The 113415-nt window shown below is 38.2% G+C and overlaps 1 protein-coding gene across 1 annotated transcript; it reads right to left on the bottom strand.

Moving 5' to 3' along the window:
* Positions 1-21957: 21957 nt before the first annotated feature.
* On the bottom strand, positions 21958-87049 carry DARS1 (aspartyl-tRNA synthetase 1). The gene is made up of 16 exons (XM_055572706.1): positions 86805-87049; positions 84733-84790; positions 81740-81832; positions 68443-68545; positions 45932-46034; positions 43346-43426; positions 42328-42387; positions 41105-41216; positions 40093-40227; positions 37849-37996; positions 28371-28517; positions 27217-27259; positions 26002-26082; positions 24223-24334; positions 23962-24033; positions 21958-22625 (listed from the first exon to the last, which is right to left on the bottom strand). The coding sequence occupies exons 1-16, from the start codon at positions 86868-86870 to the stop codon at positions 22534-22536; spliced, it is 1506 nt and encodes a 501-aa protein (XP_055428681.1). The 5' UTR covers positions 86871-87049; the 3' UTR covers positions 21958-22533.
* Positions 87050-113415: the final 26366 nt, after the last annotated feature.

Below are 113415 nucleotides of genomic sequence, written 5' to 3'. Positions count from 1 at the left end.
TTGAATCAGTGATGCCATCTAACCATCTCATCCTCTGCAGCCCCATTTTCCTCCTGCCCGCAATCTTTCCCAGCGTCAAGGTCTTTTCCAGTGAGTCGGCTCTTCACATCAGGTGGCCAAAGTATAACCTATTGGGATAATCTATTGAGAAAACCTATTGAGAGGCAAAAAAGTCATTCATTCTTTACAGTAAATTATAATTTTAACAATTCCAAGTAATACATATTCAGAGGGAAACAGACAAAGGCAGAGGAATACAGTAAGTGAACAAATAAAAGCCACCCAAAATTGTATCACACAGAAATATTATTGGTTAGTATTTTGATGATGTGTATTCTTCCATGTGAAACACATTATTGTACAGCAGTTTTTTTTTTTAACAACTCAACAATATGTCTTGAACATTTTCAGTTGATAAATATATTTCAGTATTGTTTTAATGGCTATCTAGATTACTATGAAGTTCATCCATGTAGTATGTTTTTACAAATTTTATTTAAGTCTTTAGATAGTTTTCTGAGGAATTAATGAGTCAAAGGGAAAAGCATTTTAATACTCTTGACAGGTGCTGCCAAACTGTCCTCCAGAAAAATGATGCACTCTCTCTGGCATTATGGTAGTTCCATTGCAATTTTTTCCCTCCTTGCCAATTTAAAAAGAATAACTGAGACCACATTTAGTTTTTACATATATCCTATTTCCTAGGGCAGATTACCAGCTTTCAGTAAATATAGCTCAGTGGGTTGTACTGAACCTGGATTTCTTTGATTTCATTATGGCTTATACAAGGGTATGCTCTTCTGGTCATTCTGCCTAGAGTGGGGACGCTCTGAGACTACATCTTCCCCATTGTCTTGGTCCTCAGAAATGCACTCTGACACAGAGATTTCTGTGCAGGAGATTTAAGGGGGAGTGATTTTGGGGTCACTACCTAGTAGAATTAAAGAAAGCACAACCAGGAAGAGGCAGAAGCTGAACTGTGATGAAGAGACCTCAGTCAACCCCACAGATAGCCCTGGAGGTCAGATGTGCCCTCAGAGTTGTCCCAGATCAAAGCAGGGGACTGGGCCTTTGTCCCAGTATCAAGCAGTCATTGACTACAGGCTGCCTTTGGGGAAGAAGTGTAACTTTAAATGAAGCACCTTCCTTCAGTCAAGGGCAATTCCTAGAAAGGGATGTGGCTGTGAGCCTTCAACAGCCACAATCCCTCAGCTGGTGGTGAATGAGGTCCTGAAGAGGATGTCTGGGTGGCACATCACAGCATCCACTACAGCCCACGCTTACATCTCTCAGATCCACTTGCTTTCATATAGCAAGTAACACTGCGTCTGGGAACAGCATTTCCAGGATCCTGGCTGGCACTTTTCTTGGAGAAACTTACAAGAGGAAGGTTAGTAGAATGAAAGACAGCCCTTGCAGCCGAAGCTGTTCTTGAGGCTACAACTGATACTCATCATGACTCCTGCTCTACCACTTATTCTAGATTCCCCTCACTCTCAGCCAGTACCGTTGCTATAGGTGGCTTAGTTGGTGGGGTGACACAGAACTTTGTAGTTGAGGGCCTAAGCCTTTGGTCATGGTGCCTTTCTCAGGCCATGGCTAAAACTGCTTAGCAGATGTATGAAGAGAAGCCCCTATTGGGTCTGACGTCCAAACATTTTCTTCTCACTGTATGATAGCTGCCCTCTTTCCTCCCGCCAATCAGATCAACAAAACTTGCCAGTATTGACTCTTCCATGCCTCCTGCTTTCTGGCGTGAGGAGCCTGAAATGGCAGGACAGCAGCTGTAGTTTTAAGCTCTACCGTGTCTTTCAAGTTCTACTGTCTCTCTATAGGGCTCTATTGTGTCTCCTGGTGGAAGTACTTACTCTCAGGGAACCAGGACCTTTAGATTCACACAATCTCATTCTGTGGGGAAGGGAACACTAATTTCCCAGGTGGACTGCTGGAAGAGATGGTGATCTGGGTCACTCCTTATACCTCCTGTATCCCAGGCCCTTGTATTCTACCTAATGGGCACTGTGTATCTTGCAGTGGTTGACCATGTTAGGCTCCACAGAGGAGCCTTGGTCAAGCATTCAAAAGGCCCCCTAGCCTTCTATAAGGGTTGAAGCTTCTGGGGGTGCAGTATATAATAGATCAGTGTCAGGAACATAGCTGAGTTTGGAAAGAGCTAAGTTGTCAAATGTCTGAATAGCTGATCAATAAAATAAGCCCAAAATGAAAGAGCTGAACCATTAAGCACTTACTGCAATGGTATAAGCAAGAGGCTAAAACCAGAGACGCAGACTCCTCCATTCTTTTTCTCCAATGCAATGATGAGTGGTGGAGAGTTAGGTGAATCCATGCAGATGTGGGGGTCATCTCATTGTTGATGGAGCCCTGAAGAAACGGCTCTAGCAGGACTTCTCTGGTGGTACAGTGAATAAGAATCCACTGCCAAAGCAGGGGACATGGGTTCAATGCCTATTCTGGGAAGATTCCACATACCCTGAAGGAACTAAGCCCATGTGCCACAACTACTGAGCCAGCTCTTTAGAGCCTGAGAACTGCAACTGCTGAGACCCCAGCTGACATCAGCTGGCCTACTCTCTACTAGCGCCTCTTCTGTGGTGGATGTCCTCTGGTAGGCATTAACATGGAAGACAGGATGAGATGGTTGGATGGCATCACTGACTCAATGGACATAAGTTTGAGCAAACATTGAGAGATGGTGAAGAACAGAGAAGCCTGGCATGCTGCAGTCCATGAGGTCCCAAAGAGTCAGACACGACTTAGCGACTCAACAACAGCAACATGTAATACTAAGATCTTTACATTCTGTTCCTACTCCCATACATCTGTCCATATGCCTTTTCTTTTTAAAAATTTAATTTATTCATTTATTTTTGTCTGTGCAGGGTCTTCGTTGCGGTGCGCGGGCTCATTGCAGTGGCTTCTCTTGTTGCAGGGTATGGCTCTAGGTGTGTGAGCTTCAGTAGTTGTGATGCATGGATTTAGTTGCTCCGTGGCATGTGGGATCTTCCCAGACCAGGGATTGAACCCATGTACCCTGCATTGGCAGGCAGATTCCTAACTAGTGGACCACAAGGGAAGTCCCTGCCTTCTCTATAAGCCTCCTTATTCTTGAATTTCCAATCTTTCTCTTTCTTGGCCTCTGACTAATCAGCCTAGCCATTCACGTGTGCCCGCAAGTGTTATATATGGTCTTACCTTGGGCCACTTCTCTTTCCATACAAAAGCCAAAGACAGCCAGAGGCACTGTCCATTGGGAGGATTTCAAGCCTTTCAAGGCCACTTTTGAGTGGTAGTGAAACAGCAGCAGCCACTTGCCAGGTCAGCTCAACCAGGAACCAATCATGGCCTTTTCTTCCTCTGCCAGCTGGCCTTAAGGAAATCTCCTTGTTCCTGATTCCCCCATACATGGCCATAAGTTTGAGGGAAGCAAGGAAGTAACTGTGGTGATGACAAGGGACTCTGGGAGTTCTGCTTATCCAGCATACTTGGGCTTTTTTCTATTCATGCCTGGTCCCAGATGTACCTACCACTATCTTATGATGGATTGCTTTGACCCTTGTAATTTGGTGGATCTGATAGAACCTTGCACATCATGGAAAGGTCTGGTTGCATGGTCACTTGATGTCCTATGGTCACATGTTCTATCTTCACCAGGGCCCTGTAGCAAACAGGTTGTTTACTGAATGGTATATATTTCTCTGCTGCAGATGGCATAGACTTGCTCCAGAAGCTAACAGGTCTATGTTGTGATTCTCCTGTTGGGGCTTCCTATAAACTCCACATGGTACCTTTTCTTACCACTGATACCATAATAACTACAGGTTCTGCTACTTGACCCATAGCCTGGACCTGCTTAAGATCCCTCTCCTAGACACTACTCAAACCTGATAGCATTCCACGTAGATGCATTAGAGGCAAGTGGGAAGTATTTTGTTCAACAGTTATTCGTTCCATGTCTACTAGACTTGAAAAGTAAAAATAAACTAGGACACTATTATTATTACAGTTTTTAAATGTCTTATAAAAAGTGGAGCAAACATAAAAATGTTATGGAAGAAATATTTCATTAATCTAGAATCAGAAAAGCAGCATGGTGCATTCTGCAAATAATGCTGTGTAAACTGTTAGGGCAAAGGGAAGGAATTCCAGTGACAGATCTGCTTTGAGGATGCTCTTCTATGATAGGTTTCCTTAAAAAATATTTCAAGAAATGTTTTACTTTCTTAGTACCTTAAAATAAAAACTAAAAAAACCCCAATCTTCAGCATTTCAAGTGATAAAGCCACACAGGCATTTTCAAACTCCATTTTGTGTATATGTTGAGCCCTACCATGTCTGCTTTGCTTTGTTAAATATTCTGGTGACCAGTAATAGAAAACAAAAGAATTTTGGAATTAGCATGTTAATGCTTCTCACAGGTGGAAAATTCAATTAGGTCTGGTTCTGAAGGAAATATTAAGTTGGGTCCATGGAGGCTATGGCTAATAATCAGCCAGAGCAACAATAAAGCTATGTGTGCTTGTTGACAGTTTTCCTGCAAATTGGAAAACGTCAGCTATCCCAAATTAGATCTAGTGACAGCCCAGGTGCAGGAGCCTGTTAGGGAATAAAGCATGATCTGAGTTTCCTCATTTAAGAAAGCAGAAAAGTGATCTCATTTAATTCCTAAAACTTGTCTCTGTTCAGCAATTTCTTAATGCATACTGCTGCATGATCAACTCTTGTTAGAACAGCTTTAAAGCACACTCAAAGATATGTCTGGCTGAGTATGTTAAAAAGTAGAGTGGTTAATCTGGAAACTTGTATATTTGACTAAATCAGAGAAATAAATAACTAATTTGAAGCTCATATAACCATTAATACTTGTAATCCAATTATTTCTAAAAGCAGACAGGAAAAAAGCAAAGGGCTAAAAACAAGGTTACTGTTTATATCCTTTCAGACCTCTCTCTGAACACATATATATTGTTGTATATATGGACTGCAGTTGGCTAGGCTCCTCTGTCCATGGGATTTCCAAGGCAAGAATACTGGAGTGGGTAGCCATTCCCTTCTCCAGGGGATCTTCCCGACCCAGGGATCAAACCTGGGTCTCCTGCACTGCAGGCAGACTCTTTGCCATCTGAGCCACCAGGGAAGCCCCAAACAAAGGTTTGGGAAGCTTTAAAGGAAGCTATAAAGGGACAGTGAAGCATCCAAGAGCCAGCAACCATAGGAAGCTGTTACCCTCGTTAGGCCTGAAGGGGCAAAGAGAGGAAGCAGCAATTGGACCTGAGAAGAAGCTGTGGTTGTAGAGAGGAAGCTGTGGCCTTCAGGAGAGGAGAGCAGCCAAGGCCACAATGTGGCCCAGCAGAGAAGGAAAATAATTATCTTTCTCTTCTCCTTCCATCTGATTTCTTGTTGGTGCTTTCTGAAGATTAAATCCAATTAGAAGACATTATGAAGATTACCTGGTTGATGTAGTCTATAGAAGCTGAACTTCCAACAGCAGAAAGGTGAAGGGGCAAATAATACCCAGCTTACATGAAGAGTTTTCAATGTCAATGCATACACATCTATGTAGTCCTAGCTTTGCATGGTTCTGATAAATACGATTTTCAGTTTCTACCATCTTGTTAAATTATACCTGTCCTCTAACAACATGGTTCAGATTTCAGTTACCAGAAAATACAAATGTCATTGCTAGCTCTTCAGTCTACAGATCCCTCCATAAATAACAGATATTCATCATGATTAGTGACCAATCACATCACTTCTTTCAAAGTGTGTCAGTAACTGATGACTGCACGTTAGTTCATACAGATAACATCATCTACTGATGAACTCATGACGTTTTACAAAAATAGATCATTGAAAGTGGGAATTGGACTTTCTTGGTGGTCCAGCAGTTAAGAATTTGCCTGCCAATGCAGGGGACATGGATTCACTTGGTCTGGGAAGACCAAACATCCTTTGGAGCAACTAAGCTTGTGCGCCACAACTACTGAGCCCACGTGCTGCAACTCCTGAAGCCCGTGTGCCTAGAGCTCATGCTCCACAAGAGAAGCCGTGCACTGCATCAAAGAGTAGCCCCCGCTCACTGCAACTAGAGAAAGCCCCAGCACAGCCAAAAATAAATAAATAAAATTGAAAAATAAAAGTGGGAATTGTCCAACAAAAATGAGAGTGTGGCAAAGAACCAAAAAGTAAAATTTGAATCTAACATAAATGGATTCATAGAGGAAATAAGAATATGGGAGTATTGACACTGCCACCATTTAAGAAACTCAAGATATGAAGCCAGCAACATCACTCGTTATCAGTTCAGTTCAGTTCAGTCACTCAGTCATGTCCGACTCTTTGCAACCCCATGAATCGCCGCACGCCAGGCCTCCATATCCATCACCAACTCCCGGAGTCTACCCAAACCCATGCCCATCGAGTCGGTGACATCATCCAGCCATCTCATCCTCTGTCGTCCCCTTCTCCTCCTGCCCCCAATCCTTCCCAACATTAAGGTCTTTTCCAATGAGTCAACTCTTCGCATGAGGTGGCCAAAGTATTGGAGTTTCAGCTTCAACATCAGTCCTTCCAATGAACACCCAGGACTGATCTCCTTTAGGATAGACTGGTTGGATCTTCTTACAGTCCAAGGGACTCTCAAGAGTCTTCTCCAATACCACAGTTCAAAAGCATCAATTCTTTGGTGCTCAGCTTTCTTCACAGTCCAACTCTCACATCCATACATGACCACTGGAAAAACCACAGCCTTGACTAGATGGACCTTTGTTGGCAAAGTAATGTCTCTGCTTTTAAATATGCGATCTAGGTTCAGAGAAATGAAAATCAAAACCACAATGAGGTACCATCTCATGCCAGTCAGAATGACTGCTATCAAAAAGTCTGCAAACAGTAAATGCTGGAGAGGGTGCCAAGAAAAGGGAACCCTCTTACACTGTTGGTGAGAATGCAAACTAGTATAGCCACTATGAAGAACAGTGTGGAGATTCCTTAAAAAACTGAAAATAAAACTGCCATATGACCCAGCAATCCCACTGCTGGGCATACACAGCAAGGAAACCAGAACTGAAAGAGACACATGTACCCCAGTGTTCATTGCAGCACTGTTTACAATAGCTAGGACATGGAAGCAACCTAGATGTCTGTCATCAAACTAATGGATAAGAAAGCTGTGGTACATATACACAATGGAATATTACTCAGCCATTAAAAAGAATGCATTTGAATCAGTTCTAATGAGATGGATGAAACTGGAGCCTATTATACAGAGTGAAGTAAGTCAAAAAGAAAAACACCAACACAGTATATTAATGCATATATATGGAATTTAGAAAGATGATAACGATGACTCTATATGTGAGACAGCAGAAGAGACAGAGGTGTAAAGAACAAACTTTTGGACTCTGGGAGAAGGCAAGGGTGGGATGATTTGAGAGAATAGCATTGAAACTTGTATATTACCATATGTGAAATGAATCACCAGTCCAGGTTTGATGCATGAGACAGGGCACTCAGGGCTGGTGCACTGGGATCATCCTGAGGGATGGGATGGGAAGGCGGGGAGGGGGGTTCAGGATGGGAACACATGTACACCCATGGCTGATTCATGTCAATGTATGGCAAAACCCACTACAATATTGTAAAGTAATTAGCATCCAATTAAAATAAATAAATAAAATTTAAAAAAAGATATGCAACCAGATGAAATACTTAACACAAACAAGGAAAGTGGCTGTGATGGAAAGGATGAATATATTTCAGAAAAAGTGACAAGAGCAAAAACCTTAACAGTTAAAGAACTCCTGGAGATACTTTATGACATTGTAAGTACAAAGGGTTAAGTGTCAGAAGTTTATCTGAACTTAAGAAGTAACATGACAATTCACCAAAGCATAGGACAGATGGTCTTCGTACTAAAAGTTAAAACAAGAAGGGAAACACTCTTAATAAAATATTAAAGGATGAAAACTGTTTAATTCTCAATATTTCTAGTGTTTTCAATTGTAATATATAATTAAATATTAATTTTGCTATTTTTTACTTTGCTATACACTTATAATCAACACTAAGAGAATTTTTAGCATTTGACAGATTTTAAAGGTCACAGAACAATCATATTTCCCCCCTTTGATTCTTGGACATTGCTTTGCACAGTTTAGGTTTGTATGGTCATTTTTAGGGTCCTGCAGAACTATGCAAAACAAGGACAGCCTGTATTGTGCTCTTCAAGGACTGATGAACATTCTGTAAAGTGTATAAATTATTTAATGACCTATTAGTGGAAATTTGATAATTTTTTGCCCACTGATATAAAACAATGCTGCAATAAATATCCTTATATAAATATCCTTATAATATCCATTTTCTTCTTCATTTTTTTTTTTTAATGGCTGCACAGTGAGACATATGGGATTGTAATTCCCAGACTAGGGATGGAACTCATGGCCCCTACAATGGAAGCCTAGCGTTATAACAACTGGATGGCCAGGGAACATCCCTGTAATATCTGAGTACCTGTATTCTTAGGATAAATTCTAAGAGTGAGGGTTTACAGGGCCAAAGGCTGTGCACATTCACATCTGAACAGGTACTGCTAAACTGCCTTCCAGAAATGCAGGCTGAGGGCCAGGTTATGCTCCACCCACAGGGTCTCAAAGTTTCCAGTTCTCCAGTCTGTTGCAAACAATAAGCATGTCTTATCATCACTGCCAGTTTGATATCTCACTGGTGTCTCAGTTTGATTGCCAGGGATGTTGAACATCTTTAAGAGATAAGGTTTTAAAAAGTTATCTGGAAAAAGAGTTCCCTAAAGATTACTGATGTTGAAAATAGAGCATTTACTTGCTCCAGGGACGCGATGACATCTTAATCTATGAGAAACAGCAGCAAGCACCAGTCCAACTTTCTGCGCAGCACTTAATGGTCTGGCTTATTTTAATTAAGCAAGGTACAAACAACCAACCAATGATTTTGAAGACAGAGTATGTAAAAAAAATGTTAAGATCTTGCAAACCGGTACCTACTACTCTTAGCCAGGTGGCGTTTTTATCTTTTAAAATTTATTATTTTAAAATTATTTTCTTAGAAAAAGTTTCCTTTTTATTTGCATAAAGAACACTATCCATTCCAGTTCTTTTAAAAAAGATATTTATTTGGATGCACTGGGTTTTAGTTGCAGCATGAGGGATCTAGTTCCCTGACCAGGGATCAAACTCAGGCCCTTTGCTTTGAGAGCACAGAGTCTGGACCACCAGCGAAGTCCTTCCATTCCAGTTCTTATGAACATTGGCCTGAACTGCAGATACATTTTGAAATTCAGTAGTCTTTAGCAATAAAAATAAAAAAATTAAACCATAGTGAACGGGAAGAAAATAAAGGTAATTATTTAGCTGGTCTCTAGATGGAAAAAATGCATTCTAATAATAAAGTAATAGGATATTGGATAATATATAGGTACATATGTGTACATGTTCCTTACGTACACATATATAAGGAAAAATGTATACCTATATATTAGAATACATCAAAATTTAAAACTCATGTCAAAATACAACAAAATTAAAATAAATAAGTACATTTATGATATTAACTCTTGGTGTATTTGTTGCAGTATTATAGACAACAGATGTGACAAGAAGCTATTCTTATTGTGTAACAAACCCATATAAACCATATTCTTTACCATCTGAGCCACCAGGGAAGCCCATGAAGAAAAACACTAAAATTGAATTAAAAATATGCAAAAGACACACACACACACACACATAAATGTTCGAGAAGAAATATAAATGTCTGTGGTTTATCTTCCAAGAACTCTTGCCCAATATTATGTGGTGTCTGGTTTGTAAGGATCCAGGTCTCTGCTTTTTTTTTAAGCACATTTCTCTGTGAATTGTATACCATCGTTGTATCCTTGTTTTCAGTGATTACTGGGAAGGTAAAAAACCATCCTTAGCATGGGTGAAAGATCTTAATACCATACCATTTATATATCCCCAGTTTCCCTTTCTTTTCCCCAGTTTTCTCACTAGCAATTATCTTGGTGTATGGTTTTATTTTGTGCATGCGTGCATGCTAAGCTATTTCAGCCGTGTCCAGCTCTGTGCCACCCCACAGACTGCACTCTGCCAGGCTCCTCTGTCCATGGGATTCTCCAGCTAAGAATACGGGATTGGGTGGCTGTGCCCTCTTCCAGAGGATCTTCCCGACCCAGGGATTGAACCCATGTCTCTTACATCTAACCTGCATTGGCAGGCAGGTTCTTTACTACCAGCGCCACCTGGGAAGCCCAGTTTTATTTTGTAAACTACCTCAAATAGATTTGGAATGACATAGGTTTTAAGTAATTCATTGTTTTTTAGTTGCTAAGTCGTGTCTGACTCTTTTGTGACCCCGTGGACTGTAGCCTGCCAGGCTTTTCTGTCCCTGGGATTCTCCAGGCAAGAATACTGGAGTGGGTAGCCATTCCCTTCTCCAGGGATCTTCTTGACCCAAGGATCAAACCCGTGCCTCCTGCATTGGCAGGCGGATTCTTTACCATTGAGCCACCGAGGAAGCCCAAGTAAATCATTACATAAAGTCATATTTTACAACTTCTGCACATACTGCATAGCATCTCTCTGAAGTTCACCTCTTTAATCTCTTGATTCTGTACAGGTGAGTTGTAAACAGTTGTAGGTATAAAGAGCCAGCCTCACTTCCATCGTCCACTTCACTGCTCCCCTCTACTTAGTCCAGCCAGAGGTTCAGGATAAAAACTCAGCTATTCCTGTTTGGAGTTAAAAAAAGGAGAAGCGGGCAGCAGAGGATGAGATGGTTAGATAGCATCACTGACTCAATGGACATGAGTTTGAACAAACTCTGGGAAAGAATAAAGGACAGGGAAGCCTGGCATTCTGCAGTCCATGATGTCACAAAGAGTTGGACACGACTTAGCGACTGAACAACACAAAAACAATCCCTGTTTGGTGGCACCACCTGGTGGCCAGTTTGGGGGACCATTTTGGCTATTCTGATTCTTCCTCACAAGTAGCAGCTTCTAGGTGCCAGTAGGAGGGAGTGCAGGTAGTTGCAGTCCTCCCAACAACTTTCTGGGCTGTGTATCATTATTATTTTTTGGCTGCACTGGGTCTTCATTGCAGTGTGCGGGCTTCCCATTGAGGTGGCTTCTCTTGTTGTGGAGCATAGGCTCTAGGCCCAAGGGCTTCAGTAGTTGCAGCTCTTGGTTGGACTCTACAGGGTTGCAGGCTCAGTAGTGGAGGTGCACAGGCTTAGTTGCTCCATGATACATGGGATCTTCCTGGACCAGGGACTGAACCCCAGTACCATGCATTGGCCTGGGGATTCTTAACCACTAGACCACCAGGGAAGTGCGGAGCTGCGCATTAGTATCTCCATTTACACATGGGAAAACAGAGATAAAGTAAGTTGTACATGATCACAGATTAAAGAAAGGACAAAACTAAGATTTGAATACAAGTCAGTCAGTGTGCTGGTTTTCTTCTGCTATATAACAACCTATGACAAGTTTAGGAACTTAAAGCAACATCCATTCGTTAGCTCACAATTCTGTAGATCAGTGGTCCCCAACCTTTTTGGCACCAGGGATTGGTTTCGTGGAAGACAATTTTTCCTTGGAGTTAGGGGATGGTTTGGGGATGATTCAAGCTCATAACACTTATTGTGCATTTAATTTCTATTACTATTATATCAGTGTACCTCAGATCATCAGGCATTAGAGCCAGAAGGTTGCAGACCCCTGCTATAGATCAAAAATCTAGGAGGGCTTGGCTAGGTGCTCTGCTTAGAGTCTCATAAGGCTGAAACCAAGATATCAACCAAGCTGGCCTCTTCTCTGAAAACTCTTGGAGAGGCATCTACATTGAAGCTTGTCCAGGTTTTTGGAAGAAATAATTTACTTGGGGTTGTAGGACTAAGGTCCCATTTTCTTCATCTAGGCTCCTTGTCATAGATGGCTAATTTTTTTTTAAATTTTTCAAAATTTTACTTATTTATATTTGGCTGTGCTGGGTCTTCATTGCTGTGCAGGCATTTTTCTAGTTGCAGCAAGCAGGAGCTACTTGTCATTGATGTACACTGGCTTCTCACGGCATTGGTTTCTCTAGTGGAGCACAGGCTCTAGGGTGCCCACACTTCAGCAGTTGAGGTTCGACAGTTGCAGCTCCAAGCTCTGAGAACAGGTTCAATAGTTGTGGCACACAGGCTTAGTTTCTCTATGGCATGTGAGATCTTCCCTGACCAGAGATTGAACACGTGTCTCCTGCATTGGCAGGTGGATTCTTTCCCACTGAGCCACCAGGGAAGCCTATGCTGTGCTGTGCTTTAGCTTCTCAGTTGTGCCAGACTCTCTGCAACCCCATGGATTGTAGCCCAACAGGCTCCTCTGTCCATGGGGATTCTCCAGGCCAGAATACTGGAGTGGGTTGCCATGCCCTTCTCCAGGGGATCTTCTCAACCCAGGGAATGAACACAGGTCTTCTGCATTGCAGGCAGATTCTTTACCATCTGAGTCAACAGGGAAACCCATGAATACTGGAGTGGGTAGCCTATCCCTTCTCCAGGGGATCTTCTTGACTTAGGAACTGAACTGGGGTCTCTTGCATTGCAAGTGGATTCTTTACCAGTTGAGCTATCAGGGAAGCCCCAGGGAAGCCTATGGATGACTTACTTTTAAAGAAGGGCTTTGGGGGAACATTTTGGTGTTTTAACTAAATATATACATATAATACATTGTTACATTTAAATAAAAACAGAAAATTTTCAGATGTGAATATAAAACTCCTATGTAAACTCCATTTTACCTTGGGCTAATTATTGACAGCTTCATCCCTGAACTCCCAAAATAAACCCATCAACTTATAATATCAAACACATGACATTTTTGGAGACAGGGTAGGGCAAGGAATAGTGACTTGATTTGGAAACCCAGCAGACTGAAGCGGTGGGCTGGTGTCCCAAAGAACTGAAGATGACATAAACAAATGGAAAGTTGGACTGAAAGAACTAATATTGTTAAAATGACCACACTACTCAAGGTAATCTACAGATTCAATGCAATCCCTAGCAAAACATCAATGACCTTTTTCAGAGAACAAGTAATTCTAAGATTTGTATGGCAACACAAAAAACCTGAATAGCTAAAACTATCTTTATTAAGCTTGTTTATCATGTAACTCTTCATCTATCTATCCCCCTATCATCTTACCTTATTTTTGGATGCATTTATTTTTTGACTGACCTGAGAAGCATGTGAAATCCTAGTTCTCTAACCAGGGATCAAACCTGAGCCCCTTGCATTGGAAGCATAGAGTCTTAACCACTGGACCACCAGGACTGCCAGGGGAGTCCCCAAAACAATCTTAAGAGATGGAGATATCATGCTTCCGTACTATACTAAACTATACTAAAAAGCTACTATTGTCAGAATAGTATGGTCCTGGCACAGAAACAGACACAAAGATCCACGCAACAGAACAGAAAGCCCAGAAATAAACCTACACTTACATGGTCAATTAATTTACAACAAAGGAGCCATGAACATACAGTGGGGATAGACAACCACTTCAATAAATGGTGGTGGAAAAACTAGACAGCTACATCCAAAATAGTCAAACTGAACTTTCTCACACCATATACAAAAATAAACACAACCTGGGTTAAAAACTTAAATGTAAGACCCCAAAACCATAACTCCTAGAAGAAAACATAAGCAGTATGTTCAATGACACTGACCTTAGCCATATATATATATATGTATATAAATATATATATACATATATATATATATATATTTGGATCAGTCTCCTCAGGCAAGGGAAATGAAAATAAACAAATGAGATTATATCAAATGAAAAAGCTCTTTTACAGCAAAGGGAACTATTAGCAAAATGGAAATGCTGCCAACGGAATGGGAGAAGATATTTAATATATCTGATAAGGGGTTAACATCCAAAATATAAAAAGAACTCATACTACTCAACATCAAACAAACAACCCCCACAAAAACCCAACACAATTAGAAAATTAGCAGAGCATCTGACTAGACATTTTTCTAAGGAAGACATACAAATGGCCACCACACACTGAAAGATGTTCAACATTGCTAATCATCAAGGAAATACAAATCAAAATTACGAGATAACATTTCATATCTATCAGATGGCTATTATCAAAAAGGTAATAAATAACAACTGTTGGTGAAGATGTGGGGGACATGGAACCCTTGTGTACTGTTGGTAGGACTATAAACTAATCAAGTCACTATGGAAAGTATCGGAGAAGGCAATGGCACCCCACTCCAGTACTCTTGCCTGGAAAATCCATGGACGGAGGAGCCTGGTAGGCTGCAGTCCATGGGGTTGCTAAGAGTCAGACACGACTGAGCGACTTCACTTTCACTTTTCTCTTTAATGCACTGGAGAAGGAAATGGCAACCCACTCCAGTATTCTTGCCTGGAGAATCCCAGGGACGGGGGAGCCTGGTGGGCTGCCGTCTATGGGGTCACACAGAGTTGGACATGACTGAAGTGACTTAGCATGGAAAGTATGGAGGTTCTTCAAAAAATTAAAAACAGAACTACCATAGGGTTTCCTAGGTGGTGCTAGTGGTAAAGAACCTGCCTGCCAGTGCAGGAGACATAAGACACACGAGTTCTATCCCTGGGTCGGGAAGATCCCCTGGAGGAGGGCATGGTAACCCACTCCAGTATTCTTGCCTGGGAAATCTAATGGATAGAGGAGCCTGATGGTCTACAGTCCGTAGCGTCACAAAGAATCAGACACAATTAAAGCTACTAAGCACACACTACATGATCCAGCAATTCTACTCCTGAGTATTTTTTCAAAGAAAAAAAAAAAAACACCACCAATTTAAAGAGATATATGCACCTCTATGTTCACTGTAGCATTGTTTATAAGGAAGATATGGAAGCAACTTAAGTGTCTATTATATATGAATGAAGATTTGGTATATATAATGGAATATTAATCAGCCAGAAAAAGGAATGAAATTTTGCCCTTTGTGAAAACATGAGTACCTAGAAGATATTATGCTAGGTGAAACAGAGAAAGATTTCACTTATATGTGGAAATAAAAAGCAAAAACTTATAAAGTCATGGGGATAAAATGTACAGCATGAGTAATATAGTCAATAATATAATAACTTTTTATAGTGGAAATGGTAACTAGACTGATCTTGGTGATCATTTTGTGAAATATAAAAATATGAAGTCAGTATATTGTACATCTGAAACTAGCATTGTAAGTCAATTATTAAAACATTAAAAACTTAATTTTTTCATAAAAAAGGCTGGCTTTTTTCCCTTAAAAAAGACCATTTTAATGGTCTAAAACCTTCCAGATATGTCAATTATCTCTCAATAAAGCTGGTAAAAAATAAAGACAAACAAAAAATCCTAAACCTTCCAGAGTATGCTGCAGCTTCTATGTTGAAAAATATATTCCTATCTCATCCATCTATACAGTAATGTATGGTATATAACAGTAACTTAAAGGAAAAATATTTTTTTAAGCCTTAAACATGTTTCAGCTTGAGTTAACAAAGTTATACTTCAGAAAGTACTGTTACTATAAATAAGTTAAAAAGAAAACAAATCTGAAATGCAGGAAGTTATGCAAGAGATGGTCTATGATAAAAGCCTCAATACAAATTTGACTCTAGCAGAACCCTTAGTGCTCCATGCAATAGCTAGACAGAACTTCCTGTGGAGCCTGCTACACTCAGCCTCTGCAAATGTCAACTGGTAACAACTTAGCACAAAACTACTGTGCTAGGAGATAGCATCTACTCATTGTTTAAGCATTATTTTCTTTTTTTAAAATATAAATTTAATTGGAGGGTGATTACTTTACAATATTGTGGTGGTTTTGCCATACATCAACATGAATCTGCCACGGGTGTACACGTGTTCCCCATCCTGAACCCCACTCCCGCCTCCCTCCCCATACCATCCCTCTGGGTCATCCCAGTGCACCAGCACCGAGCACCCTGTCATGCATCTAACCTGGACTGGCGATTCATTTCACATATATTATACATGTTTTAATGCCCTTCTCCCAAATCATCCCACCCTCATCCTCTCCCACAGAGTCCATAAGACTGTTCTATACATCTGTGTCTCTTTTGCTGTCTCACATACAGGGTTATTGTTACCATCTTTCTAAATTCCATACGTATGTGTTAGTATACTGTATTGGTGTTTTTCTTTCTGGCTTACTTCACTCTGTATAATAGGCTCCAGTTTCATCCACCTCATTAGAACTGATTGAAATGTATTCTTTTTAATGGCTGAGTAATGTTCCATTGTGTATATGTACCACAGCTTTCTTATCCATTCGTCTGTTGATGGACATCTACATTGCTTCCATGTCCTGGCTATTATAAACAGTGCTGCGATGAACATTGGGGTACATGTGTCTCTTTCAATTCTGGTTTCCTTGGTGTGTATGCCTAGTAGTGGGATTGGTGGGTCATATGGCAGTTCTATTTCCAGTTTTTTAAGGAATCTCCACGCTGTTCTCCATAGTGGTTGTACTAGTTTGCATCCCCACCAACAGTGTAAGAGGCTTCCCTTTTCTCCACACCCTCTCCAGCATTTATTGCTATTTTCTTCTTTCATATTATAGTCATCTTCCTCAAGATGGTCCAATGAATTTACATGTGACAACTGCTTCTATGTGAACATGTCAATAGACAAAAACAAATTAGACATAGGCAAAAATATTTTGTTGGATAGTGTAATAAAAAATTTATTGAAAGACATAAATGATAATTGTCATGTCATTGGTATAACTGTCATATGTCATTGGCATAATTGTCATGAAATCATGAAAGAATGTATGAACAAAAATAGACATAAATGAGATAAAAACTAATTAGAAACTTTAGATGTGAAAAAAATAGTCATCAAAATACAAAATGCAACAAATCAGGTTAACTTTAGACTAGGCATATTTGAAGAATAATTAAATACATTAGAAAACAGGACTAAGGAATTCATCCATACACAGAACAGGGACAAAGGTGACAAATATGAGACATAACAGAATGGTTAGAGGCCCACATTTAGCTATTAAGAGTTTCAAAAAAATACCAAAAAGTGGACAAAATAGTAAAGAAGCAGTATTTGAAGAGGGACTTGCTAACAATTTTCCATAATTGAAAAGATATGGGTTCTTAGACATAGGCAAACTGACTAATGAACAAGATGAATAACAAACCCCATAAGGAATTAGTAGTATATCAAAGGTAAAGAAGCAACTGTACCTACCAAGGAGAGAGGGCACATTATCTACAAAGGAAAAATAATTATACAGTACTAACAGCAAACTGCTCATAGGCAACAAGAGAATTTAATAGTATGGAAAAAAAAAAAAGCTAAAGGAAGAAAATGATGCAAGAACAGAAATTAATGAACTAAAAACAAAACATAGAGAGGATTAATATCATCAAATGCTAAAAAATATTAGCTAAGAGATTTAAAAGGTAACTGTCTAGTAAAAGAAGTTTTAAAAAGTTAGAAAATGCACACAAAGATGAGACTAATTTTTTTAAAAAACATGAGAATACTGGGAACCTTATCCCATTAAATAGAAAACTCTCCGGAATTCCCTGTCAGTCCACTGGTTAGGACTCTGCATTTCCGGTATAGGGGGTCAGGGTTTGATTCCCAGTGGGGGAACTAAGATCCCACAAGCCACATGGCATGGCCAAAAAACAAAAGAAAAACAACTCACTCTTAAACTGTTTCAAAAAACAGAAACTGATATGCCATAGATATCTAAACTGAAAGAGAACATGAAAAGAAAATAGTGGTTATAAACATAGATACAAAATCTTTATATAAAGTTAGCAACTATGAGTGTGAATGTTAAGAATGTATATTACAATCATTACAGCAATCACTAAAAAAACAACAGAAATAGTTTACTTAAAATGCCAACAGGAAAACAAAAATGAATTCTAAAAACTATTGAAATAGTCATTAAAAAGACAGGAAAGGAAAGAACAGATTAAAAAAAACCAGAAGAGGCAATGAGGAAACAAAAAAAATGGAAGATACGAATCTTGCCATACAATTAACGACATTAAATCTTTTGGGACAATTTCTCCAATTAAAATGTAGAGATTAAGAATGGATAAACAAAATCCAACTATATGCTATCTATAAGAAACTCATTAAATACAAAGACAAAGGTGGGCTGAAGGTAAATTATGGAGAAATATATGCAAATGATAACCACAGGAAGATGGGAATGGCTATATTAATATCAGATAACACCGATTTCAAAAGAGAGCATTACTGGAATAATAAAGTGGCATTTTATAAAATAGTCAATTAATCAGGAAGACATAAAAATTTTAAAACTGTAGATACCTAACACATTCTTTCCAAAGGCACATGGTTAGATTTACAGAAAGATATGATGAATTAGTACACAGAACCAGTACACTGAAAACTAAAAAAAAAAAAAAAAAAAAAAATTGATGATATAAAAATTTAAATGGAAAAGCAGAGGACTTAGAATAGTTAAAATAATCCTGAAAAGAGGAACAAGACTAGAGAACTTAAACTTTCTGATTTCAAGATTTACTTAAAACTGTGAAAATCAAGACATTGTGATACTGATGCAAGAACAGACATATAGATCGATGGAATTAGAACAGAGTTTAGAAACAGACCCATATTTATATGCTTAACTCTTTTCCACAAAGGTGCCAATTTAATACAACAGGGAAAAGAAAGTATTTTCAACAAATGGTCTGGATCAACTACATGGGGGTGTGTGTGTGTGGAAACCTTGACCATTACAAATACCATAAATACCACAGACAAAAATTAACTTGAAATGGATCATGGATCTAAATGTAAGAAATCAAATTACTAAAACTGTACAAGAGAACAAAAAAACTTGTGACATTGGATTAAGCAGCGATTTCCTAGATCACAGAAGCACAACCATAAAATCAAAAACTTCTGCTCTTTGAAAGGCAACTAAGGAAAACAAAAGAAAAGGCAAGCCACAGACTGAGAGAAGCTAATTGCCAAACGTATCTGACATACGTTCATATTCAGAATACATAAAAAGCCCTTATCAAGTAGAAGACAATCAACCAATTAATCACTAGGGAAATACAAATTAAAGCCACAACCATGAGAATAGCTTAAATTAAAAAGGCTGACATTTCTAAGTGTTGGTGATGATGTGGAGCAGCTTAAACTCTCACTAATTGTTGGTAGAAATGCAAGGTGATAATAGCAACTCTGGAAAAAACAAATGGCAGGTTCTCCTAAAGTTAAATATACACTTCTCATAGTTCCCACACATTTCACTACTAGCTGTCTACCTAAAAGAAATGAAAACATGCCTGCAGAGACTTGTGCTAGCAAATGTTCCTAGCACAATTATTCACTACAGACTATAAAAACTGAATGCTACTTATATGTATATCAACTGGTGAAGAGATAAGCAAATTATTGTATATCCATTCTGTAGAATACTACTGATCAATACTAATAAATATGCTATTAATATATGCAACACCATGATGAATCTCAAAACATCATGCTTAAAGAAAGAAGTCAAACACAAAAGACTATATATTGTTCCATTTATATGAAACTCTAGAAAAGATCTTCGTTGCTGGAGATGGTAACTATTAATGCACTGTGGAGTTTTCTAGGGCAATGGAAATATTCTGTAGTTAAGGTGGAGATTCCTAACCATATAAAATAACCAAAATACATCAAACTACACACTTAAGATGAACAAATTTTGTTGTATATATTAGCAAGTTGAATTCAGTAGTACATACATAAAATAATAATACATCATATTCAAGCAGTATTTATTTCAGAAAAATATCAGGAATTTCTGTTACTATCATCTGTCATATTCAAAACTAAAGGAAAAAAAATTGCAGCAAATACAGAAAAAGTACTTGACATATTCAACAGTCATTCTTAACAGGAACTCTTAACAAATGGACTCCTTATTAACCTGTTAAAGGGCAACTATCAAAAACCTACAGAAGATATCACTTATCTTGAGCTTTTAGGAGTGTTTAAAATTAATTCAGAAACAAAAGCATGCTCCCATTATTGCTTTTATTCAACATTCCACTGAAGAGCTTGACTAATAAGTAAATATGACATGAAAATTAGACAGGAAGAGATCAAATTCTTTTTATTTGCCTGACACTATTCTCTGTGTTTTTCTTAGGGTTCATGCTTTTTAATCCCCACAACAGTCCTATGAAACAGGATTATGAAAATGAGGAAAGTTGAAGCAAGTTACCCAAGGTTACACAGCTGATAAACAGCAACATGAGAATTCTAATCCAGGTAGAATAGCCATAGATCCATACTTAAAAGTCTTGTTTCCAGTAGAAAAAAAATGGTAAGGTTTTTTTAGCATAAATGAAAAATTAAAAAGTAATTTTATTTACTTTATTTAATTAATTTATTTTTGGTTGCACTGTGCAGCTGGTGTTATTTTAGTTCCTAATTAGGGATCAAACCCAGGCCTTCGGCAGGGAGAGTATGGAGTCCTAACCACTGAACTGCCAGGGAATTCCTTAAAAAGTAATTTTGAAAGATATTAAAGAACACCAATATATTTTATCACAATTAAGGGAAAAAAAAAACAAAAAAGGAACAGATATACCATGTTCACTAACTAGTAGACTGAGGAGATTGAAAATTTCAAGTCTTTTCAAATTGTTTCATAATTCAAGATAATTCCATCAAAATACCAGAATATACATATATATCAAATAAATCTGCAAAATAATACTAGACAATGTTCATAGAAACAAATATTTAGGTAAAATATAAAAGCATGGAAAGGAATTAAAAAAACATGGAATTTATATAGTAGTTACCACTAGGGTAGGAAGGAATAGGATCAGGGTGGTTAATGGGAAGCCTTAACTGTATCCACTACTTTTTCCCTAAAAAAGAAAATAAACATCTGAAGCAAATATGACGGTGTTAAGATTTGCTAAAGCTTGGTGGCAAGTGCAGGGGTGTCCTTTTTTTATTATGCTCAATCTGGTTGATGTGTTTGAAATACTTCATTAAAAAACAAACAAAAAATTACATCATTCTTAGACTTTATAAACAATTTATTTTGAAATAGCTGTACTTCTATGAACTTGAGAAGAATAGCTCTAAGGCTATTATTATACTATTTTTGGGTTTGGGGATTATACAATACAGAAAAAAAATAGGTCTTGGTGTGGCTTAAATATATTTAACACTTCTGGGGTGTCTAACTTTTATCTTGAGATACTTTGGTGGGTTATGAAAGACAGATTTAAAATTGAGTCTCTGTTCTCAAAGAACTGATAATCTAGGATGGTGAAATAAATTAACTTTAAAAAATAATGGGCAGATGCTTATGAACCAAGGTTAATATCCTACCTTTCTGACCTTCTTACTTTTGTATTATTTTTCTTTTTCCTATAGGAAAATAACTGCATTAAATTGTTTTGTTATAAGTATTATGTGTGGTTCACCATAAAAATAACATTAGCATGGATATATTTAATAATCTAGAGGAAAAGTGTATTTAACTGTAATTCTTTTTGGGAGGGAGTGAGAATGCATTTTAGTGACATTCACTAAATGCCTACCAGTTAAAAATAAAAACAGAAAATTCAATATTTTTTAATCTATATGAAATAAACTATTAAGCAACCTAAGCCTTCGGCTTTAAGAACTGTATCCTTACACTCATCTGAATTTATCTCTTGATTAATACATGTTATGAATGTATCAGTCTTCATTTGCTTTTAGGCATTTACATAAACTGGTTGTCTATTTCCCCCCCCAAACTATAAATGCCAAGAATCAGCTATAAAATCATACTGCCATGACGTTACACAGAAACATCCATAATTAGCTTTAAAATTTTATTGAAATTCAAGTTTAATTAGTTAACAATTTAATATTATGTTATGTTGTATAATTTCTAACCAGTATTCTAACCTGCTTTACATGATTTCCAGGCACAATTATTAAGGATCGATATTTTCTGCCTAATTTTCCATGATATGCCAATTATACATTCATTAAAACCTCAATACTTTCCTAAAATTGTTCTTACCTCAATGTCAGATTTTAAAAAAAGACCAAATATTGAAAATTTAAGACATTAATATTATAGCCACTGTAATATAGAAAAAAAAATTTACACATTATTAACTTTAAAATTGTTTAACATTTATTGTAGTAATGCAAAATGAACTTTTAACATAATAATATGAATTTTTCATTAAAATGTTTAACCATTTCCTACCGAAGCATGTTCAAAGTTATAAAAATCTTCTCTTTTAAAGTAACGTACACTGAATTAGTCCAAAAGTAATTGTGGCACTTTGGATAAGACATTTATTTTATTGCATATTTTAAGTACCTAAGGTACAGTCTGATTAATAGCAGGTTACTGGAAAGAATAAAAAAACATTTTCTTTAAGGAGTAAGTCTTTTGGGATCACGGGGAAACATTGAGGTTTGACGAACATTGTGCAAGCCCAAAAACAGCATAGTCACTCGTTCCAACCCTGGAGAAAACAAAATAATCATTAATTCATTTTCAGAATTAATCATTCAGGGTCATACTTATTGAAAACTACCAAAATAACATCACTGATCAACAAAATGCTTTTCCTTGTTAGAAAGGAAATGACTTCTATTATTTTAAATGAGTTTAAAATGGAATATTCTGGGTCTGATTCAGAAACAGGTGATGCTGTATGTGGGAAGGATAAATGAGATATCCTTAAGCTGTATGATTCTGTGAAATGTGAACCACAAATCTATGTAAATATCCAAAACTTATGATTTAAGCAAACAAAAATATAAGCCTACTATTATATTTTCATAAGCTTACTATTATATTTTCAAAAATATAAGCCTACTAGTATATTTAACCAGGTTCCTATTGCTAGAACCTGGTTACCAAGATTACCATGAATTCTTTCAATGGATTGTATGTAGTGATTAAAAAAAAATGAATTAAAAAAGTTCTTTTAAGTGTTGATAAGGAACAACTTAGTGAAAATACACTAAGCGAAAATGCAAGGTACTGAATGGTTTATACAGCACACTACAATTTGTGTAAAAAATATATTTTATATACTTTTGCATACGCAAAGATTATCTTTGTAGAGGTAAAGAGAAAACTAGAAACAATAGTTTTCTGTAGGGAGGTAAATGTACACTATTATATTTGCTTTGAATTTGAAATTTGTATATTACCTGTTTACCAAAAAACCTGAAACAAACAACCAAACCTTTAACAAAACTATAAATTCAGAATTCTTTTTAGCACAGGCTCAATAGTTGTGGCACAAGAGCTTAGTTGCTCCAGGGCATGTGGGATCCTCCTGGATCAGGGATCGAACCTGACATCTCCTGCATTGGCAGGTGGATTCTTTACCGCTGAGACACAAGAGAAACCCCAGAATTCTTTTTAAGAATTTTTGATACAAACATCCCAAAGTTGAGTTAAATATTTACTCATTTTAAATCACAGAGCAGTATCTTACACATACTCTAGAAATGGTTCTAAAAGCCAATGAAATGTTTTCAACAAAAACATTTAGCAGCCATCTGAACTGACTTGAGGGACAGCTTTAATTTGGACTAATCGGAATGAACTTATGAATACAGAGAGAAAAGAGGATATTCAAAAATTTCATTTAGTCATAACTCACTTAAAAATTCTTTTAATTCAAACTTGTATTACATTTAGCACTTATAAACTTATTTGTAAGTAATAACAAAATACAAAATTTACTTTTTGGAGTCTAATACTGAGGACATTTAGAACTGAAGAAACACTCTGCCAAATGAAATTTGGGTTGGAAATATTGTCATCATATAAAGGAATATTACCAATGCCTCCACCAGCATGAGGAGGGGCTCCAAAGCGGAAGGAATCAATGTATGCCTTAATTTTCTCCAAATCTACAAAACAAACATAAAACAAAAAAAAGTAATTTATCATCTTATTTAGCTTAAAAAAATTGCAAAAGCAGTTACCGTGCAATGGAAATTACAACAAATGACTGTGTTTCCGAAAAGTCTTTACAGGGTTTTAAAACGTATTGCTTTCAGAATATACATGACCCTCCTCAATATACTGAAATTGTTTACCAATTCCATGATGTAAGGCTCTCTCTGTTAGCAGCTGAGGGTCATGTATTCTTTGAGCTCCTGACAGTATTTCTTCTCCCCTCATGAACATATCATAAGAGTTGGACTGTTTCTGTAGGAAAAACAAAAATACCACTCAACAGGCTATCATCCTATTTCTATCACATATATGTGGAAAAACACTCTCTGCTGCATGAAGAACAGTATCATTTATTCCCTACAATTAATTATACAACCTGCTCCAATAAATATGATTTGCTTTTCTAAAATGGGATTAAACTAGTGAGGGTTGAATGATAACTTCTTCTTTACCTCTATCAGATTTTATGCTCCCCTTCTCCCACACCTTCCAATAAGAAATCAGAACAATACATCTTCTTTTAAGCAGTAGCGTAGTGTTGATTCTTTTTTTTAAAAAAATTATCTGGCTGTGCCAGGTCTCAGCTGCAGCATGTGGGATCTTGTTCCCTGACCAGGGATTGAACCCAAGCCCCCTGCATTGGGAGCAAAGTCTTGGCCACTACACTGCCAGGGATGTCCCCGTAGTGCTGATTCTTATTTCACTTTATCATCTGAAATGTTTTTAAGTGTGATATGATTTTGGGATCATTTTTGGAACTTCAAATTGTCAACAGGTGTTAGTCTTTTTAATTTTTAAAAGTTATTATTTTAAGGAAAGTGAACTGAACATCAAATTTACTGTAGCTCAATTCATTCTTTATCAGGTTTTAACTTATTTTCCCTATCTTTCAGTAAACCAATGGTTCTCAAAGTATGATTCCTGGACTGATAGTTTCACTATTACCTTATGAGAAATATCAATTATCAAGCCCCACCTAAAAAAAATTTTTTTTTTAAATTTATTTATTTATTTTTGGCTGTGCTGGGTTTTCGTTGCTACAAGGGCTTTTCTCTAGCTGTGGTGAGTGGGGGCTACTCTTGAGTCGTGGTGTGCAGCCTTCTAATTGAAGCGGCTTTTCTTGTTGTGAAAACATGGGCTTCACAAGTTGTTGCACATGGGTTCAATAATTGTGGCTCCCAGGCTCTAGAGCACAGGTTCAATAAACCCATGTCTCCTGCATTGGCAGGTGGATTTTTTACCACTGAGCCACCAGGGAAGCCCCAGTCTATGTTTTAAAGGCCCTCCGAGTGATTCTGATACTCACTAAAGTTGGGGAACCAATGCAAAGGAAAACAGGTGAAAGGCCACAACACATTATTTAGATTAACTACCAGGATAGCATCTGCCTGCAATGTGGGAGACCCAGGTTTGATCCCTGGGTTGGGAAGATCCCCTGGAGAAGGAAATGGCAACCCACTCCAGTATTCTTGCCTGGAGAATCCCATGGAGGGAGGAGCCTGGTAGGCTACAATCCACTGAGTTGCAAAGAGTTGGACACGACTGAATTACTTCACTTTCACCAGGATAGAATGTGAGTTCTTAGTTCAAGGTCAATGATAAAATGATTTGATAAAGTCTTCAAGTCTATTAATACTATTTGTTATTTATATAGTATTTCTTCTTCATATATCTTTAAAAATAATACATGAAAATTATTTTTAATACAGGTTTTGGGGACTAATTTGCTAGAATATTCAAATTTTACAATATCACTTTGACCTAAATTGACAGAAACTAGTAGTAATACATATAGAAATGTGTCTTTTAAAACTGCAAGTTATTAATGAAAACCGTTATTTCCACTGTATAATGTGACACAGTGACAATAAAGTTTTCCCTCTTCCCTGAAACAGGTTATTTAAAATCAAATTACTTACAGGATTTCGTGGGTCAGGCATGGTATAGAAAGGTCTTACAGCCAATGGATATTTATCAAGAATATAAAAATCGGTATCATACTATAAAAAGAATAAATATGATTAAAACAGATTTTTAAGACATTTAATGAAAATAAAAAGAAGGCTACCATTTTGGTAATTATTTTTTTTTCTATACATAAGTTTTGTTCTTCAAAATTACTGTAATTACACTCTATATACAATAACTGTTCTGCTTCTTACAGCTGTATCCTACAGTATTTTGCCATGATGTTATAAATTCTTCCAATATACTTAATTTTTAGGAGCTGTGGATTATTCAATCATAGTTCACATAAGCATTTTTCTTTTTCTTTTTTTGGACATGTACTCTCTTCTCAATTTCTCCTCCGCTGAAAACTATGCTGTGATAAACTTATTTTCACCTTTTTCCATTGCAATTCTAGCTCATTTAATTTTCCAGATGTATTTTAAAACTGTTTTTGTTAAATTATCCTAAATCACATTGGGTTTTACAAAAACTACATTAAATCTATAAATAAAACTGATGTCTTTTATCTTCAAAAAACCTTGATTATTTCCCCAATGATTTACATTTTCACTAAGATGTCTACAATAAATTCAGTAGTTTTTCTCAAATGAAAACAATTGAAATGAATAACATTAACATGAAATTATGATATCTTTGTTAAAAAGAATATTTACTATGTGACCTACATTTAACCTACATTTAATTGAAAAGAAACAGTCGTGTTTTAACTGTTTTGATGTTAAACATTTTTCCTAAAATTGGTGTCCAGAGGGAATGTCAACAGTGCTGAAACTGGCTCCACTGAAATAGTGTTTTAAAGGTATGAACTCAGTACTGTGCAGTTTCAGACTTGTTCCCCAGTCTGTTGAACCATTTTGAGTGCAACCAGCAGGAGGAGCTCAAGGACTGTTTTTATTCAATTCTTTTAATTTCTTTAAAGACTGCACTCAGTTTAGCTTTTCTCTTCTTTGGAGTTTTATAGAAAAATAAGATAGGAAAGTAGCCTTCATGTAAAAGGCAGAAAAAAAATTCATTCACCCTCTAGTCCCACGAATCTGCAAGGGTAGTCAGGGAAGACCATTTCTAAATAATTTCAATCATCTTGAGGTCCTCTCTAACTAATCTGACAATTTAGATATGTTTCAGATTTAGAAAAAGAAATCCAGCATGCATAAGAGTCCTACCTTTTCCTTTACCAAACGACCCAACAGTTTTTCATTTGGTGTACTGCAAAAGAAACATGAAATCAGGTGTCTGAAGATCAAACAGCAACTTAAAAGAGTTTCAGGTTTATAAGGAAACTTCTATTTGAAGTTCTCAGAGGATAAAAAATTTAGCCAAAATACACAGCTGTCTATTCTGCTCCTTTTAAAAAAGGCAACTACTACTGGAAACCATTCACGGGCATACCTGGGATAGTTAGTCGGTGCTACTCAACAATATTTAAATAAAAGTATAAAAGGAATTTAGCAATTCACCCATTCAGAAATAACATGGATGAAGTAGTTTCCTACAATTACATATAATGAAAGTCTACTACACCAACATAGACTACTCTTGCCATTAAAATGGTTCTATGGCAAAATGGTTTTTCTCTTTTTTGTTATTCTTTATTAAAGGTTTATAAAAGAAAAATCAGTATTTCAAAGTAAAATATAATAGTGTATATATAAACCAATTTAAGTTCTATTCTATTTAAGAAAAATTTCCAAAATACATACAAAAATATCATCCAAATTATAGAATTTATGGTTTTCCTTAAATTGTCATCTAGCAATGTAGAGGATGATTAAAACAATGTACATATGTGCACATATACATATATGCACATATATATATTCGTTAAACAAATAAAAGTAAATGAGGGTTTTGAGTGAAATATGTAAAAAAAAAAAACAAAAAAATTAATAATAATCCTCTCTTCCTTCTGATATCAATTATGAATCATTGTGTTGGCTTAAAGTATTTTAACTTAAGAATCCCTAAATAAAATATAAGTAGAAATCTCCAATCTTTATTAAACTATCATTTCAAAATTATAAATTATTTGATCTGAATTTAGATAATAAAATATAGTATATCAACTAGAGAACAGAGACTTGCATAACTTTTAGAGATTGTTAAAAGTTTCACACCTTAACATGCAAAAATATTAACACTTAGGCAAACCACATTAAACATAACAGTTTATTTCAGATCACACATTGAACAAAATAGCATCATACTATACAACCAAAGTTAATAAAACTTAAGTTTACCAAGTAGGTGAAAATATATTCATTCTTTCATATCTTAAATCTAATTACTAAAGTTTTAAAAATCACAAATACAAACAAACCTTAGATCTTCTTCATCTCCCATTTCAATTCCAGCTTCCCTAAGCATAGCCAATGCTTCACAATATTCTAGTCTTAAAGTTGGCTCCAAAAATTTGAATGGCTCACATGGGAACTGTTTATTCACCGTCTGAATTTCAGTTTGAAACCTATTGGTACAAGAGTTAATAAAAATGTGAAATAAATGTTTTTAACACAAGAGATCACTGTGGCAACACATAAACTAAAGAAAAATTGTAACCAATAATGTTGAAGGAACATACAGCTTTTCTCTTCCATACACCTGATACACATTTTTTTTTTTAAAACAAAGAAACATTTTTTAACATTTTAGAGGAATTACTGCATGTGCAGTGATGAGAAAAGGGCAACCTGAGCAGGTTCCAGGGTGGAAACATGCCTTTTCCTGCTCACCCCACTCATCGCCAGATATCCTAGGGAGGTTGAGGGAGCCTGTACTCAAGAGGCCAGTTGACCGGGACCCAAGAGCCTACTGCACTACTCTTCCATGTTTCCACTGGTAACTATTTTGAATTCAGAGATAACAAAAGGAAATGCTTTTAGAGCAAAGCTCTTTCCTGTAAGTTCAGCCTCAGTGTAGAAATTGCCTCAGGGACTTTCAAGCTCATTAGTAGTAGAAACACCATCTAAGGAAAAAATATCTAGTAGGTATTGAGTCCCTGTTTATGTCACATAAAATCATTCTTTGAATTAGTGTATGCATCAGAAAAAAAAACTGTTACCAAGAAATTAAGTTAAATAATTAAATGCAAAATACTTTAAAAAATATTTAACATCATTTCTCAATCCTGTATTATTTGTCACTGCAGTGGCATCACAGGATAAAAAACTTCCTTTATAATTCATATCAACTAGCACTGTTAGAAACATAAAATACTCATTTTATGAGGCACTAAAAAAATCTGATTTTTAATACTTTAAAAACATTTGTCATCATTGAGGAAGACCAAATTAATGAATATTGTCTTGTCTTCCCCTATTCCCACTATACCATAAGTCTGTTTAGGAGAGTGCCTATTTCTTTCCCATTTTAATAATCCCTATAGTATGTTCATTGTCTATCTTCTAAATATAACAAATGTTCATTGCAGTGAACTGCTGCCGTAGAGGATGGCAAGATTAAAAATGTAGTTTCACTAAAGTATTTATGGATGAAATGGTAGCTGAGATTTGCTTCAGAATAACAGAGCATGGAGGGAAATGCGTAAAATGAAACTGGCCATGTATTGACAATGGTTGAAATTGTGTGATAAGTATGTGGGGGTTCATTAGGCTAGTCTACCCTTTTAATGTATGATATTTAAATTTTTTCATAATCAACAGAATTGAAAAAAGTATGTTTATATTCAGAAGAAATCATTGATTTATTCAAATCCTGACATAAGATGGGTTAAAATGACCCCAAGAATTAACTTTTAAAGTGTTTTGCTTTGAACATTAACCCCCATTCATGATAATCAATGGTAATAAAAAATATGAATATCAATATTTTAAAATACGTTTGTTTATTCTTCTGTTAGAGATAAGTACTAATGATAAACATGAGAGGGATAAGATAACCACCAAATAACCCAATTTACAACTGACACAGAAACTTAAAATTCCTAAATGATGTATAGAAGACAGGAAGAAGGTTTTTATTTCCAAGTTGCCATCTTAAGACTACCCATTAAGCCCAGTGATAATGGTGTCTGAATCTCTAATTTGTAAGCAGAGATTTGATTAATCCCCAAGTGCTCAAATCATGCTTGCTCTGTTACAAAAACCAAAGCGGAAATTCCACTTCCAATATTAAGTAGAGAAGATATCAATACCTAAAATAAATGAGTTTCATAAACTTTTTTCAATTATAAATGTAAATGAAATAAAAATGTAAAAAAACTGAGGAAGGGAGTTCCTTGGTGGTCCAGTGGCTTAAGACTATGGGCTTCCCATGCAGGGGGCCCCAGTTGAAACCCTGGTCAGGGAACTAGATCCCCCTAGCACCACAACTAAAGATCTCACATGCCAAAAGGAAGAGCTCATGTGCCACAACTAAGACCTGGGACAGCCAAATAAATAAATTTTAAAAATACATAGTAAATAAATAATGAGAAAAGCTGTATTCCTTAACTGTAGTTTCAAAAGATATTTTGTTTTACAGGGAGACGTTAGTTGTTCTATAGACTATCTGAATGGAAGTTGCTTAAAATAAACTGTATAGAAATGTTTCAGAGAAAAAAAGAGTAAAAAAAAAAAAAAAAAAGTAGGGAGGAGTGGCCAAGATCATAGAATAGGAAGACCTTGAATTTACCTCCTCCCATGGGCACACCAAAATTACAACTATTTACAGAGCAACTATCAATGAGAATGACCTGAAGGCAAGCATAAAATATATTCTACAACCAAAGATATAAAGAAGTAACCACAACAAGACAGGTAGGAGCAGCAGAGATGTGGCAGAGTCAATATTCACATCCCCAGGCAGGCAACCCACAAAGGAGAGGATAATCACAACTGCAGAGATCCCCTCCAAGGAATGAGAGGTCTGAGTCCCATACTGGGCTCCCTAGGCTAGGGATCCTGCACCAGGAAGACAAGCACTCTCTAGAAGGTCTGACTTTAAAGGCCAGTGGGGCAGGCGCTTGGGAGAATTGAAGGCCTGTAGGAAACAGTCAATCCACTTAAAGGGAACATGTAAAATCTTGAGACCTGGGGCAGAAGCAGTAATTTGAAAGGAGCCTGGGTCAGATTCACTTGTTGATCTTGTACAGCCTCCTAAAGAGGCAGGAGGCAACTGAGATTTACCCCTGGGGACAGACATTAGCAGCATCCATTTTGGGGAGCTCATTCTATCATGAAGACACTGCTGCTGGCAAGCACTATCTTGGAATTCTCCCTCTAGCCTACTGGAGCAAGTTTCAGGTCTAGCCTACCAGCCAGTTAGCATAGTCCTGGGAAGCCCCAGGCCAAGCAGTCAGCCACACGGGGATATAATGCCACCCTCCATCAGGCCAGTAGCAGCTGTAGACCCCCTGCTCAAAACACCTCAGCTACCCCAGGATTTGGCCATGTCCAACAGAGGGCCCAGGATTGGGTCCCACCAAACAGTGGCCAGCATCAGTTCTGGAAGACCTATCCTGTCCACCAGTAACCAGAAGCTTCAGCACTAGGCAGCACTTGGCCACCAACTGGGCTGGGAGCCATCCAAGCCCACCAGCATGCCCACAGAAGTCAGCCCTGTCAGGAGGGCCTACATAGCTCGTGTATAGCAGGCATCCCTAGAACATATTGCTCTGCTGAACAGAGGCAAGTGTGTCGCTGGGCCCTACAGGATGTCTCCTACATAAGGCCATTTCTCCAAGATCAGGAAACATAATTAACCTACCTAATACACATATAAAAAGAAAAATTAAAAATAAGGACAGTTTACAAAACAAAAACAGACTCAGAGACTTGGAGAACGAGCTTATGGTTGCCAGGGGGAAGGTTGGGGGAAGGGATAATTAGGAAGTTCGGGATGGACATATACACACTGCTATATTTAAAATGGATAACCAATAAGGACCTACTGTATAGCACATGCAACTTTGCTCAATGTTACGTGGCAGCCTAGATGGGAGGGGAGTTTGAAGGAGAATGGATACGTGTATACGTATGGCTGAGTCCTTTCGCTGTTCACCTGAAACTATCATAACATTGTTAATTGGCTATACCCCAATACAAAATAAAAAGTTAAAAAAAAAAGTGAAGTCAGAAAAACCAATATTGTATATTAATACATATATGTAGAATCTAGAAAAATGGTTCAGATATTCATTTTGCCCAACTGAAATGGAGACAAAGATGTTGAGCACAAAGGTGTGGACACCAAGGTGGGAGGAGGGGTGTAGGAGGAATTGGGAGATAGGGATTGGCATATATACACTATTGATACTATGTATAAAATAGGTAACTAATGAGAACATACTGTAGAGGTTCAGGGAACCCTACTCAGTGCTCGATGGTGACCTAAATGGGAAGGTAATCCAAAAAAGAGGCAATATATGTATACATATAGCAGATTCACTTTACTGTACAGGAGAAACTAACACAACATTGTAAATCAACTATATACTCCAATAAAAATTGAAACAAACAACAAAAAATGAGGACAGTTTAAGTGACCTCTGGGACAACATCAAGCACACTGACATTCACATTATACAAATCAAAGAAGGAAAAGAAAGAGGCAGAGAATGCATTTAAAGACATAATAGCCAAAAACTTCCCTAACCTTGGAAAGGAAAAAGATATCCAGGCCCAGGAAGTACAAAGAGTCCCAAATAAGATCAACCCAAAGAAGTCCAGTGTGTGTGCTTAGTCAGTCATGTCTGACTCTTTGCAACTCCATGGACTGTAGCCTGCCAGGCTCCCCTGTCCATGGCGATTCTCCAGGCAAGAATACTGGAGTGGGTTGCCATGCCCTCCTCCAGGGGATCTTCCCAATCCAGGTCTCCTGCATTAGAGGCAGATTCTTTACTGTCTGAGCTACCAGGGAAGCCCAAGAATACTGGAGTGGGTAGCCTATTCCTTCTCCAGGGGATTTTTCTGACTCAGGAATCAAACTGGGGTCTCCTGCATTGCAGGCGGATTCTTTACCAGCTGAGCTACTGGGGAAGCCCTGTAGCTTCCTTATCACACTGTAATTAGGCAAAAATTAAAGACAGAGAATATTAAAAGCAGCAAGGGAAAAGTAACTGGTTACATACAAGGGAACTCCCATAAGTAGATTAGATGATACTCCCCTAAGGAGATTAGATGATACAGAGGAACAGATTAGTATACTGGAAGACCAAGTGGTGGAAATCACTCAAGCTGAACCTACATATATAGGTTGCTATATATAAACCTCATGGTAACCATAGGCCAAAAATCTATAATAGATACACACACAAAAGAGAAAGGAATTTATATTGACACTAAAGGTAATCATCAAGTCATAAGAAGAAAAAAGGAGAAACAAAAAATAAATTTAAAAACCTGAAGGCAATTTACAAAATAGCAATAAGAACATACTACATGTAAATGGACTAAATGCTCCAAATGACACAGAGTGCCTGAATGGATAAAACAAACAAGGTCCATACATATGTTGTCTGCAAGAGACTCATCTCAGATCTAAAGACACACTCCAACCAAAAGTAAGAGGATGGAAACAAACGTTCCATGCAAATGGAAATGAGAAGGACATTACATAACGATAAAGGGATCAATTCAACAAGAAGATCTAACAACTATAAATATACCCAACATAGGAGCACCTAAATAATAAAGCAAATATTAACAAACATAAGGGAAAAATAACACAATAACACAAAATAGAAGACTTTTAACTCCCCACTTACATCCATAGTCAGATAACCCAGACAGAAAATCAATAAGGAAACATTGGCCTCAAAAACACATTAGATGAAATGAACTTAACAGACACACACACACACACACACACACACACACACACAGACCATTCCATCCAAAAGCAGCAGGATGCACATTATTTTCAAGTACACAAGGAACATTCTCCAAGATAGATCACACAGTGGGCCACAAGCCAAGCCTCAGTAAACTTAAAATTAAAATCCTATCCTGGATCTTTTCTGACCACACGCAAAGAGACTAGAAATCAACTACAAGGTAAAAAACAAACAAACAAAAAAAAACCCAACAATCACCACTAACACACAGAGGCTAAACAATATGGTTCTAAACAACCAATGGGTTACAGAAAATATTAAAGAAGAAATAAAAAAATATCGAGAGACAAATGAAAACAAACACATCAATCCAAAGTCTGCAGGATGCAGCAAAAACAGTTCTAAGAGGGAAGTTTACAGTGATAAAAGCCTACCTCAGGAAGTAAGGAAAGTCTTAAACAACCTAACCTGACTTAAAGGAATGAGAAAGAAACAAGCAAAGCCCAGTGTTACTAAATGGAAAAAAGTAATAATGATCAGAGTAAAAAGAAATAAAATAGACTAGAAAAAAAGAGAATCCAAATCTGTAGCATCAGAAATGAAAAAGAAGTTACAACTGACACCACAGAAATATAAAGGGTCGTAAGAGATTATTATGAATACATATATGCCAATAAACTGAACAACCCAGAAGAAATGGACAAACTCCTAGAAATGTGAAATCTCCTAAGACGGAAATCAGGAAGAAATAGAAGATGTGAATAGAACAATTAACAGTAATGATGTTGAATCAGTAATAAAAAAACATACTCCCAACAAACAAAAGTCCAAGACCAGATGGCTTCAGAGGTGAATTCTACCAACATTTAAAGAATTAACTTCTCATCCTATTCAAAAAAGTTCCAGAGGAAGAAATGCTTCTGAACTCATTCTAGAAAACCAGCATCACACTGATACCAAAACCAGACAAAAAGGAAATGATATGCAAAAATCCTTAAAAATTAGCAAACTGAAATCAATAATATATTTAAAGGATCATACACCATGATCAACTGGGGTCTATCCCAGGAATGCAAAGATGATTCAATACCCACAAATTAATCAGTGTGATCCACCACATTAACAAACTCAGGAATAAAAATCATATTATCATCTCAACAAAGAACTTTTTGACAAAATTCAATGTCCATTTATGATAAAAACTCTCAAGAAAGGTATGGAGGGAACATACCTTGTGTACTGTTGGTAGTAATTAACCACCATGGAAAACAGTACAGACATCCTCAAAAAATTAGATACAATTTAGCAGTTCCACTTCTGGATATTTTTTGAAGAAATTAAAAAAAAAAACTAATTTGAAAAAATATATATATTTATCCCTAAGTTCATTTCAGCATTATGATTTCAACAGTCAAGATATGGAAGCAACCTAAATGTTCACTGATAGATGAATAAAGAGGATGTAGTGTGTATACACACACACACACAGATACACACACACACATATATTCAAACACGCTGGAAAAGGAGATGGCAACCCATTCCTGTATTCTTGCCTGGAAAATCCTATGGACAGAGGAGCCTGGAGGGCTATAGTCCATGGAGTCTCAAAGAGTTGGACACAATTGAGCAACTAAACAACAACACAGACACACACTGGAATATTACTTAGCCATAAAAGAATGAAATCTTGTCATCTGTGACAATACAGATGAATATAGAGGGTATTAAGTTATGACCAACCTAGGTAACATATTCAAAAGCAGAGACATTACTTTGCCAACCAAGGTCCGTTTAGTTAAGGATATGGTTTTTCCAGTAGTCATGTATGGATGTGAGAGTTGGACTGTGAAGAAAGCTGAGTGCTGAAGAATTGATGCTTTTGAACTGTGGTGTTGGAGAAGACTCTTGAGAGTCCCTTGGACTGAAGGGAGATCCAACCAGTCCATCCTAAAGGAGATCGGTCCTGGGTGTTCTTTGGAAGGAATGATGCTAAAGCTGAAACTCCAGTACTTTGGCCACCTCATGCGAAGAGTTGACTCATTGGAAAAGACTCTGATGCTGGGAGGGATTGGGGGCAGGAGGAGAAGGGGACGACACAGGATGAGATGGCTGGATGGCATCACCGACTTGATGGACGTGAGTTTGAGTGAACTCCAGGAGTTGGTGATGGACAGGGAGGCCTGGTGTTGCTGCAATTCATGGGCTTGCAAAGAGTCGGACATGACTGAGCGACTGAACTGAACTGAACTGAGAGGGTGTTATATGAAGTGAAATAAGTCTGACAGAGAAAGACAAATACCATATGGTTTTACTTTTAAGTGGAATCTAACAAAACAAAACAAATTAACAAACATAACAAAACAGAAACAGACACAGTTGCAGAGAACAAACTAGTAGTTACCAGAGTAGAGGGGGCTTGGGTGATGAGTGAAATAGGTAAGGGGGATTAAGAAAAAGACATTCCCAGTTACAAAGAAAAAAAAAAAAACAAAAGTCATAGGGATGAAAGGTACAGCACGAGAAATACAGTCAATTATATTGCAGAAATATGGAATCACTATGTTGTGCACTGGAATTGACATAGTGGATAGGTCAATTATACCTCTATTAAAAAAGGCATCAAAACATTAATGATGGTTATTCTTTGGGGGTGGGATTATGGTGGATTGTTAATTTTTATTTTATGCTTTTATTTCTAGCTGTCTGCAATAAACATGTATTGCTTGTAAAATCAGAAAGAAAGCAATAAATGTCATGAGGAAAAAAAAAACAGTGGTCTTCAAATAGAAATTTTAAATACAATCCTTCATCAGTTATCAAAGCACTAGATAAACCTGTCATATGCAACTTAATACTTGGAGTACGTTCAAAAGTATAGAGAAAAGAAAAGAGAAAAAAAGACACTCTTGATCCTAGTTAACATGCTTTCCGTCTTCTTTTCTTATTCTATTTTAAACATTATCATAAGAAAACAATTTCTAATGCCCTTTTAAGGCAGAAACTATTTGCCAGTTTAAAGGTTGTACAGAAAGTGAACATTTTACATAATTCAATTTTCGGAACACCCAGAACATGCCTAATAATTTCTATAAGTGCATCAATTCACCAGGCCCAAATAAGCTGAAAGTCCCTTCAGTATACTAGTTTCTAATTTCTACTAAGCACTCACTGTAAATATAAACTGACTGAAAAATTAAACAGTCCCGACATAGGCTTAACTTACACAGAGTCAGTAAAGATTAGAAACTGAAAGACTAAAGGGACTCTTTAACTTTGAGGTAAGTAATAATATTATCTTCACTTGTAACAGCAGAGGAAACTGAGGCACAGAGTTCTATAACTTCCAAAATGCCCACACAAGATATATAGCAAACTTGGGATTCGATCTCAGGCTACCTGGACCTAGCTGAGTTGAAGCTCTGAAATACTGTTCCCTCCCTGTGCTCTCTTGCTCAGTCATGTCCAACTCTTTGCAAACCCCAAGGACTTGTAGTCTGCCAGGTTCCTCTATCCATGGGATTCTCCAAGCAAGAATACTGGGGTGGGTTGGCATTTCCTCTTCCAGGGGATCTTCCCCACCCAGGAATTGAACCTGTGTCTCCAGAGTCTTCTGCACTGGCAGGCAGATTCTTTACCACTGAGCCTCCTGGGAAGTCCTACTATCTCATACTACCTCTCAAATAATAAACTGCTATAAAGGCAACATAGGCTCTATTTCTGAGAAATTCAGGATGTAAAATATTGAGGAAAAAACAAATATAGTTAGGCTGTTTACAATCTGGTAGATTAGCTAGCTAGGTTAACTGGCTGCAGCCCTAATTGACTTGGATTCAGAAGTATTCTTTTGAGTGTGGATTTTCCCACTAATTAACTGATAAACTAACTGGCAAATCTTCATATATATATTTTTTTTTTCAATAAAAACTTAGTTTATATGTTTTAAGAACTGCTTCATTTTGAAGAACTTAAACTGCTTTAAAAATTATATTCATCTAAGGTTATAAAATATATATATATTTACCTTTTCTGAAGTCCTTTGAATATTTGCACTAAAGTGTCGGCAATTTCTTCCACAACTTCATGGTAATGGTAATTAAAAGCCATTTCAATATCCAAGCCAACAAATTCAGTCAGATGTCTGTGTGTATTAGAGTCTTCAGCTCTGAATACTGTAACATTAATAAAAGAAAATGGTAAATGGTGTTTACATAGTATGTAAATACATACTTGGCATACATTACACAGCATAGTAAATGGTGTTTTAAATTTTGGATAAATTGAGATTTAAATACAAAAATTCTATTTACTAGTACTCCAATGGCACTATTTCATTATCATTATAGGGTTGGAAAAAAATCTTTGATAAGTCATCTGTCTCAGCATTCTCATGGACGGCAAGTTCATTACAAATTCCTATAGTAGTAAAAGCTGTTAACAAATGTAAATTAATAAATGAGACTCATGAGAATCCCGAGGGAATGCAAGATTCTGAAGTGCCTTCTCAATAATTAAAATAGATTCAATATAGTGAGTTCTCAATTTTATTAAAACTTGACTCAAGCTAAATGGAATCTGTGCAGATGAAGTAACATGACACACTCCAGCCATTACCTCAGTCCAGTTGCTATTATCCTCACTGCACTCTCCTCCTCTCCAGTCTTCCTGACTCTACTCTGCTCCATTTTTCGTATCACTGCAAGATTGATATATTCTATAACTCATCCTTGCTCAGTAACTTACAATGGTTCCCAAATGACTACTGTAGTAAGACAAAATGTTTAAAACCTTCATGCTTTCATAATTTAGTCCTATCCTGTATTTCCCATTTCTTAACACTAACTAGTCTTATTTTTATTTCCTCCCATGCTCTTTACTCATCTTGGCTCCTCTGACTAGAACGCCAATCCCCATTGTCTGTATCTCCTACTCTGTCCTTTAGAGCCCACTTCAGTATGAACTCTCTCATTGTGACTCTAGCAAATTCCATCTTTTCCCCTTTTTACACTCTCTATACTATATAATTAACACCAATCTGCTGATTGCACAGCACAATCTGATTATTTGCTGTGAAAATCAGTTGATTACTCCCTGTGACTGCTGTATGTATACATGTCTTATTCTGTCTTGAAAGCAGGGAGAATGATTTTCCTTTCACAAAGCATGGTCTGTCTGCAAATCAGCAGCATCAGCAGTACCTGGGAACATGTGAGAACTGCAGAATCTTAAGCCTCACCCCCAACCTACTGGTCAGAATCTGCATTTTAACAAGGTCCCCAGGTGACTCATGTGCACATTAACATTTGAGAAGTGCTGGTTGATTCTTCTTTTATGTACATGGAACCCAGAGCAAGGCTGTATACATGCAGTAGGTGTTCAACATATAATTGTTTAATAGATTCAGAAAACTAAAAAACTTAATGATCTTGCCAGTTTTTCTATTAGGATGTATTTAATTTTTATTAACCCATCAAAAAACTTACATATTTAAATATTTGGTGAGTTTTAAAGAATGAAGTAAAGCTAGTTTTTGCTTATTAATTAGTCTCGTAAAAGAATCTGTCACATGATTATGTGTGCATACTGGACTTGTAGCAACTATATCTTAAAAACTATGTTAATATAACCTACTAAATATCATACATTTGTTCTAATTTCTAATGGGCTTTAGCATATAAACAATACTAAGAACAGTACAAATAGTAACAGTTAAATAGAACAGCTTTGGAATAAAATTGGTAGCACATTTGTAAACTTCCAAGAGTAGTAAAGGGGCTATCAAGGACAACAAAATTTATTATTTGGAAGGTCTACCTAAGTACACTGTCATTTTTTACCTCAAAGTCTAGTGTTTATGTAGTCAGCATATAAAAAGATGTAAGCTTTCAAAATGTCTGCATGTAAAATGTGTTTCTAAAACCATTCAGTTCAGTTCAGTCAGTCATGTCTGACTCTTTGCAACCCCATGAATCGCAGCATGCCAGGCCTCCCTGTCCATCACCAACTCCCGGATTTCAGACTCATGTCCATCGAGTCAGTGATGCCATCCAGCCATCTCATCCTCTGTCGTCCCCTTCTCCTCCTGCCCCCAATCCCTCCCAGCATCAGAGTCTTTTCCAATGAGTCAACTCTTCGCATAAGGTGGCCAAAGTACTGGAGTTTCAGCTTTAGCATCATTCCTTCCAAAGAACACCCAGGGCTGATCTAAAACCATTACTATGATACAATTAATGAATTTTGAGAAAACCGTAACTGCCAAAAACCTTACCTGGCCCAATACAGAAAACCTTCTCAAAATCAGCACAAATACACATTTGCTTGTACAGCTGTGGAGACTGAGCCAGGTATGCATTATTTTTAAAATATGACACAGTAAATACATTGGCTCCTCCTTCACTGGCAGCTGAAATGTAAACATTTAAGTTATTACAAGTAATTGTAAACTTATCAATGCAAACTTCTAGTAAAAACAGTTTATACTTTTGGTTCAAGTATTTCACTAAAAGAGACAACTAGAAAATCAAGAATTGCAGAGAAACTATAGTCTTAATATGTCATATATCTGATTCTAAACAGTTTACATTTAGGACAGACTTACTTCTTTGGCTACACCTCCATTTTACTTCTTTGGTTATGCATGCTCTCTTTCTACATCAATTTTAAATCTATTAAAGCTACTCTCAAGTTATAAAAAAATTTTTTTAAATGGGAAAAAAGATATTTTCTTAATAATTTCCTAATTATCAATAATGCAATGTTCAAATTTTAAACATAATTAAAATCCATTCATAACATTTTATTGTTATTTAAGTAAATAAAAAAGTTAAATGATTAAAAATGATTAAGATAAGTTTCTCATTAAGAATAAAAATTAATGAGGTTTTCCCATCTGTAGTATGTATATCTAGTAACTTGACATTGCAGTTTATAAAAAGCAAAATTGTAATACCAATTAGAAAGAAATCTACATCAGGAAAGTAGTTTCTGATGTACCTTATACTAACAAAAAAATCTTGCTTTATGTGTTACTGACTTATTTTATAATCATTATCATGTAATGACTCCTGAAATAGGGAATTTAGTATTACTAGTGTTAGTGATATCTGATTGCTACTATATAGTATAGTCTTCAAAACAGTCGCATAGCAATAAACCTTAAGGAACACTTGGGATTCTTAAAAAACAAAACAAATGAAAAAAAATCCCCCATAAAAAATCTAATATGAAGCAACTTCGGGGAAACCAATTTATTTTAAAAAATTAAGAGAAATAAAGCATACCTGAGATAATTTTAGGAGTTTGGATCTCCACAAAACCCTTGTTAGTTAAAGTTTCTCGGAAAAGATGGCAGATGCCAGACTGGAGATGGAAGATTGCCTGACTAGTTGATGTCTATAAGACAATAATAAAATCTAATTAAATCAATTTGACACATTAACTGAGACAGAGTACTTTCTAATCAGGCCACATGCCTGGAAAGTTCATAGAGAAAATAATTCATTATATGAGAGAAAAGTTAGTTGCATGACAATCAGTATAGGAATATATTTTAGAATTTTTCATATTCTAGAAGGAGAATTACAATTTTGCTCTTTTATTTCCAATCAAAGAAAAATACTTTTCAAGCCAAATGCTAGAGGCACAACCAATAACCTCTGTGAACAAATAGCCAATACAGTAGGATGTCTAACTATTGTGGCCAAAATTATGAAAAACCTGAGGTTTCTAGGCAGTATTAAGAGAACTTTTGATTACTGCTAACCTTTTCCATATACTGTAAATGAAAATGGAAAAGATGAAAAGCAGGCAAAAAGTAAATAATCAGGGAAAAAATGAGTGTACAATAAGGGCAGACAAGTTAGAAAGAACTCTTAAGGTGACAAAGCATTTAAGCTTTAGGTAGATTATTTAAGTAAGAGGAGGAAGATGTGGTCAACATATTAAGAAAGAGAGATGACATTGGTTTTACTACGATGATGAAACCACTGAACTCTTTCACTTGCAACCAAACCAGAAAGGGAAACAGAAGACCTATGTATGGGATTACTATAAACACCACCAGAGCCAACTACTTCTTTATTATGAACTCTGTGCTCAGATCAAATTCAAAGGATTGAGGTATTAACTGCTAATCTCTACCTGATCATTCTAAAATGTGCACAGAACTTCTTTCACAATTATGTAGTGAAAACTAATTATGTTTTTTCTTGCTGACTATCTTGTCTGAAACAGGTACTACCTGGAAGTAAGCCCATTTATTAGCTTCACACTCCTTTGTCATTTTAAAATGAAGCAAGTCAGTATGCTGTGAACTATTACTTGACTGTCCTTGTTGCCTGCAATTCTTTTTAGAGGAAGGGTCAGGCAGGTAAATTACTTCTTGTATTATCATATTACATACAGGCAAATGCCAATCAGTTCTATAAACCTGAGTCAGGTATGTTATTCTTGCCCACCTTGATTTCAGCACAATCATGTCACTAAATAAACAAATGAGGCATACCCTAAGATCAATGACTCTGTTGTCTAATCTTGTATCCTGGTTAACAGTAGCTCTTCCTTCCTAAAAAAAGGATAAAAAAAAACAGATTTTATTAACTTTTTTTAAGGACACAAACAACATTTGTAGAGTCATGTTAATTTTTAAATGAGAATAGGTATATTCATGTGTGTTCACATTATACCCGCTAATCAAAGATCCTAGAAACAAGTGGGGCCAGAGTGAAGTTATTAAGAGAAAGAGAGCTTGAAAGAACAGAAATGAGAAGGAATTAAGCTAAATGCTTTTTATCCGCCCCCCACACCCAGACCTTTGACTCATTACTGGGATATCAGAATAATTAACAACTGTCACAATCACTGATCCCTGGAGTTTACCTGCTAGTTGAAAATGGAAGGAACAAATAAAAGCTGAGAAAGAACAGTGGTTCTCAAAGGATGTTTTGGGGACCAGTGAGACATTTTCAGAGAGTTTGTGAAGTCAAACACTCATTTTTTCCTGACTATATTTAGAAGTTTTCCAAAGGCTTAATGATGTGTGCAGACACAACAGAATGAATGCTGAGGCAGATATGAAAGGCTAATCGTTGTGTATTGAGCCAGATATTACCAAGAATATAGACACGTAACACAATGTTACTCTTGACATTAAAAAAAACATTTCATATGTTATTGCTGTTTTTATTATTTATATAGGAATACACAGACACATAATCTAATTATATTATTATTTTTAATAAGGTCATAAATATTAAAAATTTTATCTTAACTTCTAATACTGTAAATGGTGGTAGACATACCTATAAAAATAAAAGCTTGTGGGGTCAATTATTTTTAAAAATGTAAAGGAATCCTGAGAGCAAAAAGTTTGAGAACTTTTAATGTAAGAGTAGTTTTTAATGAAAATGAAGCTCAAATCAATTCATAGGTACCCTTTTTACAAAAGTAGGACATCAAGTTTTCAATGCTTTATAAACTAAATATACAGAGGAAGCACATTATTTCAAAAGTATAGTTTTCACCTCTTCTCCTTCCACTTCAGGCCGAACAGCATCGTCCAGCTGCAGGGGCAGGCGGGGTTCAGCTGAACTGATCACATAAATCTGAAAGTGAGAGATTACCAAAAATATCAAGAAGCACACAAAACCTGTTATCTTTTGCTTAAAAGAATCTACAGTTGACTTAACATGAGAAACATTGTTTGCATACATAACTGAAACTACTTGCTAAAATCAAACAAGATGGCACATGTTTCTACACCTATAAGATGGGGTTAATAGTTATTTCTTGTCTACATCCCTGTGTTGCTGGAATAGTCAAATGAGATAACATATGTATGAAGACTTTGTAAACTCTAAGGTGCCCACCAGTATCATGAACAAGTAATAACTGTAGTTAAGGGGTCTGGCTTAAGGCCTCTTTTTGTCACAGGAAACTTGTCACAGGCAAATCACCTTACCTAGAGCTTCAGTATTCTTCTGTAAAATGAGGTTGGTGTTAAGAATCAAATGGAATAAAGAATAAGAAAACACTTTGATCGTATGAAGGTGCCATTAACAAATAAGTTATCATAACTGTTAACAGTATCTGGCCGTTTCCACTACCAGGACCAAAGTCAGCTCAACTTTGCTGCACTGCTCCTTCCTTTCCTCGTTCATTTTCTAAATATCCCTTCACTGCCTTCTTTCATCAAGTGAATCAAGTATATCTCGCTTCCTGCTGCTCTCCTGGTTGGGAGCTGCTGGAGAAGGTGTTTCTTTATGGTGTTAAGATCCTTCAATATTTATTCAAAGTATATGCACATTTTAGTGCTAAAAAGCAGTTAGATCATAAAGAAGGAGACTGGGTTTTTCAGCCACTTAAATGCATGTTACCCTATTAGTTTTCCCCAACTATTCCTGGAAAATCTGCTAAAGCACAAGAGGAGAACAGACTTACTTAATTACAGAAAGGAAATTATATTCTTCCAGTTGGTAAATCACATTTAGCATTCAACTCAGATACTTCAAGAAAAAGTATCAGAAGGATACTCCAGTCCTACTCATAGTAAAATAGAACTCATTTGTTGCTATCCCCTATACCCAAGTTTCTGTGCTTCTCTTTGATTAGTTAATAGAAACTTGATCTCCAATGCAAAGCTGGAGATCTGGACAGCTACCTCTTTCATTTTTCTAACTAGTAGAAAAATCTCCTTCATTAGGTTGTGACCACTTTCATCCTCAGAACTTCACATAGTGCTTGGTACTACTCAGTAACTGCGGGCCAGATAAATAAATGATAAGAGAGTCATTGCTTATTATAAAATTCTATTTAGTATACAGTGTTTTATGCTTTGTGAGATACTTTATTTTTCTTAAGGCAAAATCTGTCTGCAAGCACTTCAGGCTTTATATTTAATGTTTATTAAGGTTGAACTGGATCCTAGGTAATTAAAATATTTTAGAAATACATTTACTTGCTCTAGTCACTAATATCTTATTTATGTAAGTATTGAAAAAGATGTTACTTGGAAAATAGGGTGTTTTTTTTTTCCCCCCCTTGGTCAGCATACCTTTAGATCAGTTTGCCTTTATTAGCTTATAGACTTCCTGGTGCAGTTAGTTTGAAATAAGACGTACAAAAAGAGAACAAAGTAATTTGGCAAGTTAGGTCAGTAAAAATTATAGGATTTTCAAAGTCTTAAAGAGTTTCATGACAATAAATTTCAATTAAATACAACCTCTACTCCCAAAATAGTGTGTATGGATGAATCTGTCTTTCTGTATCCATCTGTTTTTGTCCATCTACCTGACATGTATACACACACACACACACACACACACACACACAGGTTAGAGTGGGAAAGGACTACTCCGTAAGAGAAATTCAGTGAAGAATATTGTGGATACAAACTAGGTCTGGATCTGAGACTGTAGGTTGTAGGTTCAAGATTGCAGGGTTATTTCAAAAATACTAAATGTATGTGAATTCACTTGTAACACTTTTAGTTTGTATGTCTAAGAAAATAAATGTGGGATAAATCTTATGTGAAAAAGTTATTGCTGGTATCTAAGCTTGATACAGTATTATCTCTTTTGACTTCTCTATACTGTAAAACACCAGAAATACAATGATTATAAGGCAATACAATGATTAATAAGAGTTAGTATAATGAATCAACCTTCATTCAAAGAAGCTGACAGCCAAATAGGTTCATGATAGTGAATAAAGCTTTTCAGATGTGTTTTATACTTTCCCGTACGTGGCTATGGTAGATGCACCATGTCAACATGCCTGGGCTAGCTTGCAGGATGAGGAGAGTCACAGGGGGAGATGTCCCAGGAACATCAGTGAGCCCAGGTGATATATCACATGGTACAGATCACGCATCACAGATGCTGACCCTAACTCCCTTACTGCACAGAATCATGAACAAATAATAAATGTTTGTTGTTTTAAGTCGCTAAGTATTGAGGTGGTTTGTTATATGACAAAAACTAGTTGAGTCAATAATCCATTTATAAATCTCAATATTTTATATCAACTCTAATTACAGAGTTGATGTGAACAGTTGTAAGAACCATACAAATCTATTTCTGGACACAATTTCATATTTTGAAACAAATTACCTTTTGAACATGTAACTCTACATCTTGTTGTGTACAGCTTCCAATTTTCTGATTCACTTTTCTCACAACGCCTTCCACATCAACGATGCTCTCTTTGTTGATGCTGTCAAAAGAAAAACATTCCCAACTTTAATCATCTTGTCAGAGGTGTCAGAACTTGTTTGGTGTTTCACCAGTAAAGCTGAATATATTAAATTCCTCTTTAACATAGTAAGCCACTTGATATAAAGCCAGTCGCTTTAACCTACTTATAATAAGCTACCATGTAGCACACCTTATGAAATTTCTTGAAGAGATGATTTTCCAGACCCCATAATTTAGTTACCATTTATAAAATACTCTAGACATAAAAGATAACAGGACCAGCACTGAACTGTGAGAAAGTCCTTCAGTTATTTATTAAAGAATATCTCCCCACCCACAGTTAACATTTACTAAGATCAGCATTTCCCATAAAGAGAAACATTGGCTTCAATAAACACAGTTACTGGTATGTAATAGAAGTACATTAATGTAGAAATACATTAAATAATAGAAGGTCAACTGAAAAGATTTCAGGGCACTGAGAGGACATTAGAGTGCTCCAATGAAATCTTCGTTGCCTAAAGCTTCTGAGCGCACACTGTCACTGGATTTGTGGCAGATACCCTACTGGACTGTGTACTTTCGTTTAAGAACGCCTACCTGAAGCTAGCTAAATATAAACTGTGAGTAAAAAACTGGATCTCCTGGGCAATGTAATTCTATAGCAAACTTGAATTTTGAATACCAGACACTCAAAATTGGAGATAACTGATTATTTTTTGGTCTCTTGTATATAACCAAGGGAAAAAAAGTGGAATCTAAAATGGTGGTTCCCATACAAAATGTATCAGCTCTCCTCCTGTGTATGTTCTTGTACTGACAGAACATGTCACTGTACATTTGTGGAAAAGGATAAAGTTTAACTTTTAGATCTTGGCGAGTGATATCAGTATGACGGCAGTTCAACTGGCCAAATGCAAATTCCCATGTAAAACTATTAGTTAAAACTCTCAGGTGGTAGCTGAAGCTACAGAAATGAGTTGAAAAGAGAAGGAAAGAAGAAAAATGCCAAAGTGACAACTGACAGATAGTAGATTTCCTGGGGCAGCCAGCATAGTAGAAAGGGCAAAAATGGATTAGGAAAATCTGTCCTGGACTCCCTGTTTATCTGCTATCATAAGCTACAGTTAACTTCTGCATTATGGTCTAATGGCTCAAGTATCCCTATGCAAAATTCTGCAAGATGGATGACCAGAATCTAAACAAAGCAAAACAACAATAAAAAGATTTAACCTTCATAAGAAAAAGTCTATTCATTTGGATAAGGAACTGGGTCCTTATTAGTTATGGAGCTACCTGACAAGATTCCAGAAATCTAACAACTTATATTACAAACCATTTCAACAAACATTTGGGTTGGAAAAGGATCATATAATAGATTAAGTGTCGTGAAGTAAGACAGAAACATTTCCAATTCACTTTGCTGCACTACCTAGAATTCTATAATGTCTGTTATCAACTACCTTAAATATATATATGTATCTTTTACACTCTCATAAATCTCTTGCACTAGACCTATCACCTAATATCTATAGCTAAACATCTTGTGTACTGAAGAAACTAAAAAAACTTATTATGGTAAAAGAAGTAGTTGGTGAACTAAGATAAGACTCCTCTGAGATAAGAAGGGATAGAGAGGCTTCAGTTTATTAATAAAAGGGCTTATGATACTGGCAATCTAAGATCACTGAAATCTTCCTACAATGTGACTGCCACCTACCATTGCTTTATTTGTTCACATGGGTTAACTTGATACCTGAGTATATAATTCAGAGCTTGTAAGAATCCTGTTGCTTATCTTACATGTTTCTACGGGGTAGGCTCTCTCTTCCTTATTCATCAGTGAATTGCATCATGGAGTAATCTGACCTGCCCCAACTGGCACTCCAACCTGAGACAGTGTGCTATGTCCCTGGCTCATTTGGTTCTCTTATCTCACCTCCTTCAACTCCCTAGGAGGAGGCATTCCATTATCAGGACGTTTTCTTCAAGCCAAGTTAAACACATCTACTCTTAAGGATTGAGCACTAAGTGAGTGTCCTTCCAAAAAGAAGCTGGAATGTGGTCAAATACACTCTGCCCAAGGCTAGCTAAAGGTCTGATCAAAGAAAACAGTTTTCTCTTCTTTCTCTGAAAAATAACCAGATGATTCCTTTTATCCAGGACCTGAAATTAGGACTACCTTTAGTTCATTGATTCAATAGTGTTAGGTGCTAAAATACTGATCATCTAGACTAGAAAACTACCACCATTTAAACATCGTTTCTAGTACTAAACAATGGACAAAAGAACTTTGAAAACCAAACCTATTTCTAAACTAGGGCCAAAGCTAAACTTCCGGTATCACAAATTGGTCTACTGAATAAAGTAGAAAGAAGGTAGGATTAACTACCTATAGAAGATTCTCATAATAAACTTTTTTTGACCTTCCAATCCCAATATTTGCCTTTATTTCTAGTAGTTATGTGCTAGAAGAGCAGACTTAGATCATGATAAAATAATTCCGTTCTAATATCTCTGTGGCCTTATCTATATCTATCTGTCCCTATTTACTCATGCACATGTATAAATTCAGAAGAATAATCATTAAAACAAAACGAAAAGAGTCAAATTTGTGAAAAAGGGCAGACTAGAACTTGCTAGTTAAAACTAGTAAACGCTTATATGAGGGCTTAGAATGGGAAAGACTAGATATCGCCTCAAGAAAATTAGAGATTCCAAGGGAATATTTCATGCAAAGATGGGCTCAATAAAGGACAGAAATGGTATGGACTTAACACAAGCAGAAGATATTAAGAAGAGGTGGCAAGAATATACAGAAGAATGGTACAAAAAAGATCTTCATGACCCAGATGATCACGACGGTGGGATCACTCACCTAGAGCCAGACATCCTGGATTGTAAAGTCAAGTGGGCCTTAGGAAGCATCACTACGAACAAAGCTAGTGGAGGTGATAGAATTCCAGTTGAACTATTTCAAATCCTGAAAGATGATGCTGTGAAAGTGCTGCATTCAATATGCCAGCAAATTTGGAAAACTCAGCAGTGGCCACAGGACTGGAAAAGGTCAGTTTTCATTCCAATCCCAAAGAAAGGCAATGCCAAAGAATGCTCAAACTACCGCACAATTGCACTCATCTCACACGCTAGTAAAGTAATGCTCAAAATTCTCCAAGCCAGGCTTCAGCAATACATGAACTGTGAACTTCCAGATGTTCAAGCTGGATTTAGAAAAGGCAAAGGAACCAGAGATCAAATTGCCAACATCCGCTGGATCACTGACAAAGCAAGAGAGTTCCAGAAAAACATCTATTTCTGCTTTATTGACTATGCCAAAGCCTTTGACTGTGTGGATCACAATAAACTGGAAAATTCTAAAAGAGATGGGAATACCAGAGCACCTGACCTGCCTCTTGAGAAACCTGTATGCAGGTCAGGAAGCAACAGTTAGAACTGGACTTGGAACAACAGACTGGTTCCAAATAGGAAAAGGAGTATGTCAAGGCTGTATATTATCACCCTGTTTATTTAACTTAAATGCAGAGTACATTGTGAGAAATGCTGGGCTCGATGAAGAACAAGCTGGAATCAAGAATGCTGGGAGAAATACCAATAACCTCAGATAAGCAGATGACACTACCCTTACGGCAGAAAGCAAAAGAACTAAAGAGCCTCTTGATGAAAGTCAAAGAAGAGAGTGAAAAAGTTGGCTTAAAGCTCAACATTCAGAAAACTAAGATCATGGCATCTGGTCCTATTACTTCATGGCAAATAGATGGAGAAACAGTGGAAATAGTGGCAGACTTTATTTTTTTGGGCTCTAAAATCACTGCAGATGGTGACTGTAGCCATGAAATAAGAAGACGCTTACTCCTTGGTAGAAAAGTTATGACCAACCTAGACAGCATATTAAAAAACAGAGACATCTTTGCCAACAAAGGTCCATCTAGTCAAGGCTAGTTTTTCCAGTAGGCATGTATCGATGTGAGAGTTGGATGATAAAGAAAGCTGAGCGCTGAAGAATTGATGCTTTTGAGCTGGTGTTGGAGAAGACTCTTGAGAGTCCCTTGGACTGCAAGGAGATCCAACCAGTCTATCCTAAAGGAAATTAGTCCTGGGTGTTCCTTGGAAGGACTGATGTTGAAGCTGAAAACTCCCAGTACTTTGGCCACCTGATGCAAAGAGCTGACTCATTTGAAAAGACCCTGATGCTGGGAAATATTGAAGGCAGGAGGAGAAGGGGACGACAGAGGAGGAGATGGTTGGATGGTATCACCGACTCTATGGACATGGGTTTGGGTGGACTCCGGAGTTGGTGATGGACGGGGAGGCCTGGCATGCTGCAGTCCATGGGGTCACAAAGAGTTGGACACGACTGAGTGAGTGAACTGAACTGGACTGAACTGACGTGTATTTGTATGTATAGAGTCAATACAAGAGGGACTGGAATACTTGAATAAGTTAATTGCAATATTCCACTTTGTAGAAAAAGTCTATTTAACATGATTTCATCTGACACTGTGTGTTAAGATGGCTTAATACTATCTTGTATATAAAGTACAGCTTGACTGCTGCCATAAAGATATCCTATTAAAGTTTGATTTACATTTTGAAACTAATATGTCACTGTGTTTTGTACTCTGAAAGAGCGTTATGTCTAACAAGCAACTAACTAAAAGCCTTTGGTTTTTATAAAGGATATGGTAGGCGTGGAAGCAGAGGAACTCCTGGGAACTACATTATTACAGGAGAAATAGATGAAGTAAATTAAATATATCTTTTCAAGAGCTAAGTCAGCTATTTTTTATTATTACCAACACCTCCCAAAATACACTATCACAGCATTTTTTTTATACTTCACTTTCCAACTACCCTTCTGCCCCAGAATATAGGGAATCACTCTACAAATAAAATTAATAGAGCCTTGATATTAGAAATACCTTAATAGGCAGAACAGACTTTATGTCATGCATTAGGAACTGTCAACCATTCAATTTAATTAATTTACTTCTAATTCCTTTTAACCAGGACCTTACTTCTAATTTAAACTCTCTTTAGAAAAAAAAATTGTAAAAATCGCCATTCTTCATATAAAGTGTTTTATAAAAATATTTTAGATGGACTATGGGTGGCTGAGATGGTAAAGAATCCGCCTGCAATGCAGGAGACCTGGGTTCCATCCCTGGGTTGGGTAGTTTCCCTGGAGAAGGGAATGGCAATTCACTTCAGTATTCTTACCTAAAGAATTCCATGGAGAGAGCCTGGTCGGTATAGTCCATGGGGTCGCAAAGAGTCAGACACGACTGAGTGACTAAAACAAGTACATCAAGTTTTGTGGGTTTTTTCAAGTTTTTTTGTTTTTTGTTTTTTTAAACAAATGATATAATGTATGGGTAACCCAAACAATTACCGAACATGGCTTGTGGGAAAAAACAAACAGTACTCAGTTATCTGAAGGAATAAAATCCCATCTTTCCAACATGACTGTCACATAGTTTGTTATTTAGGGCCTCCCCATCAGCCATAGAAATACCCTCATTATCCATAGTTCTATCAATTGTGATTATAAGTTGTCATGTCTACATTATATGATACTGGGGCTTCACTCTGTTGCTAAGGAATCTGCCTGCAATGCAGGAGACCTGGGTTTGATTCCTGGGTTGGGATGATTCCCTGGAGAAGGGAATGGTGGCTACCCACTCCAGCATTCTTGCCTGGGAAATCCCATGGACAGAGGAGCCTGGTGGGTTGCAAGAGTCGGACTTGACTCAGGGACTAAAACCACATTACATAAGAAGCAACAAACTAAAAAAAGTCTGTTGGAATGATTAGAAGTAGGCACAACTGTTGTGTTAAGTAACAACTGACTACCGAAGAAAATATATTAAAAAACAAACAAAGACATGAAAGCACCAAACAACATATTATAACCTTGCACAGTAACTGAAGTTCAGAATAACGGCCCTGTGTCATTAAGAAAAAGTTAAACATGAAGAATGTATATAATAGGCTTCAACGATTCTATTAAGGTTGTCAAAATAGTTTTAGTATTTGAAGGAAGAAGTAAGCTTCATAGTCTAAAATAATGCACTACTGAGTAATGCCTGATTCTTTAATGTTGTGTATCATCACATGCACTTTGCAAACCTATAGTGGGTATTATGCACTGTAAAGTGACTTTTTAAAAAGCAGATACACAAAATTTGACTATGAAGCATTAGGATTGTGTACAGCAGAATTTATCCATTCAAGTGCGTAGTGGCCTCTTCAAATTGACTGCTCAGGGGAAGGAGGGAGGCGTTATAAACACATTTCAAAATCAGCACAGCCTAAAACAATCTTAAAACAACTTATCTGGATTTATTTCTTGGTTCTGTCACACCAATCAGTTTTTTTGGGGGCAAGTCTCACTTATCCCTCTTGTTTCAGAAATGCTAAAGATCATAATAGAACTCTGGGGGGTAGAGAAGAGACTTTAAAAAAAAACAAAACAACTGAATGGCATTAGAGGTGCAAGGACGTAACATGTTTCAAAAAGGAGAGAATATTTAAATACATGAACTATAGGGTTAACAGCTAGACATTAACCTCATTATAAGCTTAATACAGATAGCTACAATAGTTAATATAACTACTATAGGGTTGAGTAGCTCTCTCCAAACACTTGATAATTTGACTTACTCTATCAGTAAAAAAGTGGTAATTATGTCCCCTAATATGTAGATATTCTATTTATTTTAGAAACTATATACATGTAATACTAAATGTAAGTTATTACCTTTAGGCAAATACAAATTTAGGGTGAGATGCATAATTAACAACAGTGATCCATAATTAGTAATAGCAAATCCATACTTCACATAGTTTTCTGATAATTTCTATCTAGCTAGCGGAGTATGAAAATCTTGTCAGATATGATTGGATTATCATTAAAAACAAAACAAAACAAAAAACACACTTCATCATGCAGCTGTTACAAAGATTTCCCACTATCAGAAGTGTCAGCATTAACACTTGTGCTGAAGAACTGATGCTTTTGAACTGTGGTATTGGAGAAGATTCTTAAGAGTCCCTTGGACTTCAAGGAGATCAAACCAGTCAATCCTAAAGGAAATCAGCCCTGAATATTCATTGGAAGGACTGATGCTGAAGCTGAAACTCCAGTACTTTGGCCAATTGATGTGAAGAAATGACTCATTGGAAAAGATCCTGATGCTGGGAAAGATTGAAGGCAGGAGGAGTAGGGACGACAGAGGATGAGATGAATGGCATCAATGAACGTGAGTTTCAGTAAGCTCCTGGAGTTGGTGGCAGACAGGGAAGCCTGGCATGCTGCAGTCCATGGGGTCACAAAGAGTCGGACACGACTGAGCAACTGCTGAACAGTGTCTCTTCGAAGAAATCATTTTAAGCCACTTGTCTACTGCGTGATGGTCAGTTTATTATCTTAATAAATATAAATAAATATAATCCCCCAAACCATTTGACCAGACATCGTAAACTGTAATATGCTGAAAGTGAACCAGAGTTGGGGTACCACTGTTTGCTCCTCTGTGTTCCTGGAATCCTGCAGTCTTACTTTAGAGCCCTCACATGCTATGTGTGTGACCTTATGAGGTGTGACCAAGTGACAGGTCGAGTGTTTATCTATAAATTAACTATTAGAAAAACTTAAATTTTTCCTATCACTCTTAGATAAAAAAAGAAACGAAGGAAGATTATTTTCTTTCCTTTAGAGAGTAATTTTGAGCAAATCACACTTTGGAGGTCACTGGGATAGGACACAAGAATCACAACTGAGAAAAGGCTGTTGCAGCAGGTAGATGATTTGCAGGTGAAAATGTATTTAATAGCATGTAACTGAGTCAGAGAGATCCTGATCTTGCATACAAATAGTAGAGAAATAGATCTGGTAAAGAAGTACTTCACCCATTTTTTGTTGCTGGGTCTCAGTGTGAGGTGCTGGTTCTGGCAAATCCTTTTGGAGAACAAAAAAAGAATCACCCCCAATTCACCATGCCTCTCACCAGCAAGGGATGGGGAAATGGCAGGGTTTGCTCTTACAGTTTTAAGTTATTTTTTAAACATTACTTCAAAAACTTATTTTTTATTATAAAAGAATATACTTACTGTTAAAATTGCAATGTTCAATAATGTATAAATTTAAAATTTTAGGTTCCCTATCATATACTGAACTCCCTCTTCCTCTAATCACTGCTTTCTATACTTCTCTACATTTTTTCTCATTTACAAAAAATATGTAATGCATCTACAGTAGTTTTGTTCATTTTCTCCGTATTTTTTAAGTTTGAAGAAGCAGTTTTATTTCTACAGCTTAAATGAAATTGATCTTAATATATATAAATACCTAACATAGTATTATCTCCATGTCACTTTAGCAATTTCCGTTTATGTTCTAGTTCCCATATGAAGTGCTTTACACATATATCATCTTGCTTAAACCTCACAAAAGCCTACAAGGTAGGTATACTACCATTTTACAGTTGAAAAAACTGAGACTGAAAGGTCAAGTAATTAGCCCAAGATCATGCAGCTAGTAAGATCATGTACAGATTCCTGCACTAAACAGTTCTGTTACAGACTCACAAATCAGCCTCCAAATTTAAATACTCCAGAATGCATCGTCAGCTCACTTTGAAATAATTCATTCTCATTCTTAGAAGTTCATGAGCTGCCAGATTCCTTTAGAGCTTATGTGAAATAAAGTGGAAATAACAGGCACTTCACAAATAGTTTTCAAAATGCCCAAGAGTCATGCTGCCTTTTCTGGTAACGCTGATGTATCCTGAGGTCCTGCTGTTGCCAGCCTCAACATATATTCATCAGAATCTCTGTATAAGACAACATTAAGTTATTACTTAATAACGTAGAAGAATTAATCCCATAAACTGGCATCTAGTGACACCAGATTTTCGACCTACTTTTAAAGCACTTATTTATCAAGGTTTTCAATACAAATTTTGAACTGGGCAGGACCAGATAGAGAAGTTCTGTTTCTGATCCAATAGATAAGTACCTCATTCCAACAAAGAGGTATAAACCATCTAAGTACAGTTGTTCAAAGGGCTGCAATCTAGAACAGTGTACTGCTGCTAAGTCACTTCAGTCGTGTCCGACTCTGTGTGACCCCACAGACGGCAGCCCACCAGGCTCCCCCATCTCTGGGATTCTCCAGGCAAGAACACTGGAGTGGGTTGCCATTTCCTTCTCCAATGCATGAAAGTGAAAAGTGAAAGTGAAGCTGCTCAGTTGTGTCCGACTCTCAGAGACACCATGGACTGCAGCCTACCAAGCTCCTTCCATGGGATTTTCCAGGCAAGAGTACTGGAGTGGGTTGCCATTGCCTTCTCCCAGAACAGTGTACAACCAGCCTATGTTCATCAATTAATCCACATGATGCTCAAGAGGTACCCAAATGCCCACCAGTGTCTGGGCCTCAACTTAGATGATGTATAAAAATACTTCCATCACAGGACCTGTAACATGTCTCTTCATGAAGTTGTTTATTTTTTGTCCTCTCCCCAAATTAAGCTCCTTATTTGATTATTATGTGCTATTTAGTGTCACTAAATAACTAAGCCCAGAAGAGTGCCTGGACCAGAGCAGAGGTAAATTTTCTAAATCAATGAAACTTCTTCTGAGTATTATTTTGCTATTTATAGTTCTAAAAATTAATGCGCAAACTGAAGATTTAGCTTATTAGCTAAGTAAAAGTTATTTTCAGGTGAAAGATCTAGAAAGGAAAGAAAATAATCAAACTTGTAAGTAGGTAGGTGACTCACCGGAGAAAGAGAAACACACTTGTGACTCACCAGCTACCAATAAATAACCTAACCACAATGACTAATACGAAGAAAAAGAAAATAAAACATACACATATTTTTCTGCAAATATTACAGCCTGAAAAGACTTTTTTTTTCCCCCAGAATCCAAACATCTCTATGCTGCTGTGGTTACATAAACATAAATAGCAAAATAGAATTTTTAACTTTAACATCAGTTCTTTAAATGAACTGTAGGCTTCTGCACTGAGTCACTATGATTTTAATTTTAAACTTCAAAACCCTGTGTTTACATTTACTCCAGTTGTTAAAAGCAGTCAATACACAAAGGCCTACAGGGCTGCCTTTAAAAAAACTTGCCTTTACAAGACTCAATCATAACTAATACAGATTACTCTTTCATTATTTTTAAATGTCACTAAATCAACAGTTTTAAAAAGAAAAAAAGGGATGACTTGCCTCAGTTCTAACTCCAGCTACTAAATATTAGGACATTAATGTCAACATAAGATGGGGATCCAGAAACATTGGCTTAGATGGGTATCCCATCTTCCTGCTTCCAGATAAATTTCATTTAAAGATCTCAAACCATTTCGGATACACAATTAAGAACCTGTTCTTAAAGACCTCTAGGGAATGAGATGTGCCAACCTTCCTATGTAACTCATTTAGTTGTTTCATTTCTATATGCATTCAACCATGAGAAAATTGATCCTTCCAACAAAGTGATTAAAATAATGTGTTGAAGAGTCCTGTGACACTTAAATCCAATTAATGAGTCAACTTTTGGTATTAGTATATTGATGAATTGGATATTCCCAGGCAAGATAATATGGGGAAAACAACTGACCCCATATTGTTAATGTTGCTCTTAAGGAAAATACTAAAACGCTAGAAACTGTTAGTGGTACAATCTACTCAGTAAGGCAAAAATAAGCATCTAAGATTTAATATCTTAAGTAAATGCTAAGATAGTTATCTACTTAAGATATTAAAAGTGACCTCATAGTTTGCCTTTTAAATGATTACGAAACCCCAGCTGGAACAATCTGATTTGATATTTTTAATAGTGGAGTCCTTGCTTTTTTCCACCTGGTATATGGCCAGAGGGAATAGAGTTAAATGTAGGGCCTCATGGAATTAACATATAAATACCATTTTTCTCCCACTTTTTTGTGTGGGACATGTTTTAAATGTCCAATATCTTTGCAGTATTCAAGATGGAAACACCTGGAGAATAAATAAACAGTCCTTAGGCACTCCCTTCATACTAAAGATAATTACAAGCATTTAATATAAAAATCTAAGAATGAAAATTAAATAAGGATTAGAAATGGCCTTTTTCTCATGAACATATTTTCTGCTATGCTATTTTCCAAAAAACAGATTCTAGCAGAATCTTTAGTTGGCTAACTAAACTGCTAGTCTGCCAAAGTGAATGTTACTAAATATTCATTTGAATTACCTCATGCTTCACTGATCTTCAAATTTCTAAAGCAAAAAAATCTATAAGGATTTTTTCTTTATTTAAATAAGTATCAGAATCCATTAAAATTTATATGTTGCTGCTAATATGTGTTTTCAATCATAACAGAAGGCTAATAATATATTGGGGCTTCCCTGGTAGCTCAAAAGGTAAAGAATCTGCCTGCAATGTGGGAGACCCAAGTTCAATCCCTGGGTTGGGAAGATCCTCTGGAGAAGGGCATGGCAACCTACTCTAGTATTCTTGCCTGGAGAATCCCGTGGACAGAGGAGGCTGGCAGGCTACAGTCCACAGAATCGGAAAGAGTCAGACAAGACTAAGCGCCTAACATACAGAATAATATATTCAGCAATGGAACCCACAGAATTTTCCAAATTTTTATTTTCTTATTATAGTTATACTCGGAAACAAGGGATAAAGAGGAATGAAATCCTGAAGAGTTCAGTGAAACAATGAAAATAGAAGCAACCTATAAACCTCTACTTTCATTATAAAGTAGAATATAGTCTCCTAGGCCCAGCTGAGGAATAAAAATCAATTTTTCAGCCATAAATACACAATACACTCTTTAAACCTGGTGTTAGATTATGGCAACAGTAGTATATGGGACAAGGAGTTAGTAAGGAGCGTGCAGGGCAAAAGAAACAAAGAGAACAGTGGATAAGGATGTAGTGAAAGTAGTTCTAGGAATGGAACTGGGGTTGTGTGAGGTCAAAAGGGGACAGAAAAAACTGGAAGAAAGTGGGGAGATTTTCCTCCTCCAGAGTATCTTCCTGACCCAGGGACTGAACCTGTGTCTCCTTGCATTGGCAGGTGAATTCTTTACCACTGAGTCACCTGGGAAGCCCAGAGAACAGATACTGGAGTTTAAATTGAAATTCTAACAAGCAAAATCAAGCTTGTGGCCACAGCAGTGAGTTATTAAAGTGAAGCAATGGTGAAGATGTTGGGGGAAAAGTAAGAAATTTCAAGGCCAACTTTTTCCATATGGTAGTCACTTAAAAACATTTAACATGAGACAATGACTTGGAATAGGAGGAACAGAATTCTATCAAGCCAGAAAAAGAAAATGGTTTCAGTAAAACAATCTATTTCAATCTTTGGCTTTCATGAACTCAAAAGGGTGGAATTTCTCTCCAATTTACTCAACATCATCTAAGCAAGTTTAGGAGACACTGTCCAAATCCCTCTCCCCTTGTTCACTGCTAACTGAGCCCCACCCAGCTCAGTTTTCACCTTTACCTGGCCAGGTGTTCTACGGGAAGGTGAACCCATCCTAGCTCTGGAGAGTAAATTGTGTTTAGTCCCAGCCCACCCTGGGAATTGATTCCAGACCGATGGTGTTTTTTCCATATAATTTCTCAAACTAGAAACTTTGAAGCCATTCTCCACTTCTTTCTTTTCCTTACCTACACACATACGCAGCCAGCAAACAGATAAGATTATTACATTTGGACCCAGTCACTGTGCAAGCATCATTATCTCTTTTAAGAGTATAGTTTTGCTTTAACACTTGTTTTGAAAACATGAATTAATTCTAACCAACTGATGTATTGGGATTTCCCCAGTGGCTCAGTGGTAAAGAATCCTCCTGCAATGCAAGAGACACAGGATTTGAGAGTTCCATTCCTGGGTTGGGAAGATCCTGGAGGAGGAGGTAATGGCAGCCTACTCTGTATTCTTGCCTGGAGAATATCATGGACAGAGGGGCCTGGCAGGCTATAGTCCCTAGGATCGCAAAGAGTCGGATGCGTCTGAGCACACACGCAATGCACAACTGATGTATTAAATGTCAGTCTGAGAATAATGAGAATTTGTGTTTGCCTACACCAGATTTCATCAGTGAGAAACACTAGGTCAATGCAGAAACTGTACTCAGGTGAACTTAGCCAAATAGGAATACATAAAACATACACACCTCGATCATCTACCTGTGTTATAAGCCACACTCGTTCACATCAGCTAGTCTAACTTTCCTTCTGGCTTCAGACAGCCTTTCTTGTACCATTACACAACAATTTACAAGCTACAACTCTTCTGATATCCACTTCCACTCAGAAACAGTGAGTCTTTTTAAAGATAAAGTGAAATATTCATATAATTCTCAACATTCAATATGTATAAAACTATTTTATGGTTTTAAAAAAAATTAGGTTCTTTTTATAAAACTGTATCACTGATGTTTTTGACTGTTGTGCTGTATACCTATTTTCTGCACAAATCTTGAGGTTTTTATCGCATACTTTTGCATAGCATGGTGATTTTTAGGAAAGTATTTATTACAACAACAGAACTGACTGAATATTAGCACCACTCTACAAAAAGTTAACCCAAAAGGACACCCATACCACAATGTCCAAGATCTCTTCCCTTGCTGACAACAGAGCAATTCTACCAGTACAAGTATGTTACAAAGGGCCTAGTATGTTAAGGAACAGCATTAGTTACCCAGCTAAACTTTTTCATTTCCTTCCCGAGTCCAGAATCTTGGTAAAGGATAAATTCTTATTTTAGGTTCTGAGGGTGGTTTAATTTCCACATCAGTTCCATATATCACATAGCTGCTTTGTTGAGTGACTGCATTTTTAGTTCTTACAAGAGTGAAAAGAACATGTAAAATGCCCTGTGTGGCAGTGCTGCTGCTGCTAAGTGAAGTGAAGTGAAAGTCACTCAGTTGTGTCCGACTCTTTGCGACCCCATGGACTGTAGACTGCCAGGCTCCTCTGTCTGTGGGATTCTCCAGGCAAGAATATGGGAGTGGGTAGCTGTTTCCTTCTCTAGGGGAATCTTCCCAACTCAGGAATCGAACGCTGGTCTCCTGCATTGCAGGCGGATTCTTTACCATCTGAGCCACCAGGGAAGCCCGATGATGATAAGGAAAAGCCAAAAGATTAAGCAAAAACAGATGTAAATTTGCCTAGTGAGCTTTAGGCTTCATATTTATACTTATAGCTATCAAATATTTTTATATTGAAATTATTCAAAAAAATAACTGTCTTTGCAAACATGAAACTCTCGACCCCCTCTTCCCTACTGTTTTTATTGCATGCTTTTAAACTACTGGGCGATTTCTGCTTTATGAACGGCAACTACTGCTTTATGCTAGAGGAGATACGCTCATTAATATTACTGATGGCTAGAAAAACATTTAATTCCTCCTTTGGAACTGTCTCTAGCATCAATTTATGACTCAACACAAAAGTCTTTTTTATTACTTTAGTATCAACTATACTTCTTAAAACCAAAATTATTATTTTTCATCAGTTTTGGTTCTCAATAACTTGGGGACAATAAATACAAGTCACTATCACCCTCAAGAAATAAAACAGCTATCTACTTTTGAGGATGTATACCAGAATAAACTGCACACTCCAGAAAACGTATTTTTGAGGCAAAAAAGCAATAGGGCTTCCTTTTCCCGGTCACCAACACATTTCAATGACATTAAAGTTGTATTCTAAGTGAGCTATCTATATTGTGGAGGGCTTTGAACGAGTATCTTTATACAATCTTAGAGAGGCAGGATGACATAGGAGAAGCATGAGCCTAGTATCGAGGCTCTTATCTGTAAAATGAATAGACAAGAGGAAAAAAAAAAAGACAAAAGGGTATCTATACCTCACAGTGCTGTTATGAGGCTCAAGGGGAAAAATCCAAGTACTGTACTTTGCTGCTCCATACTGAATATACAGTAATAGTCAGCTGTTATTGCTGCTATTGTTCAAGCAAATCTGTTATTTCCCCTGTACATGAGATAGGGAAGCTACTGGTGGTACTACACTGAACCTTTACTGGGGTGCACCCCATAAACATAAAAGTTCATGGTAGCCACTGGAAAGCTTGGCAAGATAGAGCAAGAGCAATCACCATACTAAATTTTAATTGTAGATTAAGTTTCTTAAATATTAAAAATATTATTTCATATGCAATAAAAGTCCAAGTATATGTGTGTGGGGGAGGGAGCTTTTATCCATGGTCTTTCTTTAAAAAAAAAAAATCTATGGCATGCCCATTCAGAGATGCCCCCCTCCCCCCGCTAAAAAATCTAAGGCACCTGTTATAGAGGTCACCCATCATTATTCAGAGAAGGCAATGGCAACCCACTCCAGTACTCTAGCCTGGAAAATCCCATGGGCAGAAGAGCCTGGTAGGCTGCAGTCCATTGGGTCGTGAAGTCAGACATGACTGAGCGACTTCACTTTCACTTTTCACTTTCATGCACTGGAGAAGGAAATGGCAGCCCACTCCACTGTTCTTGCCTGGAGAATCCCAGGGACAGCAGAGCCTGGTGGGCTGCCGTCTATGGGGTCGCACAGAGTCAGACACGACTGAAGCGAATTAGCAGCAGCAGCATCATTAGTCATATAATCTGCTTAATATACACAAGATAATGATGGAAGGTTAGCAAAATAAGCTTTGTATGAATAATGATTTTTACCTTTTGTTTTTCCAGTGGTCATGTATGGATGTGAGAGATGGACTGTGAAGAAAGCTGAGCACGAAGAATTGATGCTTTTGAACTGTGGTGTTGGAGAAGACTCTTGAGTGTCCCTTGGACTGCAAGGAGATCCAACCAGTCCATCCTAAAGGAGACCAGTCCTGGGTGTTCATTGGAAGGGCTGATGCTGAGGCTGAAACTCCAATATTTTGGCCACCTCATGCGAAGAGTTGACTAATTGGAAAAGACTCTGATGCTGGGAGGGATTGGGGGCAGGAGGAGAAGGGAACGACAGAGGATGAGATGGCTGCATGGCATCACTGACTTGATGCACATGAATTTGGGTGAACTCCGGGAGTTGGTGATGGACAGGGAGGCCTGGCGTGCTGCGATTCATGGGGTCGCAAAGAGTTGGACACAACTGAGCAACTGAACTGAACTGAACTGAAACACTACAGATTTAAGTCCTTCAAAAGCCCTTAAGCTTTATTATACTAGATTGTCACAATAAAGGTCTAAAATGTGTAAGAAATCCTACACTATATTGATATATGCTGACTGTTACTTGTTAATAGTAGGGGTAAAGTTGAGAGCTGAAAGCTAGGTGATGACCTAAATTATAATTTTAGGCAGTCATTATTTCGTATTTTTCAAAACAATTTCAACATTACTCCTATTTACCCCCTTTACCCCTCCCCCTCAAAATCAATAATTGTGAAAATGATACTATTCTAAGTTTTTCTTTCTGCATCTTTATATATTCTAAAAAACCCAAAAACTATTAAAATTTAGACACTTATAGAAACTTGAATATCAAAGGTTTTCAGCAAAACTGCCAATAAACTTGTTAGCTTTCTGGTTGTGAGAAATTATTTGTTGAATCTTACTGTACTCAATGAGAAATGTGGTCCATAGACTTACACAGCTACTCACATTCAAATGAATAATTTTTAAAACCTGCGCAAGGTGTAATAAAAGATTAGGTTGAAAAGAGGACAAAAAGCTATAAAGTTGCTATAAAGTTGCTACATGCTAGTTTTTCTAGTAATGTACCAACACAAAATACTTCAGTGATACAAATTCAATAAACAATTCATTGAAGCAAAGAACTCAAAATGCCCAAACATGAGACACCATATATTTGCCAATTACATCAAAATAGCATCCCCAAAACATCAACTGTGCATGTATTTTTAAAAATAATAAACCACCTTAATAAAAATCTGCACTCCAATTCTAAGGCAGGCACAAGCTTGGTTTATGTGTCAAGTAACTTCCTTCAATTACAGTGAATTAGCACTACATCCAACCTCAGACTTTAGTATTTCTCAGGCAAGCTGAAATAAAGATGTTTAAAGAAGGGTCTCAGTTGTGAAGAATGAATAAGACTAACATACAAGTAAACAAGTTATGAAGTCATGTGCCTAACTAGTAAGGAGCCAAGTCTCTGGGCTCTATTACACGCCATTGTTCACTGGCACTTCAGTTTGGTTTCTACATCATCTTAGTAGTTCCACGATAACTTATTTTGTGAACTCAATTTTCTTCACCAAAATCCCAGGAATTTTAAATTCAAAACAAGCTTGGTAAGAATTAAGCACTACTCAATGTGGCATAGGTCAGTGGTCTCTCTTTACAGTATCAGGGACCCTCAGTGAACACTTAATTTTATCAGGTTACTTAAATACATACAAATATAAAATTAGTAGAAGTAAATGCCTTATTGTCATAGCCCTTAACTTTAAATCGAAGTGAATTTTTACAGTCTGGTTTTTTTGTTTTTTTTTTTGGCTGTGCTGCACGGCCTGCGGGATTATCTTAGTTTTCAGACCAGAGATTGAACCTGGTCCCTCGTCAGTGAAAGCGAGCAGTTGTACCTTTGGACTGCTAGGGAAGTCCCCCTCAAGGTGAATTTTTAAAGAAAATAAAAGCAAATATTAAAACCCATAAAATTCAAATTAATAATATCACATTAAAGTTTGTTAGAAGTAAATTTCTGACATTTGTTTTACTGTATAAAGCTGTAGACTCATGTACACTTCTGGATTTAATTTAATTTTCTGTATCCTTAATTCTAGTAATATAAACAATGCTTGTTCACAATTACATAAAACATTGAGGTTGGTTCAGGATAATTAGGCCTCATAATTAACCAAAGTACTGCAAAGAGCAATCCAAGAATGACAATTTATCAGTAGATGACTTTATAAAACCATAGTGTTCCAGTCAGAGTTAATAATGTAGTATGTTAACTGATATCTGAATCAAACAGGTATCTAATCTGATAAAATACGAGAACTGTAAACAGAAACATTTTCCCTAGTATGGAAACTATTGTACTATTAGTTATCTGCTGCCTCTAAACAGATGAAAATAGAATTCAATAAGTCTGCCTGAGCAGCACAGACTTAAGAAGTAAGTACCTAAGAAGTAAGTAACTGCCAAGTACCACCAAATAACTTGCTTAGCAGGTCACTTTTCAAACTACAATGAAATCTTCATTTGTACAGAACATGGATATTGTTGGCTTCAGTTGGCATGAACACAATTTACACAGCAGCTCTCTTCTGTAAGTCAGCCTATAAAATGATATGGTATAGTATTTTTTATGTATCTTTAAGATAATAATTTTTAAATTTTTATTTTAAAATAAAAAGAGGCCACTGTAGATATGGAAAGACTATCCCATTTGAAGCATATATATTGAGAAGTGGTGGGAAATAACAGGAGAAACTGGGATGCAGAATTAATATTGGACATAGTTGGAAATAGGAAGCCATGGAAATTTTTAGATAAAAATAGCACTTAGAAACTTCTGGCATGTGTGGACCTTTTAAGAAAAGGATTTTGAAGGATGAAGAAAAAAATCAACCTGTCTTTTTCCAAAAAAAAGTCTGGAAGTTCTTCAGAATTTACATTACAACTTTACCTGATCTATTATTATTCATGAATAGAGCAGGTAATTTTCAAAGCAAAATTTTTCTGTTCTTGATTTTCTTTTAAAACTGGCACTCTGAATATAAGATTGTACTGCTGGCTTTCTGTTTAGAAAGGACGTGTGCTTTAGACTTGTTACCAAGAAAGATCAGGATTTCTGAACTACCTTAGAAGTATAGCAAAATCACATAAAAAAAGATAAGCTGACTGATATATCAAGAAATCACATTCCTAAGAAAATTATCTTATCAACCAGCCACAAAAATTAAAAGCTTATCATCTTTCACCATAGAGAGTTATGAGAATTTTCCTTTTTCATAAAGTAGCAAAAGCTATTAACACATTTATTTTTACTCAGGCAAGATACCTTAACATGTAAGTAGTGCCAAAAGTTAAATAACTGCAACTTAAGTACCACATGTTAAACCTATTGTATAAAATTGGCTCCATTCACTTGTATATAACCAGTTAAAGGCTTTATAATTTGCAACAGCTCTATTATGAAACCATCTTTTACCACACATTACTAATTATATAAAATGCAGTTTTTTAAATGGACTAAAAATAGTTACATGTACTTTTCTGGTTTAAAAAAGGATTCAAGTCTTCCCTAGTGGTCCAGTGGCTAACTCTATGTTCCCAGTGCAGGGGGCATGGGTCTGATTCCTGGTCAAGGAACTAGATTCCACATGCTGCAACTAAAGATCCTGCACACTGCAACTTAGATCTGGTACAGCCAAATAAATAAATTAGTTAATTTAAAAAAAGGAAAAGAAATCAAAGTCACATCATGATAGTGAAATAGTGAAAGTCGCTCAGTCATGTCTGACTCTTTGCGACCCCGTGGACTACAGCCCACCAGGCTCCTGTCCTTGGAATTCTCCAAGAAAGAGTACTGGAGTGGGTAGCCATTCCCTTGTCCAGGGGATCTTCCCAACTGAGGGACTGAACCCAAGTCTCCTGCAATGCAGGCAGATTCTTTACTGATTGAGCCGCCAGGGAAGTATTGGTTAATAGTCAAACTTGAATTGTAAAATCAGATCTTGAAATTCCTTGGTGATTCAGTGGTTGGGACTCAGTGCTTTCACTGCCGTAGGCCTAATGGGCCCCAGTTCAATCCCTGGTCAGAGAACCAGTACCCCTGGGTTGCAAGCAGCCAAAACAAAAACAAAAGAAAAAGGTTAAAATCAGGTCTATCGACAGATCGTGACTGAGTTTAATCTACTTCAGGATTATGAAATCCAGGTTCAATTATCTGAATTCTTCCCTTATTCTAAAAAGACAAAAAAGGTCACCCATACACTATACCATTTAGACGAAAGCCTTTCTTTAACATTCATTATAAAGGCATTGCTTCCCAGGTGGCTCAGTGGTAACGAATCTGCTTGCCAATGCAGGAAGATTCAATCCCTGGGTCGGGAAGACCCCCTGGAAAAGGAAATGGCAACCCCCTCCAGTATTCCTGCCTGGGAAAACCCACGAAGAGAGGAGCCTGGTGAGCTACAGTTCATGGGGTTGCAAAAGAGTTGGAAGTAACTTAGCAACTAAATGACAAATAAGGGCATCAGTGAACTAAGTTCTGTGTGCAAGTATATTTTCCAGCTGGTAAGCTTTGGTTGACATCTGATATAGTCAACTGCTGTCAGTTAATCAAGTTCCCGGAGTTTCTGAGAAGATCCAAAATAAGAAATAACTATTTGTAGACTACTTTAATGTGTCTGCCTCTAAAGATATCAAATGAAGTTACTGTTCTCTTGATATTAGAATGACTCTTAAGTGATTAATAGCAAATGGGATTTCCAAAAGACTTTCAGACTGCTAATCTTTTAAGGATGTAATACTGAGGTTATAATGCAGTTTAAATAAAAAATATATTTGATATAAAACTGTCAGCTCTATGTATGGCTGAGCCCCTCTGCTGTTCAGCTGAAACACTGTTAATTGGTTATACTGCAGGACAAAACAAAAAATTAAAAAAAAAAAAAACAAAAAACCAAAAAAGCCAAACTGTCAGCTTCATATATTAGTTTTCAGAACCAATTTAACATATAAAAGACAGAAGCTTTTAGGGGAAACACTGACTGAGACCACCCACCCTGACCAGGCACCACTGTAACCATTTGCGTGAGTTATTTTATGACAGGAGGTCCTAAGGAACAAGCCACCACCAATCAGAAGAACTCAGGAAAAGTCAAAAGGAGACACCACAAATCCTACCAACCTCCCAGAATCCTCCTTGCTGGAAGCCCTCTTGGCTGAGCAATGCACCCTGAGTCCGGAGACTAACCCCAGCACCATGAAACCTGAGATGGAAAGCACATGGCAGAGCACTCCTCCTGGGTCCCCTTACCTTCCTGCTCTCCACCCAGGTACCCCTTACCAATACAGTCTCTTGCTTTGTCAGCACGTGCGTCTCCTTGGACAATTCATTTCCAAGCGTTACACAAGCGCCCACTCTCAGGCCCTAAAAAGGGTCCCCCTTCCTGTAACAAAGTCCTAAAGGTTGTTTGTTGACTTGAAGCCAACTTTTCCCCAGTATTTTCCAGTATATTAAATATAATTCAGCAGATACATATGTGGTTTTCAGGGGCTCTTACAGAAGCCTCACCGTAAGATAGTTTATTTCTAGGAACCAAGTTTATTTATGTCCTACTTCATAGGATCCAGATTGACCTGAAAAGGCTAGGTGACAAAGGCACCCCAAGCATATACCCTTAAAGACTAGGGATGAAAACAGCAAAATGAATCACCAAAAGATACAGGTTGGAAAGAGGAAAGTGACAGTCTCTCAGTAGCTGTGAGATAGGGAGGGGTGGGGCTAGTGGTACTAGTAGTGCTGGTACACCTGAGCTCATCAGAGATAAACAATGTAAATAATGGATGTAAACAATGGGCTGGAGTCTTTAAACCAGAGGGCAGGTATTGTCATGATACAATCAGACTAAATTTGATAAATAAATCTGTAAACCAAAACCAGTTGCTAAGCAGTAACTATATGTAGACGATTGTGCTGAGGGAGTCAGGGAGGGACAAACATAAAATTAAAATATTAAATTAGATCAGTTTTTAGTTTCTTTCTAGTTCTAAAATTGACAATTCTATCTGTGTTAACTCATCTTTAAAGTGTATACATATAAAGAGCAGAGATATCCTAATCCTATATCCTGCCCCTTACAAATTGAACAAAACAATAAGCTTCTGCAGGAACCCTGGGCCAGGAAGTAATACTTCTGTGGGGGGAAAAAGGCAAGCTTTATTTAAAAAACAAAAACCCTTTTGGTGTCCAAGTTAAAAGCTGTGACATGTTAAAACAATTGTGTTACTTCCTTCAGGATGGAATCATTTGCAAAATTCCACTCTCTTATTTTAAACACTTCTGTTATTCAGTTAGAAAACTTGTTGCTTAATATGCAAATCTTAAACTAGGAAAGGGAGGGAGGAAATGAAGCTCAACAAACATTACAAAATAAAGTTGCTTTGCAGTGTTGAGGCTGCCAGGCTTTTTGTTACTCTACTTGAAAGTAAATGTGACTTGTCTGTAGAGAGTGCTGCTTCAGCAGTTCCAAATGAATTTCAAGCTTGTGCTCCATATTTTCTCTTTTGTAAGTTTAATGTATTCAGCAACACTGAACTGACAATTTAAATAACTACATTTTTAAACAAACAAAGCATTGATGTTAATGTATGAAAATGGTCCAAAGCCCTGGGAGTCTTGGTTCCCACCATTGTTTATTCTGACAACAGGATATAATTGCTTACTTACTTGGCAGCAAATTTAACCATCTGCTTGCTTGCATGGTCTCCTACCGCCACAAGAGCCTGGACATTAAACTGCTGCTGTCGTAGGACTAAGAAACACTGCTTTCCTGAAAAAGACAAAAAGTATACAAGTGTATTAAGGACATGCTAGTTTTATACCATGCTAGTTCAGGTTTTACAAAGAAGAAAAATGTTTTCCTATTTAAAAATTGGGTTCAAATTTACTATACTCAATAGGGCCATACACATGGGTATTTGGCTTTGACAGCCAAAATACTCATACTCAATTGACAGGCTAAAACCCAAGTTCCTCCTATGCTTTTAAAATGTTATTGAGAACGTAAGCAAATCATCAATTTCAGAAAACATTATTTATCAAGAGAATTATTTTGTGATTGTATGTACTTACTAAACAAATTTCAAATAACTTCAGATCACTTTCACCATTCATTCAAAAGCTAGTATATTTTATAGGCAAAGGTACTATGCTAACCATCAAAGGAGCCTCAAATGATGCAACTATGAAACCTTAGTCACAGGAACTTAAATGTTCTTTGCAGGTGGTTCCTTTAATTTCCTTCCAAAGTACATTTTAAAAAGCATTTAGAGTAACAGACTAGCTTATCTCATATTTTATTTTACTCATTTATTTATGATCTTCCTAATCTTTCATCCTATATAATTGTTACACTTTTTTTTTAAACCCCCAATAATTCACTTTGTCTATAAAAGATCATTCTCTTTATGCCCTAAAACCAGTATTATTTCTGTGTTAATTCTGAGCCTCGTGATTCTCTCTTCTTTCATAAGGAACTGTCATTCCTTATTATTAACCTTTTGAAAGACAGTCATAATAGATCCAGTCACTATCCTTGTGGCAACTCTTTTTTTCTAAAAAGATTATTTTTACAAGTCTCTGATCACATTTTGGGACACTACTTCCTCATAAAACAAGTTAAATCTTTTCTAGACCACTTTTCTTATCAGATTTTCTTTCAAAACATCAAGATTTGGTGGGGGGGGGGGGTTTAAATGAGAATTATCTTTTACACCGAGAATTAGCTTTGCCCCTTATACCTTCCCCTAAAAAAGCAAAAGATGCAAGCAGACTTGCAGTTAATACATTCAACATAGTTTTGAAATGCAAATCTGACAGCAATCATGATGTTAAAAAAAAGGCTGCAGAGTACCAACACAGACACAATCTATGGACTTCCAAATCATGTATGATTGACATATTTTTATACTACATAGATACCATTTCCCCTTTCCTTTGGAGTATGATCCAGTTACTAAGTAAAATCTCTCTCTTTTTAAAAATTATTTAATTATTTTTGGCTGCACTGGGTCTTTGTTGCTGCAGGTTTTCTTTCTCAAGTTGTGGTGAGAGGAGGCTACTCTTCGTTGCAGTGTGCAGGCTTCTCGTGGTGGCTTCTCTTGTTGCAGAGCGTGGATTCCAGGTGTGTGGGCTCCAGAGTGCAGCTTCAGTAGTTGTGGCACAGACTTAGTTGCCTGGCTGCATGTGGGATCTTCCTGGGGTAGGAATCAAACCTGTGTTCCCTGCATTGGCAGGTGGATTCTTAGCCAGTGGACTTCAAGGGAGGCTCTAAGCAAAATCTTAAACAAGAAAACTATGTGAGCTGTACAAATTCAAAGGGATTTTCAAGATGCTGAATTGATAAAGATTGTTACTCTAGAGAAATCTGCAGATGAATCAAATGACATTATCCCAAGAACTACTGAAATTATAGCCAGATATTAGCCCACTCAGAACAGAATGTTAACAGGAAATAGAAGGTAATGTGCATGACTTAGTAAGCATTTTAGCTGCTTTAATAGTGCAGACAGAGGCAGCACTGACTGGGCTGCACTACAAAGCAATCTTGTGATGAACTGCAATGCTAGACAAAAACCCTGGGAGAGAACAGAGAGCTCCATAGTACTTACAAAGGGTGACCATGTCTTTAGGTTAGCACTAAGGGGTGACATGTAGTAGAAGGGTTTGGTAAAGAGTAAAAGCTTTTAAATCAAAAGATATGGGATCATATCCCGTTACTTCCTATAAGGGGCCTGCTGCTGCTGCTAAGTCACTTCAGTCGTGTCCGACTCTGTGTGACCCCACAGACGGCAGCCCACCAGGCTCCACCATCCCTGGGATTCTCCAGGCAAGAACACTGGAGTGGGTTGCCATTTCCTTCTCCAATGCATGAAAGTGAAAAGTGAAAGTGAAGTCGCTCAGTCGTGTCCAACTCTTTGCGACCCCATGGACTGCAGCCTACCAGGCTCCTCCGTCCATGGGATTTTCCAGGCAAAGTACTGGACTGGGCCTACCAGAATATTAATTATGTCTCAGTTATTCATCTGCAAAATGAAGAAAATAACAGCATATTACTCATGGGGTTTTCTTGAATTTTCATCTATACTCTTGAGGATTATATAGTAAGTTTACAATTGTGACAAACACCCAATTAATGTTAACTGCAAACTAGTACTACTACCTTTTAACTATTATCATTACTAATAGCACTACTGCCACTGCCTACTTATTTGAGGACTGTGAAAACTGGCTGCCCAGGTGGCACCAGTGGTAAAGAACCTGTCTGCCAATGCAGGAGATGCAGAAGATGCAGGTTTGATCCCTGGGTCAGAAAGATCCCATGAAGCAGGAAATGGCAATCCATTCCAGTATTCTTGCCTGGAAACTTCCATGGACAGAGGAGCCTGGCAGGCTGTAGTCCGTGGATCGCAGAGTCGGACATGACAGCATGCATGCACTGCACGACCATTTCTATTTCACAGCTGGATCACTATGTCCAAAAGCTATGGTGGGTGTTGGGAACACAAAGTATGTATTTGTTAGACACCCATGACAGACTGTTATGTGAACAAAGTGATAAAGCCAATCATAATTTTAAGAGATATTAAAATTGACTGCATAAAAAAACCCACCAAAATATGAAATTGTATAGGAAGAAAAACACCAAAAAATGTGGCTACTAATGGATGGTGAAATCATGGAGAATTATACTGTTCTTCATATATTCTGAACTTTCTACAATAAGCATGTACTATTTTTTTTGATCAGAAAAAATAATTTTTAAGAGACCAATAAAGTCAAAGATGAAGGTACAGAAGAAAGGTACGGGTTAAAAGAAAATTGTGGCCATGTTCCAGATTCAACACAGGAGATAAGCAGAACTATGTACTTAGGAGTACATAGAAGCAAGCATACTCCTAAGAGCTAACATGCCTTCTAGGAAACAGAAATCATGAAATCAATGATTATGAGTGAAGCGAACAATGTTCACTGTTCTCTTTTAATGTTTAATGTATTTAGTCTATGTAATTTTAAAATTTTAATCTTTAAAAAAAAAAAAAAAAAACAAAAACCAATAGACGAAAGGAAAGGGGAGGTGAGACCAATGTATGATGAGTTGCTTCAGTTGTGTCCGACTCTTTGCGACTCCATGAACTGTAGCCCGCCAGGCTCCTTTGTCCATGGGATTCTCCAGGTAAGAATACTGGAGTGGGTTGCCATGCCCTTCTCCAGGGGATCTTCCCAACCCAGGGATCGAACCCTTGTCTCTTAGGTCTCCTGCATTGGCAGGCAGGTTCTTTACAACTAGTGCCACCTGGGATGTCCGAGACCAATACCATCAGCATACTATAAAGCCACAGTAAGTAAAAATGTACAGAAACAGGCAGATCAATGCAGCATAAAAAAGAACTGAGAAGATGCCCTATTAGAGCAAAGAGATTTTAATTCTAGTGGAATTCAGGAGATAACTAAAAAACTGAGCAATACAATAGAAAAGGGGAGGACTTTTTAAGTTTGAACATTATAGAAATGCCTATACATAAAAATTAAAAAACCACTCTGGGAAAAATATCTACTGAATGACATATAACTTATATGAGTTAATAACTTTAATACATAAAGATCTTAAAGATGTATAAGTAAAGAACACTGAGATCCCAATGGGTGATGGACTAGAACAAATATTCTAAAAGAAAAACACCCTAGTAAGTATTCATGGCAGATAGATGGGGAAACAGTGGAAACAATGGCTGACTTTATTTTTCTGGGCTCCAAAATCACTGCAGATGGTAACTGCAGCCATGAAATTAAAAGACGCTTACTCCTTGGAAGGAAAGTTATGACCAACCTAGACAGCATATTAAAAAGCAGAGACGTTACTTTGTCAACAAAGGTCTGTCTAGTCAAGGCTATGGTTTTTCCAGTGGTCATGTATGGATGTGAGAGTTGGACTGTGAAGAAAGCTGAGCGCCGAAGAATTGATGCTTTGAACTGTGGTGTTGGAGAAGACTCTTGAGAGTCCCTTGGACTGCAAGGAGATCCAATCAGTCCATCCTAAAGGAGACCAGTCCTGGGTGTTCATTGGAAGGACTGATGTTGAGGCTGAAACTCCAATACTTTGGCCACCTGATGTGAAGAACTGATTCACTGGAAAAGACCCTGATGCTAGGAAAGATTGGAGGCAGGAGGAGAAGGGGATGAAAGGGGATGAGATGATTGGATGGCATCATCGACTCGACGGATATGGGTTTGGGTGGACTCTGGGAGTTGATGACGGACAGGGAGGCCTGGTGTGCTGCAGTTCATGGGGTCGCAAAGAGTCGGACACGACTGAGCAACTGAACTGAACTGAAGTAAACATAAGGAGAAAAATGTCACTGGAAATGAAACTATTGTAAGTTGAAACAAATACGGATTATGACACATACCTCTCATACTAGAATAAATTTAAAAATATACACTATTACTCAATGCTCAGAAGAATTAAGTGAAAACCATTCTTTCATAACTTGTCCATAGCCAAGATAGGCTTGTACAGTGCTTTCAGAGATCAATTTGGCAATGGGCTTAAAACATTCTGATTCAAAAAATATGTTTCTTGGAATGTATGTTAAGAAAATTAAATAGGGAACGTATTACTGACAAAGCTGTTCATTATAGCTTTATTTAAATAAAAGAAATAAGGTTTAACATCACCCCATATTTATGTAATTTTCACTAGTACAACAGATCTACATGTGACTCTAATGCTATGGTCCCAAGTTTTCTGTGTTCAAAGCACTTTCAAATACTAGAACCTTGATGGTACATTCAAAAAGATTTTTAAAAGACTTAAAAAATCAGTACTGGTTTCCTGGTAAACAGAGCTGTCCACTCAGACCCCCTCTATCAAGTGCTTTTGACACCAAGTTCTTGAAAGGTGTTAGTAAACTAAATTGTTCTTTCTTTGACTCTGGTCAGTGATACACTGCACAGCGTGATCTGCTCAGTTCAATGTCCTAAAAGGCATTTTCCTATACACTGGTGAGTGATAATAAGGGCATGTGTGTGTGACTCCTTTTATATAAATTTAAAAACAAAGGATATGCTCATACTTGTAAATGCACTTTTCTTCCTGAGAGAATACACAAGAAACAAAACTGGTTTTTTGAGGGGTGGGGAGAGGAACAGACTGGAGCTAGATTTGTGATATTTTTATTTTTCTTCCTTTTTAAAAACTGAAGAATAGTTGATTTACAACACTGTGTTAATTTCAGGTGTACAGCAAAGTATAGACAGGTAATAGATAAAACAGATAGGTAGATAAATGGCACATCTTCTTTATCCATTCATCTGGTGATGGCCACTTAGGCTGCTTCCGTGTCTTACTTATTGCAAACAGTGCTGCTTATGAACAATGGGGTGCATGTATCTATCTTTATGAACTAGTTTTTGTCTTTTCTGGATACATGCCCAGGTGTGGGATTGCTGGATCACAGTGTAGCTCTAATTTTCATCTTACATCTTTTTGAACTATAGGATGTTAATTTTTACTATAGCAATATATTATTTTTTATTCTAAGAAGCAATTACATAATTTCTCAGTTTAGCAAAGAGTTCTCATTACTTAAGTTAATACAAGAACTTTATATGACAGATTAATCAATTGCTATATGACCCTAATGCTGGGAAAGACTGAAGGCAGGAGGAGAAGGGAACAACAGAGAATGAGATGTTGGATGGCGTCATGACTCAGTGGATGAGTCTGAGCAAACTGGGAGATACTGAAGGGAGAGGGAAGCCTGGAATGCTGTAGTCCATGGGGTCACAGAGTCTAGAGATGACTGAGTGACTGAACAACAATTTATCTTTCTTCATGGAATGCCCCAGCAGAAATGAGTTTATAGAAAGGAAAAGTCAGTGTTCAAAACAGCAAAATGAATTTACTATTTTTAAATATTTTAAGTTCTCAGCAGTTAAAAATTTGTGTTGTACTTTTATTCTTAAGTTTTTAGAAGCAGTTTCTTAAATTTACACAAGAGGACTGTTTTAGAAAAGTGTAAAGTTGGAAACCTTCCTTTATAGCATCAAGTGCAATCTTTATTTCTAAGCTGAAGAACAAACATGGTACATAGTCAAGACAAAAGGTTTACTCTTATCTCCACTTCAGTGATGGCTCAATAAAGAAGTAAGCCTTGGTGGAAGAACCAGTTATCAAAGATGTGAGGCAATCTTACGTTTTCATCTATTCCTACTGTCCTTTAGCTTGTCAAGCTCCTGAATTTATTAGATGATGTATCTTCACTTCCTAACACCCAACATTAACATCTTCCTTCACTGCTTATGTTAATCAATTATGGAATAAACCACAAAGACCTATATGTTTTAAAATACTTTCCATTTATTATTTTCCCTGAAATATTCTTATATGGATATAAGTTGAGGTTTTGACTCTTGGTATTAAAAATTCTAAGGGTTTCTCTGGTGACTCAGTGGTAAAAATACACCTGTCAATGCAGGAGATGTGGGTTTGATCCCTTGGTCAGGAAGATCTCCAGGAGAAGGAAATGGCAACCCACTCCAGTATTCTTGCCTGGAAAATCCCATGGACAGAGAAGCCTTGTGGGCTATAGTCCACAGAGGGTGGCGAAGGGTCGGACACGACTTATTGACTAAATACAACAACAAATAAAAATTCTCTCTGACCACCTAAATAAATCAGCTCTTTTGGAAGTATAAGTTAAGGTTTTAGGAAGAATAATCTTGGGCCAATGACTTCATGCAGTATGTATAAAATTTGAAAGGAATCATACATATTTCAATTACTTTCATTTCAAGGATTTATATTAATTTATTTATTTATTTTAATTGGAGGCTAATTACCTTACAATATTGTGGTGGTTTTTGCCATACATTCACATGAATCAGCCATTTCAATTACTTTCACTAAGCACTTAAGCTTTCACAATCAAAGAAACTAATGCTAAATGTTTCATTAAGAATTAAAAACTTCCCCTTACGTCTATATAAAATTCTTGATTTTAGGGATTTGATACATAAACCTATTGTGAGAAATCTGATTTGTAATCTTTAAAAATATGCAAAATACTGCCCTTAATTTGAGGAGAAAAATATACAAATATTTGTTATATAAACAGACTAAAGGCTCCCCCCCTTAACAGAATTCTAGCTGTCATACTTTTGACACTTTAATTTCCTTATTCATGGTTTTTCAGCACTTTACTTGAAACTGACAGCATTTGTATTTTTTCTAAGTCCAATTTTAATGTGCTACTACTTCTGGAGTTAAAACACATGAATGATTCCTAATCAGTCATATTTATTGTCATTATAAATTTTCCATGTAAGGAAGAAGGGAGTAGCAGCAACCAGGATTCCGAAATTCAAAGATTTTATTTATCTTTTTCAACTAATCTTATCAGAAATAAAAAGCACTGACAATCATTACTGCCAAGAGTGTGAAGCAAGTGGCACTGCCACACGCTTGGGGGACTATAACTGAGTATAGCATTTCGGGAGTGTAATCTGGTACTGGAAAATTTTAATATGCATATGCCAACCCTTCAACCCAGCAATTTAGCTTCTAGAAATCTACTTTGGAGAAATACTGCCTAATGTAGATCTGTAACCGATATCATGGAAGTATCTCTAAGAAACATTGTTAACCGGAAAAAAAAAAAAAAAAGGTATAGAAACCATGTACAAATATGGTATCATCTACATAAGACAAATTAAAACACATACAAAACAAAGTCATATATGTATGTATGTGTGTGCATATGTGCATTAAAAAGAAAGATTTGGGGGGGAAGACACTGACAAACTATTAAGAATTAATAGCAAAGGCTAGGGCAAAGGATAGGCAGTAGAGAAGAAAAAGGAAGATATTATTTGTACTCTTTGAAAAATCCATGTGAAAACATTAACGTATTACCTGGTTAACTTACAACTTACATACACACAAGTATCCAAACTTAAAAACAAAGTAGGATCTTCTAAGTAAAAATTATAAACACCAGATTAATGAAAATTCAAAAACAAAATTACTTAAATTTAGCTTAGTACTATTCTAAAAAAATACTATCCACTCCTTTACTAAATTCAGTTTATTACAAGAATCCAAAAATGGCTCAACATTAAGAAATCCATTATTGTAAACCAATACAATTACATACAGTTGGTTCTAGCTACTTGTGGTTTTATATGTTTTTCATGGGGTTGCAAAGAGTCAGACATGACTGAATAACTGAGCATACACACACATTTTATAAAGTCACCAGGAACAATGAATTAGCAAGTACTGAACCACTGCTCTTAGGGGAAATATAGAATGAGGTTTCTGTGCACGTCTGGTCATGGTATTTTTATTAGTCCAACAATACATAAATCAGCTGTGTGTATTTCTGTTTAAAGACACCTTATTTAGTATATATCGTTGATTCATTAACATAGAACTCATGTCCAACAACACTATAACTCATGCTGAGACAAAACTTAGCTATTAATAATTCATATTTTCTCCATAATATATATTATGGGCTCTCCTTTATTTAGGAATACCAGAGAACACTTTAGCACTGTGCTTCAGAGGCAATTTTAAACAGTTAGATTACCAAAATAAAGCAGAAAACTGTGAAGAATGTAGCACTGAATAGATTGCAAAGAGGACACCTGTTTGCGAGAGCTGATACAAGGCAGAGCTTCACTGTGTTTAACCTCAGCTGATAATGTTGTATTAGGAGACTCAAATTTCTCACCACTGCTCATGTGAATATCTGGTACGTCTGTGAATGACAGTGAAAGTTCTCCAAGTGTTGATTTTGGGGTTACAAATACATGTTATAGTAGGTGAATTTGCAAATACACAATCTGTGAATAATGAAGATCAACTGATTATTTCCAACAAAAAAACAAACAGGAGAGTATACTGAATCTCTATATAAATATGTCAACACAATGATATTTTGAGGGAAAATTTTTTCTGGAAAAGGAATGATAAAATTTAACACCTATTCCTGAGACAGAAAACTTGGACTAGATGAAAACTTCTTCTAACCTACTTTTTAAACTTTGGTACTGTTTCCTAGTAACACTGTATGCAGAACACCTAAAGACATGAAATAAATCAGCAGGAGTTTATACCTCTACTGTTTGAAAAATTATTCATTGTGAGAATCCTTGCAAAACTGGGGAATCTACTAATTATTGCAGAGAGAAACAAGAAATGAGATAAACATTTGAAAGAAAAGGACAAAATGATTATTTGTAAATGTTATCAATGCCTACCTATAATCCTCATGTACCTCAATAATTATCAATTCATGGCCATTTGTTTCAGCCTTATCCCTCAATTTCTGTACTATTTTGAAGCAAACTCCTGCAAACTCTCTATTATTTCATCCATATATAATTTGGTATGGATCCATAAGAGATGTCTTTTTAAAAGAAACATACAACAATATTATCTCAACTTCAAAAAAATGAACGATTTTTTAACACCAAATATCTAGTCAATGTTCAAATATTCAACAGTCTCAGTCCCTTTTCAACTATATATTTAAATTAGGATCTAAATAAGTGATTAGTTGAGAGATAGATCTGTTTTAACCCATAGGCTCTGCCTCCTGGTTCAATTTATTTCTTGAAGAGATCAGGCTTTTTTGCCTGGTAGTTTACTACAGTCTAGATTTTGCTGCCTGTATCCCCATTGTCATTTAACATGTTCCTTTGTCCTACAACTTTCCTGTAATTTGGTAGTTAGATCTAAAGGCTTAATGAGATGTGGGGATAACTTTTTGGGTAAGACTACTTCATTGGGTGGTGTTGTATTCTCTCATAGACATAAAATATTCTGGTTGTCTCTCTATTATATGTTGTTAGCAATCACTGATGATCAATACCTAGATAATTCACTGGGGGCAAAATAACAATGTTCTAATATTCTTCATTTTATTGGCTAGATACTTCTCTAAAGGGACACCTCCCCATACCTACTATTTGGTTAGTCAGCGATATACAATTCATACAGAAATGACACTTCCAGTATTTACCAGATTTGAAAATAATGAGCTTGTTCTATTCATGACCAACTAGGTTTTCAGTTTGTTTGCCTTAGCATTATTATAAACTTATGGATTTAAACATATCTGATGTGTTTCAATTCACTGTAGTTGTCCTTTCTCATTTTCAAACTGTTCTATTTTTTGGCTAAGTGTGGGGGGAAGTACTGTTGGTTCAGGATTACATGTAGCATGCACTCCATCTTTTAATTTGCTAAATAACTGTGTTTAGGAAACAAGGTGCCAATTTGGACAGAACAAAGGTTCCTCATCTAATGGGAGAAAATAAATGAAGGATTACAATACAGTGTGATTATTGCTGGTAGAATAAATGGCCCAACCTTTCATGAAGGCAAATCAACATTTCTTTAAAAAGTTAAAATTCTACCAGTATTTTTCTCAAAGTCCAGTAGTAGTCATCTATGTGGGGGAGGATCCTGAAAGAATAGACAAATTCTTAACAGAAGTGATTCTGAGACTGTAAGATATATATGTATAAAATGTTGGAATTTTTAAAATAATAGGCCTATATTAATTCGATAATAAACATTTTAAAATAAAAAGAACTGTTGTAACACAGAATGTATTAAATAGTATAGAAGTAATTAACTGCTAGGGCAACGGAAGGTGTCCTAAAAAGGTTCTGAATTCTGTTCATATTCCACCAGTTACTATGAGAATTAGGGCAAGTAGCTTTATCATTCTGAGCCTTACTCTCCTCACGTATAAGGAATAGCAATGCCTATTCTACCTATTTCACAAGTTTGTGGGGATGATCAAGGGTGAAAAAGTGTCTAAAAGCATAAAGTTATAAACTAATAAGAGTCACTAATACTTTCAGGCAATTTGGAACACTAGTTTCCATAGGAAATTGAAGTTTGTTTAAACTCCCCTAGTATTTCTTTTCTGTTGTTAACGCTAAATTCTTAGCACTGTCTAACAGAAGTTTTTACAATGATAAAAATATTTTATATTTGTCCTGTCTGTTCAATATGGAGCCACTAACCACTCTGGCTACTAAGCACTGAAAATACAGCTGATGTCTGAGCTATAGAATTTCAATTTTAATAGCTAAATGTAGCCAGCGGCTACCTGACAACTCAGGCTACCTATATCTCTCTTCTACCTCTCTCCTTATGTAAATATTACAAATGTTAGAATATTTTCATATTAACAAATGAAAAACTTCTCAAAAACACTCTTTTACTTCAAAAAAATCAAACTTTTGAGAGGTTCTAGAAAAGTACCTTAAAGTTTTAGATTTCACCTGAGTTTTAAGGCCAAATTATTATTATTATTATTTTTTAATTGAAGGATAATTGCTGTCAAACATCATCAATCAGCGGTAGGTGTATATATGTCCCCTCCCTCTTGACCTTCCCCTCCCATCTCCCTCCACATCCCACCCCTCTAGGTTGATACAGAGACCCTGTTTGAACTCCCTGAGACATACAGCAAATTCCCATTGGCTATGTTTTACATAAGGTAATGTAAGTTTTCATTTTACTCTCTTCTTACATCTCACCCTCTCCTCCCCTCTCCCTGTGTCCAGAAGTCTATTCTGTTTCTCCACTGCTGCCTTGTAAATAAATTCATCAGTACCATATTTCTAGATTCCATATATGAGTTAGTATATGATATTTATCTTTCTTTCTGATTTACTTCACTCTGTGTAATAGTCTCTAGATTCATCCACCTCATTAGAACGGACTCAAATGTGTTCCTTTTTATGGCTGAGTAATATTCGTTTGTAGATGTACCACAACTTCTTTATCCATTCATTTGTTGATGGACATTTAGGTTGCTTCCATGTTCTATAAATAGTGCTGCAATGAACATTGGGGTGCATGTGTCTTTTTCAATTTTGGTTTCCTCAGGGTATATACCTAAGAGTGGGACTGCTGGGTCATATGGTGGCTTTAATCCTAGTTTTTTAAGGAAATCTCCATACTGTCTTCCTTAGTGGCTTTATCAATTTATATTCCCACCAACAGTGCAAAAGGGTTCCCTTTTCTCCACACCTTCTCCAGCATTTATTGTTTGTAGACTTTTTGATGATGGAAAGTCCAAATTAAGAATATCTTATAAGAACCTAAAATTAGCCATGAAAGTGAAAGAGCAGAGTGAAAAAGTTGGCTTAAAGCTCAACATTCAGAAAACTAAGATCTGGTCCCATCACTTCATGGGAAATAGATGGGGAAACAGTGTCAGACTTTATTTTTGGGGGCTCCAAAATCACTGCAGATGGTGATTGCAGCCATGAAATTAAAAGTCGTTTACTCCTTGGAAGGAAAGTTATGACCAACCTAGACAGCATATTACAAAGCAGAGACATTACTTTGCCAACAAGGTCCGTCTAGTCAAGGCTATGGTCTTTCCAGTGGTCATGTATAGATGTGAGAGTTGGACTGTGAGGAAAGCTGAGCGCCAAAGAATTGATGCTTTTGAACTGTGGTGCTGGAGAAGACTCTTGCGAGTCCCTTGGGCTGCAAGGAGATCCAACCAGTCCATCCTAAAGGAGACCAGTCCTGGGTGTTCACTGGAATGACTGATGTTGAGGCTAAAACTCCAATACTTTGGCCACCTCATGCGAAGAGTTGACTCATTGGAAAAGACCCTGATGCTGGGAGGGATTGGGGACAGGAGGAGAAGGGGACGACAGAGGATGAGATGGCTGGATGGCATCATCAACTCGATGCACATGAGTTTGGGTGAAGTCCAGGAGTTGGTGACGGACAGGGAGGCCTGGCGTGCAGAGTCGGACATGACTGAGCGACTGAACTAAACTGAATATTTTACATTGATTTAAGAAGGAAAACAGGTGTTTCTATTTTGTTTTTAAAGATCTACCTTGCCTTGTGAGAAATTGCAAAAGAAAAATTCAGTGATTACCAAAAGACCTGTAACCATCTAATCGATCTTACCTTTAGCTCTGCTTGTATGAACCCTTGCACGCACCCAAACAACTTCACCAGCTTTTTGCACTGTCAAATCACTAATTCGAACCAAAACTCGATCTGTAGTAGAAAAGTGAAACAATTTTGTACTTCAGAATTTACAAAGAGATCAAGATCAAAATTACTTTGTTTGACAGCTAACGTAAGTACTTGATATTATCTTAAATGATTCTTATCTCTAGCAACACTCTTTTCTTTTGCTTTTCTTTTTATTGGTTTACAACATCATATGCTTCATATGTTTAACATAATATTTCAGCTTCTATATACTTAACAGTATGCTCAATACCAAGTTTAGTTTCCAAACATTTCCACAGATTTGACCCTGTTACCCTTTTCACCCTCCCCTCATGCTCCTTCTAGTAACCACTACTCTGCTCTCTCTCTGTTTTGTTGTTTGGTTTGCTTATTTATTAATTTTTGTATCCCATCCATGTTGTTGCAAAAGGCAAGATTTCATCTTTTTTAATGGCACACAAATATACCATGTCTTCTTTCTTATCTATTTCTCTATCGACAGGCACTTAGCGTGTTTTCATATTTTGGCTACTGGAAAAAATGCTGCGGTAACATAAGGATGCACATATATTTTGATTAGTACTTTCATATTCTTCAGATAAATACCCAGAAGTGGAACTGCTGTATTATATGGTAGTTCTATTCTTAATTTTTTGAGGAACCCCTGTACTGTTTTCCATAGTGGCTATAACCAATTTACATTCCTACTCACGTTGTACGAGGGTTAACACCTTCTTTATCACCTTCTGTATGCAATTTGCCTCAAGTTTTATGAATTGACTATCCTAAATATATCTCTAAAACCTATACAATTCTCTTTCATCTTCACTGCCACCATTCTAAACCAACATACTATATCTTGCCTGCTGCTGCTGCTGCTAAGTCGCTTCAGTCGTGTCTGACTCTGTGCGATCCCAGAGATGGCAGCCCACCAGGCTCCCCCGTCCCTGGGATTCTCCAGGCAAGAACACTGGACTGGGTTGCCATTTCCTTCTCCAATGCATGAAAGTGAAAACGGAAAGTGAAGTTGCTCAGTCGTGTCCGACTCCTAGCGACCCCATGGACTGCAGCTCACCAGGCTCCTCCATCCATGGGATTTTCCAGGCAAGAGTACTAGAGTGGGGTGCCACTGCCTTCTCCAAACAACTTACTAGACAATCAAAATTCAAAACAAAACAATAAATCTAAAAGAATAGACTTATTAGTAAGCATCATGATTACAGTAATTTTAATAGTACTTTGGAAAAGAAAGAATAATGGCCCTTCTTTCATGTGGCACTCCAATGAAGTAGCATAGGCGTTCTCAACTTTTAATGTATCCACACATAGCTGAGGTGCATGTCACAGTCCCACCAATATGAGTGGCTAAGGCAAAGATTAGTGGCAGTAGGGTTTCAATTTGAAAACCTACTACCTCCTCCACAATTAAGTCATTCATATTAGAATAAAAGAAATTTGAAGAAATGGAAGCAGACAGATAACTTTATGTTGAACAAAATTTTCTGATTTTAACAGAGGTAAAACCAAGGGTAGAATTTTGCTGTTATTTAGTGTAATCAGATTACATAGGTAGTTTAAGCTTTCTTTTGGTAGGGAAAGCTTATAACTGTTATAGTTACTGTTATAACAGTAGTCTGGATTTGATAGCTAAATGGGAACAATATTTGTGGCAAAGGGTGACTGAGGCTTATGTAGGAGTCAAACTCCAGTAAGATTTTTGATGTTAGAGCTCAACGAAGTACAGTTCAGGAAGACAGATAAGCTGATAAAAAGTCTCACATGACCTCTTCTGCTTGTCCTGGCAGGGGTAGTAGTCCTCTCCTATAGCATATTGCTTCTATCCCATTTTATACTCAATTATTTTACTTCACTAGCTTTATCTTTTGGAAATGGTTTATTCTGAGCAACCTATTTTGGTCTTTCATTGCACATTTTCCCAACAAAGTTGGGGAGGAAAAGTGATGTTGCAACCATGCAATGAGTTAAATCTAAAATAACAATTAAAACTGACCTGGGGTATATTATTTTCAAAGCATAAAATTCACAGGCAGGCATATATATTAGCAGTACTTGGTGCTTCCAATGGGCCAGAGCCTAAAGGTCTGCAGGTGTACCAAAGCTTGAAAGCTTTGGGGTGTCTACCAGAAGAAAAATGATTGTTAAATTGTTGAGTAGGATAAACTTGTTGAAATTGCATATATAAAATACGGGGGAAAAAAAGAGAACAAAAATAGACACAAACAAAAAGAAACCAATAAAAGGAAAACAAATGTTTACAAATAGCAAACTTACAGGTCTGAGAGAAACAATTAAATCATTTTCAAAGAAATAGTTATATAAGTCAAGGAGAGTACTAAAAGAGGTAGCTTCATGAGGCATGCAAAAAAGGCTGCATATGAAGAAAGCAGCTACTATTAACTATCTTTTATCTCCTAGGCCAGAGTCAAATCTTTTTACATGATCACTTAGGAATATTTTTCTAATATAATTTACCCCTTAAAATATACTAATTTAATGTATTTTCTTCCTTTTCTAGATTAGGGACCCTAAATTGATAATATTTGCACAGGGTTATGGCATATGCTTGGACTTTCAAGGTGGCTCAGTAGTGAAGAATCTGCCTGCCAAGCAGGAGATGTGTATTCCATCCCTGGGTTGGGAAGATCCCCTGGAGAAGGAAATGGCAACCCACTCCATTCTTGCCTGGGAAATCACATGGACAGAGGAGCCTGGCTGGCTACAGTGGATGGGGTCTCAAAGAGTCAGAGGTGACTTAGCAACTAAACAACAACAATGGCATAAGTTTGCCATTTAAGTTTTTCAGAATTATGCCTTCAGAGTTATGTTTTCAGTTATGTCAGCCTTACTTAAAATTTTATGAAGAGCTTTCCTGGAATTAGAAAGTAAAAAAAGCCTTTTTAAATTATCACACAACTACTAACCTGGTTTTTCTTGTGATTGTATCATTGAAGATACTCCGTATCTTTCTTTTGCATAATCCTACAAAAAAAGTTTTTACATTATGACTTTTTATTTAAACACTAATAGCATAGTATTAATAAACACAGAAACACAATAGAAAAAGATGAATTCATTTTAACTTTCAGGACTATTTTATTAATTCAAACTAGTAGTTTTAACCTGTGGAACTATGTCATATCATTTAATATGCACTCCATAGAAAAAGGATAAGCACCCAGCTTCTGGATAATTTATTTTGAAGATCACCACTCCTGGATTGATATACCATACAGAACAGCATTCTCAAATAAAATTTACACACATGTACAACACATCTTAACTACTTTCTTCAAAAAGGAGATTAAACTACTTCAAAGCAGGGTTATAAATTTCCTCTTTTTGAAGGGAGAAGGATGAGATACCACAGTTTTATTAACTTCCTATTACAGGAAGAGATGTTCAAAGAGAACCAACAGTTAGGGATAAGCTTTCTGAGCACCAGATGTCCAGTTTTTAGAAATCAGAGATGTTGGATAAAAGCTAACTACAACTTTCCTTTTGTAGAATATCATCAAAAAATTTCCCAGCTTCCTGTTCTAAAACCGTCTTCAGGATATCAGGTTGCATGTGCTTCAACACTGACAATATGACACCAAAATTCTTATTACAGATTTTAAGCCAGGAACAGGAAAAACGAGGCCTAGAGTCCAGACTTATTAACAAACTATACTTATTAAATTGGTAAGCGGCCTTTTATTTTAATCTCACTTTACCAAGAAAATGATCTCTTAAGATCCTTCCAGCTATAAAGTGACATAACTGCCACAGTGTCTACCTTAGATAATCTATAGACCTACACTATTTGCAAAGGCACACTGCTAGATTACATACTTAATCAGATCAAGAATACACAAAAATGGTTTCCCTCAAGGTAATTTAGGATGTGAATAAAACAATTCATTTCTGTCACTATAGTTATCTGTTGGAATCCTCTCCTTTCGATTTGGAAGATATTAAATTCTGTATTTATACCAAAACAAACCAAACAACATGTTAAGGTGCTTCATGAACAATTTTTTTCCGAAATAAAAAAAAATACACCTTAAAGACAAAGACAACCCCAGTCCTACTATACAGTCACAAAATGTAGTAGGGCAGCATAAAAAGGTTACAGCATGTGAAAAGAAAAAAGGGGATCACTTATTACTACTGTTCATATTTCAGCAACCCTATTCCATCTAATGTTTTTAAAATGATCTATTCCTTATGCAGATTATCACAAATTCATGTCTCTTCAATAGAAAAATTAGCAGCTAGGTAGAAATCTCAATTTCACTAAGAGCACACATCACTTGTAGAACGGTTTCAAACATTCATTTCTGAAAAGCACTGATGGACTACAGGGTATTATGAATTACATAGATGATCTGCGGTCACTTCATCTCAAACGCATTCCCTACAAACTTCCCCACCTACCTCACTTGGATTACTTAAAAGAAAGGAAATAAAAATGACAGCTTTTCTCTAAAGCTGTCACATGGAAAACGGTCATTATAGTGGCAGACCGCTTTACGAAGTACTGTCATTACTGGAAAAACATTAGGTACACGAGTGCTGAGCAAAAATCGATTATCAGTGGACATTAAAGATTTCCGGGGAAAGAGATGGAGTACGTGAAATACGTGCCTAACCCAGCGAGGTTTAAGGTTGACCCGGCCGCTCCTACTTCCGGGGCAGTGGGTACTTCACGCCCTCCGCGCCCCCCTCCCCCGCCTTCCAGCTCAGAGACACGCTTCTTGAAAGCCATGCCTCCAGGCTCCCCAGTAAGAAATGCGATCCGGGGTGGGTCTGGCTAAGGTGCTCGGGCAAGGGCCCTGGAGGCCCGGTTGAAGGCTCCGGGCGCCCGGACCCCAGGCCCGTGGCCTACAAGGCAAAGTGCCGCCAGGGATCCGGAGGCCAGGGCCCCCGCTCACCCTATGCCCCGCTCTCCCCCTCCCCCCCAGCGCGATCCGGCCCAAGGGTCTGTTCAGGCCCGGAGAAGGAGGAAACCCACTTCCGCCGCGTCCATGATCTCCCGCGGCTTCTCCTGACTCCTGCGGCTGGCGTTGGCGCTGGGCATCTGGACAACTAGACTGGGCAGCGATCACCACCCTCCCTCGCAGGCTTCCGTAGGGCAGGCCAAAGGGGCTTCTCCCTCCCGCACAGTCTCCGCCCTCCCTGCACTCCGGTCACAGCACACGAGCTCGGACTCCGCGTGGAGTGTAGGCTCGGAAAGATCGCGATAACCTCAGTTCTCTCGAGATCCCGGAGGCTGAAGGCCGCGCGCCAGAGTCTCCTTTTTTTGCCCCGCCCTTACGGGACTTTGCCTGGAGTTAGAGGGAATCCCCGGGAATTAGTTACAGTTTCGCGAGATGGACCCGGAGGGGAAGGGTCCCGGGCATGCCAGTTGGCACGCTCTCCCACTCATTCGTTTTTCAGCTATATCCCACCTGCGAAGTCTACTGTGTTCTCTTTTCAGCCGTATTTACTCCTCCTCGCTTTGAGAGCAAACTGTTTGCTAAAACATCCACACACGCTCAGGACTTGTCCTCCCTTGAACTTCTCCGTCAGTACTCCCCAGCGGCAGTGTAGCTTCCTGGACTCACGGCAGACTTCGCAAAAAGCTGCCATGTAGTGGGACACAGGAGTGCTGGGTTATAGGTAGATGGCTTGTTGAGGTAGGAATGAATACTGGTGTCCAAGTCACATGTGAGGTGTAAGTGAAGTGAAGTCGCTCAGTCCTGTCCAACTCTTTGCGACCCTGTGGACTGTAGCCTACCATGCTCCACCGTCCATGGGATTTTCCAGGCAAGAGTACTAGAGTGGGTTGCCATTTCCTTCTGCAGAGGATCTTCCTGACCCAGGGATCGAACCTTGGTCTCCCCCACTGTAGGCAGACGCTTTACCCTCTGAGCCAGCAGGGAAAGGTAAGACCTGTGAGGTGTAAACCCAATGGCAAAACCTTCCACACAATTGCACTGATTGCCACACAACTGGTCTGGTTGCATTGTTAAAGGCAATGTATGTGTTGGTTGTCTAATGAATTAATCTTCCCAATTTAAGCTTTTTTTTTTCTCATCCACGAACCTCTTATTGCAATTGAAACTAATATAGAAGCTTGGTAAAATACTATTTCCTCTGCTAGACTTCTTTGCACCCTGCCATGTTTTAATTATTCTAGTAATCTTAACCAGGCGCGAAGTGGCACAGTTTATACTTTTCAAGAGTGCCGTTAGGCCCTAGCACGACTGAACGGGTTGTGGAGGTTACTGCATTCATGTCCTGGGATAGGATAGTGAGTAGACACATGGTCCCAACCCTCGTGTAACTTACCATCTCATTGCAGGTGTGAAATAGAGGTACCAAGTGCTAAAATTTTCTTTGAAGGCATTCACCTCAGGCTTCTCTGAGAAACTCCAGCTGAAGTCTAAGGAAGGAGTAGGAGTTAGCCAGGTGAAGAGACAAAAGAATATTCAAGGCAGGGGGTTAGGGAGAGAAAGATCTTGGATCAGTTTTGGACGTAGTGCATATAAAATGCCTTTGAGACATTTAAGGGGAGAATGTCCAGGAAACCTCTAGCTTTGTGGGGTCTAGATAAAGATAAAGATGGGCAGATAAAGATGAAGACGACACTGCCGGGTAGGTGGTAATTGATGCCCCTGGACTAGTGAAGAGGATGTTCCAAGAAGAAAGTGTTAACATTGTCAATTGCTGCCTGGGCTTCAAGTAAGATGGTAGCTGAAAAATAGTTGTTGGATTTAGCAACATAGAAATCATTGGTGTTCTTAGTAAACACGTGAAGTGATGGGGTAAGGATGGGCTGACGAGTGAAAGTAAAGAAATAAAAATAAAAGTGATTACAGCCAACCTTTATATAGTGCTTACTCTGTGCTAAGCACTAGTGTCAGTGTTAGAATCTTTTTGTCTATGGGGAAATTCAGGCAGAGAGAAGTGAAGTAATCTGCCCATGGTCTCAGGGTCGTTAAATGATGTATTTCAAAGCAGGTAGTGTGGTGCCAGGATCCATGTTCTTAACCACTGTACCTCACTGCCTTTCCTGTCTTGGAGATAATGAGAAGATAAGATGGGAGCGGAAGGAAAAATACAGGTGGTAGTTAATAAGGAATAAGTGAAGCTTTTTTTAAAGAGAATATCTCAGTGCATTTAAAAACTAATGGGAAAGATTCATGAAAAACTAGATTGATATACAAGACAGAAAAGGATTGAGTGATGGTATAAGGTTTTGTTTTTGTTTTTTAATAAGGGAGAGATAGGAGGTGGGACAAGGGGAAGAGGAACAATTCCTCTATCTCAGCTGGAGATGAGGATGCTAGGATAGTGGTAGATGTTTGATTTTAGGGCAATGAGAGATCTCCCATGTGATGACTTCTGTTTTCTCTAGAAGAGGAGGCTGTTATGAATGATGAGTTTGGAGGTTCCGGGGAGGTAGAAAAGGGAGATTGGTGATTTGAGGAGAATAGAAAAGGTTAAAATATTTATAGTTCTTCAGGTTATTTGGTATTTGGTATTATTTCTGGGCATTGTAAGGACCCATTTAATAAGGACCTATGATTTGGTCCTGGAACTGAGACTTCTCCAGTAGCACATGGCTGATGTGGTACCATCATAAAGAGGCAGTTACTTCAGTCACTGTGGAGATTTTGGTGCTGACATTGTACAGTAGAAGGGAGCCCAGAAGAGATTTGCCCTAAATATTCATGCAAATGCCATACACATCCCAGGCAAATAAGAAAGAAAATTTTACCTGTAATTTTTTTGAAAGACCAACACTGGGCATATCATTTATTCTTAGATCAGGATGGAGGGAAGGAAAGGACAGAGATGCAAACAGCTGAATGTGGCTCTGTAGATGGATAGATGGCCCTAGGAATTACATCTGGGTAGCTTGGATGAAGGGCTTCCTAGGTGGTGCCAGTGATAACCCGCCTGCCAATGCAGCAAACGAGTAAGAGACGTGGGTTTGATTTCTACTTCAGGAAGATCCCCTGGAGGACGGCATGGCAACCCCCTCCAGTATTCTCACCTGGAGGATTGCATGGACAGAGGAGTCTGGCGGGCTGTAGTCCATAGGGTCACAAAGAGTCGGACACAACTGAAACACGACTTAGCACACATGCATGCACAACCTGAGTGAAAACCAGGAATCCTAGCTGCTAGACCACCAGGGGCTAGAAGCTAAAAGCAAAGTTTCCCTGGCTCTTACCCTTATTGAAAACAAGAATGTTTCAGGGAGGCAAAACTTGTAAAAACAGGTACAAAGTTTATTATTAGAGACACAACACATTAAGTGGGACAGCACACAGAGAAACCATTTTATTTAAGACTGAAACAAGGCAGAAATACACATTCAGAGACAAAGGGTATGGGCATCCCCCATAACGAGGAGGAGTATAGTAAAGAGGTGATTTAAATCATACAGGATAGTCCTTCTGGGACTTGGTTTACATTTAGCCAATTACCTTGTTTCTTCTTTATACCTGATCTGTTCTAGGACATTTCCCAACCTGTGTGCACATCTTTTTGCTAAGATGGATTCCATAGCAGAGGTCTTGCAAGCGGGTGCATGGCCATACTTATTATGGGGTGGTACCCCCTCACTTTTTGACCCCCAAGGAGCCTTCCTATGCAGGTGCAGACAGGGAAGTTTTCCTTAACTTCAGGAGTGGTCACCTTATCTCTTTACTTCAGGAGAATTAACTTTGGAGTGTCTGGGTAAGAGCAAAGCTTCAATTTTATTCCACTTGACAAACCCCAGCTCTGCAGCCCAGGGACTATCTATCTCCTACGAGAGCCTGGCCATGCACAGCCCTTAGCGTGGCTCTTGGGGGCACCCGCCCATTAACCTCAACCCTGCTTACTAGGCAGCGGTTGCCACAGGACCGTTAGCGACCGACTGTCAATGAGTGACCGTTAGTGGTCCTGCTCAGCCATTGGTTGGTGCTGCAGTGGGCCCCTCCCCCAAGCAACTGTCAATGAGTGACCGTTAGTGGTCCTGCTTAGCCATTGGTCAATCTGTAGTGTGCCCCTCCCTCAAGCAACTAACTGTCAAGGAGCAACTAACTGTCAAGGAGCAACTGTTACTGGGAGGATTGAGTCAATGGTCCTCAGTGTGGTGGTCCTCAGGCAGACTTAGGTAAGAGGCGAATCCTGGCCTTCTCTATGGGCCCTCCAGCTTACCTGGCCTCAGGCTGATGGGTGAGCTGGGGTGGTGGTGGGGGGTGGCAAGGCACAGGGAACAGGCTGGGGGTTGTGTCCTTCATGGCTCCAGATTACTCACCAAGGCCCCACAGCCCTTGAGTTGGTGAATCTGTCTCCCATTGCCACCTCTGCGATTTAATGGCAGTGGCAGTCTGCCTGGGTTGCAGTCTTCTGGAACTGGCCCCTGCCATTTTGGTGGCTTAGAAGCCTGAGGGTTAGTTGGGTCCCAGGCGCCCGGCTCTCTCAGCCACAACAGCTGGGCAAAGTATGGGAACATGGCCTTAGGGAGCTGTCAGCTGAAATCTGCCTCCTCTCAGCCTGGACTTATATCTTGGAGGGTGAAAGTTATGCCTTGGGACCTTGCCTGTTCTTGTCAGAACAGGGAATAATATTTACTTGGTGGAGGTTTACAGGAACATCATTACCTGACCATGACCTGACCTCAAGAACAGAGGTTCTGACACCAAGAAGTTTGCAACAACTACCCACACCCCTCCCTCACCTTTCCTAGAAAAGGGCTTTGCTGAAAGCTTTTTGGGAATTTGGGGTTTTTACAGCATGAACCACCCATCTCATTGCATGGCATTGCAATAAACGTTTCTCTGCTCCTCCAATATTTTGGTATTGTTTGGCCTCACTGTATGTCAGACATACAGACTTGTGTGTCAGTAACACTACCTCACTTCCATGATCACAGAGGCAGGGAAAAGAGAATCTAGCTCTTAAAATGGCTGCCTGGAGGTGACACGTTTCATGTTGTACTGTTATTTCATTGGCCACACAAGTCACATGGCTATTCATGAGTTCAACAGGGCAGGATAATTTACTCTTTTGTGAGGGACCATCACTGGATTTTTGTGATCAATGAAACATTCTATCATACTCATGAGATTTCAACATAGAAGTGAGTCTATGAAACTGTTCCATTTTGGGATTTTTTTTTTTTTAAAAGCTTTTATTCCCTCAATTAGGTATAGTCCTAATATATGAACTTCTCTTCAGAAATCTGAACAAAAATCCCATATATTGTCCCTTAACTAGGGTATGGACCTTAACTTTCCATTGCCTGTGAGGCCTCTACATGCACTTCTTCCTTACTTTGATGCCTTAACTTGATAGATTATTCTTATTTAGGACATAGGCCTGGGGGAATACTTTTGCTTCTGGCTCTCTGTCCTGATGGTGATGGAAGAGAAGAATTTGCCAGATCAGTGGCCACTGATACCATGTGCCTGAGGTCTTGTTAATCTGCTTTAATGAAGATACAGCTGCAACTAAAGCTTCGACTTGGTTGAATTTGCAGTAGTCAACTGCCAACCTCCCAGATCGTTCTGGTTTTTGTGGGAGCCAAAACAGGAGTATGATGGGGACTGTCAGCTCTCAGGTCTTCAAGAGATGCACTCATCTCTGCCATTCTCCCCTGAGCATGTGATACTGTTTATGATTCATCATCCTAGTTGGAGGCTGGGGAAGCAAATTTAAAAGTTTTCCTGTTAGCTTTCTGCAATATGATAGCTTTAACCCACAGGCTGAAGAACTGTAAGGGAACAGTTCTGCCTTGTCACTTGACTTCCTTGTAGGCATCCATATAAGCCATGTTGGCAAGGGCTGGCTTGAAGTGCAGCTAATCTTGAGTCTTGGAAATACACCTTGTGATCCTCCTGTAACAGAGGGGATGAAAACCGTCTCGCACTGGCTTCCCTGTTTCCTCTGGGAGGCTGTCTGATGAAGGCTTTCTGCCATCCTCCCTACCCCTACTCCCCACTAGTGAAGCTAAACAGTGTAAAATTACATAGCCAGTGTCTAGCCTCCTCAGCAACAGGGTGTCCCATAAGTCACACTTCAGTCATCTGGTCCCTTTTGTTTGTGTTGTCCTTTTTTGGTATGAAGGGCAAGGATCAAGGTGGGCTGACACCTTTGGCTATTTTTTTTACTGTGTAAGTGAGTAGCAAACTGTTTAAATCTAAAAGTGGTTGTTATATCTTGACTGATCAAATCTGTCAGGGTTTGACCTTGGCCTTGCTTTGTGTGTTCCTGTCTTGCCAGGAACCAATGTGGGGTTTGCCAACTACCAAATGTGTTCATTCCAAACTATGCATTTAGAGACCGGGAAAATGACTATGAGACCCGTGGATCCAGTATAGGTATTGCTGTTAAGAGGTTTGAAGCATCACTGTGATTCCTAATCCTTTGTATGTGATTTTTTTTTTTCCCATGTGAAAAAGGTTTGCAGGATATCTGCTAAGTAAGTTACCACTAGTCCTTTTCTTTGTTCCTAACCCTCTGAAATTTCACAATGTGTACCAACCTATGGGTCTAAATTCAACATTGTGCTGGACACTCAGCAGGCATTGCAGCCTGGAAACTCACTTAATTCTGGGGCATTTTCTTAAAAATTTCTTCAATGATTCTCTCCCTTTAATTCCTCTCTGCTTTCTTGTTTCAATTCTTATTATTCAAATACTGGCCTTTCCAAACTGGTCATCTTATTTCCTTATAATTTCTCTCCATTCTCTATCTCCTTGCCTCTTTAAACTGCCTTTGGGGAGATTTCTTCAGCTTTATCTTCTAATCTTTCAAGTGAGATTTTCTCATTTCTGCTGTCATATGTTATCATTTCCCATACACCATTTTGTTCTCTGAATTGTGTTTTAAAAGAATAGAATCCTGATCTTTTTTCATGAATGCAATATCTTTCTGAGCATATTAATAAGGTGATTTTGGGGGATAAGTTTTAAAGTATTCTCTCTGAATAGCCCATGTCTTACAAGTTGCTTTTTGTTTGCTTTTGGTCTCTTTCACGTTAGAGACCCACATCAGTTGTCTGGTGAATCCTTATTTATTTATGCTGTGCAGATGATGCTGTGAAAGTGCTGCACTCAATATGCCAGCAAATTTGGAAAACTCAACAGTGGCCACAGGACTGGAAAAGGTCAGTTTGCATTCCAATCCCAAAGAAAGGCAATGCCAAAGAATGCTCAAACTATCACACAATTGCACTCATCTCACACGCTAGTAAAGTAATGCTCAAAATTCTCCAAGCCAGGCTTCAGCAATACGTGAACCGTGAACTTCCTGATGTTCAAGCTGGTTTTAGAAAAGGCAGAGGAACCAGAGATCAAATTGCCAACATCCGCTGGATCATGGAAAAAGCAAGAGAGTTCCAGAAAAACATCTCTTTCTGCTTTATTGACTATGCCAAAGCCTTTGACTGTGTGGATCACAATAAACTGTGGAAAATTCTGAAAGAGATGGGAATACCAGACCACCTGATCTGCCTCTTGAGAAATTTGTATGCAGGTCAGGAAGCAACAGTTAGAACTGGACATGGAACAACAGACTGGTTCCAAATAGGAAAAGGAGTACGTCAAGGCTGTATATCTTGTCACCCTGCTTATTTAACTTATATGCTGAGTACATCATGAGAAACGCTGGACTGGAAGAAACACAAGCTGGAATCAAGATTACCAGGAGAAATATCAATAACCTCAGATATGCAGATGACACCACCCTTATGGCAGAAAGTAAAGAGGAACTAAAAAGCTTGATGAAAGTGAAAGTGGAGAGTGAAAAAGTTGGCTTAAAGCTCAACATTCAGAAAACGAAGATCATGGCATCTGGTCCCATCACTTTATGGGAAACAGATGGGGAAACAGTGGAAACAGTGTCAGACTTTATTTTTGGGGCTCCAAAATCACTGCAGATGGTGACTGCAGCCATGAAATTAAAAGATGCTTACTCCTTGGAAAGAAAGTTATGACCAACCTAGATAGCATATTCAAAAGCAGAGACATTACTTTGCCAACAAAGGTTCATCTACTCAAGGCTATGGTTTTTCCAGTGGTCATGTATGGATGTGAGAGTTGGACTGTGAAGAAAGCTGAGCGCTGAAGAATTGATGCTTTTGAACTGTGGTGTTGGAGAAGACTCTTGAGAGTCCCTTGGACTGCAAGGAGATCCAACCAGTCCATTCTGAAGGAGATCAGCCCTGGGATTTCTTTGGAAGGAATGATGCTAAAGCTGAAACTCCAGTACTTTGTCCACCTCATGCGAAGAGTTGACTCATTGGAAAAGACTCTGATGCTGGGAGGGATTGGGGGCAAGAGGAGAAGGGGACGACAGAGGATGAGATGGCTGGATGGCATCACTGACTCGATGGACGTGAGTCTCAGTGAACTCCGGGAGTTAGTGATGGACAGGGAGGCCTGGCATACTCCGATTCATGGGGTCACAAAGAGTCGGAACGACTGAGTGACTGAGCTGAACTGAACTGAAGTTGGCATAAATAAATTTATATTTATTTATATTTCCTGCATATTGTGATGTTTCAACATTCATTCATTCACTCATTTGTTTATGGGTATTCTTTGATTGTCAGATCACGTTAAAAGTGGGCACTAAAAGCTAATTAGAAGCTCTGAGCATTTGACTGCTGCTGCAGCTGCTGCTGCTGCTGCTGCTGCTGCTGCTGCATTGCCTTAGTCGTGTCCGACTCTGTGCAACCCCATAGATGGCAGCCCACCAAGCTTCCCATCCCTGGGATTCTCCAGGCAAGAACACTGGAGTAGGTTGCCATTTCCTTCTCTAATGCATGAAAGTGAAAGTGAAGTCGCTCAGTTGTGTCCGACTCTAGCGATCCCATGGACTGCAGCCTACCAGGCCCTTCCATCCATGGGATTTTCTAGGCAAAAGTACTGGAGTGGGACCAGAGTTTGCCAGTTTCAAGTTTTACCCAGTGATAAAACTGGTTGGGCCATTTGGTGGGCAACCTTAGGTGTCTTGATCTTTAGTTCTTTCCCTTTGGCTAGTCAGACTGTTCAGTGTAAAGTGCTTCTAATCTCCCACCTGAAGATAAAAGGTCTTCTAGTATTCTAGGAACGTTCAGCATTCTACATGCATGTGGTCACTGAATTCTAGTCTTGGTATAGTACCTGGGTTCTAAAGTTCAAGGACCCACTCTTTTACCCTCTCCAGAGAATACATCATGTCAGGGTAGAAGAGGACTCTTGACAAAATAGTGAAGCAGGGAGGGATGTAGGGATCAGACTTTTCATGTAGTTTCCCACAGTTCTTCCTGTAAGTTCTCCTCCCCACTTCTATTTGCAGAGGTAGTTGGTGCTGCTTATCCTGAATATTCTGAGGTTTCTATGGTATAAATTAGGTTGATTCTCAGCTTTCCTGACTACTGCCTTAGGATTCAGCTTTTCATATCTGCAAAATTGGTTAGCACTGGTCTGTCTGCTTTCCAGCTCCTTGAATTTTGGGGGTATTCTCCCCCTTTCTGTTCTCCCATCTGTCTGATTTTAGTTTCTGTAGGACTAGGGCCAGAAGCAAGACTGGATCTGCCATCCTAACACAAAAGTCATTTTTCATATTTTATAATGTTAGTGCAGGTAAGGGGCTTCCCAAATGGTGCTAGTGGTAAAGAACCTGCCTGCCAATGCAGGAGATGTAAGAGATTCAGGTTGGATCCCTGGTTCGGGAAGATCCTCTGGAGATAGGTATGGCAATCTGCTACAGTATTCTTGCCTGAAAAATCCCATGGACAGAGGAGCCTGGCAGTCTATGGTCTACAGGGTCAAAAAGAGTTGGACACGACTGAAACAACTTAGCACACGCACACATGTAGTGCACATAAGACACTTAGCTCATGGCTAATGCTCATCCATTTGTTCAACAAATAAGTGCCAACTATGTGAAAGGCATTAGTCTGGGCATTTGAGATACATCAGGGAACAAAGTAAGATAAAGATACCAGCTCTTGTAGATCTTACCTTTTAGAGGTGTGGAGGTAGACAATAAAAAAAATTATGAGTAAATTCTACAACATGTTAGTGATAATAAGAAAGAAAAAAAAGTAGAGCAAGATAAGGGAAATGGGGAGTGCTGAGTGGCAGGAGCATGGGGTGAGTTGCAATATTAAATATGATCAGGGTAGGCTTCATTGAGAAGGTGACATTTCACAATTTAAACATAGACAAGGCCAGGAACATATCTGGGGAAGAAGCATTCCAGGCGAGGGAACAGCTAATGGGATTTAAGGTGAGAGGAACAATGCAAATATTCTATACAACAAAGTAATGTCTTCAGGGCCTCTAAAGTGTGGGCCTAAATGACTCTGATTTGCTATGCAATTTTTTTCACAAATTTTTTTTCAAATTGTGATTAAGAAATCACATAATATAAAATTTACGCTCTTAACTTTTTAAAAGGTACTGTTTAGCTGTGCTAACTGTATTCACATTGTTATATAATAGATCTGTAGAACTTTTTCATCTTGTAAAACTGAAACTGTATACTCATCAAAGAACAACTCACCATTTCCCCCCTCCCCAGTTCCCTGGAAACTATCATGTTAGTTTCTGTTTTCATGGTTTAACTGCTTTAGGTATTTCATATAAATGGAATAATAAAATATTTGTCCTTTTGTGAATTGCCAAGATTTTTGAGTTCTTCAGTTCAGCTCAGTTGCTTAGTTGTGTCTGACTCTTTGCGACCCTGTGGACTGCAGCATGCCAGGCTTTCCTGTCCGTCATCAACTCCTGGAGCTTGCTCAAACTCATGTCCATTGAGTCAGTGATGCCATTCAACCATCTTATCCTCTGTTGTCCCCTTCTGCCTTCAATCTTTCTCAGCATCAGCTTCTTTTCCAATCAGTCAGTTCTTTGCATCAGGTGGCCAGAGTATTGGAGCTTCAGCATCAGTCCTTTCAATGAATATTCAGGACCGATTTCCTTTAAGATTGACTGATTTGATCTCCTTGAAGGGTAAGGGACTCTCAAGAGTCTTCTCCCACACCACAGTTCAAAAGCATCGATTCTTTGGCACTCAGTTTTCTTTATGGTCCAGCTCTTGCATCCATACATGACTATTGGAAAAAATCATAGCTTTGACTATATGGACCTTTGTCGGCAAAGTAATGTCTCTGTTTTTTAATATGCTGTCTAGGTTGGTCATAGCTTTTCTTCCAAGGGGCAAGCGTCTTTTAATTTCATGGCTGCATTCACCATCTGTGTTTCTAAGTAAATCTGTTTCTTTCCTATCACTTTGTCTCTCACTGCATTCTTTCAGTGAGGAGGCATTAAGAACCTGAGCTTCATTAAGTCCTGAGACCAGCTGTGAGATCTCAATTTAAAAAACCATGGGTTCAAGTCCCAGTCTGGGTTTAGGCCCGGTTTGAGTCCCCTCACAAGGGTTCAAATTGCAAATCTGAGTTGCATGGTTTCAGCGCTTTGTTACGGCAGCCTTAGCTAACTAATATACTTGGAAACTTGTTAGAAATGTAAAGGCTCTGGCTTCATTTCAGAACTACTAATGTCAGAAATTCTGAGGGTGGAACTCAGCACTCTGTTTTTAAAAGCCTTTTGAATGATTCTGATGAGCACTCAAGTTTGGGTGGGGCCAGTCTAGTTATTTAGGATGTAGGAACCTGACTAATCTAGGTTCAGATCCCCAATCTACCGCTTATTAGTTGTGTGATTTTGGGTACTTTAAAAAACTTCTCGCCTCATCTATAAAATGAAGATAATCCTAGTCCTTATCTCTAAGGTTGCAATAAGTGATAAATGAGTCCATCCAGATAGAATTTAGAACAATGCCTGCTGCATAGTTAGTGCTCAACAAGTATGAACTATTATTATAGTGGAAACTATGTAGATGTTGAGTTTGAATCTTGTTTTAAATGGTTGAGTTTGAAAAAAGTAGTGAAGCTTATTGGAATTATTGCAGAGGGAGGGCCTGGGGACTTGAGTAAAGTTGAAAACTCCCACTCCTAGTTTGGCTGCTTGAAACGCTTCCCCCGCCCACTTCCTGGTTTATGTTTGTGATGTAGATGGTGCCAAGTTCTTTGGAGTTTATGCAAATAACACATAGCACACATTGTTATGTTGCTGTTCATCCTCTATGAAGGCCCATTGTCATCAACTTTGTATCCTGTTCCCATGAGAACTTTTACCTTTTTCTCTTCTTTGCATTCTGTCCTTGATGGATTGTCTTGTTTCTCACTTACACAACTTATCCTCTTTCCCTGACGGCCCATTTAAAACTACCTTCTATTAAAAAAAAAAAAAAAAAAAAAGTTTTCCATTGAGGCATCTAGATACTTATTTCCCTTGTTTTTCATTTGCCTTCTAGCTGAGACGATTCCAATTGTTTTACAGTGTGCAGCTGCCGCTAGATACTAATGATATTTTCTCTGGGTGAGTTGCATTTCCCAGGCTTGTTTCTGTATATTTGATTGTTTTCTGTATTTTATGTGAGTTGTAAACACACTGGGTAGAAACAACTCAATAAATGACAAACAGTAAAATGAATAATAAAAAGTTATAGTCTCATAAAAGGAGAATGAGTGGGGATCCTTTCCCAAATAGAAGTAAGCCGAGGATATCAGTATGTTATGAAAATGCTGGCAAGCTGCTACTTTGTCTTAAAATATTCTTTCAGTCTCAAACTTGTTTTTGTAATCTTCCCTTGCAATACACGATTCACTTTCCTTCCTACTTACCTTGTTAATCACTCTAGCAAACATAGCCATTCATATAACATCCAGGCCCCAAATCTTGGTGTCATTTCTTATTTAGCCTTCTCCTCTCCCCAACATCGAAAAATCTACCCAAATCTGCTGTTGACTTTTTCACATTATCCATCTATAACTTATCGCAAAGACCAGGCTTTGTACAATCATGGGGACCTAGAGAGTTCAGGGTAAATAGTAATTCATTTGGTTGGATTATGTCCAATCTTATTTTGTGATTCCATGTTTGACTGTAGCCATATCCAGAAATACTACAATAGGACTCAAACTCCCTCCCTGCAATAAATTGAAATATAAAATAAGAAGCAAATGCAAAGTATATCGCACTTTTAAAAGAACTGTACATGAGGTTGGAAGTGGGGAAACAATCAAATAGTAATAGCAACTATGGGGATCTCATGCGCCTCTCGATGTTTGACTGTTCTTATTCATTATTCAGGTGCCCTTTTGTTGTTTTCTGCTTTGTTCACTTTAACATAATACAGTTTTTCACTATAAATTCACTGTTGCCACCATTCAGGGAGCATGTGAAGTTTTATCATCTATCTCTTCTTTAAGGAAAAGTGTTTTACTTTTAGAAATGTTCTTCACTGATAATTATGTTCTCTAGTCTAGTGTCCTTTTTTTAAAAACAATTATTTTTAGTTGAAAGATAATTACTTTATAATGTTGTGTTGGTTTCTGCAGTTCAACAATGTGGATCAGGGAGATGGGCATGGCAACCCACTCCAGTATTCTTACCTGGAGAATCCCCTGGACAGAGGAGCCTGGTGGGCGGCAGTCCATGGGGTCACAAACAGTGGGACATGACTGAGCAGCTAACGCTACGTACATATATCCTCTCCCTCTTGAACCTTCCTCCCACCATCCCACCCCATCCAACTCCTCTAGGTCATCAGAGAGCACCAGGCTGAGCTCCCTGTACCATACAGTAACTTCCCCACTAGCTATCTATTAATTACTTTACATATGGTAATGTACATGTTTCAGTGCTACTCTCTCAATCATCCCACCCTCTCCTTCCTCTGTGTCCACAAGTCCATTCTCTCCATCAGTCTAATGTCCTTTATCTATTCTTATTAATAATTCTAAATATGACTTTTAGAGCCAAAGGAACTATTTTCTGTATTCTGAAGAATAACTTTAAGTCACTTATCAACAAGTCATGCTAAATTAAAACACTTAATTCCATCTATTTCTCTTTTCAATGATCCAAACTCAGACAGGTCTTCTTAATTGAGTCACTCAATCCAAAAGTTAAGAAAATCTAGTTCCTATTCTGTGAGCTAGGAATGTTTTTGAGGATGGCAAGAAAAAAGATCTCCCATCCCATATGTTCTTTTGCAGTGTGACTGTGCTATTCCCTTATACATAAGAAGAGGTTATTTTCTTTATTTGTGAATCTAAGCTGGCCAATGATTTATTCTGATCAATAGGATACAGCAAAAAAATGATGCCTTGCAACTTTCAAGGCTGAGTCTTAAGAAATCTGCAGCTTCTACTTTCATGTCTTAGAGTGATCTTTCTTAGATCCAGTTGCCATGCTGTGAGCTGTGAGGAAGCCCAAAAAGCCATGTGAAGAGTCCTCATGGAGGAAAATGAAAGACATTGATCAGCAACCGTTGCTGAGCTCCCAGTTGGGATGTGAATGAGGTCATTTTGGACATTCCGGCCGTCTCAGGACCCTAACCAGCACTCTGAACTAGAACTGCCTGATCAACTCATAGAAAAATGATAAATAATAAGTTGCTGCTGTTAAAACCACTATGTTTTCAGATGGTTTGTAATGCAGTAAAGGGCTTCCCAGGTGGTGCTGGTGGTAAAGAACCCGCCTGCCAATGCAAGAAACATACGAGACGTGGGTTCCATCCCTGGGTCAGGAAGATCCCCTGGAGAAGGGCATGGCAACCCACTCTAGTATTCTTGCCTGGAGAATCCCATGGACAGAGGAGCCTGGCAGGCTACAGTCCAATACCTAACTGGCCTGCTGGGGCTCTACTCACCTTGTTTTGAGGCCTTGCATCAAGTTCACCTGCTTACCTCACCACCCCAGACTTCTGGACAAGTGTAACATACTTTCTGAGACTTCACAATATTCTTTTGGCTCTATGGACTAAATAGTTCATCCTTCTTTGTTTATGAAAATGGCCAAATGATAAACCAAAGTAGTCATAACAATTTTTGAATACTTATCATGTGTTAGACACTGTTTTAAATGTAATATATTTATTAATATATTTAACCCCCAGAACAACTTTGAGCTAGATGCTATTATTATCTCCATTTTACAGATGGGAAAACCAAGGCACAGAGAAGTGAAGTAATTTGTGTGAAGTCCAATAGCAAGTGAAGGAATCACCAGCCACGAACTGCTTCCCACAAAAAATGCTTCATGCGCATCAGGTTATCCCTAAAGTGACTTAGGCGAGTGAAATTTCTTTCACTTGTGTTACTTGATCCTCACACTTTAAGAAAGTTCTTTCAGGCTTTGACTGCGTCACTCATTTTTATTAATACTAGGCTCTGGACTGTGTCTCATGCCGCCACTCACATTTAGAAAAACATAATGTTAGAGGAGTCTAAATGCTTGACTATTTCTACATTCACAGTGGGTAGTATGGAGTGTTTGCTCAGTTTTCACAGGTTTCTCATCCCCATGTGGCCACCAGAGAGGGCAGCAGAGTGACAGGCAGGCAGCCACCTGGAGAAGCGGGTAGAGAAACAGAGCTGGCGGGAGGACCAAGGCAGTGCCGTTGTGGGCTAGGTAGGGAGACCCAGGCCCGAGTGCAGCACAGAGTCCCTCATCATTCATCAGAGTGGAGGGGACAGCTGCTGCTTCTCATAACAGAAACCAGGGGCAGCCAAAGTGATGCCAGCCATACTTAAAGTGGGGAGTAGCCTCTGTGTTTCTTACTCAATTGCAGCCTTAATATGAGCTCCCAGTGCCACTTTCCAAACTGGATGACTGCCTTCAGGTCCCTCTTAGGCAGACATTCTAGAGATATTACTGTGAAGACAGGGTGTGATTTTGCTTCAAGTAACTTAAAAGTCCTTCTCCTCCCTAATTGCATGATAACTGCCTCAAGAATTCTGGGGGATATAAAAAAAAGCTAATTATAAAATTGGATAGATCTGCATTCTCATGTGTATTTAGAGCAAGGTCTTTGGAGATAAACAGTTCTGGGGAGAGTCCTGTCTCTGCTGTTTATTGTGTAGCTTTGGAAAAATTGCTTTCTTCTCTGAGCATCAATGTCCTTAGGTGTAGAAAAGGTTAGTGGTATTTACCTTGTGTGGTTGTTGTGAGGACTAAATAAATCCTATAGGCAAACTTCTTGGTTTCATGTAAACTAAGCTACAGTCAGGGTACCTATTATTTCTATCCACAGTATATATGGACATCTAGATAACCATGAATTACCATACTGCCTTAGAGTGTAAGATGCAAAGATTGGAGTTGGTGTTTCATGCTCAACTATACAATGTTTATTTAACTGTTTATTTAACTTATATGCAGAGTACATCATGAGAAACGCTGGACTGGAAGAAACACAAACTGGAATCAAGATTGCCGGGAGAAATATCAATAACCTCAGATATGCAGATGACACCACCTTTATGGCAGAAAGTGAAGAGGAACTAAAAAGCCTCTTGATGAAAGTGAAAGTGGAGAATGAAAAAGTTGGCTTAAAGTTCAATGTTCAGAAAACGAAGATCATGGCATCCGGTCCCACCACTTCATGGGAAATAGATGGGGAAACAGTGGAAACAGTGTCAGACTTTATTTTTCTGGGCTGCAAAATCACTACAGATGGTGACTGCAGCCATGAAATTAAAAGACGCTTACTCCTTGGAAGGAAAGTTATGACCAACCTAGATAGCATATTCAAAAGCAGAGACATTACTTTGCCAACAAAGGTTCGTCTAGTCAAGGCTATGGTTTTTCCTGTGGTCACATATGGATGTGAGAGTTGGACTGTGAAGAAGGCTGAGCGCCGAAGAATTGATGCTTTTGAACTGTGGTGTTGGAGAAGACTCTTGAGAGTCCCTTGGACTGCAAGGAGATCCAACCAGTCCATTCTGAAGGAGATCAGCCCTGGGATTTCTTTCGATGGACATGAGTTTGAGTGAACTCTGGGAGTTGGTGATGGACAGGGAGGCCTGGCATGCTGCGATTCATGGGGTCGCAAAGAGTCGGACACGACTGAGCGACTGATCTGATCTGATCTGATCTGATACAATGTTTGCTCAGGAAAAAAGACAACTGTCACAACTACTTTAGAAAAGTACAATTGGTTTTTTTGACACTTTCATTTTAATTTCATCCCCTAAAGGCTTTGGAGATATGTGTTATGAAACTGACTTCTGTAAGTTTAAAAAGTATCTCAGTCTCAATCACATGTCCTTAATCTGAGGTTCCTGGTCTCCAAGAGTCCCTGACCTTTTTGAAATGGTATGCGACACTTGGTGTGTTTACATGTACATGCACTTTTGGTGGGGGGAAATGGTTCATAATTAGCAACAGACACTCAGAAGGGTCCGTGCTTAGACAAAAGACTAAAAAACTCTAATACAGAAACAGTCGCTTAAATCTTCTACTGAAAGTAACTTGGAGGCCTTCCCTGACTTAAGACAAAGCAAACACTGCTCTGGAAAGCAGTAGAAATGAATCCTGTCTTTCAGCCAGTCTTTTTTCCCCAGTGTGTCCCTAACAGAGTGGGGGGCTGGCTGTTCCTGCTGGCACAGGTAATGCTGTAAAGACAGGACCTTGTGGATGAAGAGGTGTTGCCTTCCCTAATTACCGCTGACAAGACCAAAGCCTAACCTCAGCTGCACCTTCTGTCTCTGGGAAGTCATTGATGGAGCAGGTCGATAATGAGGATTTGCTACCTGAAACATAATTCTCAGGATGACAAATATCTAAATTACATCTCTAGACACATACCTGAGGCAAAGCCCTAAAGGCTGATGGCCACAAGGAGTGTGTGTGGTGTTCTTCATTCAGTGGGGCTTATTAAATGAGGCTGATATCACTTAGAATCTTGGAAGGGGCAGGTGTCCAAGGGGCCCTTTTGGCTTCTGCAGTGGGGACTGACAGCCCGAGCACTGGGGTCTGTAATTTATGCCTCCGGCACAGAATACGCACAAAGCAGGGATGGTCACATCAGCATTTAGGGATTTAAGGCTAGTTTCTCTTATCCACAGACCCCTATCTCCCAAATTATAAGGATAATTCAGCTAATTAATAACTTTTTTTAAAATATGGAAAGTTTCAACATTTCACTACCAAGTTTAATGTTTTCTAGTTTCTTGTAATATATACTCATTTTCAAAAATTTTATTGGAGTATAATTGATTTACAATGTTAGTTTTGGGTGTACAGAAAGTGATTCAGTTATATATATATATATGTATATACATATGCATACATATTAAAACTAAATATATATATATTCAGATTCTTTCCATTATAGGTTATTATAAGACACTGAGTACAGTTCCCTGTTTGTACCTTATTTTTAAATAGCATGTTTGTTGGTGCATAAAGTAAATGAAAATACAGTCCTCAGGGGAGAGGATTTAAAGTGATTTATTAATAAGATTTCAATGGATGATGACTAATTTTGCAATTGTTGTTATTACATCCCTTTAATTAACAGATAATCCATGAATTATAGAATATGCAATAGACTATGTTAGGGAAACATTTTTTGATCTGTGTAAATAAACTGAGATGAATGGTGGGTGCACCTGTTCCTAGTGTGTCCAGGGAATATGTGAAACTCTGGCACAGGATGAACGTCTGTTGGTGTCAGTGTGACAATAATAAAACAAAGCTGGCACTGAGGTCAGGAAGTCTTTGGTGGGCGGGAAGCTACCGTCTGCAAACAGAGCCCAGCACGGCTGTGTGTTCTGATGCCCATCAACCAGGAAAGGGAATCTAAGGTTTCCAAATGATTTTCCCTCTTCACAAAGCTGTTATGAAATAAAATACAAATCCTTCCTGAATGTTTCTAGCTTTCCTTCCTTTAGGAAGTTTTTGGTCAATGGGAAACAAAGTCGTATTCAAAGGATTAAAGCCATAGTCATTCTATTGTTTACAGCTTCAATAATGTGGCTTTCCTTCCATGCACAAAATTTTCAATTCACAAATCATCTAAAAAACAGGAAATTTGGGGGAAACACGTGCTTATGATAACAAACAAGGGATCTATCGTGTGGTATAGCAGTTTACGCAAAGAGGCATCCGATTTTCATATTTTATTTTTTTTTAACTCTGCTGTACTCTGGATGCATTCTAGGAAGATTATTCCTTAAAAGAAAAAGCCATATGGTTTATAACATAAAATGACTCAGTTCCCATCCCTGCCTCTAGAGCTGGGAGTGGTGGGGAGGAGGGGAAGCAGATTTTGTCTGTTACTTCCAAGGCTACAAAGCAGGCAGCACCATAGAGGCAACAGGCATCTTCCATACCCCTTCTCCCTGCTGTCCTTAGTCATCTGCTTCCCCTCTCAGTCTAGCCAAGTCCTGGGTCCTTTTCAAGCGAATGGAGAACGCTGGCAACATCGGTTAGCAAGGATGAAGAGAAAGCGCGAGAGAGGCCATGGTAGGCAGCTCTGAGCTCTGGCTGTGGGCAGTAATCCCAGGGAGCCAGAGGTAGTGGAAACAGTTTCATGTTTGCAAGCGGGGGAAAGCAGGGCTGGTGGGGGCCTGGGGCAGGGCAGCAGCACTTAGCTGTGAGCAGAAAAACTTGTTCTGTAAAATCTGTTAAAGTTGCTTCTAAATAAACTACAAAAGAAATTATTTTATCTAGATTATTTTGATGACAATATTTTAACTTTTAAATCTATATGCTAAAAGGAACATAATAGATTCTTCTGAATAATATTTAACATCTGGAATTCCCCAACATCATTATTTATCCTAAGTCCCCCATCATCTACCATTCCCTTTAACTTTCATCTGTATTTTCAGGAAAAATATCACTTCTCTTTCAGTGAAGGATGACAGAACATTCTGTCTTTACTTTCTAATATTTTCTATACTTTTGCGATGCAAAATGTGGTCTGGATATCAGTTGCAGTAGCAGCAACAGTTCAGTTGGTAGAAATGCCTCAGGCCCTATTATATGACAATTGAATCAGACTCTACATTTAAGGGGATCTCCAGTGATTTGCATGCAAATTAAAATTTGGGAAGGGCTAGACTATATTGTCCAGTTCTTTTCAACTCCATGAACTGTAGCTCCCCAGCCTCCTCTGTCCATGGAATTCTCCGGGCAAGAATACTGGAATGGGTTGCCCTTCTTTTCTCCAGGGGATCTTTCCAACCCATGGTTCGAGCCCAGGTTTTCCACATTGCTGGCAGATTCTTTACCATCCAAGCCACCAGGGCTCACCCAATTCATGATCCATACCACTAAGGCAAGTGTCATTGTCATTTTATAGATTAGGAAACTGGGCCCTAAGAAATGATTCAGTTTGCCTCTGGTCATACAGTTTTATCAGAATCATCTGGGAAACTCGTTAAAATTGCAGATACCTTGGCTCTACCTCCAGATCTACTGAATGAGAATCACTGTGGCTGAGGCTCTGAAACATGGATTTAAAAAAGAAAAAAAACTTCCTGGGAGAATCTGAAGCTCCAAAAAGTTTGATAACAGATTATGCTGGAACGCAGAAGAATGGGAATTAGAATATATAGCCTCTAATGTTTAATGTGCTGCTGCTATAGGGTCTTGAGAAGAATAAGGACAAATGGTTAGCCTTTAGTGAAAATAGTTAAGCCAATGTCTCAATAATTCTGTCACTTTTATTAGACCCTAACTCTGTTTGCTACCCTTGAAAGCTAGGGAGAATCAAGTCCAATGAAAATGGGCTATTTTTGGTATATGATTTAGTTGTGATTATTATGGAGTTCATAATCATCATAATCATCACTATGAAGGCAATGGCACCCCACTCCAGTACTCTTGCCTGGAAAATCCCATGGATGGAGGAGCCTGGTAGGCTGCAGTCCATGGGGTCAAGAAGAGTCGGACACGACTGAGCAACTTCACTTTCACTTTCCACTTTCATGCATTGGAGAAGGAAATGGCAACCCGCTCCAGTGTTCTTGCCTGGAGAATCCCATGGATGGAGTAGCCTGGTGGGCTGCAGTCCATGTGGTCGCACAGAGTCGGACACAACTGAAGCAACTTAGCAGCAGCAGCAGCAGCATTATGGAATTAGCTAAATGGACCATCAATTTAAGTTTGATGTATCTTGTTAGTTTGTGAAACAGGAATTAAACATTTTTTTTCCTGCTATGGGAGTTGTAAGATAGTGTAGACCTGCAGTCCTTTACCAACCGCTATGCTTCCTTTCCTTTGCATACATCTTCTAACTAAGAAGAAAACTGTAGAATAAGAAAAAAAGCCCAAAGCTACAGCTGTTTAAGCAATCTTTAAACCTCAGACATCATTTATTTACCTGGCTAGTAAGAAAAGACTAACATTTAAGAAGACTTCTCCAAGTTGTCAGGTAACTCCCAAATCTCTCTCTCCTGCCCAACCCACTCCATAAGCTCTAGAATCCTAAATTCAACTGTGTGTGGAACAATTCTGTTCTGAATGTCCTACAGACTTCTCAGACTTGGAGAGTCCCAATCCAAATTCATTACCACTCTGCCCATTGTTCTTCCTGTATACACTCTATAAGCTGATGACTATACCATCCTTTGCATCATCCCAGCCAGAAATATAGGCATTGCCTCTGGATTCTTTTCTCCCTCCCAGTGGATAGCCAGTCTTCCCTCTCTCTGATCCCTCTCCTCTTCATCTCCACTGTAGCTCCGCCTCTGGCCTCCATTGTCTCTTCCTTAGGCCACCATGATGGCTTTCAAGGTGGCCCCCTTACCTAGGCTTCTACCTGACTTCATTTCCCACTGTTCCTTGCTTCAGTGTAACCCAGCTGCTTTCACTCTTCACGCTGTCTTGCCCATCTGTGCTTTTGCACATGCGACTTCTGCTCTACGGATTTTCCCTTCCCACCCACTGTGTATGGCAAACTCCTACCCGATTTTTATGATACTGCTCTGTATTCCCTTCTCTGTGAAGCTTTCCCTGAGGACTCCTCTTGGGTGTGGACTCTTCCCTCCTTTGTAATCCCATTGGAGCCTTCATTATAGTACCCCTCTCACTAGGTTACAGTTGTGTTTATATTTTCTTCTCCTTCATCAAAGTATGAGCTCCTTGAAGGAAGGGAATGTGTCTTAGTAATGTTTGAATAAGGCATTCAATGATCCAATAACAATTCAATGACAGAACCTGGTCAATCAGACAAACATATGTTCAGTGAATACCTGGCTAGATTTCTGGATTCCAAGATGGCTTAGGGTAAGAGGAACCGAAATGCATTGAGCAACTTATTATGTGTAAAGAGCTTAACACCCATCATTTATCTAGTTTTTAAAGATAATCCTTTGAAGTCAATGTCATTCTAATTATGTAATGTTGAAACTCAAGACTCTAAGCAATTAATTGCTTGCTTGCTAAGCTGCTAAGTCACTTCAGTCGTGTCCAACTCTGTGTGACCCTATAGACAGCAGCCCATGAGGCTGCCCTGTCCCTGGGATTCTCCAGGCAAGAACACTGGAGTGGGTTGCCATTTCCTTCTCCAATGCATGAAAGGGAAAAGTGAAAGTGAAGTCGCTTGGTTGTGTCTGACTCTTAGTGACCCCATGGACTGCAGCCCACCAGGCTCCTCCATCCATGGGATTTTCCAGGCAAGAGTGCTGGAGTGGGGTGCCATCGCCTTCTCCGAATTGCTTGCTTGAGGTCTCCATGAATGATAATAGTTGGAATTGAATTCAGGCTTTTCTAACTCCAAATTCTTACCATCTCATGCAGTCCTTGATATTACCTGAGCACAGCCATAGATTTTAGAATTACTTCTCTCTGTTTTTAGAATATTAAAATATTTATTTCTAAAGAGTAGTGGTGAAATCATGTATATTAGGCAGTCTCTCAAGATGGTCCCTAATGAACTCTGCCTCCTGGTATTCATGCCTTCCCCACCCCCTGCTTTCTTTGACTCCCACCATGTGGCATGTGGGATCTTGATTCCCCAACTAGGGATCAAACCTGTGCCCTTGCAATGGAAGTGTGGCATTTAATCACAGGACCGCCAGGAAAGTCCCTTATGCCTTTTTATAATCCACATTCCATGTATCTAGGTTGGTCCTGTATTACCAATAAAATGTAGCAGAAGTTGGGTCATAAGAAGACTCACAATGTTCTCCTGAAATACTTGTGCTGGAGGGAGCCAGCTGCCATGTAAGAGATCTGCCTTCCTGGAACCACCAGGTTGTGAGAAGCCCAAAGTATCCTCATGGAGGGAGAGAGATGTCTGACCAGCCCCCAGCTTTCCCTGCTATCCCAGTTCAGGTACCAGACATGGTAATCAAGGAGCCTTCTTAGATGTCGGGCCTCAGCTACCATCTGATGGCAACAGCACCAAACACTCCAATTGAGAACTGCCTAGCAGAGCCAAGCGTTGTTCTCTCTCGTGGAACCATGACAGATATGTTGTTCTTTGAAGTCACTCAGTTTTGCTGTGGTTTGTTAGGCAGCAATAGGAAACTAGAACACCATGGCATTTTTTTTTTATAAGAAAATAACAATATTTGTAAGCGTATCTTTTTAAGCTTTTTATTGTTGCTTTACAGAGCACACACTGTAATATAAGTAGATTTCTAGCTCAGTTCTTAATGAGGTTTATGACCTTGAGCGAGTCTCTTTATAGTAATGTCACTGAGCTTCATGTACCTCAGTGTCAAAATGAAGGATTGAAACTAGTTAATCACTAAAATCCATTCTAGTTCCAAAACTGTATCATTCCCTTCAAACTGTCAGGGGGCAATTGAATTTTCATCTGCCAAGTTTTTAACTTGCAGTAAAATTTTACAGGCACAAGAATTTTCAGAGAAGCAATGAAGGCCAGGGAAGTGCTGACTCAGCACAATGCTGATTGTTAGCAGGGAAAAAAAAAGCCAGGAGCTATTAATCTGATTCTTTCAATCCTTCTCCCCAAATCAAAATTCAAAAAGATGATTGTCTGTAACAAAAGACTTGAAAGAGAATTCCTAACACCCTTCCACCGCCCCACCGCTCACCCCCCTTCCCCGGCTTGAAAATCTGTTACTCAAGTCTGTGAGTGACTTCAGGACTTTTGGCAAAATATTCAGTGTTGCAAAGTTGAATCAGTCTCCGGAAGATCCCTGCACACAAATGCTAAGTTTAGGGCCAGTGAACGAGGTGATTCCTAGAGGAAATAAACTCTCGCCTGAGAACAACAGCTGAAGTAAAATCCCATAAGCCAGGAAAACAGCTACACAATCACAGTAACAGGTGGTAGGTTTCAAAACAAATTTCAAGGTCTGACTCTTACAGCACCTTCTCTAGGACCACAGACAGCAGCGTAACTCTGTCTGGGTCTGAGTTAAGTCATCTCTGCCATGCTAGGAAGAAGATTATCTACCTTTATTAGTTGAGCTAAGTCATGGTAGACCGCCTCTCTGTGGCAGTAACCCTTCTGTTCCCTGTCAGAAAGGCAAAAGGAACGAGAGAATTTGGGAACCAGAAGGGAACTTAGAGATTTACTAGTTCAACCCCCTGGATAACTGAACAAAGTAAAGCCAAGACGGTTAAGTAGAAACTTGCTCAAGGTCACGTGACCTATGGAAGCAGACCATCCTCCCTGCCCCCAGTTTTGATGTGAAAAATTTCAAACCCATAGTAAAGTTGGAATGATTTTTACAGGGAATACCCATATACCCATTACCTAGATTCTACTGTTACCATTTTATTAATCTCTTTCATCATGTATCTTTTCATCTATCCATCTCCCTATCATCCTACCTTATTATTTGGATGGATTTTATTTTTTCGGTTGAGCCCTGCAGCATATGAGATCTTAGTTCCCCCATCAGGGATTGAACCTGTATTCTTTGCATTGGGAGTGAGGAATTTTAACCACTGGACCATCAGGGAAGTTTCTTGGATGTATTTTACTTTAAAAAAAAATTATTCTATTATTTATTTTTGGTTGTGCTCAGTCTTCATTGAGGTGAGTGGGGGTTACTCTGCATTGTTGTGCAAGGGCTTCTCATTGTGGTGGCTTTTCTCATTACGGAGCACAGGCTCGAGACCCTTAGGCTTCAGTAGTTGTGGCGCACTGGCTTAGCGGCCCCACAGCACGTGGAATCTTCTGGGACTAGGGATCAAATCTATGTCCCCTACACTGGGGGGCAGAATCATATCCACTGCACTATCAGGGAAGTCCTTTGGATGCATTTTAAAGTGAACTGCAGACATCTACACTCTTCCCTTAAATCAGCATTACGCTTTGTCATTATTTATCTAATTATTATTTATCATTATTTGTCTAATTATTTGATACCCCAAATGTATACATTATGGAACCAGAAATAATTACCGAAAAATATCATTGGATGCAATAAATGTAGATTAGCATCAGTAAGCCAGAAAGGAAATTCAGCTTCCTAACTAACTCCAAGGACCTTGAGGACTCTTACTAAGAGGAAATTCAGAGAAGGCAGAAATACTGGTCAATACACAGCACTGTTGACACTGTTCCCTTTACCTGGAATCCCTGTCCTTCCCCTTCCTGTTGAAATCTTCCCCATTCCCCCAAGAATGATCTGAAATATCTATAAGTAACCCTACTATTAGATATATATTCCTGTTTTAGGAAAAAAGTCATTAAAATCTGAAATGCCATCTCCTTACCAATGCCTTTCCTGAACCCTGGGTTTTAATCTAATTTGAATGTTCACAGGCCTCCCTTTTCCCTTTTTTCCTACCTCGTTCTGCCTCGTTACAGGTGAACACATATCTGTTTATCACTACTGTTGCCACTGCTACTGCACCCACTATCACCACTACTACTTTTTGTGGTTAACTCTTCTTTGTAAGGGACTGCATCTTAAGACTTATCTTTATATCTCCTGCATTTTCTTGCACAGAGTCATCAATGAATGCGTGACTTCACATTTCGAATCAACAAAATTATATTCAGGCAGCTTTGTGAAAGTCAGATCTTGAGCCACCTGAGGGGCTTGTTTAATGTGAAGATTTCTGAACCTCCCACCTTCAGAAATGCCAATTCAGTAGGTTCTGGGATCCAGGAAGCTACAACTTTAGCAAGTGTCCCCCGAATGATTTCAGTGTGGAATTGCACTTGGAGAAATCTGCTCACAAGTCTAAATCACCAACCTTACCTGATGTTGGGCCTTTCATCATTTTTTTAAACCAGTAACCCAAGTCTGCCTTGTCTCTCTGATGGGTCCCAGATAAAGGTGTGGCAGAGGAGGTAGGGTGTCAAGGTAGGGTGTGACAGTCAAGGCATCAGACCCCACCACATCATGTGCTGCCAGTCACAACTTTTGCTGTTGCTGCTCACTGTCAAATTTCCCTTTGTCACTTCCCCTGGGCACCACCAACCGCCACCACCCCTCAGGCCCCTCCTCCTCTGAGGCTGAGTCAGATCCATTGTGGAGCACTTGAGGAAGCATACAGGGAAGCATGCTGTGGAAGGCAGGCTGAGGTCGTTCTCATCCTGCATTCACAATCCCACGTCTGGGAGCAAAGGAACACTTGCTTCTGGCCCTGGCTGCTTAAGGAGCTCTGTAACCTGCTAGGAAAGTTGTGCCTGTGGTTTGAATTTCCTGCTGTCTTGATTTTACAACTGAGTAGAACCTGAAGTTGAGTAACAGATCTCTTGGCCAAGCGCTGAGGGCCACCACACAGCATAGCACAACGGGACGGGAGGTGATTGAGATGTGATTGCTTCCGTCCTCCTGGTCAAGTGTTACT

This window comes from Bubalus kerabau, chromosome 3 (assembly GCF_029407905.1).
Source record: "Bubalus kerabau isolate K-KA32 ecotype Philippines breed swamp buffalo chromosome 3, PCC_UOA_SB_1v2, whole genome shotgun sequence".
Taxonomy (NCBI): domain Eukaryota; kingdom Metazoa; phylum Chordata; class Mammalia; order Artiodactyla; family Bovidae; genus Bubalus; species Bubalus kerabau.
Note: the sequence above shows the minus strand (reverse complement) of the source record. Positions and strands in the feature narration are given on the sequence as shown.

Bases quoted from the DNA above. Each gene is read 5' to 3' on its own strand.
- DARS1 (XM_055572706.1), bottom strand. From the start codon at position 86,870: ATGCCCAGCGCCAACGCCAGCCGCAGGAGTCAGGAGAAGCCGCGGGAG. The intron at 43,427-45,931 runs GTAATTTGTTTC...TCTCACTTTCAG, and splicing joins TAGAGTTACATGTTCAAAAG to ATTTATGTGATCAGTTCAGC. The intron at 24,034-24,222 runs GTAAACAATTTC...TTTGTTTTGTAG, and splicing joins AGCCTTACATCATGGAATTG to ATTTGGAGAAAATTAAGGCA.